The sequence below is a fragment of the Toxotes jaculatrix genome, chromosome 8 (assembly GCF_017976425.1).
Source record: "Toxotes jaculatrix isolate fToxJac2 chromosome 8, fToxJac2.pri, whole genome shotgun sequence".
Taxonomy (NCBI): domain Eukaryota; kingdom Metazoa; phylum Chordata; class Actinopteri; family Toxotidae; genus Toxotes; species Toxotes jaculatrix.
The window spans coordinates 7375962-7520140 of NC_054401.1; the positions used below are offsets into that span (position 1 = coordinate 7375962).

The following is a 144179-nucleotide window of genomic DNA, read 5'->3' on the forward strand; positions in this document are numbered from 1 at the left end:
ATGAGAAGATCAATATGATGTTCATGTCTGCGCGCTACGTATAAAGTTTGTTCCAGCACTCTGTTTGATTAGTTTAGCCTTAAGTTTGGAAACTGAGTGAAACAGCTAGCCCGGCTAGTGTGCATTAAGTGTAACACTGACAAGTTGTAGTTTTACAAAGGGGTTATGTGCTGGACTATCTTTTGGGTGCGGTGACTTCCTGGGATCTTTAACTAGCCAATAAATTGTCAGAAGAACCATCATTTGGGGTTTCCACACTTTAATCTCTGCTCGTATTAAAAAATAAATTATAGCATTTTAATTAATGAACTCCAAAATTGCTGGTAGGAATATTTTGTTACCTTTGAACTGAGCCAGGGTAGCTTTTACCCCATGTCTTTGTGCTGTGGCTCAAACACTAGTCACTGCATTTACAGGAGCAATGTGAGAGTGGTATCTCGTGTAACTCTCTGCAAGAAAGCGAATGAGTATTTCTTAAAATTCTGAACTATTCTTTTAGAATGGAAATTTTTATCTTGCATAAATTGGTTGAGGGCAGTCACTTAAGGTAAGGAAACACATTTATCCTCCAAGTAATATTATTCATGAGACTATACATCACTCTACACATTCAATATGCCGTCTCTATGTGTGCTCATGCAATATAAACTATTTTGTGCTGACGGAGGGTGTCATAGGAACTTTTCCCAGAATGTCTGAAGTTGCAAATTTATTATGTGTCATTAGGGGTCACATATTGATGCTTACAATACACAGAAGAATCCTCTGAGTTTTATGCTGCTTACTGGAATTTGCCATAGATTCAGAAATGTTATAAGCATTTGCAGTTTATTACTGAATCACGTTCCTCCCAAAAGTACAGTGTGCAGCTTTAATGGGAAGGCTATATGGTTTTGGTGAAAGCACTCTCACACAGAACATGGTAAACATGTAATCACACTAATATGTCAACTCCCATGCTAAAGAAGTTGACATACTAATTGCTAACAGCTGCGAGCTACATGCAAAAAACTTTTCTGATATCTTCACATGAAATTGCATCAGTGATCGACCACACAACTCAGGCAGCACTCACAATAATGTTGTTTTTCTACTGTCTGAATGTTGCAGTCTGTCGTACACTTGCAGCACACACTTTGCGCTCGTGCTTGTCATATTGTGCAACCAGTTTTACTAACATTTCCTCAAGTCTAAGAGCCGTATACCATCTCAGTGGGTTTAGCAGTAAATCTTCATGGCCACCAAGCTCTGTCTTGACCAGATTTTATTAAAGCCATACGCTTGGAAAGGCATGGTGACAGTTTTCATTAAAGTTGCAACTACTCTTCATGGGAAAATATGGAAATAAAAAGCTAAGAGCAGTGAAAGAGTTCATTTTATTCTTCCAGAGGGTCAATGTTAGAGCAGAGCTGTTATTGTGCTACACCCTGCTGGGGCTTGAAAGAACATCTTGGTCTTAATCCCACATATTTCACTCATTAACCCGCTCGCTAACCTGAGCAGCCTGCCCATGAGCAGCAGTAAAATCTTGTCATAGACTCACTTCAGTTGAGATTGCATTGCATATTGCACCCTCAGGGCTTTCAGGCTCATCACTCCAAATCACACATCCTCCCACTGCCTTTTACTCAAATTTCTGCATTACCCTATCCTCTCATAAAAAAAAAAATCCTGGATGCAAACAAAACAAAAAGGAAGGCAGAAGGCATCTCTCCAACATCCCTCCCTGTCAACTCCATCGATGAAGAGGAGGTGTAGGGGATGGAGCAAGGGTTTTGGGAAAAGCTGAGTCCCCTACTTCAGTGCCAGGATTTAAATGTTTCACCGAGCTGCATTAGTGATCACATTCCTGCCTGGATCTCCTCATGGCTGGCAGATGTCCACCTGTCCCTGGGGCTGATTTATACTCCAGTACCGGGCTGGTCTGAGGAGGGTGGATAAGTTAGGGGCAGGAGAATGGATAGAGACAGAGGAAGAAAGAAAAGAAGAAGAGAGAAAACGCAGGCAAGGAAAGAGGAGGTGAAAACGGGGCTCAAAGAGAAATGAGAGCGGTCTAATTACAGGGTACCTATGACTGCAAAGGAGGCAGACTTTTCCTGGATCATGTCAGACAAACACAAGCATGCCAATGTGGTGTTCAACATAAATACAGAATATATTATGATAAGCTGTTGAGGAGGCAGAAACAAGGAGGCATATATGGCTGATAACCATGTGGGGTCTGTCTGCAAGTGGGAAAGGATGAAACAAACAGTAAAGGTGTGTATGGTGGAGGGGTGGTGGTGGTGGGGAGATTTAAACAAGATAGCACTCGTTCACAAAGCTCACTACCAGGGTGAAGACAGGCGATATGCTCCAAACAGGTTTCACAGGAACAAAGGCTATCTACTGTCCTTAAACCTAGATTAATATTTGCAGTGCATTTCCTGAGAGAGTCACCTCACCCACTCATTTTCCAAAGGTTGCCACACAGAGCCTTTGTTGGTGATCTGCACCATAGGGAGGTTGTGTGAATGAACTGTCCATGGAAACCTCTGATGAAAGGCTTGGTTTGGCTGGATAAAGCACACCACAAAGCAGAGAAAAATAAAGGCAAGAAACACTTATGTTGTTTACACCGTAGACAACCTCAGTATTCTCTAAGGGAAAACACAACCCAGGCCATTTATAGAAAATTAGTGATTGTTTTTTTCTCAAGAAAAGCAATAATCTGACTATTGTCATGGAAGAATAATAATTTAAGCTTTTGCCTTCCTTGTATAACATCAGAGAGAAAAAGAAAACACCACCCACAGATGACTAATCTGTCCTCTGAACAATGAAATAAGTTTCCTAGGAGGGCGCCCTGAGAGAATTAGCATCGTTCTTTCCTAAATCAAAAACATACGGAGATATCAAAACTGCAAACACATGTGGCAGCTAAGAACTTTTAACTTACGTCAAATAACAATTAAATAATGAAAAAAAAAATCCTGTGAGGAAGATGGAAAATAGACAGAACAAGTGAAGACTAAAGGATGGAATAAAAACTGTTTCTGACATTTTTTAATGTAGGTTATCATCAAGCTTGTCAAGGTACAAACACTTTGGCATTCGCAGACTGCTCATTAAAACTTCCTTGGCAAACCTGTAGATGGATCTAAGTCTAGGCCTGCACCGCCAGGTAGTCTCCACACCCTCTTTCCAGTGCATGAAAACACATGTCTGTCTTCGGCCCCAGTGCCCCCCCATAAAAAAGTGCAGTGGAGGCATCTGCCAGCAGTAGCTTCTTTATGGGACAGATGGGATCCTAGTGCAGGGAGCTCCTGTTCACAGGGCTTGTTTTGTGATCATAAGTCTGATCTCGTACCTGCTGTGATTTTCCTCTCCCCCTGCATGCACAAATAATAAATGCCATGCACATATGCAGGTTCATCAAAACACACTAGCACATATGTATAGCAATATAAAAGCAAATACTGTACATGCTGACTGACACAGTGTGATTCTTGCTGTAATGATAGTGTTTGATACGCCTACATCCCCCAAATAACAAGCTCAGTGAGTTGTTTTACTCAAATTAGAAAAATCATAGTTTTTGGTGGATGGTTTAGATTGTGGTGTTCAAAGCATTGAAAATTCACCAGCAACATCTCTTTCCATCTACAATGTCCTCATAAAAATCTGGTCACACCAGGAGCAGCAGAGTGAAATTCATCCTTGCAAAATACTAGAAACTTGGTGACATAGGGACTACTCATAGGTGTAGCTGCTGATCCACTGTAGTTGGCAAGCTAACTGCTAAAATGCTAATGAGCCAGAGCATGCTTGTGCCAGTCACCTCCAATGTTTCTCAGAACATCTTTCTATTTTATCTGTGCTGTGCTGTTATATCCTCCAGATATTTTGTGCTTGGAACTGTAAAGGGAACCAAAAACATACATTTTGAATAAACCACCACATTAGATTTAAAACAAACAAACAAACAAACAAAAAAACAGCTGTACTTATCTAAACATATGAAGTGAGTCACATGACATACTGTTAAAAAAAAGTCTGTATTTCTAGTTATTAGTGTAGTTACAAATGTCAGAGGGATCTTGAATCTGTAAAAGAGCATATAAGTTACACTTCAGCTCTCTATAAGTTCACACTGGTTATTCAAAAGACACATTTGTACCACTGACTCCTGTCTCATCACTGTCGGGCAGTTTATACATCCCACAGACGAGGTTTAATTCATTGTGGTTGGGGCAGTTTGGATAAATAAGCTACAGCAGCTTTCTCTGTTTTGGGCTCTGTAGCTCTCAGTTGCCTTAAAAGTCAGCACTGTCAAAACAACTTGCTGTTGTTCAACACTGTGACATTTTCATGGGAATTAACTGATTTCACTGCAAAATTTCATCATTTTAAATGCTGTTGTGACAGACCTTTACTCTGCATAGTCCACACTTTTCATTGGAACCACTAAAAAACACTAGTCCCTAAACTGTTATCTACACTAGGGGGAACTTGACTCTGAGAAGATATGTTGCTGCTGAATTTTTAAAAACATTTTACAGTACATCATATTGTCCAATATTTAAGGTTTTGGAAATATGCCAAGATAAGGGTGTAATACCTCACTTCCGGCACACCCATGCAGTCCTGAATAGAAAGGAGATTGAGGGAGAGGTCTGTTTGGTATTAAGCGGGAAGCCTGGGACAGGAAACGGTCCAGGGTTGTACAGAGGCTGTCCATCCACAGAGTGGGCAGTGGTCCCACCACCACTAGTGCTACAAAAAGGCCCTAGTGTTCACCCTCGCCCATGGCCCTCTCTCTGTCACTTGACACAGTGGGGCCGACAGAGGAGGAATGGAGGGATTGCAAAAGTTGAAGAGAAGTTGAGGGGTGAGATTACATAAACATCTCAACACCGTGGCAACTCAACGTGGTCCTCCCTACCTCCTCAGTTACATAGTTTCCCTTCCTCCCCACCTCCTCTTCACTGTCTTTCTCCTCAGTTTGTGACAGTGAGTTGCCAAAAGCCACGAAGATCCAAGCACATTAGCTGAAGCTCTCACTTTCCTCCTACTCAGCTCATCATTCTGATGATCCTGGTGTCAACTTAGGTTTATCAAAAGAGTGAGGTTTCATTTATTTAAAGGGTGAAAGCATTCCTTGTGAAATAGAATACAATGTCAGGTTTTCATTGCCATAAAAGAATGTGGCAGTGCATACTAAGATGAATAATTTCTTGAAGTCTGCCGTCTTATGCTCTTTTCTGTTGTTTGCCTGTGAAGCCGAAAATGTAATAATGCAAGCTTTTTCTTCCGTTGCATATAACAATGTGTGTTTCTGTTCATCACTTTGGTCCAGATTAAGGACCAATGGATCAAAGCTTACTCACTTTGGTGAGCCTCTGACTTTTCCTCCATCATCACAATGAGGTTGACATGTGTGGTTTTCAATGAGATGTCTCAAACACTGCTGGATGGATTACAATCCATTTTGGTGAAGACAATCATGATCTTTGTGATCATGAGCTCTTCCTCTATCACTAACATCAGGTCAAATTAAATATGGAATGGGTATTGATAAAAAGCATTAGCAAATTATTATTCATTGTGTGTCCCTTTTTAATTTTGCCCACCACTGTTTAGACAGTGATTACATTTATTTCATCATGGATGGCTGAAGGTCAAAGACAGGTTTTGGATACGTTTTGGTCTTGGTCTAACAGTATGATTTTCTCTACATTCCACATTACTGCACAGTGGCTGTAGACTCCTCTCAGTCTTGTCAAATGTAAGGTAAATGCGACTTGGAAACATGCAAATGTCGATTGACCAGAGGTCTGGTGTTCCACTTAAACAATGTTTCTATTGCTGAAGCTGCATACATCTGTACAACTTTACAAAGGCCGCCTCTTTAATAAACCCACCATCCTTTGCATATTTAAGAATAGCTCTTTGTGTGCATGCAAGTAAGGACTATGTGGAAACTATGTGACTGACCAACCTCTTCCAATAGCCTTGAAGTGTTGGATATAGAGGTTATGGTGGTAAAGCCTGGCAGTGGATTCCTCTCTAAGCTCGGATTAGGACCCAAACAACAGGTTTATTAACAGTCCGTCACATTAATTCACTGTCAGCCTGCCTGGAGCTCAGAGAGTCACATCCAGCAAAGAGAAAAACAGTCAGCTGCAAGCTGAGATAATGAATAATTATTTCCACTTCTGTCCACTTTTCCCAGCAGCAACACTCCTGGCAACACCAAAAAAATGCCCATCTGTTTACACATGAGGCATAATGATGGGCTTTCTTTTACAGGGAACTGTAAAAGATTCTAAGTATATACCCCAAAATAAGCATGAACAATATGGCACTGTGTTTATGGTTTCCTTGATGAAATTGCTGAAACTTGATTGGTGATGCTCGCTGACTAGAACATTCGTTTCTGTTTTGATATAAAGAGTGAAAACGCTGGAGCTGTTCAAATGTCATCAGCTATATGGTTCCATTTGTAGATAAAAAACAACATTCTTTTTCACACACTTTATAGCAAGGAACCATTATGCCAAAAAAAGAGATGAACAACTAAGTTGTATCTCTGAGTGCCTCGTCCAGGCTGACGAATATCCTCCTTGTAGAGGCTTATGGAAATAACTAGTGGTGATGATATAAAATACTTGAGCTGAAAAGTATTCAGAAGTTTCTCTGCAAAACTATATATATATTTTCTGACATTTCACATGACACATGACACTTTTCAGTAGCACTGTTGCTAAAATGAAAAGTTGAGCTGCAAAGGCAGGAAAATTGCAGCCGGCACGTTTCAAAGATTACAGCTGTTGTTACAGAACAGCAGAGAATGTTATGTGGCATAACCAAGGCCACTAACACTTACACAGTATCGAATTTGAGGCTGACACTAAAAACAGCAAGAGTAGTGATTATGGTTTGATAAAGGCATCAGTCCCAGAGCAAGCTGGAGCCAGTTTACTTGTCTGTCCTACACACACATATACCGACAGACTGAGAGACAGGGGAAAAGAGAGAGCAGCTGTTGACTGTCAAAATGACAATGTCGTGTTTTGGCCGCCACAGTCAGAGTATTCAGCTTCTTTTGCCCCAGTCAGCCATCTGAAACCCTGCCACAACCCTTGATCTGGCCTCCAGTCCTGCATTGCCTCCCTGCTGGCTCCAGTATTCCAAAACAGACAGTTTCCAAACACTTTGACAGATGGTCTCTTAAGAAAAAGAAACACGATGACAAATCTAACAGTGTAACAACTGGCCAAGCAAGGAAAACAGGGACCAAAAGAAAAATGGTCAAGAGTTCAGATTCTTCATGACCTTTGACATTTTGTGTCTTAATTAACTTCTTGTGATATCAGATCACACCCGGAGTTTGTCATTAGTCTGGCATACATTCAAATTTATCTTTTAAGAATAACATTAATGATATGTTGACATTGCTGACTGAATTCTCAATGACAAATGAGAAAAGTGAGAAAAGTGTCAATGACCCCAATTCCCCCACATGTAAAGCAACCCAGGGAATCAGAATAGACTGTAGATTTTGGATGTAGCTTTCAACAACAAAATAATAAAATTACATAATAAAATGAGGTAATGCATCCTTACCCTTTACAAGCCCTCACCCACCTTATCCTTGCTGATGCCCAGAAACTAGAACACTGTTGAGCACCACACATGTTGTGAGGGGAAGCTCCAAACTGCAGTGTAGGTGCCTCAGGGCTTTTCAGAGGTACCAATTTGGTTTACACATAAACAATTTGAACTGACTTAGAAGACTGCAATTGCTGCCTGTTTCGAATAATTAACTGTTTCTGGTCTGCAGTGGACAAGGAGAAAAACTTTTGAAAAAATTTGAAAACAGTTTAAAACACTTCAGAGTTTTTATGGATAATATAAAAACTATTTGTTGATGTTAACAACTAACATTCAAATGTTTTTTTTTTTTTTTAAATGTTGAACCACTGGATTGGACAGTCCAGCACATTTCACCAATTTATTCTATATGAGGTGTTAACGCATTTCTTACACATCTGCTAAACATTAGCCCAAATAAAACAGTAAATACAAAAAGCTGAAAGTGCATGTTGCACCATTAAGAGGGTTTCCTGATCCATTTCTTTTTAAAGGACTGTATTTGTAGATTTTGCAACTTAAATCTGCAAATAACAGTAAATATCTGCAACATGAAGCCAGTCACTGCTACGCCACTGTATCATACTGTACCATAGGATGATACAATAGCTTTATACAGCATAAACTCTTCTGTTACCTTTTCATTTTGATTTTAAAGGCTGCTTCCATGATTTCACTCATTTTTATGGTAGGAATGTTGCCATCAGGCCCCAGTCATCCTGTTTTTTCCACTATTCCACACAGTCTTCAAAGGATTTTGTATTTTATGGGGCACATTAGAAGAACAGTACCTCCTAGTTATCAAGTTGTCTGAAAAAGAAAAAAAAAACTCTGGCTTTGTTCAAGAGTCACTTGCTTAAGTGCAATAACATCCTCAAGGCTCTGGCCTGAAAGCATGTAAGCGTGTCATGAATTCATTCTGGCAAAAATTCCATGAAGCTGTGAGGGTCTCATGATGATGCAGAACTAATGGCATAAACAGGCTTCTAATGACTGATTCTGTTTTTCTTGTTGAAAGAAAGGAGCATGGCTTTTTCTCTCTTTTTTCATATACACAAGGAGGTCAGTCAGTCCATCACAGAGGGAAATACAGTGAGATTGGCGGTGAGGTTTTAAATGTGTTGCTATGAAAATAGACAATATTTCTACCCTCATTCACTCTGCCAGTCTCTCCCTCTGGCCAATTATCACCCTCCTGGGACTCATCCTGTCAATCAGTGGCCAAATAAATCGACACAGCCCCTTCCCCTGCAAACCTGAGCCTCCATGATATACATCCTGGAACCAAAAGTTTCCCAAAGGATGCCCAACCTCACAGTCATCCCCTTTATAAAAACAGCCACTCCTATCCTTGTATGCACTATACACACACACACACACACACACACACACACACACACACACACACACACACACACACACACAGAATGATAGATGGATTTTCTAGAATTGAGCTTGAACTATCCCACAGACATGAGCTAAAAATACAAGCCCTCACTCGTGTTCATGACTACTGAGAACAAGTTGAAATGAAACATCAAGCACAAATATGGAGTAGACCAGCTTTTTGCTGTAAACCACAAGCACTTGTACAGCCTTGGGTGCACAACATTCTCAAAAGCCTGCACATAATGACATAGAAACTGGCATCAATAAGATGTCAACAAACAATCTGTTTCCATTCATGCCTTTCCCAGAGTTTAGGGTCTAACAGTGACGGGGCTACTATGAATATGAAGATACCACACACACACACAGCAGGCTGTACAGTGCACACATGCGTTGTAGAATAAAGACAGATAGAAAATATGACCATGAATTTGTGTCTGAATGATGCAGGCCAGAGCCATTAGATGCAGTCTTTTTTTTTTCTCCCTCTCATTAAGGTGGAGCCTGGAGGGGTGTGCAGGAGGAGTGTAATTGAGATAATAACATGGTTGCGCACACAGCTGCTGATGGGGACTGCAGAGCTGAGCCAGGTTGGAAGTCGACACTGCGGAAAGTCAGGGTGCAGGTTTACTTGACAACACATTCTGAGGACAGGACCCAACAGGCCAGGAGACAGAAGAGCGAGAGAGCAGATGAAGTGGTGCCTCTGCAAATGTCCAGTTTTGTTCTCGTATAAAGGCATACTCAACATACATACAAAAATGTTTTACTATATGTTTGTAGCCTACTCCTTTGCAGCTGCGGTACCATAGTTTCACACCAGTTGCAATATTTTCTAATTCTGAACCATAAAAAAATCACATTATAATCATGTTAAATCTAAATCTAAATCAAAACTGAATCCACTTCTCCACCTGTCATCCTTATGTTCAGTGTGTAAGCACTTCACACAATTATATTATAATTATAGTCATAGTATTGACTCTTTATAGTTCCAAAGCTTTGCTGGAATACCATGGAAATCATAGGTGACACAAAGGTTTATCCAGAACATTAGGGGACCTTTAAGGAGAAGTGAATTATGAATATTCCATTAAGAGTAAAGTGAAAGGAGCAGGCAAACATGCGCATGCACACTACCATCACAATCTTGCATATACACAAACACCCACCAACAACATTATAATTATAGCTGTCCACTCCCACATCAGTTGGTACACACCGCTCACTTTTTTGCCTCTGAATCACTCAGGCATCCGCTTCCTGTTTGCCCCCCACCCCAGAAGCTTAAGCCCCATGTAATCGTTCAACACCACTGCACTTCCTCCCCCCCCCCCCCCCCCCCCCCCCCCCCTACTCCACCCCCATAGCCCCCCAGTCTGCTGGGAACTGTTGACTCATGGTTGACTAAATCAACAGTTTCGGGTTAGAGGCATCCATCTGGACTGTGGTCGCTGCTGTGGCCTGCTGGTCATTTACCTCTTTACTGGAACAAACCCCTGCCGTTATGGTCGACACACACTGACACTTGTGATAACAAGCTAAGCTGCTTTTCTTTGGAAAACAAGCACTTTGACACCAATGCGCAGTCGATGGAGCAAAATGGTGTCTAAAAGTGAAAGAACAACTTGCAGCTGTGCCAGAACAAGTTTGTCACAAGTTCTGTTTTCAAGACCCCAGGGTTTTGGGGAAGCAGATGTCCTTCCATGCTCAGTTCTCAGAAACCTTCTTTGGCCTGCAGATAAGTGTGATCTTCCTTTCTTCGAACGGAAATAAAAAAAACTGCAGGAAATTTGTTTGGTTGCAAGCCACTGTCTGCATGCCAGAGCACAGGATTTCTCAAAGGTTTTCATCCGTCAGCACCTTGTCTTGATCTTCAGTGAATGCACTCATACTTTTCGAGTTAGCAGCTGAAGTGCTTAATGATTTTCTCCTCCAAATGAAGGGCTGTAGCAAGATCTGACATGTACAAGACAAATCGCATCTTTTCGCGCACAGTCAACCCATATCAAAGCAACCTCTTCCTGTAAGCTATCTCTTCCTTCAGCTACTGAGTTTATGAACCACTTCTTCTTAATGTGATAGCCACAGTCTGTAGCATAGAAAGGTCAGAGTAAGATATATTTACAAAGACCCACATCGACAATCTCTGCTGAATGCTTTTCACAGCCACTATTTTTTGACAGAGGCTTCCCTCAAGCACACAGACTATATCAACACCAGAGTCCGGGGAGCGCAGTGAGTGGATCCTGCTTGTATGAAGGTGTGTGCATGTGTGAGTATCATGTGTGCTTTTGAATGTATTGCATGTGCATGTATATGTGCATGTGTGCTGCATTGCATTTTTCAGCTTTCCCATGACAGGGGAATGCAAAAACATGACTCCCTTGGACTGGAAACCATCTGCCCCACTTGTAATCAGCTTGTGCAGTGTCAGGGTGTTTACATTCAAGCTGCATGCTTGGAGGGGAAAAAAAAAACGGGCAAAACTTCATAAATCAGTTTCCTGATCAAGCCCCCAGAGTTTATGCAGCCACAGCATAGTGTGATGCTTATCACTGATGAAATGAGTGACTTGCAATCTGCAAAAGCTGCACAATTAACAGATCCTCTAACTGATGTTGTGTTCTCTGGATGTTGTAGTAAAAAAAAAAAAAAAAAAAAAATCTGGCAAGCCTTGAAATATTATCTAGTCATTCAAATGTTCAGTTGCTGATCTTTTAATTGGACTGATGTGTAATAGATTTGTGAAGAATGCTGAAATGCCTTCATGAGGTTTTCATCTTTATGCGCTGAACCTCACACTATCCACACTCACTCCAAGGATATCTCATTTTTTCGCTCCATTGGGTGAAACATAATAAACATCTCCTCCGAGAGAGCGAAATTCCAGGGTTGCAGCTGTGGCGTCTGACTACAATGCAAGCAAGATTGCGTGAGTCCCCCCAAGACAGTTCACCTCTCTCACAGCACGTAGTCTCCCGCCATCGCTTTTAGAGCAGACGTCTGCTGGATCCAATCTGAGGAGCCTTAGCATTAACTGTAACACGAGGAGGTGGACAGCGTATTAACAGGAAATTAAATGGTTGAAGTGAAATGTGCCTCGAAGAATGATGACTACACATTGAACATTCCTCTATATGGATTCCAACCCAAACAGTTCCCTCTGATTAGGTTTCTACAATGAAAGTTAACTAGATATAAAGACCTGTCATTCAATACAGTATAAGGATGTTTTTCAGCTTTCCAATGTTCTCCATTTGAGCTCAAAAATGTTTCTTACAAAAACCTAAACTCAGTGTTGTGTTCTTGTCAACAGAAAATGTGTATTTGCAGCATTCATAGCTCAGGCTGACTCATCATTGTGCATTTTCAGCATCCAGAAATAGAATCAACGGCTCTGTTTGGCTTGACAGTACATTATAGGGGGTAATGTTTAGCCTGGAGGCTCGGCGAGGCCAGACGTTCAACCTGGAGAGCTTGACTGCTGAGTTCACCCCAGGACATAAGAGAGGAGGAAAATAAACTATTACAGGCTCACAAAGTATTCACTGGAAGCAATAGGGCAGTTTGTGTGTCTTCGTGTGTGTGAATGTGAGAGAGATGATGCATTCAAGTGTGTAGTGGGAACAATAAACACAGCTTGAAGCCTTGAACTCTAAACCAGAGGTTGTTATGCCAGTTTTAATACATATTGGAGCATAAACATAGCTGACACCTTGTCAAAGTTCAAAAAGTTTCCATTTGATCTGTGAATATAAACACGCTGCATGAGGGAATTAAGCAGACAAAATAGCATATTAGCACAGACTACCAGCACCTAAATGCACATAAACACAGGCAAAACCACACTCAGCAAGAAACTATTCATCTGAACTTCAAAAAGAGTGTTGAGATGTTGCTGGTTTTTCACACACTTGCCTTCTGAGTTATATACCTTTTCTCCTCACTCTGTAACTGAACCTTCAACACTATCCCTGGACATTAGTCGCGTCTGGTCCCGTCCACTGTCTGAATCCCTGCTGCTGCTCCTGATGGACCAGGTGTTTGGAATAAAAAGTCTCTTAACCTGCCGCTGAGGTGGTAAGTGTGTAGACGATGGAGGAGTGGGATTAGGCCGGAGCCTAATAAATAACAGTCAGGCCAACTTATATCCCATTTTACAGTATAGGGATTCATTTACAACAAGAACACTGAGGCAAAAGTCAAATCTGGGCTTTGGCGCAAAAGCATTTTCACAGATGAAAAAGAAGTTACTGTTGTGGTCAAAATGGGAGTCCAGGTTTCACTGTGACTTTGTGGAGAGACACTGACACTTCAGTGTTGGCTTCACTGCTGACTTCTAATTCTTTCTGAATGAGGACAAGGAAGGCAAATTTATTTGTGCAGCACCTTTCAATAGCAAGGCATCCAAAGTGCTTTACATAAGACATAAAAAGGCATCAAGGTAACAAAAGAAACAAGGTGTCGTAAAAAGCAACCTATATGTACGTTTTTCAAAGGGTAAAATAGAAGATTAAAATGAACTAAAATAGAATGAAACATTAAATGAAGAAAACAGAAATTACATTGAAAACAGAAATGTTTTATGTCTTGACATCTTGATTTAAGATCTGAGAGTTCTGAGCCTTCAAGCTTGTTCCAGATCTGCAGACCATAAGGTCTGAAATCTGCTTCTCCAGGTTTCGTTTTTACTCTGGGGATGGTATGCAGGCCTGTCCCAGATAAGGTGAGGGGTCTGGATGATTCATTAAGTAGCAGCAGATCAGAAATCAGAACCAATGTTACGATTTAAAACCTGTTCGGAGAATTGGAGTCACGTGTTTCTTGGTCTGTAAAAGCTGTTGCACTAACTTTTTAGAGACCTGCAAAGACAGCGTTACAGTAGTTGAGCCTAATTCCTCTAAATCATGATCTGTTCAAAAGGTAATAGTTGGCTGATTTTGTAACTATCTGTAATTGTAATTGTCTCTTGTGGATGTTAAAGCTGAGCTCTGAGTCCATGACTTCATCATGATTTCTGGCTTGGTTTATTGTCTTTAACATTAGTCATTGAAGCTGACATGGAGCGCTGCTCAATTATTCTTCTTTGGCTCAAAATAATTATATTTTTTTCTTAGCTTAACTTGGGAAATTTTTGGCTCATATAATCAGTGATTTGTTCAGTGCTCTTACTGACTGTATCAGATCATAGTCGCTTGGTGACATCAAGTTAATAATTACTGCATTAAAATGATTGCATCCATATCAAACAAACAAAAAAGGGCTCTGAAAAGTTTAAAATGTTCCCAGAGCTGTAATGGCTCTTTTGGTATCTGAATTCAATTATCACAGGAAGAGATGTTATCTGTGTAATATTCAGGCTTCTGAAACTGTTCCTTTATCCATGTTATTTCAGTGTGCTTCACGCAGAACACTGTGCGTCACTTCCAGAGAAAATAAAATGATATAGCTTTGCAGCCACATTTTTCAAATACATTCATTTTCCCAGGGGAAATGATAGCCTGTCAGGAATTTCAGCCACTGCTGCCTTTAAAAAGAGTGCGCAAAGGCCGAGCCCGTTTTTTAAAAAAGGCTTGAAAAGAGCAAGTCTTAATTTTCTAAATCTAAACAGAGCCAAAGCACACACCCTGTGTGTGCAGTAATTCATGCTGTCATCTATTTCTGTCAAAATGTTAAATTATTTTCAAACATCAGACAGCGTGTCATTTTTATGCACAGTACACAGCAACACAGCTTGAAGCATGTAGGGGGAGTATTAACACGACTGTGATAACAGTGTGATAATTATACCATGAAGATAAATGGCTGTTAGCAAAGCTTGACGGAAAACATTATATTTTATTACATCTTCAGATAAAGCAGCTGCTTTACACAGAACACGAACATGCTGCAAACTGCTGTTTGGAAAGTTGCTGTCCTGCCATGACAGAGTCCAGACGGTTCCCTAACTAACCAAACCTCCAAAATGACTGACGGCAACCACATGACCAAAAACCCAAACAGTCTGCTGAGTAAGAAGCGGCCTGTTCAGGTAGCAGTGCACCTCCAAACATGGGCATAATCAGACCTCTGGAGATTTCAGTCCTGTTTCCTATATTCTGCTGCTACAACTGTTCCAGCCTCACTCAAAAATATGGAACTGTAAAGCAAACCAGCAGTCAGGATGGGAAGGATCCCAAACCAAACCCCTAAGGAATTCACATCTGGGCCAGCATGTAGCCAGAGTTTGGTCCAGACTTGTTTCTCCTCCATGGGTGCCTGGTACCACTTGGGAAATCCTGGTTTGGTTTTAGTAAGTGGCACTCCACCCATGCCTCATTGGGGTCGAAGACAACCGCAAGAATTACATCCTATATGAATGTTTGTCACCCAGTGTCTACTATAAGAACCACTGTGCACCCACTTCACTCTGACTGAGCGAGAATAGACCTGAGCAGTCAGTCAAGCATTACCCTGGGAAGCTTATAATGACTACATTCAGCTCTATTTGGCTTTCTGTGGGAAGAGTGATGGCTCAGAAAGAAACAGAAACAGAATGTTTAAAAAAAATATGATCTCTGTTACTGTTGTTTGAGGGTTATTGTTTCCTGTGCTTCAATGTCCCCCGTTTGCTTTTTCTCATGCAACAAGGTCAAAGAATGTGTGGTACAGATGCCAATGCACATGTTCAAAATGCACTAATTTGTAATTTAAGAGCTGAAAATAAAACTATGCACACCATAAAAAAAAGGATAAAATGATTTACACACTTTCAAGGCTTCATTTGATCATACCAAGTTTTACAATCTTACCAACAATTCTCAAAAACTTTCAATTATACTTTCAATTACTGCTGGCAGCTTTCCATTGCTAAAAATTCCTATGTACATTGACACACACACATATAGATGTACATAGGCCTATACTACTTTTCTCTTAGTCATAACTCATTCAAGTTTGAACAAACAGATATGATACACATATTTTTAGATTCAGTGTTACTTACACTTTTTGAGGACATCATTATCTCCAATATCCATCGCGGATGCACATCTGTAATCCTGTGAGAAATCATATAAAAAAACTACTTACAGCTGCCAAATGTGCCTAAGAATCATCACGTTTTAAAGTTTTCTTCAGTATCACAGTAATCCAGTGGATACACTTCAGGCAGGAGCTGCTAATACTTTTGCTGGTGCCAGTATGCCAAAATGCAAACAAAGGTATGCTAAAAAGAAATAATAAAAAAAAAAAAAAAACAGGCCTTGGGCTGACTAAGTGGCTCTATGGCAGCATTATACTTCCTGTTTACGTCCCCCAAAGTGTTATGGGAACTGTAGTTCCAAACCTTAAAGCATGATGATCCTGCCAAATCCGGTTAATACAAAGAACAATCACAGGAGATGTGAAATCCATGAATAGTAACTCTTTTCATGTTCAACTGACCTGACATTTTAACATTAGAGCAGTTTGGGGGTGCCACTCTGGGCCCGTTCAAGTTGAAGGGACCCAGAGTGTCAGACTCAAAACCTCTGACATGTAGTCTGGCAACTTTGCTTTGACGATTTGCCATACGTAATGGTTTAATGGCTAAATCTTTTTGGAAGGATGTGTTTTACTTCTTATGAATTTAGTTTTTCATTTGTATGAGCAACAAACTGTGATATTTCATCTTTCAAAAGTCACAGTATGTCCTTCAGGCAATGTGTAAATGTGGAGAAATTTGTCGTAATCCACATTTGTTTATCTGCAAAATTTAATCATAGCCCTTCTTATATGTTGAGTGGAAGAGACATGCACTCTCTTTCTCTCGCTCTCTTTTAACTCATCTGCTTCATCCTGTGCTTTGAAGTGCGTCTTAGTGATGGACTTCCAGAGATTAGACCAAGCTCTGAAGTTTGACTCTTTGATTGGAGAAAATATTTACAGCACACAGAAAGAGAAAGAGAAGTGTCTGGACCACCCACACCAAAGCTTGCTTTTGAAGGGGCAATGAGAGGAAATCCAGGGGGTGTTTGCAACCAACAGATACAGGATGAAGGAGTGGGAGGAACTCGAGAAGAAGAGGAGGAGGATGTGAGAGTCAGATTTTATTCAACATTTTGGTAATTCTGGTGTAATTCTGGTAAAATGATGAGCACAAAGCCTTGTGGTTTCTTGGCTGTGCAGGTGGGCTTCATTTTCCTGCACAGTCTCATATGTGAAGTGAAATCACTTGATTTCTGTAAATGATTCAGCTATTGAACGCCCACACGACTGATGCCAAAACTCATTGTTTCATGTACCGTTACACTATAGTTGTGGGGTTTCAGTGTGAAATGCAGTAACATGATGAGGCTCCCGGTATTTTGAAGTGCTGCACACTTAAAATTGTGATACTGGAGTGAAAGCTTTTGCACAATTTATGAAGGTGCTGAAAGCAGTGGATAAAAGTCAAATTACAAAGCCTAAGGCAAAAGCAGACCTTTTTTTTCAAAGAATGAAAACTCCTCTGTGTTCTGGACAACAGCTGCGTGTGTGTGTATGTGACACAAATGTTAATAAACCTCCAAAAAAAAAAAAAAAAAAAAAAAAAAAAAAAACAGCAGTCAGCTGTTTTTTTGTACAGATTTTATTGTTTGCAGGAAAATAGGCCCCTCGAGATGCTCTTGTTTTTTTCAGGGTCCTGCCATATTTTATTACACAATCTAGTCTATAATGTGAACAAAACATGAACAAAAACATAAAGGCAGAGAGAGAAAAAAGAAAAATACAAAGTAATACAAAAAGAAACTTTTGACAGATGCGAAAATCAGAATCAGTTTTATCAGAATCAGTTTTATTGGCCAAGTTTGTGCATACAAACAAGGAATTTGCTCTCAGGCAGTACAGAACAACACCACAACCAACAGAACTACAACTTTTGAGGCTAGTTCTGAATCTCCCAAAGGATCTTATACATTCAGTGCATAGCTGTAAATGATTTCAGTCTAACTTGAAATTTAATTTTCCTAAAATAGTTCTCATGCGTGTCCAAACCAAATAGAAACATCACACTTAACTGTTCTGCAATTCCAGGAAAGTACAGTATCTGATTTACTGTAAGTACATGTCTCTAGTGTTTATATCTGTATGTCTGTGAGAGACTGTGGTGTGTGAGCCCAAACATCATTACGGACAGAGAGGTGCAGACAGACATCTGAGTTTTTCCACAGCATTAACTATTAGAACAGCTTCCGCAGCCTTCTCTCTGCTGACTGTGCTGAGTGGGGACAGCTGCGAGAGACATAATCACCAGCGATGCACAACGGCTCTTTTCCCAAGCCGACACTTCTTCCACCCACAGTTGCTCAGTGTGGGTTTGGTGTGTGGGTGTATTTGGGATTGTGTTTGTGCTTTGTTTCACATAAAATAATTCTTTATCTCCTCAGCCTAGGTCATACATAGAAGTATCCCATCTCACTAAATGCTGACCCAAATTTTCACTAATCATACAATCAAACTCTGCTCTCAAGCAGGAAAACTTGCTGCAGGGGGAAGGTTCAAGCAAACTTTTAACTACCATTTGGGAACGCCAGCCTCCAAAGTCTAATAGTTTATAAGTCAGATCACATAGTGTGCTGTTGCACACTATGTGTACTTCACCAGCCAAGTGGGAGCACAAGCAACAGAAGACCAAATGTTAAAAACCACTGACGTGGAAACACTAACTTACTAACTGAAAGAATCGTCCTTATGACACCTTTTGGTGCAGGACTTTCCTTCTTGCACAGACACCAGTTTACAGCAGCAATAAATGGGCACTGAATTAATTAGTCAACAAGATGCATCTGGTGCATCAAACAACAACAAGATCAGGAATGAATAATAAAGGAGTAAGGTTTGCATCCCAGCATACAATATCTGAGTATATCTTAATAAAACAAAGAAAGCATCAAAGGCATTGGAAACTGCCTTTATTATGAAATGCCTTTCCAATAAAGACATTTATTTACCAGTTGCTCAGCATTTTACACACACATAAAAATTATTTCAGTGATCTCAAATTCATGAATTCACATGTGTGGTTGGCAAAGATACAAAGTACTATTTCAGAGAGAGGTCGTTCGGCTGGATTTTTTAAATACTCTTATTCTCTTATTATATTATATTTTATTTATTTATCATGATTGATTATCAAATCAAAGATGGCCACTTGTTTTCCGGTTAGATTGAAGAAAAATGTCCATTCAAACTACAGTAGCTCGTCCACAAATACACAGTATTCATGAGTCTTAACGATGCCTGTTAAACATCACTTCAGCATGAACAGTGTTGGTCCATACACACACATTTAAAACACACACATGCCTCCTTGTTCACCTTGTGGCAGGCTGTTCGCATGGTGCTGACAGGGGAGACAAGGGCTCCCATTGACAGGGTCGCCCTCCTCCCCATAGGACCAGATGTTCAGAGTTAGCGGGCAGTTTGAAAATGACACACTCATTCTTGCGCCATTTTGGATTTCCCACTCAGCTCCTGACAGATGGGTTGAAGAGGTGAAGAAAGGTAGAAGGAGAAGAGGGAATTCAGTAAGATACTCAGCTCATTATGTGGTGGAAGAAGAACAGTTCCTAAAAAGACCTGAAAGGACCAAGAAGACAAAAACTGACAAAGTGGCCAAAAAGTCCATAAACAAAATTTAATTTCTCACTCCATAATGCTCCACCATCATCAGGCCTGGCTCTTCTCAGCATGTTCCTCTAGAGATTTATGCAACAGCATGCTATTTCTCTGCGTAGAATCAAGCCATGTGTAGGCAAAATATGCAAGCGCTGGATGGACCATAACAACCCTTCTGCATCATGTCAAGTGCAAGCACATGTATGAATGTCCCAAGATGATAAGTGTTTCATTCTCTCAGAAACTGAACAAGGTCATAGTAAGACACAGCAGCTGTAAACAATCTTTTGCTATGCACTGATGGGTTTCAGGTGATATTTAGTAAAAGGGGTTATGCTCTGGGTCTGCATGAAGCTTTTGCAATAATACCTTGTGGTAAGCTTCGTGCCCACACAATATATCAGACAGGTGGGTGTTGATGACAAAAAGGAGAATAATTCTCAGTTTACTAGACCTGAGAGTGGTGTTGATCTTCTTATCTAACACTTGACAAGAAAGCGAATAACCAAGTACTTCTCAGCGTGGAAACTATTTCTTTAAGTGTGAAACTGAAGTTAGGAGACAGTTTGCTTAGCAGAAAGACTAGAGGAAAGGAAAACAGCTAACACTTCCAAAGCTCACTAATTAACATCTTGCAACAGACATCTAAAAATTACAGTTTGTGTTTTAGGGTAAGCTATGTTAGCTATTAGGCACCATGTTTCCCCCCTGTGGTTTCAGCTCTGCCCCTGACACAGAGCTGAGAAAATTGTATCAATCAAATCATTTGCCTTTCAGAAAGAAAGGGAGTCAGTGTAATTTAATTAAGTCAAACTCCACTGTCTCATTTAAAACTTTATTGTTGGAGTCCATGAATTGGTTTTCATTTGAACATTTGACTCGTATTATCACATTATTGCAGTTTTTAATGATTTTAAGGGTACAGTGTTGAGATAAATAGCTGGTTCATCACAAAAAAAAAAAAAAAACAGCAAGTATTATTTGTACCAGATCTGGTCAGTGTCCTGTTCAGTTCCCTGAATGAATTGCTGTAGGGCACACCATGTGTATAGCGCCACAACAAAGTCTTTTGCCTCTGCTGGCACCAGATTTACAGCCACATCTAAAGTCACTGTCTGTTACTGAATTAAGTTGTTCTTTTTAATGTGGGTATAATATGAGGACTAGTGGTTTTGTTACTTCATTTGTTTAATTGTCTCGAATGTATATATAATGTTAAGATTATAGACCATGAGCACTGATTTCAAAGTCACACAGTATTAGTTTGAGAACACGGCAGCATGTGACAGCAATTAACTGAACTGCAAAATATACGAAAAGGATAAAACAAGGATATCAGAGGATATCTGGACAATTTACATGTGTTTGTGGTCAAAACTACTCACTGTACGGCTGATGATACAACGGCGTTTGCCATTTTCAGATCTTCTGTTTTATCATCTGTTTTAACGACACTCAAATATGAGGAGCGAGACTAAAACAAAGTAAGTTAAACTAAGTAAAGAAAAACCTTTAGCAGATGTTTTCCGCCCTTGCCGCTCATATGGGGACCGCATGCACGTTCTGTTTTGAGGCCAGCAAAAACGAACTGCACAAATCATAATGCTGCTAATCTCATCTTCTCCTCTCCTTTATGAATCTTAAAAGGTTTCAGCTGGAAACAAATAAAAATGCTTATTCATGGCTCTGCCTCTTCAAATAGGATGTAGTATTTTGATATTAGTTTTATCCCAGTAGTATTGGGAACTAAGGAAGATTATCTGATCAATCTGTCCATTACACCAGAGCATGATATGTCAACAAGTACTGACACAATTTGCATGCATTGCCCCCAGAGGATGGATCCTAAGTTTTTCATGACCCCCAAACCTTTCCTGTAGAATTTAACATGTACCCAAGAAATATTTATATCGATTGCATAAATAACTACTGTATATACCATGTACATTCATGCTACACAGAGGATGAACCTTTTCTACTTTTTTTTTCCTCTGGCACTATTCAGGCCAAAATGTCAATTTTGCACAAAAGATCTCATAATCTAACAGGAATACTGTCACAAAACTTGCTGAGTGCTTTAATGCAGCATAATGAAGAGTTCCCTGTAAAGGACAGCCTTTCGGCAAGGCTCTAAAAATAGCTGAAGTATCACCACATTGTCACATCCAACACTTTCATTTTGCGGAGTTCTGTGTTCATTGTGACCCCTAAGAGCCTTTGGAAATTAAATGTTTTTTCTATTGAGAAAAGGAAATTCTTTTGTTTATGCTTATTTTCTTTGATTGAGACAGAAATTAGAATATAAACAGCAAAGATTATAGACAAGGCTAGACAATGTTGGCCAGTAGAGCCACATGTTCAGAAGCGGGAACTTCCACCAACCACTAACCACTCGACTGCCTAACATCTGATGTTTGGCGTTTGAGGCAGAGATCATCTGATTACGTATGTTCTCTCTATAAGCAGCTGTGAGAACATTATATCTGTTGTTCAGTGTTGTAAATAGTCATATGTTTTGCTTTTTTCTCAAATGCAACACAAATCTGGTTTTGTGTGTTTTGCTGAAGTGTGTCAGGAGAGGCCATAAAGCCTCAGAATGCTAGACACAGCTGGAAGCACACATTCACACACTCCGACAGACATAAACACCTAAAGCTATAATGCGCCAGGGCACTTAGATCAATTATTGCAGATATATTTTTAACAACTAAATACACTGCTACCAGTAACGTACACACACACTCAGAGCTATGACAATTCTGCTACATACACACATCTGGAAATGAGGATTGTTGTTTATCCGTTGTCATACATGTCCAGCTGGATAAATCCTGCTCTATTCCAGTGAAACTGAATACGTAATGCTCTCCAAGGTAATTAAGTAAAAACATTGCATATGTCTGAACAATCGTTTGTTTGAAACACACATGGATCCAGGATGGACCTCCTCAAGGCCAGCTGGTTGTAGTTTATGGGGACAAAGCAACTGTGGAACTTTGACCCTTGAGATCTCTGGACTTTTCCACCTAGCTTGTTGGGAGAGGGGTGTAATGACCCAGAGGAGAGACCCAGTCAAGACACAGAAGGGTGGGAAAGGTTACTCAGTACTCTTTTGAGTAATTCTTTTGAGTGAGTCAGCATAGCATTTTTGCCTTTGGTAACTCTTTATTGAATGAAACTTGTCTATAAGTAGGTCAGAGATCTTAGCCCCCTAATTTGTGCACTAAAATCAATGCCACTGAAGTTTTCAAAAAAAAAAATGGATTCTGCAGTGTTTCATAGTAACTGTTCATGAAACATTTGCACATGCCATTATCACATTTTAAATCCAACATGTCCATCAGGCCTGCGCATGATGAGATTTCCATGTGTATCTGTGTGTATTTTTTGGCAGGCATGACATGATTTCTAATGGAATTAATACCCTGCTCAAAAGCATGTGTGTGTGTGTGTGTGTGTGTGTTCAAAGACCTGAGATGAGGTGAGGAAATCGGCAGAGCAGCCCATAGGGTCCCGTGGTACTGTCAGAGTTAGCAGGAGCCTTCCTGTTTGAGCATGTCTTCCTCGGTCTGGTCCAAAACCTGACTCACCGCAAGACTGAGGTGATTCAGACGTACAGAGAGTCGATTATTCTGTATTCTGCTCATTCTTAGTACAGGTTTCACCCTCTGAAGCCTGAGACCACATCATGTAAAAACACAAGCAGACGGCTGGCACAGGCATGCAACTGAACATTTTCTGTAGATTGCATTGTCTGCATCTGGTAGAGAAATATGTGTAAGCCAACAAAGAAGAACATTCAGTATTGTGTCCTCTCAGTGCCAACATCACTGCTCCTATTGCTCCCTTTAGTTTCATTTTTTAAGAAAGTGCTCCACCCGGTGGTAATGAAAGGAAGTATGAGAATACAAAGACGTGACAGACTTGAATGTTTCCATATCAAAGTTTATTGCTGACATGCATGTAGAGATCTGATGAAGTAGAAAAATATGTTTTTTATACAAACGTGTTCTCATCTGTACAATTACGCAGTTTTCTGTATCTAGATGCCCGTGTCTGACCAAGCATCTTACAACACATTATCCCACTGAGTTAAAACTACACCACATTTCATATCCTACACTAAGTTTCCAGTTGAAACAGTCAGTAATATATTGGTTATATACTGACAACTAAATAACTTTAGAACCAGGGTGAAAAAGAAATTTAGAAAAACTGAACTTTTTGAAAACTAATAAAATTGTACTCCAATTTAGGGGGTATATAATATATAACTTTTTGATCTGGATTTACCTTTGAGGACCAACATGAGTACATTATCTTCAAGTTCTCCATCCATTGCTCTGGCACACCTTGCAAGTTTAAAATCATGCAACATCACATGTTTTACACAGAGTTTAACCTCACACTATTTCCATGCTTTTCAGTCCACATTGCAGTCTACCAATACGACTCTGTAAAACAAACATTGAATGTGGTACAATCCACTAGCTAGAAAGTTAAACACTTTTTGATTGGGGGGACAGATAATAACACCTACATCAACGGTCTATTGAACCTCTAATTTATATTCTCGTCATGGAAGATGGCAAAAGACATTTCCACAAACGCTCACTTAATGTCAGCATTTAGCAATGGCTACGGTGTTCATGAAACACCCTTCTCTGATGAACAACCTAGACTACTACAATACTGCTGTATACCCATGGAATTCACATTGAGGTGGGAGAAAGCCGACCGCTCTCCTTACATATTATTTTAGCCTCTTGATGTGGTGGTTGATGGCCAACGTGGCCTATAATGCATGTCAATCGGCATGTGTTGAAACAGAGTTGGTGTCTCACTGGGTGGAACTACATACAATATGACTGGCGCAGTCATGATGGTACATTATTTACATACTGACCAGAGAGTGCAGCCTTGTATGGGGGGCTGGGGGCAATGATAGAAAAAAAAAAAAAAAAGACTACAAAAACTCTCCTGTGAATCAAGATAATGTGCGACTATCATTTTGTATTCTGTAAAAAATAGAACTATGCAAAAGTCAGTCTCGTTATTAGTGTAGCTTAAGTTGACCACAGAATTAGTGGCAAAATGGCAAGAAAATTATTCAGTTACCCAAAAAGGAAAACAAAAAGATGCTACTCGTTCATGAGTGTGGCTGGAAGGATCAAAATGAGATGGTTAAAGTAAGGTCAATGTTGGAGCTAACAACACTTATTAAAGCTGTGAGAGCAAAGAGATTTGGGGCCTGCTTCACTGCTGGCACAAGTCATGCCAGGTCCTAGTCTATGAAATTTAAGGTATTTTCATTTAAAAAGAAACTTTTTGTCTGACTATGATCAATGTCTGTGATACAAGCCCCAGTGGTTTGGTAGGGGTGGGTGGGGGCGGGGAATCTACACTATTGAATAAATAAATCAACATGAAATTACAAGAAAAAAGTAAATGCAAAGACATTGAAAATATTCCAGAGCCTATGTTCATGCAATCAGTGTGAATATAAATAGGAAGAAATCTAGAGAGCCTGAAGCAGGTACCAATATGCAAAGGCAAGTTGCAGTGTACAGATGCCTAACAGTCACTGGTTAGTAGCTTTGCCATGGTTTGAAGAAACACTTTGAGAAAAGAGAAGAATGCACCAACAGCCCAGAAGACCCAGCAACTAAACTTAAACCCTATGTATTTTCTCTATGAAATATTACAGTATCGATTACCAGCCACCAGCTAGTCTCTCGGAGAGCCTATATAGTAAGATAACACACGCATGTACAAGTTGAACAGGAGAGAGGGCTTGAGAATGGCAATAGATATGTGATATTTTCCAATCGTAAGAAAGCATTCATGACCATTGCTAAAACATTTAGCCAAGCCCCGTCTTCACAAAGCCCGCTCTGGTTTTCACAGTGTCTGCCACTGAGGCAGGCCAGATAACAGAAACACACAGATTGGAGGATAGCTTAAAGGGTCTGAGACTGTCAGAGGTTAACAGCTCGACAGCTCCGCAGACTCTTGTTATGCCTGGCCCGAAAAAACACACATACACACTCATGGATACTGCAGACATATAAAAGTGTAGAATGACAGTTCACATTCATACTGAAAAACACTTGTCTCATGATCTGTCTTGATAAAGAGAAACAGGGAAGTTGGAATACCTGGAAGCCATTTGATTCTGAACGAGGCTGTGGGTACCAGTTTCCTTGGCTAAGAGTAATTTTAAGACATGTTTTTTTTGGCAATAGAAACATGACAGTGCCTCATCTTCACTATAATGGCACTGAGGAAGCGTTACCGTTAATATGCCTTGGCAGAGAGGATCCAACAGTTTTTCCCCATTCAGTTCTTGGCATTGTGACTTCCAGGTACCTCACACTAGCTGCCTAGATGCTAAAAATAGAATTCACAGGGGTGAGCAAAAGCAGGAGGACAATGCATTCTGTAAATATCAAAGGATGCTTGTACTTTGATATTCAATATCTTCAAAGCAAAGGAAGGGATAAAATGCTACTCATTATGGTAAATATGATAAAAAGCTTATTCAGATTTTTCGAAACCACTGAAAAGGTTTCAAAGCATTATCACTCTGACAGAAAACATTAATGCTTTATGTCACTGGTGGCATCAAGACTCCATTGTTACAATCCCTTGTCTCAGAACAGTGAGCATGGTTTACCAACAGAGAAGAGAGACAGAGAGGTAGATTGATTTGAAGTCAGAGTTACAGACAGGAGCAGTCTGGATCACTTTTGATACAGGAAAACAGTAGAGAGGAAGAGGAAAGAGTGAGAGGAGGAGGGTGGAATGGAGGTATAGAGAGGTGACAGCTGTGATCAGGTGATCTTACTTGAGGCAATACCATTAACCACTGGGAAGAGAAAGGGTTGCTACATGATTCTGGTCCTGTATTGCTCAGGGGATCCAGAGTTGGTGGGTAAAGTGTTACAGTAGGGAGAGGGGCTTCAAATGAGGAGGAGGAGGAGGAATATAGGGTTATATAGTCTCTTCAACACTCCAGGCAGAGCCTCGTGTTAGCCCCATGTGTGACTGTGCCATCAGGTTTATTGCACAGTGAGATCTGACTGTGGGTGACCTGAGGGCAAAGAACCTTTGGTTCAGATCTTCCTCCAGGCCTTTCCATATTTCACTAGAGGATCCAGACATGAGGAGTGAAGTTCTGGGTTGGTAGTTTGTTCTTGTGCCCTCCTCATGACTGCCATCGCCTAGCATGCCCAAAGCCCACCTACAAATTGGGCTGTCTGTACCCTGGTGAGGGCTGGGCCCCATGTATGCGCGTTCAGCTTTGGGGCTTATCCTCCTCTGTCCTCTCTGGACTCAGCAGGTCTCTTTACTCCCTACGGAGACCAGAGAGGCTAGGATGGGTGGTTGGTGACTACTTCCGGAGGAAACGTTGTGCCAGGATGGCAGCATCTAGAGGGCTAACAGGCTGGGCGTCGTGGCCCAAACGCCTCACTGGTGGGTTGCTGCGAAACTGGCGACTGTGGGAAAAGCTCTTGGCCTCATGGATAGTGTTCTTCTCTTCAGCCAACAGCAGCTGCTGGCGCATGTAGTTCTCAAACTCATACTGTGAAGATTCTTCTATCACCTTGGCCTGAGGGAAAAAATGTTTTTATGTGTTTAATGCGCTGCAACATCCGAATGCAATTAACATGATGTCTAAGTGTATCTGTGAAGTATGTTAACATGAGGCAAGACCATGTGAAAAAGGTGAATTAAATCAACCCACAATCAAGTGCCATTTCTCTATCTTACGTATCTCTATTTCTGCAACTATGGAGTCATCCAACAGGTTCCATATTTGGACCTGTGATGTCTTGGTTGTCCAATAATTTACCTCTTGCAGATGTTCTGGGTGATTGATCTGATCATCAATATCCGGCACCACCTGCAAAGGGCCACTCAACGATGAAACAGATTGCCTGTTAGGGGAAAAAAACAACAAGGATGATGATTACCAACACTGAACTTGTCAGTTTGGCTGACAGCAGCATACTTGTATGCGCAAACAATTCAAGTGCCTACATCAAATCATAGATATGAAACCATTTTACACAAATTTATTTGTCACTCATTAAAATCATTTCTTTGGCTCTTCAACAATAAAGGCAACAATATTTCTTCTACAAGCCAGCAGGGGGGGCAAATTACCATGAGGCAATGATGGCACTGAGCGACTCCAGCACCTCTCCTGCAGTCAGCCTCTGCTGAGGGTCCAGCACCAGCAGCTTTCGGATCAGGCACACTGTGTTCTCTGACACACGACCATCCCTGTGAGGAGGTGGATGGAACAGGAAGGGACAGTTTTATTAGCAAAATGTGACTGCTGTAAGTCAAAGGTCTTCAAACTCATTGCTGAAAGATTCCACTGCGATTCCAAATTGAATATGGAAATATGGTAAATTCGCAGCAAATATTTGAAAGATATTTTAAAGATACATTGTTATTGAGCTATAGTGGATGTATATACATCCCTTTTTGTGTGACTCATTTCAATCTGGCAAACTCTAAATGTTAAACACTACAAACTGTGTTCTTTCACTGTGCTATGACTGTCGTCAAAGCAGTTAAATTCCATCGTTTTGAGTACATCTCCTCCAAGTGATACATGGGCTGGACAAGTACTCACTCTGGGATGGAGTACTCAGCAGCCTTGATCTTGCGGAAGAGCTCTTGAGGTACACTGTCATAAAAAGGGAACTGGCCATACAGCATGGTGAACAGAACCACGCCAAGAGCCCACATGTCACTGGGTTTACCACGGTACGGCCGACCTGGAGATCGGGGAAGAGAAAGGGTCAGAATGTGTGTTTTACTTCAAAAAATGCAGTGACTGTTTAGTTAATAAGCAGATAAGCAACAGAGGCTGAAATCAGGTTTTTGTTGAGTGCAACAACAGTTCTTGCCCTGTGTGACTCAGGGGTGATCAACCCTTTAACAAGTTCAATTCCTGTCAAGTCACCACGTCTAATGATTAACAAGATGAGCAAACACAAGCAATGACTCTACATCCATTATATTTCCTAGAAATTTCCAGCACACTGCTGACTTTTAAAATGGAAGAAATGTTTTTATAATTAACCCTGAGCCACTAAATCGGCTGTGGATCAGCAATGAATAAACTGGAGCTGGTGAGGGTGGAGCATCATGGCTGTGCATGACCATAGGCAGTGTTGTTACAGCCAGGCAGGCGGCAGCAACAGCAGCAGGCAATTATGTTAAAGCTTGTCTCCCTCACATGTGCACACGCACACACACACGCACACAAACACACACACACGGGCGGGGGATGGGGATGGGAGGGGAGGGGGGGGTGGTAGATGGGAGTAGTTTCCCTCCAGTGAGTCATCAGTGCATGAGTCACTGAAGCTCTGTTTAATTGTGTGCCTGTCACGTTATGCTGATATACACGCCCGGGTTTCATCTACAGTTTGAGTGGCTGGAGGATTTCTGTTCAGGATGTTCCTCTGGAAATCAGTGATTAAATGGGTAGAACTGGGGTCTACCAAGTGAAAGCTCAAGAATCAACTTCGTTGGTGTGTAGCACTCAGGTTTGCACATTTGCTTTCATATATGAGCAGTGAGAAGCTGAATAACAAAAAAAGGATGTCTGCATTTTTTTCCCCAGACAAAATGTTTCACACAAAGTAGTCTCCTCGGCAGACACATATCATAAAAAAAATGCAACATCACCGTGATAACAGAAACAAAGACAGAAAGAAAAAAAAGCTATTCCTAGCTTCTGTCAGTCCAAGATTGCAACACAACCTCTTTCGTGTTGCCTAATAACCGGAAAATCAAACACAAGACTGACTGCTAACTGTTACACAATGGTCTACAAAAGAATGACAGGATCTCATCTGGACCCTTAACAACAAGGTTAACTGTTCAGGGAAAATATATTACACAATTTTGTTTCACTTGTAGTTATTCACTTCACAATTCTATTTAATTTCCCACAGTGGACAGTGGCAAATCCAAGGCAGTGAGGCCAGTCTTCACACCTGTGCACAGATGGTCAATCACTGCAAAAACAAGGTGTGACTGTTGGATTGTCAGTTTCTGAAAGTGACAAAAACTGGGTGATGCACACCTCTTGTGACTTAAGTGTCACAAACAAGATGTTCAGTACTATTCAGACTGTCTGAAAAGCACCTTGTTTGGTTTACATATTGTAATTTAAAAAGAAAATGCATGCAACATACTGGTTTTTCACTTACTACTTAATACATCAGGGCTGATGTAGGCCGGACTTCCTCTCTGATCTTTCAGCAGGTCATCCTCGCTCACCAGGTGCTTTCCCAGGCAGAAGTTGGTAATAGTAATTCGGTGAGTCCTGCGAGCACACACATACATGCAAACACACCTGATAAATACCTGATTTTAAATCACAAATCAAATAATGACCACTTCTAATGAATAACCCCTCAGGATTCACTACTTTAACTTACAACCATGGAAAATACAAGCAAAACAGTCTTACTCATCATGACAAAATGCATGTTCAGTATGTGAAACACAGCCCAAAGCATGAAGTAAACACAGGGTGACAGACACAGGAAGAACTTGCAAGCATGCCTTATTGTTTTAATAATCTCACGGTTCACTTGGCCTTAACAACACATCAGTATCTCATGACTGCCAGATGCAAAACAGAGTATGCAGGCCCAGTCTTCTTGCAGTTTCCCTGCCTACATAATATTTCCACAAGTTTCTTTTATTCAGTAGATCACCTGCACATGCAGGCTAAACTCCTGGAAAATAAACACTGGTCATGACACTCAGTGGTTAACAGCTACAGACGATCATCTTAATTGTCTACATTTAACAATCGCAGCTGAAAAGATCAAGAGGAAAGACACGTGAGAGAAGTTTTAAAGTTTTAGACAACCATAAGGCAGATTGTGCAAACGTGGTTGCAACATATCAGGAAGATGTCTTGCATACTTGGTATATGTATATACTATGACATTAGAACAAGTATAGAACTGATTTTAAAATGGTGTTTGTTCTTTAAGCATGGACCTCTCATGCAACCCATCGTTTGAACTCTAAAGCACTTCATGTTCTTATCTCCCTCCGTTCTTGTTTTTGTACCTTCCTATAAAAGCACTATGCAAGCTGTAATATTCTCCATAAAGTGAGTTTATTATCACTAACATCATCATTTTAGCTGGTATCAGGCCCGAGACATTTCGAGAAGAAGACCACTCCAGACACACTGGCACTTCAAGGTCTGAGAAGACCCAGTGCTGTTAGCAGCAATGTTTGAGTAATTTAGTTTCTGTGGAAACAATGTGGCACTATAAGATTTTTTTCCCTGAGTCATCAAGGTAAAATTATTTTGCTTGTGGCAGAGCGAAACCCAACAGTATTAAAGCTGAAGGACTATGCACTGTTCAATATCTCTATGTTCTTTTAGGCAGGAAAGAAAAAAAAAAACAAACAGCCACACAAACATATGAGTCAACCTGTGGCTTGGGATAATTGTCTCGATGACTAAGCCTGCATGGTGATGGGCTGGCAAATGAATATATAAAGCTCAAGAAGATTTAAAATATGTACACAAACGCACAACTTCAAGAGCACCCACACAATCACTCCCATGCTGAACATGCACACACAAAAAAATGCATTTAAAAGAACATGAGCACACACAAAAAGCAGCCATGGTCTAGAGCCTGGGTCCTCTCTAGATCACGCTTCTCACCCACATCCGCTTTCTAAAAAGCCTGAGGTCAACAGCTTCCCCTATTCTCTCTCACTTTCACACCCTGCTCACACTCACACACACGCACACACACACACACAAACACACACACACACAGCTCTCATTACAGTGTCTGGAGCCAATTCCTGTCAAACACTCAATTTTCAACCAAATGCTCCAATCTCAATCTTCCTTTAGAACATTCAACAGCTTATGTGATTCAATTGCTTGAGCAACTTTTGTGACCATATAGTGGCCTTATGATCTGCAAAAGGGTGGGCCAGAGGAACAGTGTGTGATGCTTCAAGGACCCTCAACACAAAAGCTTCCTTTATGAAGGAGTCTGCCCTTTTGTCTGTGTGTATCACGACCCAGGTTTCTATTCTTGCACCGGAGATTGGGTAAATCAAATAGCACGTTTGCCCCGTGAGGCAAGGGTCTCTGGGGACAGAAGAGACCAGCTTCCTGGTCATGTGACTCCGGGGAAGTCAGGAAACCAGAAACCCAATGCCCCAATGACGTCTCCTTCCTCCCCACAACAGTTTGCTGAAAATACACCAGCTGATGAGAAAGGAGGTTAAACACAGGGCAACTTCTACAGAGAGCAGAAAATTTCATTTCTCAAAACTGTTAGGAACTGATGATTTGGAGGGTTTTGTAAGGCCCAAGCTTTACAGTAGCAAATGTTTTTATGTCAATTTCTAAGACCATCTGCTGATGCAAACTGACAGGAGTAAACTTATAAAAACACAAAAACTAGAAAATCACCTTGCTATGATGTACGTCTATGAATGGCTATGTCCCCTTAGAAATACAACAAAAATGTAGGTAGTCAATACAGCTCTGACATACATCGTCAACAGCCTTGCAGATTGATTTATGACATCCTGCTTTCATAACAGCTGGCACTGCAAGAGGAAATCGCATTATTCTGGCATAAACTGCTGAGCTTGTCGATGGCATCGGAGCATTTCCCAGAGCGATGACGAGCAGCAGGGGAGGGGATTTTGGGATCGGTTTGCCTCTAAATTGACCGCGTCTGTCCCATACTGACTGTATATTCATACACATACAGGGTGGAGAGACAGAGGAAACAAGTTAGCAAGCAAAGTATGATGCATAAAGGAGGAGGGAAAAGTGAAAAGAAAAAAAGGATATGACAAAGGGGACAAAACAAAGACAGGAGAGGCAGGAAAGGGATTGGGGTGTAAAAGAAGACAGAGAAAAAGCAGAGTAAAGGGTAAATAAATGATGACTGTGTGTGTGCGCGCAAGGGTATGTATGTGCGTGTGACGTGCATTGCAGTATGAGTCAGCTCTGAGCTATGGGGCCTTTGGCAGGCCTCTCCTTTGTCTCCAGCTGGGACGGAGTGTTCTGCCTGTCTGCTCCTCTCTCCGCCACCCTCCTCCCCTGGCCAAAACACTCTCCTGTTTCATCACCACCACCACTACTACTGCTGCTGCTGCTGCTGCTGCTGCTGCTGCAGGTGGTGGTGGGGGCAATGGGCGCTGGTGCCTGAGATGCAGCGTGTGTATGTTGTAAAAAGATAAGCCAGGAAGGACATCTCAAAGCACGTACTCAGGCAAGCAGATCATGTACAAGAACTCACTACATAGTCTGTGGGAAGACTCTAAGATTACACTTGCGTGTGATGCAAGCATACAAGATGTTTGGATGTGAAGCTGTGTGTAAGCAAGCGTAGGTGCTGAGAGTGTTAGTCATGTCCTTCTAAATGAAGAGACTGGTTTTGTGGGATTATTATTTAGAGACTCTAAGAATGTGTGCACAGACCTGTGCTGTTCAGGGGCTATGTTCCACAGGATCAATGCAATCTGGCAACATTTCTCTAAAAATTCATATTAAAAAGCAAACAGCAGCTAAAATAGCTGCTGTGAGAAATCGCAGCTTTCACCACCAAGCATGCTATCTCTCTCAAATACTTGGTACAAACAGTGTTTGGACAGGGCTTTACAGATGAGTAGTTTTCCAGTCTGCAAGGCCTATCTGAACTGCAGGACTCTGTGACCTGAGGTGCACTCAACAGGGTCCTGCGTGCTATGTAACACTGCTCAAACCCCCCCAACCCCAAAACACTCTCTCACTGAGAACAAAGCAGTGGCATGTTCTTTGCTCTCTTTTGCACCAGAGTCCAGTTTACTGTCTGCTTCCAAAAATCAAGCATGGGGATGAATCATCAGCCTTTACTCAACACACAGGCACCGACCCAGAGTGAGGCACAAGAGAGTTAGGCTTCAGGTTCCTGCGACTGATCTAACTAACTTGGTCTGAGAATGTGACCCCTGCTTGGGTTTAAAGCCAAATGCACACTGGATACAGGCTGCTGGGGCCTGCTGAGGCCCCTCACACACACGTGAGTGGAGACAGAATGACTTACTGGCAGGCTAAAATGACATGACCCGGTATAATGAGAGAGGGTTATAGCCAGCTAACTGGGCAACAGAGCTGGGTGGGTGAATGATTTTTATCTTACCGCTTGTTCAGCACCATATTTCCCAGCTTGAGGTCTCGATGCACAATGTTTTTCTGCAGGCGGGAAAAAGAGAAGAAAAAAATGTTTGGTCACATCGTTCCTAGTGAATCACTGGTATCAAAAACAATCAGTTTGTTTCTGGGAGTGGCACACGAAAATGGGAAATGAGTAATCAGAAAGGATGTGCAACTAGCAAACAATAACAAAGCAATTTCTCCTACAGTTGACAAAAACATTGTAGTATGCAAGCTTTGTTCGCTGATGAAAATGGAAAACTAGGCATTCATGGTTTGATCTGTAGTATAATCTTGAAGAGAAGTACATAAAACTAACCTATACTCACCTTATGAAGGGCTTCCACCACACGTACCACATCGTAGAAGATGACGATGGCCTCACGCTCACTCAGTCGCTTCTCCTTTATGACGTAATGCTGGAGGTTTATTAGATCTACTGTCTTGTCGCTGAAGTCATGAGCACACAGGCAGTCCAGCACGAGACAGATCCGCTTTTTCATATTGCGCACTTTGTTAGCCTCCATGTCCTCCACTATTTCGTAGGCCCGATCCTGTGGAACAACAAAAAAAAGAGGAATGTGAGAAACAATCATCAGTTCGCGCAGGCAATTTTTTTGCATGTGGGCAGAGCTGTTGATGTATTTCAGAAACACTTTCCATCAGTGTCCAATCAATAGAAGTTGAGGCATCCATGAACGCATCAAACTGAAAGGATTCCTGTACTATACCAGCTGATCAAGCCGATTCATTCAGCTTAGAAAGACATACATTCAAGCGAGGTGATTAATCAGCAGCTTGTATGTAGCTGATGTGAATAAGACACATCTACTCCACACTGGGTGGTGGAGGACAAATAACAAAGGTCATTCCTCTTCCTCCAACTCCAGTCTTAGCAGAGTCACCACTTCTTATTGATTTCTGAATCAGGTAGTTGTTTTTTTTTTTTAGATGCAGTCAGCACCTCTGAAAGCGTACATTATTAACCGGTTCTCTCACAGTGGAGATGCACTGTAATAATCCAATCAATATTGCAGGCCTAAATGAATCAGAGTGCATGGCTCGATGCTGCTATTCTGAACACCGGCAGAGTGGAACAGACAGGATGTGAAAGAGAGACAAAGAAGGAAAACAGAAAGAGGTAGAGAGAAGGCAGATGGAACAATAACAAAGTTATAGGAGGAGGCAGACGGGAAGACAGGTGAGGGAGGGGAGGCTCATTGTGAATGGATGGGGCTGTGAACAGAAAACAACTGCAGATAAATATGGCTATTAATGGTACTCCCACTTCCCTATTGAAACAGCTCTGATAAGGAAAATACAAGCAGCTGGCTGGACTAATGACAAGCTTACCTCTACTATTGCTGAGCTGATAAGAGCATGCTGTTACTTGTACTTACATGCTGACACCATATTCTAAACCGAATAGAAATTAACAGATACCTCTCCATGGTGATGTTGGTGTACTTATCAGTCTGAATTATAAAGAGTTCTCGCCCCCACAGTGCTGAGTAATACACCAGAAATTCTAAGAAACAATTTCTTGCCCATGATATTAATTATTAGACTGCTGATATGCAAAGCACCCATCAACAGAAATGTAACATGGATTTCTAAATGTGTGCCAGTCTCAGTCTACCTGGAAGAGGCCATGGTGGTGGACGACCCCTTCTTGGTGGTGCAGCAGAGAAAGCAGGGAGTACTCTGTGTGCAGCAGCATCTTCCCCTGCCTCTCCTCCTGAGTCTCACCTGCAGAGTCCACTCGCTCCTCCAGCGTCAGGATCTGCCGTAGCAACACACAGAACAGAGCAAACATTAGAGGTCATGGGAAAAAAGCTATCTTTCTGCTATCTGATCCTGTATGAGCTTAATCATTTTTAGTATGTACCTAATCTTCAGCCATAACACTAATGACTGAAGACACCAGATTAAGTTACATTTGCTTAGCGTTTAACAAGAAGGTACAATCTGTGTAACAGGAGATGGCAAAGCGGGACTGCAGCTTTAAAATAGTGGCTCTGACTTCTATTCGTATAGAATCTGAAGTAGCAGGAGACGCTGAGGCACTGCAGTCACGGGTATGAGGGGAGGGTCACGAACTGACTCACTACATGGTTGTGGGGGTTAAAAATTGACATTACAGGTGGGGCGCTACCTTCCTCCCTTCCTTACCCCCCCCCCCCCCCCTCCTTTCTACTAGCCTTTCCTTGTGTAACAGACACTGGATAGCCCCTATAAACAGATTGCCTGGCTGAGGTTTTGTTGTTTGTGCCAGACTGAAACAGGGCCATAAAGTGAACACCAGAGGAGGGTCAAAGGTTAAGGTGCCTACTGGAACATCATAGATTTGTTCTGAAAGAAGTTTTAATTTATGTGCGCTCAGCTAATTGCATTGGTGAGAAAGAGAAAAACACATAATAACTTGCCACCCTGGACAGACTTACTTTGAGTTGATAGAAGTCATCAGTGCCGTCCTTTCTGGCCAGACACTGCACTATGCTGGGCACTGGTGAGTTGCCCAGGCGAGGCCCTGCAAGGATAAGAAAAGGAACAGCTGCATGACCAAAAGGCAGGCTACATGCCAGAGTGTGTGCTCTCACTGCAACTCATTAAAGGCTGAATGTGCATGTACCCATTAACACCCCTAGTGTAATGTTTTCTTTGACACTCTGCATTGCAAATAGTGGAGGAGTTGTGTAGTAGAAAATATAAAAGACTGAGACTATGGGAGAGAAATACATTTTCCACAGGGAGGAAATAACCCTGCTCCAGCACAGACTCAGACCTTTCTGGCCGATGTCATGGGGATCAGCAAAATTCTTCACATTCTTGTCTCAGGCGTGCGTACACACAGAGACACCCCACGACTCTCACACTCATACACACACAAATACCTACTATTTAGTGATTTCCTGCACACGTGTAGCGTTACACATGTTCATAAAAAACTGCACACTTAATGCAATCTCAGGCACACAGAATACTATTTCCATACTTTTGTGGCTTGAGCAAACACTAGTAGCTTCCATACCAAGGATGAAGGGCCCGGCTCTCTTGGCGTTATTGCCGGATATCCCAGGACAGTGCCGCTTGCTGGCCCTGCCTGATGTCTCTCCAGCCCCCCTCTCCGACGAACGCCGCTTGGACATACTGGAGCTCTATGGGGGAATAAATCAGATTAGAACACAGGATAAAGATAGTCAAGTTAAAGGGTAAGTGCATGCATGTGACTGCAAGGACACAAACTCTCAGCTGAAAAAAATAACAATAATCTGTAGCTAAACAATGGTTTTATAAATAGTCTGTTTAAAAATAAAGACTTCACCCAGAGCTTTAGCAGTAGCTCTGCTGGCTTGCAGAGAGTGCACTGATTAGTGAACAGAAGTGAAAGGAGGTAAACTTCAGGACAGCTCCTCCCAGACTATTTTAAATATCCCTCCCACACATTTACCAACACCTCAGTGTGAATGTGAGGCCATTACGGCTCCATTCAGAATGATGGCTGCTGGGTTCAAGGATCACACCTCAGATTCAATCTCCCCAACAGAAATGCAAATATGCCACAATCTGCAATTTAAATGTAAAACGCCTTCATGTAAATGCATTGCACTAACACAAAATTCTTTAAACAGAGGCATTTTTAATTTACATCTCAGCTCAGAACCACATATCCATCTTTAGATTTTCCTTCTGCACTGGACATGGGTTTAGAAAATCCTTCTGCTCTTAATCTGCGCGTTTTATCTCAAAATCTGTACAGCCGGCCTATCTGCAGAGACCTTCCTCTGAAAGGACATGCATGTTCGAACAAGGCTGAAACAAAAAAAAATGCCAAGCCCTTACACTAAGATAAGGAACTAGATTCACATGCCAGAAGAACCAGTGACACTGTGTGACACATCATCATTACAAAAACTACTTTAACTGCCACAGCAGATCTACCTCCCAGAATTCACAGAACAAGAGGTATGTTTTGTTTACTGATACTGAGTTCCTATGTAATGAAACCTCATTTGTTTCTCGTAACAGGGAAGTAGTGCCTTGAACTGAGAGGAATGATTCACCCTGCTGTCATCCTGAGTTTCCATTGGACAGAAATGTTTAAATGTCCAGGTGATGACGCTGATAAGAGTGTGAAACAAGCCCCCAATCCTCTGACATGTGCACCATGTCAACTGAAGGGGAATAAAAAAAACAAAAAAATAAAACACCTCATAGAAGTTAGGAGTACAAGAAAGGCAACACAGCGACATATTTGTAGTAAAAATGCCACTGACTGATAGCAGTGGTGTGCATATTTTAGCCAACTACACACAAGAGGTGATTCAGACTATTGAAATCCGAAGCACCTCATAAACTGCAAACTAGACAGTGAATGGAGAGCTGATGAATGCCAATAAACTTCACAACATGTAACTAGTCTTGCAAGTGGAACAAACTGGAGAAAATTTGTTTTTGTAATGAATTAGACCATCTTCCTGTTTCAAAACTAATCGTGCGGCACTCGCCAGTTGGCGTTTTTGGGCAGAGAGGAGGCAGGACAGTTGGCAGTCAGTATGGGCTGGTATGAATTCTCACTTCCATGAGGCTTTTTGTGATCCCAGACAGCAGACAGTGTCATCATCATGTCTCTCGCCCATCTGTCTCCATCTCCACTAGTCATCACCCACTGAGTCTGATGAGCTGAGGTTTTCTGAGAGCATTTATGGCACAAGCCAGAGTGACACCAAGTCATGCTGCCAATAGTAAGAGAGCATCTTACTCTAGAGCATGCAAAGCAATGGATAATCAGCTAGTGCAATTCATGGGCAGGGAATTATTTAAACTTCTGTCATCCAGCAGCCAAAGCGGCTGGCAGAATCAGCAATGTACATACTGCTTCCAGTGCTGCCAGATAAATGTTGTAAATTGTTGTTTGAGTGCTAGAAAGGCTGCTGGATTGAGAAAAATAAGCATACAAGGCAAACACTGATAGGTATTTCATTTGTGGCCATTTTTCACATTTCTAACAAGGTTATCTGTGATTGTACATTATATGCATTTCATTTCTCTACAGCCACATAGAGTTAAAAACATACTAATCTCTGCACCATGCACTTAGAACACCAAACTGACTAATGGACAGAAAATGCAACACAATACATCGGACCCAGCGAACTGACCCAAGGCTATTCATCTAGCTACTAAACACCAGCTGTAGTGCTGTGGAGCCAACCCCAGACACATCTAAAAAGCAAAGGTCAATGCAACCAACTAATGCACACTGACCTAAATGACATCAGCGCAATGACAGCACACAGCTATCCTTTTCTGACACTGCCGTGCCTCTCTGCACAGCTAGTGATCTGGCAAGCAAGACTGCCTCTAACTGCCTCTGACTGTACCAGAGGGAGGACGAGAACAGATACAGCCTCTGAATCATATCACACAAAAGGAGGAGAGACACGCTGCCGGTGCCCACGGGAAATGTGGGCTCCTTAAATAGTATCAGAACAAAACAACCACGTAGGTGTCTCAAGATCCACCCACCCAGACTCCAAGCCACTTGTCTGGCTCTGCAAGATCAACTTAATTGCAAAATCAAGGTAGTATCAAGAAGAACAAAACAAAAAAGCGAAAGGACACTTGAGCATGTAGTTAACATATCGATTGTCGATTGCAAAATAAAGCCAGCGAGACGGTATGGTCCAAACGAACGAATCCCCAAAGAGATCTGACATAAAAGTCGAGACAAAGAGGCAAAGCAACTCGAAGGTCATACACGCTTCAATTCTGCTGCTTGACTGAAATGTCAATCAATCATGAGAGCTCATGCACACTCTCCTGTCCATAACTGCAGTTGTTGACAATATTATTGCAATAACAACGCCCTTGGCTGCACAACAAGGCTGTGGACACAAGGTCACATTGTGAATCACTTGACGAAAGTAATTACAAATGCACACAGGCTGTCACACATTGTTTGGTGCCATTTTGCGACCACAAGGTCTGGACACCGTTCAGTTCTGGCAGCGAGCAGTGTAAACGAGACGAGTAGTAGAGTAAAACGCTGACGTTATGACTTTCAACTTGTGCAAAACCACCCAACGAGCTGTTAATAACTTGATCAGCCAGGTGAAAATAAGTTTAGCCCACAACAATTACTATTTGATCGCCCCGAGATGTTTAAAAACGCACACTGAGCCTCTTTGCACAGCGTGCGTTAATGTAGACAACGTCTGACAGGGGTGGTTATTTAAATACAACACAAATGTACACGTCGGTGTTGTTTTACGAGGCAGGGTAACAAAACTAAGCTTGAGTGCATATAAAAACTTAGCACGGCGACAAAGATGACTGAATTCCTCGGCTAAATACGCTGCCACAGTTTCAGGCACACCGGCCACACAAAGGGACATACAACACAACAAGGAGTTGGGCTTTCGGTGCAAACTACATAGAGGAGCCGTTAGCTAGGTTACGACTACTTTAGCGTGTATCCTTATGTGGCATAGAGGTTTTAATATGACTGCTAGCGAGCGACGTTAGGTAACGCCAAGCTGGAGGCTACAGAGCAGCCGGGAGGCCATTTAAACAAAGTAGGTAACATTACAGCTGGCTAGCCGTGCCAGAAAGCTAGATAGCAACGTAGTCGCCACCGCGCTTACCTCGAGCCAAAACCGCCGGGTAAAGTCTCCGTTGTCCCCTTACAACATGGACATTTCTTGGGTAAACGCTGTGGTGGATATGCGGAGCTTCTTACTTAAACAAGAGAGACCACAGAGGGTTGGTTTCGGGTTGTTTAGCCTCTGTTACCGAAATGAGCAATTAAGGATAAGCCTCCGCTCTTCGCTGATCGCATCTTTCCACAGCGACAGCGCCACCTGACAACGGAAATGACGCACACACTTATTTGATTGACAGCTGCGATCGACCAATAGCAACACCGATCAGGTTTTTCCTAGTAAATGGTTGCGCACTGATGATGAAATTCTTTGGATAATAGAAGTGCTAAATGAAGCAGCATTACATCATAGCTGTCTGTATGGGAAAAGTTTTACACATACAAATTAACTTTATTGTGCTCGCAAATGTCAGCATGGACATATAAAATCAAAATATCACAGTTAATTTGTTATTTATTGTGTACATACAATTACCCAACCCACATGCATTTATGAGGACTGAGAACACAGCAGCACTGTGGAACGTACTCAGAAATGTACATAACCGCTTACAATTAACATTTCCATTGCAAACTAAGATCTATTTCTTCTGTCCTAAGCTCACCATTTGATAAGAAATATAACATTAAATGGAGGTACCTTCCATATCACCAAAGTGAAGCCCTTTCTCTTCACCACTAAATTTACCTGTTTCTATAGGCATAATCCTGACGATTACTGTGCACACAGTGTTGGTTAAAATTTTGCTTCACGCAGTGCTCGACACTAGTTATTTTTTAATGAGACACATATTGCACTTCAATTAGGTTAACCATATGACTCAGTGAAACTGTGTATCACTGAGTTCAATCAGCATTACCCTGATAAGTGCACACATTTTTCATTGACACTTGAAATAGTAATTTTGCAGGGTGTCAGGGTGTCATTACTAACACACAACCACCAGTTCACCTCACTAAAAAGTACACTTATTGACTCAGCAAGCATTGTTTTGAATGACATTAACATTTGGTGAAGCCCACCCGTGTTCTCAATTTAGACTCCCCTATTAGCCTTAAATTCCACCCACAGGTACCAGTTTCAAACCAGTGGGCAGGTGTGACTGTCACACAGGCTAACTTAAATGGCAGAGGGTTATTCGAGTTGCACTAGTCTTCCTGCCTTGACTCAGCAGAGCATATGCCCCCGGCCACATGAAACACTAGTCAGCCTGCGGCTTTACAGTGTCCTACCCACAGTCTTTAAAGAGGAAACTGAATCATAACTCAAAATGCAGGGTCTACAAGAGACACATGTTTTAGAAGCTTTTTTGGCATGTTTGGGGGAACTAAGGTTGACTGGACTTCAAATATTTTTTTGTAATACTATGGCCCTCATGGAGCAAGCTTTGTAGCACCTTTTAAACTTTTAAACTTGGAACTTAAAAATAAGTTACTATTACTCAGTAATTATGTTGTTTGTTGTGTAATTTATAGGACATTTTGCAGATCTTTATGGTAAAAGAAAGTTGTCATATGAGCTCTGTTGACTTCAGTACACAGTCTTGCAGGATGACTGGCATGAGCTCTGGTTTCTGTTTGTTTTGCAGGTAGGCTATATCCTAAGGGCACGTAGTGTTTCTTGTCTCTCTCCTTTGCCAAGATTATTGGGAAGACCTCACCAGAATCCTCCTCCCTCAGATCAATTCAGAGAAATGTCTCAGCATGTTTCACCTGCATGGTATGCATTATGTTTGTGTATGTGTCTGTCTGAGTGTGGTTGACTGGGGGAGTGCAGACTCAGTCTCACTTTGACTTGCAGACAGACTGCACACAATTATGGTGGGTACATATAGCTGTTGCTATAGCAATTCTTACTGTAGACCTGAGGGAGTATTGGGGAGTCTTATTGTGGAGTTTTAACCATATTGCTTGTAATGACCTGGTTTGGTGGTTAATTATGTGGGTATAAATAAATATAATCAACAAATAAATAAACCTAGGCCTAAGGAGTACACCTCTGACCTTTTAGCACATTAAAAAAAAAACAATGTGGCTGCTGTGGCACTGTAATAGTTTGGACAGATTTCATGTGGTATATAGTCTTTAGAAAGGTTTTACAGCCCCCTCTACTGTTGCAAATTATCAACTACAATAAGCTGTTACAATGTTCATGTCATTATTAACTCTCAATTGCATCAGTACCCAAGCAGATGAGACACTTACATACAATAATATGAGTGAAAACATGAGGGTTTTTTTTAAATTTAATTTTATTCAACAATTTATTAAAAATCCTGCACATTCAACAATTTGACAATTGCAGCAATATGCACTTCCCTATGCACAGAAAATAATACAATGAAATAAATAAAATATGCAATAAACGTATTTACATGTTAGACAATTCCTTATATTGCATTGCTCTCTATTATAATTATATACTCATCAATGGGCACATTTCTGGGCCACATCTCAACGAGACATCATAGGGTAGAGGAAAATGTCTAAGCCGCTCCTCATACTGTTTTAAAGTAGTACAGCGTGATGTCACGTAAACACATTTCTTACCAAAGTAAAGTTTTGAGAGAACTTTGAATCACGATAGAAAGAGCACTTGGGTTTTCTCTGATTCCCCCACAGTATCATTTAATCACTTGTTCATTAGAATACAGAAGAAGTTATCTATCCCCCTCTTCACACTGTGTATTCCACAAACATAGAATTATGGACTATAAACCTGAAAATCATCTAAAACGGTTATGTATTCATGAAATTTAAGAGACCTTGTGTGAAATTAAAGGAATGTGTATTATACGTACAGCAGCGTAGTCTGCGTCAGATTTTAAAAATGCAACATCTGGACATTATACAAACAGGTGTTTTGCTATTACCAAATAAACATGTTCAACACACTGATATAGGCCTACTGTATATCTCGATGCACTGAAACTCTTCTCAGTTTACAGCAAACATACTATTACAGTGTATTACAGCTTAAAGCCTGGCTCATGACACATTCTTTGTTATTAACTACGCAAATTTGCAGTAGGTCATTTGACAACCAGTGGCAATACCTGCTTGCATCTGCATTTTAAAAGCACCCAAACAAGGATTTCTGGCTGCATGTGAAGTTGCTGCAGTGTTTTTGCAGGTACAGACAGCAGACTAGTCTACAGTGGAACAGACTGCTGGCGATGCATTGTGCCCCACCACTTGGGCACTAGTGACATGTCACAGACCGTCCATCATGGCCAGAAGGTCGTCTCCTTTGCTGCTGGCGCTGGGAGATTGATCTCCAGACTCTGTGAACTCTCCCATGATCTTAGCCAGCTCAGCATTGGCCTGTTGGTCCTGAAAGACAATGTTATCCACCAATCACAGTGTTGGAGTTGTCATCACAGGCACTTATCATTGAGATAATTGACATGGTAGTTCATCGAGGATAAAACACATTGTAGTAGAGACTGACATGTTAGTGCTAAGACTATTTTTGTCATTAAATGCGCAGTACTGCTGAACATCCGATTCTTTTCTGCTGAAATAAATAAATAAATTGTGAGATAAACAGATTTACCTTTGTTGCTTGGATCTTTATGACTCCATATGAAAGCTCATCTGGTCTTGATATTAATGCCTCTCTGTGATAAAAAGAGAGTCACAATGTTAGTTTGAGTTTGCCATACAACACTTTGACAGTAGACACACAAATAAGGGGACTCACTCTTCTTCCTCATCAGTGGCAAAGAGGTTGACTCGGAAACCACTGTCTGCGTTTCCAGGTTTATGAACTTCTAACCCTCCCATTAACTTGGCCAATAGATTCAGCTCCTCTTTGGCCAGAGGGTTGGGAGCAGCATTGACCTGTTGACACACAGTGGATTGTTTACTTCTATATATTTGTGCTTAACCTGCTATTCTGCTCCTGTTAATGGGGTACCAGGAAGTAGAGCATGGTTCTGGAACAGGGTCAGTTCACCAAACTCCTGTGCATGTTATGTACTGTGGATATTGCAATGTGTTGGAATCAACCTTCTAAATTTAACTTGTTTTTAGAGTTCAAAAAATGTTGTGTGTTAACAATGCAAAATGATGCATGTTTACAGTGCTCACAGTAAACCAGTTTCACCTTAGTGTGCTGAGCAGAATTTTTAGATGTTCCTGACATGTGGGTTTCCACTGGACGGCTTACACTGTACCTGAATGAAAATATGAGAAAGAGAGAGAGACAGCATTTATGTGCATGCAAAATCATGTCAAAGGAATCCTGCAAAAGCAGCACAAATGCTTAATTTATAGGGTTCTTTTGCATTGTGTCAGTACATACTGTGTTGATGCTGTATGTAAGCTATAATTGTATAAATCAGAAGCTAAGTGGCTGGTGTCATCTTACACACCACTGCTACTCATCCAAGTGACTTCATTAGTTCTACAGAATGGGAGGCATTAAATTTTCCCTATCCTGTTCCTAGGCCATATGAAAATATTTAATGTAAAAACCAGAGTTTAAATGCCTAGAACTGCCCAACAGTCAGTAGAAGCGATCAAACCAAGGGTGCACTGGTGACTTAAAGGTTAAGGCAATTACGATGAACCAGCAACATCCCTGGCTCACATCTGTCCAGGGACCTTTGATTGCATGTCATTCCACATCTCTCTCTCCCTTCATTTCCTGTCATCTCTCAACTGTTGAATGTCAATACAGGCACAAAATTAAACCCTTAACCCTAACCCAAAAATAAACTTTAAAAGAAGAACATCTTGGATGACTGATGACACCTCGTCCAGATGCCTTTGATTTAGCACTTTTCAATATCTCGTGACCAGGATGACAAAGAGTCATTAACCAAATGTCATTGCATAAGGACCATAAAGTCTTACATGTTTGTGCCTAGTTTGGTGACCCTGTCTCCAAAAATCTCAAAAGATCCTTCCCGGATGGCAGCGGTGTAGTTTCCTCCATTATTATACTGCAGTCTGTTCACTTCTTCACCGGTACAGCTAAACATCCTGGAAATACCAGACACAAAAGGACAACATTTCTGTGATGAAAGTAGTTCCCTCAGGTGGAACCCTTAAGTTGTCTGTTGCTTTTAATACTTGCTTGCTTTAACACTGCTGAAGCTCAGATGTTCTACTGTACAAGTGAGCACTTATTTCCTCTATGTATTAAATGTTTCACTGAGGACATACAATCCTTAAGTAATTTGATCCAAGCTAAACCTACAACACATCTAAAATTAGAGTGCAAATGCTTGTTCAACAAAACCTCTGTAATGCAATTAGCAGCAAATAGGCCTACTTAACAGATTACAGTGTCTGGGTACAATCAGAAAACAGAGCAAACCGGCAAACATTAAAGATCACTGGAAAGACCAAAGGTGTTTTTTTTTTTTCTACACAAAGCCACTTGTTTAATCTTACATCATTCTTTCAAGTGAATATTGTTTCCTTGTGAAGGATAAGAGCTGTACAAAGTGGTACCTTATCAAGCCAGGGATTTGTGTTCCATGAGGCACAGGACCACTGGTGGGAAGCACAAAGCGGCCATTGGAGTTTTGCACTTTGTCCTTAAGGAAAATAGACACCTGGCACAGACAAAGACACACAGCAAAAGGCTTGTGAGCAAAAACACAAAACAAAAAAGAATATTCTCTAATTAAATGTTAGAAATTATGGACTTACCCTTATATGCATGTCTTGGAAGAAGATTAGAAGAGTTTGTCTAATCAGCTGGAATTCACCACTAGATAAGGGTGTGTACATCTAAAAAGTAAAAATAAAAGTAAAAATTAAAAATATCTGAAGTGGTGTTAAAGAGGGGAATGTGCGTGCACCTTAAAGCTGGAGATGAGCTTGTAGTCAGGAAAGATATATTTCTAAATATTTATTTCTACTTTCATCTATAATTTTATTAACTTAAGTTAATAATTAAGTGTGCAGCTGTTTCTACAAATCACTTACATTTTATTTTTTATAAGTAAAACGGCAGTGAAAAAACATCACTTTGTAGTGAATAATGAAATGAGGACTGGATTTTAAAAAATATATTAAAAAAACAGATTATTATAATGATGACTTCATTACAAGCAATGCAAAAGCCACAGCAGTCATATGTCAATATGTCATGATTATAGTGGTGTGAAATTATGACAGTGTTCTGTATGACTGGCATTTCAAACCATAACACAGGATCAGCAAAAAAGATGAAACCCACCCAAAAGTGCTAGCAGCTGCATAATCACTCAAAACACCATTTCTGTTAGTGGTATAAAAAAGTTGCTGCCACTGAAAATGTTGATATTAAATTCTTCCACTGTTCCTGTTTGTAGTTGGACTGGGTGGTAATTTTGCCTTCCTTATTCTGACTGGTCTTATATGTGGACCTGAATACTATCTTTGGTCATGGGACTGTGACCTCTCTAACACTGACATGTGTTTCCTCTTCTTGGCCACGTGTGTTTTACTACATGGCAGTTTCTTCAATCCTGCCTGAGGGAAAGCAATGGCTCACAATGTGTCACCATATATGTTCATATTCTACTGCTAAGTATGCATGACTAAACTCAGAGAAAAATGTTCCAGTTTTTACATTTGACGCTGTTACCCCCTCTTCTTTCCTCTTTGCATAATACAAGTTTTGACACCTCTTTGCATTCTACTTTTTTCCACACTTGACCTAATTTTCTTACAGCCAAAACCTCAAACATCTTGCAGCACAGTACAGGAAGTACCAGTAAGCCATGTGTAATGTAATGCTACCCATTCCTGTCCAGAAGAGAAAAAAAAAAAATCAAGTCAAGACAGTGAAGTCACATGTGTTGTACCTCTATGAGCTGTCGGTAAGTCTCATCAACCTGGCTGAGAATGGTGGGAGTGTCTTTCACAAAGTCTTTGATTGCATCCATGTGGTTGAAGGACACTAGGAGGATGTCCTTCGGTCGGGGACACAGAAGCACCTGGTACTTAAAAGCCATGGTCATCAAGTCATAGAGCTGTGAAGAGGAACGCATGCACGACTTGATTGCCTCATGCATCAAAAATTCATAAATTGACTGTTGTCGTATAATAAACAGCAGAGGGAGACACATACAGTGTATTAGATATATATACACCATATGCACAACTACTGCTACACTTATTATATAAATATTAAGTATCGACTGATGTGTAGATTTATGCCATGTAGATCCAAAGTGTGTTTGATTTTAAAATACAACTCAAGTGCGTAAACTGAAGAAGCTTGGAGAAACTGGGATCACTGTAAAGTTGATGACAGACTGTGATTAATGTGTGGATAAGGTCTGCTTGCTGAAATGGAAATTCAAAGGAAAAGGAGAAAAGGAATAGAAAAAATCAAAATGTGCAGGTTACAACATAGTTTACAACTGTAGGCCAACATCTGTACACATGATCATTTTACCTTGTCCATGCTAGCTTGATTGAGTCTCATTATGGATGCATGGGCCAGCCTGTCGAACACAGTCCGCAGGGCCTTCTTGGAGTAAAGCTCCTGTGGCTTGAAAAGCTCCTCCAGGAACTTTTTGTTGAACATGGTGGTGATAATGTCATTCATAACTAGTGAAGCAAACCGTACAACAGAAAAGTCCACAAAAAGTTAACTGAGGTTAGAAAAATGTACTTTCCAAATTACAGGCTTAGAAGCAGGCAGGTGAGCATTCTATACTATATGTTGGTCAAAACCATGTCATCCAAAGCCTAATCCCAAAGGCCCTAACAAAGCAGCAGCATGGAAAGCCATCAGCATGTATCCTAACTGGTAGCAGGCCCGCAGCGAGGTAGGAAAAACTCAATTGCAGTTGCAACTGACAGAAATGATCTCAATCACTGTTGTGATGTCAGCAGCAAAACTCAGTGAATGTTTTTCTACACATTATGCATGCATTTTATCTGCTCAAGGTGAAGGCAAATAAACTAGGTTCATGTGGTGAGGCTGGGTAGTCTTGTCTGTAGTCAAGGCAAATAAACTAGGTTAATGTGGTGAGGCTAGGTAGTCTTGTCTGTAGTGCTACCTACCCATAAAGTAAAATTAAACTAAAAAAAGGAACTGCGACAAGTGAAAAACTGATCTCAGAGCAGAGACAAACAGTGTGGTTACCCCAGATGAGCTTCTTGATACATGCAGAAAAACACATGAAATGTACTTGTTTTTGAAGTAAGAGATTTTTTTATGTGGTCAATATCTTACGACGTAGTTGTCTCACATGTTGCATATGGGCCTGTTTAGTAACTTAAAAACTCTTAATTTGATTTATAGGATTTGCAGATATTGATCCCTGTTTTTAGAACAAGTCCCTTCATTGTTAATATACTAGCTATACAATCAAGCAATCAAGGCTCTAAAGCCAATAAATTCTGTGGCCAGGACCTGAGCACCTGAGTGCCCCAATCATTTAGAGGAGGCACTTAGCACATTATTTGAGAGCTGACCAATGCATATGAGATCTCATCTGTTGCTGTTGTTGTTGTTTTTTATCAAGTCCTATTGTTTATGGAGCACATTGGTCTAGGCCAAAGCAGAGTAAAGAGCTACTACTGCATGATACTGAAGCTCTGTAATAATACCTCTCCGTCTGTCCTCCTCTATCCAGCCAGCTATTGTGGAAACTTTATGAATTAAAAGGAGATAGATAAAGGCAATGATGTTCTGAAAAGATCTCAAGACTTCATTTAATGTGCCTGTATGCTAACATTCTATATAGCCTATAAATACTGTGTATATACAGTACTGTGCAAAAGGTTTAGGCACTTTAGAGGTTTAAATTCTTGACCAGCAAGCAATACCATCAGGGAGCCATCTGATCAATCCCAAATTAATCTGCAGTAAGACACCAACTCCAAACAATACATCCAGAGTCACAGAACTATCTTGGTATGGCCCCCACAAAACTGTAGCAAGTTATCCAAGATGGTTGGAACAACCCACCTGCCAAAAACCATGTGCAAGTGTGCCTTGCACATGGTGCTGTTTTAAAGGCAAAGGGTGGTCACAAGAAATACTGATTTAATTTAGAGCACTATTCACTGAGTTATTCCTGAAAGCATCTTCATTTTACTTTTAGTGCCCTAAAACTTTTGCATCATACTGTTTACATATGAGTATGCGACTATGATTCATCTGATATCATTTTGGGTTTAGAGAAGTTTCCCATTCACTGAAAATGGACCGCTGGGAATTAAAAACTGAAATTTGTCTATGTGAGTCTACTGTCTGTTGTCTATTTTATCAAAATATGTGGATATACAAAAGACAACCCATTGACTCATTAAGGGTAATTCTTGACTTGTCTTTATATTGATGTTCTCTGAATCACCGAAAGTTGTCAATACAACATCCTGTAAACGGACAAACTAGCTGAGCTGAATGTCCAGTTATCGCATTACAACGTTGACGTTTCACTGCAGGGTGACATTTGTGTTGTTAGCTGGATAGCTGCTAAGCTAACTACCTTTCTTAGCTTTGTCAGCAGGGATATTCTGAGCTCGGAGCCGCTGGTCCAGGATGTACAGCATCTCCCCACCGAGATTTATGAAGAGCAGCGGCAGAGTCCTTGAAGACATGATGATATTTGGACGATTAAATGACTCCACAAAACAGAAGTAGCTAGCGATTGTAGCTAGCTTGGATGCTTGCTGGTGAGGGATATATCTGTTTGGTAAAGCCTCTTCTGGTTGCCAGGCCACGAAGAAAGCAACCAATCAGAGCGCAGTGCGTCATGACGTACAGGAAAGTGGAAGAGTCCGACGGGTGTGAAAGTTGCAGTTAAACCAGTGTTGTATTGTGCATTCATAGGTAAAAATGACTCCGTTCGTTTTGTCTTGTGTCAGAACAAACCTCTGCACCACTTAGTTTAGAGCAGTGGCTCCCAAACTAGAGTACTATACTTCTGTTAAACACACATACACACAAAATGGAAGTTGTTGTTCTTGTGAAGTAGTGGGTACTTTTACCCCTTTAAGCCTCTAAATATCCTTAAATGATAAATCACACCTTGGTGTAAGTGCTCAAAAAACAAAAACAAAAAGAAAACAACCAAAAAACCAAAAACAAAAACTTACGTCCACACTAAGGCCATAACAAGGATCTTAAGTACACTTATTTCTGGGAGACTCAACCGAAAAAGGTTGAGGATCACCAGTTTTAAAAAAAATAAATTAAATTAATCTACTCAGGACAGTTTTTTTTTTTTTGGTGTGTGTGTGTGTCTGAGCACAACTTATATAATTCCTACATTGAAACGTACATGAAATAAACAATCACATTTTTATTGACAATGTTGTCAATATGGTTCAAGTGCAGTTTAATTATGTTGTGAATGAGTGAACAATGCAAGTTATTTACACAAATACTACTAATACGAGCCTAAGCGTAAGGTAAAATTGCATTTAATACACTGAATTGCAAATTTCATTAGCTGCTCTGTATTTGTTGCCTGCATGAAAGCTATAAAAATAAACAAATTACTTCCACGATAGCGGGGCATCATGGAGTGGGCCAGGATCATCTTGTTACAGAGAAATCTCTCCATTCCTGATGCGTATTTCTCTCGCCATCCTGCACACCTCACAAAGTCCACAGAAAAAAGTCATCAAGGCGTCGTTGCATATTGTTCCCTGTGGTTGAAAGATTGCAAAAAAAAAATGCATGTGCTGCAATTCACTTGTCTCAATTTAAGGGAACACCCAGAATTTCCTAAATTCATGAAATTTGCATCTTTCACAAGAGCCAAGTTGCTGAAAACAGTCAGTCAGTTCTTCTGTATGCAACTTAGAGCACCACCCAAAACGTGACACAAAGTCTACTGAAACGTTTGGAATATATAACAACTAAATTCTTTTCAAATGACTGGCATACCTGAATACCATAGGTCAGCCTCATATGAGTCCTCATGGCTGTTAAACCTCCTGGCACACACCCCAAGCAGACATTTTCTCCATACTTATTTGCTGTGTAGCAGTTCAATGCCATTGGACAGATACAACCAAGAGCACCTGCACAACAGAAATGGATTTAATTATCAATGTGTGAAAGGAAATGTTTTTTGTGTCTCAGAAACAAGTTAAGTGATGCCCACAAGTGTCTTTGGTGTATGGACAACAATTAAATAATGTCAAAATGAAGCATCTTAAATTGTACTCACAGACCAACAGGTCACTGCAGCAGGAGCACAAGCCTGTGCTCCACTCTCCTGTTTGGACATTTGTCCCATAGCCGCCTGCACCTGGTTGATGGGTAACCACTGGGTTCGACATTTTTGTTTACTGGATCTGCTGGTTGTTTTTGATTTAGCTGCCTAGTTAAGAACATATTCAGCTGTTAGGACTGGAACAGAGCAAAAGTGCAGTGTCTTGCAGGTGGAACAGCTGTAGGAGGAATGACTAAATCTTTCTGTGCTCCACAGTTGTTTCTACATTTGGTCATATGTATTTTTATGTGTTGCTATTAATTTCCCAGTTTGAATTTTCACAGAAGAAATCTTTTATTCAGTTTATTCTACTGTTTTCCCATAGCAGAATAACCACAATACAGATTTCATGTGTTACTGAGACTTCACAGCTCAGTCAGCATTAATGAAGCATATCCCGTATCAACAAACATTTCATGGACTTCTTTCTTAACAACAAAGGACACAGCACACTGGTTTGTGATCTTTAAGAGCTTCTGTGATTTACAGGCTAATTATTTAAGTTTAGTTTGCATAGTTCAAAATCAGAAATATATCTGAATTTTTAGTCTTTTCAATACTGTCATTGTGCAACAGTTCAGTTTCTCATCCACTAATGTTGCTCAAAAAATATATGAAGAAGACTTGAAAAACTGAAAATATTTAAAGAATTTCATAGATGACAGAATTTTGGAATTTCCTCATTAGGAGTTGTTTTTCTGTTTATAGTCTAAAGTTTATCATGTTAGTACTAGATCATGATGTTGGTATAGTAATTGATATAGCAAGTTTTGTTAACAACGGTGAATGGTAGATGTCACCATAGTAAATACATACTCTGAACCATGTATGTAAACTACTACATACAAAGGCATATAAGATGAATACAAAGATTAATTAGCCAGAGGTACAAGAGAACATGCGAGAGCCCATGGTATCTTGTATCAGTCCTATCAAAAGGAGTTTAATGTGAATGCACATCTTTTAAAATAAAAGTGAACAGTTTGCAAATATGGTTCTTGAGCGTGAACTAATATAATTTAAACTAAATTAATCGTAAAATGAATCGCAAAGTTGATCTACTGCGAGAGGAAAAAGAGGTGTCACTTACCAGAAGAGTCTGTCAGTTTGCACTCCTCCTGATCAAACTGACAAACTGCACACCACACAGGAAACTGTGACGAGCTTGGGCTGTGAATTGCTGCATTGAGAGCACTGCTGTGTCTGAAGATGGCGAAGATCTGTGTTGATTCACTGGCAAATTTACACCATTGAAGGGAACTACTGCTTTGCTTGGAGGCTGATCGTGGGTATTATATCCAACAGCTACAGATCACTCGCACATGTCTGTTGGGGGTTGCATTTCAATGGTTTTTCGATCTCATATGTGATCAACATAGTTGAGAGAACTCATGCAGTTGTCAGAATCTTCTAACCACACTTTCACAGAACACCCACAAATGCATCACATCCCCTTTGTCACCAGTCTTGAGGTTTTAATCAACCTGTTCCACCTCTGCAGTTTGTGAGAGAAGGGATGGATTTGAACCAGCATAAAAGTGCACGCAACTCCAAAAACTCCTTTTCTGATTAATTAAAATCTCTGAGGGAATCAAGATGTACATATGTCTGTGTCAGTTACATTCACATAGAGTTGCATTTGTAAGTATTCCAAGACTTAGATGTGGAAAAACTTAAAAGATTAATGGAAAATTGCAATATTATAGAGCCCATACATAGGAAATTCAGATCTAGCATACTGGATATGAAATGATGACCACAAAGTTCATTTCTGGGGCCAAAGTTTGTGGTGATGTTTTTCTGGATCACACAAAGCTAGATCCTTTTGGTATTTGGATACGAGAAACATTGCAATATAATGCAGCAACTCCAATCGTGCAGCTTTAATCGACATCCCTGTGGCACGCTCTGCCAGTCAACAAAAATGTAACACCACATAAATGTCTTATTTCTTGCAGGAATTTTGTAGTGGCTTTGTCATATTGTACAGGTGTTTCTTGCTCCCATGGCTATTTAACAGCCTTTTCTCCTCAGACACTTGACCTAAAGGCAATCAGACAATGCTCAAAAAAGTGAGTCATGCTCTTAAAGATAGAGTAATGCCAGGTGGACCTAAAAGTTCTGCACAAAGACTGCAGTAAAATGGCCTGACAGTTCTGACACAGTGAGATGTAACTAATATTGCTTAATAACATTATGCAATTTCCTTCTGGAGACAAATCTAACTAAATACTTTATTAGCTTTTGATAAAAGATGAAAACCCAGGAAGTTCGTCTTTGACAGCAGATGGAAAAATACCAGTTCTCACATCATGGCCACAGGAGAAACATAGCAACACATTTCTCCCACGTGAGTCAGTGTTAAGTAAACCTTTAAGTTTCAGCTTATAGTGGAAAACTCAAGATTTTGACTATTTTGTGTCACCAAACGTCCAAATCTTTCCTACCTATCTGGTTGAGTTTGCTACTTCAGAAAATACCTTGCACAAGTGAGATCAATGCAGATACCTCTTGAATCATGCACTTAATTGATAGCAATATATATTTCAGCACAAATAAATTTCCCAAGTTCATTTAAATACTACTTTTTAGGTCACTTTATTTCCATTTAATTCTGACACATTTTCAGATAATTCCCACATCAACCTGAAAGCAAAAGCAAATAATATATTATGATGGTAACACATGAAAATGAACTGGTTATTCACATGCCTTATTACCACATCTAAAGGTGTAAAAGCAAAAATGACGTACAACAAGTCTTTTATTGGGTCTTGGCTGCATCTGTCGTTGCAGAAGCTAAACGTTCCTTCATCAGTAGTCTCTGCTCTGCTTTCTGCTTTTGCACTTCTTTGTAGACCTGTGAAGAGACACACATGACCAAGAGTGAGGGGGGGGGGGGGGGGGGGTAACACCTTTCACAGCACCTAACACTTCAACATGTTAAACAGTTGAGTGTGCACACTAAACTTGAGTAATGTTATAAGGCACTCTAGGTCCTACTCTTTCACTAAAGTGGAAAAACAGTCTTATAACAGTTTGAAGGTCTTATTATACACAGCCAATGAAAAATCAGTATACATTATCATACATAAAAGATATAGATGTAAATAGAACAATGGGGTCTTTTGTTTGCTACCTTAATGCAGAAGGCCTTCTTGGCCAGCCAGCGACGAGTAACCCGTCTATAGTATTCTGGGGGGAAGGTGTAAGTGATGCCCAGCTGCTTGCACACTTTCACAAAGGCATCATAGCGAACCAACCGAAGGTGTTTCAAAAGCTTTTTCCTTCGGTCAATGGCCATGAGCATCCGCCTCTTATTAGCTTTGTCCTGGAATGAAAAATCAAAGAATGGGGTCAAACTTACAATGTGACTCAAACAGGGCCAAATAGAAAAGAACAGGAAATGCTGACATCAAGTGAAGCAAAATTCACACACTAATATGCTTATGAGGACACACGTAATTACAAATCCAAACAGTCCAAAAGTGATACAACCTCTATTCCCTATCTATGTCAGTTTCAACAAAAATGTTGAAGATATGATGTAACATGGAAATTTCCTATAATGACTGTGCTGTGCATGTTTTTATTTAATGAGGGGGAGTACACAGGATATCCTGTAGTTCACACATGCTTCACACCAGAGGAAGGCAGAGAGGAAATTGGGGGACGTGTTCACACATGAAAAGTACTGGTGGTGCACGTCAACTGCCCTGAGACGTATTATGTCATCTAAGATTTTTATTTTTATATGCAGAGTAAGTTTTCCTGTTTAGCGTGCAAGGGAGAAAAATGAAGCTAAACTGATGATTCCGCTCCCTCACTCACCTTGGGATGTGTTTGTAAGTGCTCCTGGTAGTTTCGGATTCTTGCTGTCAAAATAGCCACTGAAGGAAAAGACAGTAAAAGGTAGATTGAAACAACATCTAATTAAAGTAGCCTATATCCTATCTTTTTATTTCAGTGAAAATATTATGTGCAGCATGGAAGTCACGTAACTCACCCCGGACTTCCTCTGAGTTGCGGTCATTCTCATCCCTCTGGACTTTAGCAATTAGCTGTTCCTTTTTCAGTCGTAGCTTGTCACTCTGAGGACATGAAACCAGAGTGCTGAACTAACTGTTTGTAACTGTTGCATACTCAGGCATGTCAGTGTACATTTCAAGAAAATGAGTAATTAGCATCCAAAAGAAAACAGGGTAAACATCGTCGGGCAATCTGTTGAGAGACGTGACAACTTACATGACGTGCTAATTCCAAAGAAAGAAGTCTTTTGACAACATCATCAGTTCTGTCAACAGAACAGAGAGTGGTGTTAGAAAAGGAGCAGCTTAATCTAATAAATATATGAATACAGATTTATAATAAATGGCAAATATACATTTTATTTGTTTATCAATTTATGTAAGGTACTATATATATGTACGTTTGAACGAGGGGTATGTCTGAATACTCATTCTTCAGCATCGTTGGAGGGAGATCACTGAGCTGGCTCTGAAAGCCTGGAAGATGCAAAATATTTGGATGAAAGATGTATATTTTAAAAAAGGTTGATACAAGGTTTGGTGACAGTGCAGCCTCATAACATACCTGTGTTCCTTTTCTTTGCAGCCCGAGCATAATGTCTCACTGGTGGCGGAACAGCAAAGCTTCCTGCAGCTGAAAAGAGAGAGAGCAAAGACAAAAATGATAAATGTGTAGTGAGTGGACAAAATGAACGAAACATCAAAAGAAAAACAACGTAGACAAATGGACCATAGCCTATATGAGCTCAGAAGAGGCCCAACAGTTGCCTGAAGAACAGGTGACTCAGTAGGAAAAATGATGTGATCTAATGCCACAGAACAAAAGAAAACATGACATTCGCCAGACACACAAAAAAAAATGACTCAGTGAACGATCAGAGATTGACATGGAAGCTTCATATCATGCAAAGGAACTACTACTAACTATCCTACAAATCCAAGGTTTATCTAATCTTAATGTTGATGTCATTACTAGTAGGAACAGAGCTGGTCTAAAAGGAAAAAGATAGACAGAGTCCAAAATTAATTCTGTTTAAATTCTGTTTCTGAATGACCCTTTATCTTAAGTCTGTCGTGGTTGTGGAGAAAGGTTTCTTCTAGTTTCCTAACCCAACACCAGAAATCATATTCTGCTGCATGCCACTTAACATAAAGGGAATATTGTCTCCACTGCAAGCTTAGTTGCGAGAGAAGCATTTCTGATCTGCTGTGCGAGAAGAATTTTACAAGATGATGATGCTGATCTACAAGTTTAAGGTGCATGACTCAAAGAGCACAAGCAAGATAATGTGTAAAGCACAGCTGTCCCACACACCAGATAACACAACTACGCACATATCAGTTGGTACGAAGACAGTGGTTTCCAATATCATATCACCACTAAATGATGTCATTTCCTGTAAAATACTGGTAGTTAAGCATCCTATAAGTAATCCAGACCCATGTAAAACTAATATGAGTGAAAATTGTGAAATTGAAATTGAAAACTAACATGAGTGAAATTTTGTGAGTATGAATTCTTGAGTTATGTCCAAAAATGTGTTTTGTGAAGTCACAGTGACTTTGACCTTTGACCACCAAATCCTAATCAGTTCCGTCCTTGAGCCCAAGTGAACGTTTATGCTAAATCTGTAGAAATTCCCTAAGGGCATTCCTGAGATATCACATTCACCAGGATGGCATGGACGATGGGACGGATAATCCAAAAACATGTTTCCTCCGGCCACGACTGTTGCTGGTGTGGAGGCATAGTGACAAGAAAATTATTTTTTGTCTTTAAAAATTATTTATTTTTAAAGCAAGCTACACTGTCAGTGATTTAATTTCTGTTAGAGAGCATTGTTAAAGAATTTTATTTTACACACTGCAACCTGTACAGCCAACCAAATGAATTTCAATGACTTATTTATTGAGCCTGTGACTCATGATTTCTCTTATTTCTCTGAATTTCTCTTCTGATGTGGAGGGAAGTGATATGCAATGAGAAGCCAACTTGTTCCCAGATGGACCTGTTAATGTAGTCAAGAAGATAATGACTGTCAAAAAGAGGAAAATAGGATGGAACAGTGAGGAAACAAGTTATCACATTCTAGTAGAATTGCGGGGGAAATGTAAGTATAGCTGCTCTAGATGCTTTTGATATGATTGCAGTGAAGCTAGATGGTGCATCAGATAAAGCAGACTTTGCACAGAAGGGCAGGCAAGCACCCGAGTGAAAAAGGACTTTGAAGAAACCCAAACATCAGTGCAAGTTCTGCAGCAGAGATTGGTCATATTAGGACAAGAATATTAGTCAACTCATTACATACAGCATGTCCTTCATAAGCCTGTTCAGTGCAGTTTGTCTGAGTTTTTACAGCTTTGACTTTAATGTTTCTTTGTAAATGCTGTTTGCCAGACCACTTCATTAGTTTACAACAGCTACTAAAAGCGGCCAATCTATAGGAAGATCGTGATGTTGTTATTGTGTTTATTTGGAGAACATTATGATGCACTAAATAACAGCGTCAAGTTTAGAGTGAGCGGACATAAAACATAAAAACTTTTTTTTATTCTGTTAGTCATTTAAGTGAAACTTTGTCATAATTAGCGACACTGTTACGCGTTTGAAATTAGAAGTGCTACCTTGTATGTCGCTTTTTCGCCACTGCAGCTCTCAGCAGCGCCTACCACTGTTGATGTTAGGGGTCTGATGGTGCCCTGGTTAAGCGTTAACAGAGAGGCAGTAAACAGACCGATATACTGAGATGCGTTCGCCAAGTGTTTTCCCCGCAAATCGGATAAACTTCGAGTTTTTTTTCTTTTTATTTTCTCTCTCTCGTGGCTTGGACTTACCGCAGCTGACTCTCGGTCCTGATAATAAAACCGAGCTGCATGTCCACGGTTTCACTGGCGCAGCAGAGCACAGCTCTCGCAAAACTCCAGCGGAGGATTTCAGGACGGTGCGCAGACCTATGTTTGTGAACATGGCTCACAGGCGAGCTAACAAGCTAGAAAATAAACCCTGTGAAAATTATGAAAACGTGACAAGTAATCGTACTCGACCCCTACATGAGGTTCGCCATTTTGACTAGACTAAACTAGACGATTGAGGACGAGGGAAGGAAGGGCTCTAGGCTAAGCTATCGATCCCAGAACACATCGATAGGTCAAATAAGAGATCTTAATTTAAGAAGTCCCATTTTACCAGTATGTGTCCCAGTAACCTCAGAGTTAACCTTAAGCGAAACAGTGTGTCAGGGTCCTGTTTAAGTTGATAAAGTTGTTGGATCTATTAAAAAAAAAAAAAAAATAGAGAGTGGGAAAAAAAATCACGGAGGACTGATTTGGTCGAAAAACCTTTTGCCAAAAAGTGTCTCACCCCAGGCTGCTTTGTTGAGTGATGATTGAAAACTGCAGCCTACTCTGCTTCTATTTTAAATCACTTCCATTAGTCACAGGAGACAACTTTTTACGTAAACATCTAATGTAGAGGTATAGCGGTGAATGAGCAGTCAGCTGGAAAACCACCATTCTGACTTTATAAGGTTTCATATTTTTATTCAAAGAAAGTGTTTAAACTATGTCCATTTCGCACAAAATGTAAGTATTTCTGAGAACATTCACATACACTCACCAAGCACTTTCTTGTACACCATACAATATGTAGAGCCTTCCTTTGCTCTCATTACAGCCTCAGTTCTTCATCTACAAGATGTTAAGAAACATTCCTTCCAGATTCTGGTCCATATTGACATGATTGCATCTCATAATTTCTGCAGATTTATCAGCTGCACCTTCATGCTGTGAATCTCCCATTCTACCACATACCAAAGGTGTTTTATTGGATTCAGATCTGGTGACTGGGGAGGCCACTGAAGTACACATGCACGTGGTCAGCAGCAATACTCTGTAAACACTCCCTGCATTATTACATCATCACCACCATCCTCGATTGTTTACCCAAAGTAGTTTGGGTCCTGGATTTCTGCAGCCTCAACAGAAATCCAGATTCATCAGACCAGGCTACGTTTCCAGTCTTCCTCTGTCACATTTTGATGAACCTGCAGATTTCTGTTCTTGGCTGACACGAGTTGAACCTGATGTGGTCTTCTGCTGTTTTAGTCCATCCTCCTCAAGGTTCGACATGTTGTGCACTGTGAGATGCTTTTCTGCTCATCACAGTCGTAAAGAGTTAATTGTATGAGTTACAGTAGCCTATCTATATTTTATGTTTTTTTTACGTGTGTATGTTTGGCCAATTGGAAAATCGCATAAGTAAGTAGGTGTACAGGGCTTCCTAACAAAGTGCTCTGCGAATGTATAACCTACAACAATGTCATCTTAACAATATTCTTTTTTTCTTCAAATTTTTTTTATGAAGAGGTGATGTATCTATAAAGCATGCTACAGGCAAAACATGAACAACATGATCATTAAACTTCTAAGTGATTTTTAGCATTAAATCTAGCACGTATTTTACAGCTGTGTGCTACACCCAACTTATCACATCGCTCAACTACGATCAACTTATCACAATCAACTCATTACACAAACTCTGATCTACATGAATATCTTGCAAAGCAGTTATTATAATCAAAAGAACTTTTAGTCATCCTGGGTAGCATTCATGGCTAATGCTCGTAGGAAAGGAAAGTCGTCCCAGAGAACCTCAGGGTCTGCTCGCTCTTCGGCTACATCATGGCACGGTCCAAAAAAACACTGCCCTCTTGGCATCCCATCACATGTGATATTCTGGTAGCACTTTGGACTGAAGGTCTCTTCAGTCTCCAAGAGTGGCTGTGTGGACTCAGAGCGCAGGTAGACGTGAGGCTCTTTGGGTGGAGGGCTGCTGCATGGGCCAGAGAAGATTACAGTGGCATAGGGAACGGATTCGCTGTTTGAACCCGAGTAGCCAGGGATGAACGGTGAGCCACAAATGGACTCTCCCAGGTCACTGGTTTCCTCTGCACTGTTTAACCAAAGATCATCCTCCTGTTTGCTCAGTTTCATTGGCAGGTCCAGGAAGCTGAGGTGGGACAGGTATATTGGATTTGGCTCATCTCTGTCCCAGGCCGGATGTGTATCCTACCAAAAGAAAACAAATTAGTCATCAGTGCCTCAATCTCATGTATTACATGACATTTTCACGAATATACAGTATGTTAGTTAAAGCTGCCTTAATTGTTTCTGCTTTGGTCTTCACCAACTCCTGTGGGAAGGGTACGTGTCTATTTGCTGGTTGTAAAAGCAAACTCCACAGAACTGAAAGTAACTGCAGAGTCAGATGATAATTGTTTGTGGGTTTGTCACCGCTAGCAACACGTTTCATGTGACACACAAAAACATGATCCATTGTTTATATAAAGTTATTGAGAAGTGCAGCTTTAACCTTAATGGGGCCTTATCGCATAAAACTATTTTATCTTGCACAGGTTAATCTTTCCGCACCTCTGATGATTCTGACGTCCATCTCTTGATGCTGCTGTTAGCAGGATCAGGAATAGCTGGCCAAAAACGCCCCTTCAGCCTGGGAATAGAAGAACAGAAAAGAAATGTGTTGAGAATGAAGGGTATTACAGCTTCACAGCTTAATCCAGTGTAGCAGTGATCTCACCTTTTGTGGTTGGAGTAACAAGTCAAAACTATGAAAATGGTCAGCAGCGACAGTCCAATACCAGATGCAGTTACAATCATCACAATAGTAACCGCATCTGAGAAGAGAGAAATACATATTCTCAATTAAATATCTGATGTGAGGTTACACACTCTCTTGTTCTTTTATTCATGTTTCCAAATAGCTACTAGCAAATAATGATACCAACCAAATGGCTCAATTTGAAAATGAACCTGTGACCCATTTAGGCTCCCACCAAAGGTGCTAACCATCATAAAGGCTTCATACTGAGACTCAGTGTTGAGGTTTTTCAGGACCACCTTTCTCTCTTTCAGGTCAGCATTCACAACTGAAAGAAAAGTCAGACACTGAATAGTATCATAAAAGTTAATTAAAAAAAAGTTCTAGAAAAGCAACATTTAGGTATTTCACCTACCATTAATGGGTCCCTTCTCACCCCAGTAGAAGACTTTGTAGCTCTGGATAATTCCATTGCTTTGGTCTAATGGAATTTCATCCCAGGTAAGCTCAACGTGTGACTGCCAAGTCTTTTTGATTCGTATTTTTGGAACCATTGAGGGAGCTTTAAAAAAGAAATGATTACTTTAATAATGATTAATTATCACAGTTACAGTGACTTTATGAGCTTAAGATTTAACACTGTAATTTTAACACAATAAAGATTATGACCTGAAACCTTAAGACCATCAAAAATCAGTATTCATTTAGATCCACAAGAGGGCATTATTCCGTCACATATCAGATGCTTCAGACAGATTGCACAATACATATATTTTTTACTCATGTGGCAAACTCTTTTCTCACTTCTTCAAAATTGAGGCAGTCTGACTCTCACACCTCTGCCTGCTCTTTGTGTGATTCCCCTGGTGTCTTTGGTGACTTACCCTTTTGTCTTGAGTAGGCATTAACAGTCTGAGGAAGGCCTATCCCATCCTTAAACCTAGGATACACAGAGATCTCATAGGGCTTGTAGGGCTCAAAGCTTCCTATTGATGAGAGCGAAGAGGTTAGAGTGAATCAGTGCTCATAAGCTCCTAACAGTGTGTACAGGCAGGGTGTGCACAGGAAAAAGAAGATCTTGCATAAGCGTGATTGCTTGAATTCTCGTGATAAAGGATAAGCACCAGATTAGGAAAACCACAAAATGGTGAGTTAAATAAGAAGCACATAGACCTTAAAATTCTGCAGTACATAAATAATACAAAACATACCTGTTATAATGAGGCTGGACTGGTTTCTGCCTGCAATTTCAAACTGGGTGAGGGAGAGGTCTGTTTTTAACAAGGGACTCCATTCAACCACATAACCAGTGACACTTGAAATATCCATGTTTTTCCACTGGACCAGAAGGGCGTCGTCATCACATGGAACGGCTGCGAGGTCTGATATCACCGTAAGAGCTGCAATCACAAACACGTTATGCGCATTATGGGAAAAATATATTATTCTGTATCATAAAGGAGCCATTTTCTAAACTAGTTTAAGCAGGTTAAAAAATGTCAGTTTTACCTTTAGTTTGGTAAATCCGAACTTCAGTGGGTAAGGATTTCCCTGCTGCATTTACAGCGGTCAGATACACTTTCTTTGCTTTTTTGTGAAGCTGGAATCTACAGTAATTCCCCATCGTAGAGCACACCTTTCCCTTTTCACCTGGCAGTTTTTGCACTGAGACAATATATGACACATTTTGGCTGTTGGCACGGAATTGTTTTGATGGCTAAAACAGAAAAAAAAAAAGTAGACAAGACATTTTAAAGGCAGACCTCACACACTCAGCCAGAGCTATAACAGAAAATACCATCAGTTTGTGACAGGTGTCAAGCAACGTGTGTGATGTGTGCACCTTCCAAAACAAGTGTATGTTGTGTTTGTGCATGTGGTCCCCTGATAGCTTCATCCACGAGTCTAGGCGTCCAGTGGGAGCTGAAAAAGAAGAGATGGCTGTCAGCTTCGAAGCGTGTCAGAACCCTGCATTTCCCCTCTCACTCCTTACAAAGTAGAACTTTTCTATAAAAGACAGGTCCATGGATTCACTGCTACTGTGTGTGGCTAAACTCAATACATCAATTCAGGCTGGACTATAGAGTAACGCAATGGGAGATGTAGAACATGACATTAGCATATATTGAAAAGAGCAGAAAATGGAAAAGGCAACAGATTGGAAAATGTCAGAGCGACTGATTATGTCACTCTGAATTGATCTGAGTCCTACCACTCTCTAAGGTGACTCCAGACTGGCTGCTGCTCCATTCACTCCATGGGCTCTGCTGGTATTGGACTCTAATCTGGGCAAAATACTGAGTCCCGTGGAGCAGGCGACACTGGTCCACAGGTCTGGTTGGTCTAGCCCGACTCACCAGGATCTACCATTATGTCCAGGGCACACAAAATATACAGATATGACTCCAGGCACATACATACATGATTAACTTCAGACAGTTCATAAAGCCATATGGGTGCTCACAGCCATATGGGCAATTACAACAACTGCATCCAAAGTTAATGAACTAAGCTTTCAGTTAATATCCACACTGGATTGCTTTGCACTCACTGGTTGTTCACTCCATTGACTACTGTCAGCAGTCTTAAGTCGGACTTCCAGGTTCATTGGGTAGTTACGCATCCAGGCCTGTTGCTGCGACAAGCTCCAGCTCAGCTTTAGGCAGCCATACCTTTTAGACACTGCTTCAACCTTCACAATCTTGGGTGGGTCAAACTTAGCTGAAATAAAACATTCCATAAAGCATGTACCCCATGTAATTTGGATTTTCTCTAGTTGTTTTTAGTTTAGCTCTAATCTCTGCAGATTGTTCAACAACACTTTTAGCTTTTCTGAAGGTGATTTCCAGAATCCTCAGAAACAGCTCTTTCTACAAGGAAAAATGTTCTGTCTACTGAATGATAAAAACATTTTTAAGCCAAACAAAGACAGTTCCTGGAAATGCCCTCTTGTTTGATTTGTATGACATGAAAACAAAGATACACAAAATCAGCATGCTTTGTTTTCAGTTATATCCTCTACTGAAAATGTTATATTGCATTATTTTCTATTTTCATACAAAATGTCAGGTTCATATTTTACTTGTGTCACACAAAACTAGCAAGGTGATCTGTAATTTCCAAATACCTGGGTAGAAAATATACACGTATATATGTGGCAAGTTGGGAAATAGGTTAAAAATCTTGTTTTATTTGCAACAGATGGAATATTTTTTTCATCCAGGTGGTTAGAAGTGTCTGAGGATTCTGAAAATACCTTCAATACAGCATAAGTGTTGTTAAACGACCTTCTGGGTTTTTCAGTGATCATTTCTTATTTATTTTTAAAAAAAAAAAACAGATGCTTAGCTCTGTGACTTGAATGTAATGGCAATACATTAGATGAGCAGACTGGAAAAGAAAAACGGAGCAGTAGAATTAAGGATTATTCGGGGCAATATAGTTCTCCTATTGAGTAGCTGGTAATGGCCAGTTACTAAATGACATTTGCTGGAGGTTCCTGCTTGAGCACAACAGAAACAATCTGTGAAAAGAATTCTCACCTGCACTGACGGGTTCCAGAGTAATAGGAACGGAATCTGCCTCTCCAAGTTCGTTCACCGCCTTCACATATATCTCCATTTCAGAGAAGAGGACAAAGCCAGAACGAGGGATGGTATACTGGTGGACTCCTGTTGGTGGCTCGTAAGCATAGTTGTCATCTGTATCCCTGAAATGAGGAATTTGTGAAGTGGTGAACACAGTTGTGAAAACTTGCAGACATATTTTGACACTTTGAACATGCATGACAAATGATGATGAAATGATGCTTGCTTTCTGGGAACTGTCTCAGCCTATTCCTGAATATTACCATATCTTGGTGTGGAGGGTGTACTTTGTGAGGAGGTGGGTCTCTTGCTGCCCAGGGTCCCAGCTACAGGTCAGGGTGTTAGGGGTGGTGAGGTTTGTCTGACAGCTGAGGTTTTGTGGTGGTTCTGGTGGATCTATAGATGGAAAAGGTGAATGTGTTTTTATTTTTATTCTTTTTTTTTATGGCATTGTCTGTGGATCTGATCCACTAGTATTGAAGGTTCTGAGGGACTAATGATACATCTACAGGCAGATAAAAGTTACACTGGACCAGGGGTATGCATCATATGGCAATCAAGTGGGAATGAAAAATTATATGAAGCTGGTTGTATGGAATTTCTATGTGTTTTTGAACGTCTGATTGCATTTAGTATTTTTTGTATTCACAACTTAATTAATTGAATTAGTAGTATCAGTGTTTTTGTCCAATCCAGATCTATTAAAATGTACCAGATCTTCATTGATTAAAAAGTTTCAGTATCAACTCAGTAGTTAAATGTTCCTCAAAAACAACACTTAAACTTTCTTTCTGCTTTGTTCGTTCATTTGTAACACATGAACTAGCGATACAGGCATGTTAATTTGATCAGCAATGAACAAATGTGAAAGAATTTTTCTCACATCCAGCTGTGATCTTCACTCCTTTCAGTACTTGAGGAGGAGAGGCCTGGAAACAGCAGGTGAGGAATGCGCTGGTGTGATTGAAGCTTGGTATAACAACCTCAGAAGCCCTGCCACTTTCACTGGCCACGGGGCGGCTGGGAATAACACGGTTGCCAAGGCGCCACTCAATATGAGCATCTTGTCCAGTGACCAGAAGGCAGTCATTTCTGATGACACAGGTGGCTGTGACAGGTGACCCCAAAGGCACCACTGAGCTGGACGTCTGGATGCTCGCACATGGTTGTGTGACATCCTCTAGCAATGAGAAAATTCATTTGAATGTGCCATGTTGAAGATAATCTGTATGCCCAGCCTGTCACAAATTATTACTGTTATTAAAAATTAAAAAGCTTTGTATTTACTTTTGACAGAATTCATGTCAGAGGAAAAGCAGGTGTAAAAGCAATTGTCTTTTTAACTGCTGGTTAAATATGTACATTTAGATTTGTTATTTCGCTCTGCGAGCAACTCACCATTCCGTGCTCCATTCACAAATGCCACCAGCATGACTATCACTGACACCCATATGGATATCATGATGATAAAACCTGTTAGGGATGCAAAATGAAATGCATTATTCTTAAATTGCAAACTTTCATGCCCTATCAAAACAATACTGGAATTGCCATTGCTTTCAAGCAACATGCTGCACTGTGCAAGGGAGGAATCAAGAGCGATAACGCCTGATGTTTCAAAAGACATCATCAACGTGGTGTTTCAAGTGTTTGCTATGGCAGGCTGATGTGAGCAAGCATGCAATCTCCATAATGCATAATATTTCAGTATAAACAGACAGCTAGGGAACGTATTTGCTGTTTCTCGAAACAGTAAAAAAAATCTGCAGTGCTGTTTGTGTAAGCTGCTTGCAGAGCATGTTCACAGCAAACCCGTTCACTGATACATGACGCACTCATGAATAATGAAAAAAAAAAAAACATTCATGACAGCTTGGGTCCACATTTATGTAGCATGATTACACAAAGGATGTGACATTTAAAGATTTCCTAGTTGTTACAAAATGAAATTTAAATTCTCTGCAGACAGACTAAATAAGTTGCCTACGCTGCTCATACACAGTGAATATTTCCTCTTACATTATTCTATCAGAATGAAAAAAACGCCTCCAACCAGATAGGGAAATTGTAATTGCCAGTTGTTAGACAGTAGCCAGCCTTGTTGGGCATGTGCTCCATAGCTCTTGGTCATGTATAATGAGTAGAAGATGGGAGCTTGTATGTTAAGTAGATGGAAGCAATTCTCTGGAATATTGTACTTCTGATATCAAGTTAACAACTTGTTTTGACAACAATTTGAGAATGAGTTAGATTAATCACATCATAAGAACAGGTATGAGGGAAGTTGAAATGAGCTCACCAAGAAACTTCAAAATTCTCCGAACTCTACTTGGCGGCTCACAAAGCACCACCAACAAGACACAGACATGCCTTCACAGCCCGACTGTGTCTCTCTGTGCCATGGAGGAGGAAAGACAAAGCAGGTATTAGTCTGAAATAGTGCAGGAACAATTAAGTAGAAACAGAAAATTAATGGACAACAATGCTGCCGAACAACAACAAAGCTCATGTGAATTAATGACAACACCATTGTATGTGTGAAAATTTCCCAACTGGTTTTAAGACATTTTCACATACAAGTGAGGTTTTTTCAAGACATGAAGCAATACCATATGTTGTAATCGATCACACATACCCACATGTGACTTTTAGACATTTTGCAACCTGTTACGTATACATACATATGAAAACATGTTTGTCAAAAAAAGCCAAACTTTTGCTAGCTTGTGCTTCTCAGATGTGAGTATTCACTGCTTAAGGAGTAACTTTGCATGCCCTGAAAACCTTGTGTTTGTTGACCTCCAATGGTTCAACTTCTCACGTTGCTACGGTGATGTACAGGTGTACCCAGGGACCCTGCAACATCACCCTTAGGTGTGCTTACAAGTGCAACAGAACACCTCTCTGGTCACAGGTGAAACAAGCTAACCCTAACCCTAAGAAGTCAGCAAAACACTGCTTTTCAACCTGGCGTTAAGTTAGTCCTTCAAGTACACATATGAACATAGAGACAGTATGTGATACCACAGCACTGAGAAACATCCTGTGGTCGAGAACATCTTGTCTGACTCTGGTGAGAAACTGAAGAATCTAAAGGCCATTATTTATTCCTTAGGCTAAAACATGTTGGCAACATCTACATTTTTATTGTCAACAGACAATTGAGAATTCACTTCAACTTATTTCTGGTCTAGAATAACATTCTACTTTTAGAAGTTTCATGTCTGGACTGTCAAATTGTAAGAAACCCAATGAGACGAGGTGGTATTACTTTAATAATTTGTAACTATCACTAAAACTCACAGTCAGATCGCTGCCCTCATTCCACAATAACCAACTATTTGGTGAAGTCTGCATTTAGCAATGTGAGGAAAATGGAATTTCTCCCTGTTTCTTATCAGGAGTGTGCATAAAGGCCTCCATTTTCCCCTGCTTTCCTTTTTACGGTTTCTGCTTACTACTAATAGGTAATTGCCTCGCGGCTCTGACAAAAGGCAACTGGGGGAAGGGGAGGGAGAGAGAGGGGGGTTGGGAGAAATAAAGAAGAGATATGCTATTAAATTTGAGTGTATTTTGACAACAAACACAATTTGGCATGCTTAACATAAAGACTGTATAAATTGAGAGTGGCCATTTTCAGCGTACTGGTCTATCACTTTACAAGTACATGGATACAAACATGTCTAGATTCATCTTTGTGTCGGTGAATCATGCCATTCTGTGAAAAGAACTATTTTGCTATAGCCTCTGTTTCCTTTCCCGTTGAGGGTTACAAAACACCCACTATCAGAATTTGGCAATATCCTTGACACAGAGTGCAATGACAAACTCATACTATTTCCTCTTTTTTTTTTTTTTGTCATTTCTCACACTAACAATTGTGCTTCAAATAAGGATTTTAAAAAGTGTGAAAAAAAAGTAAATTTTTTTGTATTTAGATATTTATGAATCATAGAACAGTTCCTTCAAGCTGAGATGCAGTGACCTTCTGTGTCAGCAGTTGTAAAACTCCCAAAATCTAAAAAGGAGGACAGCAATCTGTTTCACATCCTCATTTTTATTGGCTCATAAACATGCTTTCCATACCTTAACACGAAAATGTTACTCGCACGGTGACACTGTTGGTATTTGGAAGAATATCACAATGACAGAACAGCTGAAAAAACCTACAAAATAACTTGCATAAATATACAGGTAACGAATTAGTGTTTTAAAAAGTCTAATTTTGTAGAAGGTCTTAGTAAGTTTTAATGTGACACTTTTTGGCTATTAAACTTCAAGTATCCTTGTTTTAAAAAGATTATCTAATCTAAGAATTCCTCTTTAAATGCCAATTATTTGAAAATCCTCTGTAGCTTTAATATTTCATGTTTGTTAAAAAAAATAAATAAACAAAAAACACTGGCAAAATTGTACAGGAAACTGCAAAGGATGACAAATGGTACAATAGAGAATGGCCCAAAAAAAAAAATCAGATTAGACCAGTAATTTGAATTAAACTGATTTGATCACTCCTTGAGCTGGATCAGGATACAACTCTCCAGCCTGAACCTGTGTCATCCAAGTTTTTCAAAGTTTCCCTTTTCAATCGAGCACAAGAATAAAAATGAAAGGAACAGCAAATCGCTTGATGTGAAGATAAAGGAGAGCCATCAGAGAGGGTGGCCACTCACCACACAGCAGCTGCAGCAGGCCCAGAAAGACGAGTGGCTCTCATCAGCCCTGATAGCACCAGATGAAACAGTGTGGCTGAAAGCAGCTCAGATTGGAAGACATTTGTGTGTGTTAGCCAAGCAGCAGCAGAAGCAGCAACATCCTTGTTTTGAATTTGAGAAACTTCACTATTTTCCAGGAAGGAACACATGACTGATGGGGCCCACTTATGGGAAGGAAACATGGGTTGTTTAAATTCGGGGCTTTCTTGAAAGAAGACAGTTGAATAGTTTAATAAAACAATAAAAATCTGGAACAAATTCCATGAGTCTTCACACTGAATATTTAGGATATTTATTTACTGTTACCATATACAGGTATTCTGCCTCACAAAGATAAACAGTGGTTAAAAAACAGGTTTGACGTTTAAGGGTTTCTTAGCCAAAGTGAGTAATAGCTCTGTAAGCTGCAGAACTTTAACTTAATGCCTTTTAGAATGATTAGGATGATTTAGGCAGTGTGAAGGGAATCTAAGGCTAGTTTAGCAAGACTAGAAACTGGTGTTTCCTTTGCTCTCCATTCTGTTTACACCGTATTAAAGTGATACAACAAACTCGGTTACTCAGATGCTGGAGCATCAGAAAAGATTTTTCAGTTACAGAAGAAGAGTTGAAAAAGTTGGTGAATTAGCCTTGGCTAAGATTAGCAGAGCAACCTTAGCTGTGTGGTTTTTACTCGATTCTGTGGTTCCTGCAAAATGTTCCATGCTGATGTTTTATTTCGTTTTCCCAACATTTTGATGCTATAATAATTATTATATATGGTAAAATAGATGTCAATCTGTCAGTTTTGATCGAATATGAAATTACTGAATTTTGCCTTTGTAGGACAGTATTGCCTTTGTAATTGCTGATGAAGTAATGAGAACAGTCATTAAACCTCAATTTGAGGCAATTAAATGTCAGTCTCTCCACAGGTGGGGTGTCTGCCCTTTGCTTGTTTGAGGGTACCGAGGAATTTCAACTTTATTTGATGATCTTTTCCCACAAGGTGTTAATATGGCAGCTGTCAAATGCCCTACAATATCACTCTGGGGAGCCGTCTAGAGGAATGTAATAAGTCTGGTTCAGCCTGACCCCTCTGTGTTGAGAGTGACCTTTGAAGTAGCAGATCTGCTGTATCACGGAGGCTGCCTCAAAACGCAGTCATCTTCCTCTCTGCGCCTGTCCAAGCCTTTGTCAGCATGGTAATAGAACAAGCTTTTAAATGGGATTGTAAACTGTGCTTTGACCCCCCAAGGGCACTTGAAACTACTTGCCATATCACATTTATTAGCTTATTAAATTGTAAAATGATTCTCTGGCTGAGGCTTCATTTCCAATGGCGCGCGAGGCGAGCCAGTGAGCTCACCCACTCAACTTTTAATCTAACAGCTGTATCGCTGCTCGGTCACTCTGCCGCCCTCAAAAACATAATGGAAGCTAACTGTTAATCAAGAGGCTGCTGGAGGAGGAATTAAATGCACACAGTGGTAGGTTTCTGAATAGGTAACGTGAGAAAGAGAAAAGCAAGCACTAATTAAAAATACATTAACTGGTTATCATGCGTTGACATATTTTGCTTGATCTTTTTTTCCTAATCAGCAGTAATGAATGAAGCATTCTCCATCCACTGGGTATTACATGCTACGTTTCAGTGAGCAGTAAAATTAGCTGAGGGCCCTAAAGCTATATTGAACTGATGAAGCTTTGCTGGGTTTGATTACGGTTCTTGTACTGTACTTAATAGAACGCTGTCGTCTCATGATATTCTTATTCACATTAGAGATGTGACTAACCTCAAATTAGCCACCGCTGGAAATATCGTGTCCTATCAATCTGCTGTTATACAGAGAATTACAGTAGTTGACTGAAATCACGACTGCTGTAATGATGGCCTCTGCTAATCAGGGCATTCACTACATTCAAATCAAAAAAATATTTAGGGTCCACTCTTTAACTGCACCCTTTTGTTGAACAATTGCCATTCCTGCTACTCCACTCAGCCCTATTAAGTCAAAATGAACACACTGCGCCCAGGGTTTCACAATGACTTAAATTACAGACTGCAGCTGTAAAAAATTCCAACAGCGCCAGTGTTGTCAAATCAGCCCTATAACCACAAAACTATGAGTCACAGATGTTTACGTGCTGTTACTAATGTCAGGCCAGCGACAACAGGACAAGTGTTTGCCTTTAGATGGATACTTCTGAGAAAAAAAAAAAAAAAGAATTTATTCAACAGCCTGTTAAAGGTGGGTCATATAATAAAAACTGGTGAACCATCTGACTGACAGACAAACACCGCCATCCCTAGAGCCACACTGCTAGCATGGCTAAAAATGTGTACCTACTTCTGACACTGGCGTGTAGCCTGCAGTGTGTGTGTGTGTGTGTGTGTGCAGTACTAGCTGCCCACACTATCAGAACTACCAGATGGAGAAACCATATGTCCTGAGAAGTGGCAATGTGGTAGGTACATGTGCTTTTCTTTCTGTTCCTATCATCACAGTTATACTCCTAACATGTGTGTGGATGCAGATTGCATATGTACTGAACAAAGTGTCCGGTCATATGGATTTAATTCACACAAATGCATGAGAATGTTGCTGTGTCTCTATTATAATGTGCCTGAATCAGTTTAACAAATTAGATTCCCTGTGCACTCACGGTACTTGGCATTTAAGATTGATTCTGATTCAGTTATAATCACTACCATTAGTCATATTCAGCTTTCCCACTGGATGATGCGTAATGTGTCTACATACCCCTGAGCTGTTGTACACCAAGGAGTGTGGCCTCTTGCAGGGCTGGTCGAGCGAGACAGTGAGGAACTGTGAGAGAGAGAGAGAGAGAGAGAGAGAGAGAGAGAGAGAGAGAGAGAGAGAAAGAGAGAGAGAGAGAGAGAGAAGGGGGTCAGACAATCTCCGACTCACGGTCCTGCTCCTTACACACACCCAATCCACTCCTATCTAGTACCTGTCACACGCTGGCTGCAAAATGGAATTGACTATTGATTTCCCCCTTACCACAGGTCAATTGTACTGGCAGGCTATAGTGGGCTCACTGAGAGCCTTGTGTGGGACAACAAGAGAGAGAGGAGAGGAACACAAGGAGGAAACACACATTACAAAACCCATACAGACACTCAAGTACATGTACACATTCTTATTAACCACCATAGTCTCTGAGCTTGTGTAAAGGAAGACAATGAAAGCTGCTTTACAAGGTGTGTGCATTACAATAAGTGCGTTGTTTGTTTCTGTGACTTGTCTGGCAAAGCGACTATGTGTGCTCCTTGCAGGCATTGGATCGTCAATTAACATCCTGGTTATTATGTTTGGTAAGAAAATAAGTAACCAATTTCGGCATAAAAAGTGATTTGAGGAAGAAGTGATGCTTTTAATTGAACATAATTACATAATAAAATTTGACACTTGATTATAGTTTTGCCTTCAAAAGAACATACTTTTAAATATTATGTTAAATGAATGAGATCTGAGTTCTATCTGTCCCTATACTGAGCTTTATGACTGTAAACCTCCAGCAGGTTTAAATTAAATCTCAGAAACAGTGACCTCTGCAGGAGTTTAGGTGGTTTCTGCAGGACAGTCGGTATCCTAGACTTGCAAAACTTGATTTTTCTACACGGAACAAGAGCAGTGGTTCCCAGGCTTGTGACTCCTTAAAATAATGTCTACGTCTACTTGTGACCCCAATCAGAGGTTAGTACGGACAGTTTGGCAGAAGTGTGCCTTCTTGGACGATTTCATTCGAAGTATTTGAAGTGGCCTGAAGAAGTGAAAGTGTAAAGTATTTCACAAGAAGAAGACAAACATTTGAGAAGAGAAAAAAAAAGAAACCTTAAATGTGTGTAACAGAAACATTTCCTTCTTTCTCATCCCTTTAATCAACTACACAGGGCATAAGATGCTGCTGCCGAGCTCCTTCTACGCAAGTGTATCAAGTTACATCAAGTACCACATGTGTATGGTGACTGTGGCACGTTTACTTCTGAAACACCCTGACACATTCTGACATCAACAGATAGTGAAAATTAGTGCTGATATTTCCCAAAGCCTATGGGCTAATATAGATTTTGAAAGCGACAAACCACTTTTCTGCCTCTCAGAACAAGTTAGTCAGAGCTGTGCTAGGCTTGAACCAAAGGGTACATGTTGGGAAACAACAATTCTGAGATGGTTCATCAATAGAGCTGTACAGTACAACTTAGTGAGTTACATAATATTTGTAGTACAAAGTGTCTTAGTCTCTCAGAGATAAGCTTTGTGGTGCTGGGTGAGCCCATGCCCACTCATGCTATTGCTGACTTGGGTGAGATTCCTTTCCTACATAAACACCTGTTCTTTTAGATTTTGTGCTGCCAGGAATTTGCTTTTATTATGTGCACACTGAAATACTTTTTTTTAATGGAAAACAAGGGTAAGCTTGCCATTATAGTTGCAATGCAATTTGTATGTAAATTGGTGAAATAGATTTATTATTGTTTATTGGTAGTATGTCCCCTAGTCACCTGGACTCCACCTTCTTATGATGTCAAAGTAAACATTTCAACAAATATTTGAATGTACCTCTACAAAGAGGTATGCAGCTCTCAACTGTTTGACCATGTGCTGATGAAGTATGCATGGGTTGTCTGTGTCTGCATGGATTACCTTAAAGCTTCTTACATCCAATGTTTAGACTTTTTAAAGATATTTAGCTAATTTTTGAGAAAATACTTCTAAAACTTTGTAGCCTAAAGACGACAACACGAGTTATACAAGCTTCACAGAAGGGTGGCACAGCTTTCTCCATAAATTGTTCTCTATAAGCTTTTACTGTGTTGGTCTGTGAACAATAATCTGACAGAAATAAAAACTCAACTGCTCTGTGGACTATTTTGTTGGATTCTGTCGGTAATGCCAGCACACAGTCAGTGCCAACATATGAAACTGGAGGACTTAAAACTTTATTCAGTGATAAACTGAAAACAACAAACAGAAACAGGTTTGTAGGGTCTGCAGTGTTATTTATTATTTGCTGCTGCTCATTGCTAAACGTGCCCAGTGTGGCTGCTAAGAAAGCTACAGAGCTATTCTGGTGGTGTTTATTGTTTCATCTCCCACTCTCAAAAGCACAGAAGTAACCATTGTTTAGGTCTTGGGAAGAAAAATGCAGTGCCAGTCTGCACATTTTTCAGGCAAGGAGAGACGTGTTTTCTGGGCAGATATAACAAAAAGCACAGACTCTACTCAGTGTGCCTACTGCCAGGTAGACACACTGACTTTTCAAGCTAGGCAACAGAAAACCTCATGCACAGTGGATAGTGGTACGGGCAGTGAGGAGCAGACTCTGAGCATGTGAATGTTTCAATAGTGCAATATAATTACAGGGGGAGTGCAAATGAAAATGTGTGAAATAAAATTCAATACCATAGCCCTGTAACAGATGATACCTGTTCAATTCTTGTTGAGACTGTCAAGGAGGTGTTGATTTAACTCTGTCTCGGGGCCTTAACACCTCGCAATAGCAATAGAATAGTCCAGCAGGCTGGAAAATTTGTAGGTTGTGGTGGTGATTTACTGGAAAATGAGTAACAAACCAATAAATAGTGCATAAATAGTACACCACCAAAAAATATGGCCTCTAAAATCACTGTAAAGTTAAACTAAATCCCCTTTGACAATCGCTCAGCAAAGGGTCCACCATATAAACTTTATAGCAACACTATTTGTTGTGTGGCTTCTGAATTAGATTGCATTTTATCTAACATCTGAATATTGTTCTTATCACCCTGTGTAGGTAGTTAGTTTTTAATGTTTTTCGTCCAAGTAAAACAAAAGCTACCACAGACAAACAGTCAGCTCATGAAATTTAAATGAAATGTGTCCATTTACCAGGTTTACTAGGTTATGCTGCTCTCCATGTGTGGTTTCATTTCCTCTGACAATGTTGAGTTAAACTGTATTTCAAGGGAGAGATTCAAATGTAGAGAGACGTCAGATTTATTTGTCACTCACTTAATGATAACAAACCCTCTGTCTTGAGCGTTGTGACATCAACCCTTCGAGCTGCCAGCAATATGCGCTTGGTATATTGGAAGCAGTCCAGGTTCATCTTAGGTTGCTACAGCCCAGATCTTTATGCACAGGTGATTCTCCTACCTGCCCTCACTTTTGTCTTTCTTTTTCAAACTGCACCAGGGACCATTAAGTCATTGATCGCGGGTAAAGAGGTGAACAACTGCGTGTCATAGAAAGTGTGTGCATGGCAATCACGACAGTTAGAGCGGCTGAAAACCTTTTTAGAGCTGTTTTGCCATTCACTTTGTGGTTCGTGTGGCACTCTGAGAGAAAAGTAATTTATGCAATATATACTCTATTTCTAGGTTTTGAATTTAGCCTGACACAACCATGTGTGGTCTCCAGGTAGGCTTTATACTCACAGTCTGCTGCTGCTTCTCCCTTTTTCTGCCCAGCCTGACATCCTTTATGATGTATGGCCACTCTTGACCGCCTTTCTTCCCACTCCCCATAAACAGCTGATTGCTTTACTTTGTTCTGTCACTCATTTCCTTGTTCGCGTTCTGGATGAGTGCTCATAACCGACTCACTTTCTGGCCACTGACTGATTGATTTATGGGTCGATCAGTGGATAACCTTACCTGCCTACCATTTCACACCCTCAAACTCTCTTTCAGTGAGAAATCAAAGCTAGGTGTAGACATGAAGCTTTTCTTCAATTAATCTTGTGTAGAGAATCTACTTGTGCTTTTGGATTCTGCTCTTCTTTGGAAAAAGGATTCAAGCACAATTTTTTTTTTTTTATATATTTGCTTACAGTTACCCAACTTCAAAATGTAAAGCTGCCTTTTAACACCTCATTTTCTCTAATAAAAATGTGAGAACCCCAGTGAAACATGGCATCACTGAGCACTGGAGAAATTAACATAACCAGTAGTAGTACCTGCAGATAACAGATTGTAAACAGATTAAGGGATTTGTCAAAGGCTGACCTTTTATTAAGCAGCACCTGTGTATAACAATGTGAGCCAAAAGGATATGTACCCATTAGAACCAACAGATGGCACTCTGGTAACATCCAGACCTCAGTGAGACATTTGTGATGAGGTGCAGAGAAAAAAAAAAAAAGCACTGAAGCAGCACTGAGAATTATAATCATTTGTAAATTTTATATTCAAAGAGGAATGTATGTTTGTCTTGTTTAAAAGATCCAAGTGAGGAAGAAACAGCGCAGGAGCTTGTACACAGAGAAGTTGGACACTCTTTTGTTCAGTAGAAGTTGGAGAAAATCAAACGGATTCTGAAATCACATTGCTTTGCTTTACAAAATGCTTTAAGAACTCCTCACAGGGACACTATTTGACAAGACAGCTGAGCTCCATGTCAGACCCTTTTGTTTAAGAACTCATTCTGTCTGATTTTGGTTTTTATCAGACGTCTAAGAACAGGGGTACCTTAAACAAACTGTTTGACATTGAGGTTTCTGTGCAGGGACTCAGCAAGATGGTCAGGGAGCCTAATCCTTTCCTGTCTACCAAACACAGGACTTTGGCTAGTCATCGTTCTGACATGACCTTTTTTGGGGAAACGAGATGAAGCGAGGACAGGAACTGCTCCTTCCAGGCCAAATCCAGCTAGACCCTTTTGGTAAGTGCCACGACCCCTGCTTTGGGGCAGGGGGAGTCCACTCAGAGACATGCCATGTCTATTTGGGACAGATTCATCAACAACAAGGTCATGCTTATTGTAGACAAATGAGAGCGGCTTTCTGCGACCTTGAGGATCCCATTTCACAAGGTCAGACTGGCCTGGGGCTTCAGCCTGTGTTGGTGGGGCAACATGCTTGACCTCCTCAAAATTGGACTTGGGGTTACTGACTGGCTGTCCTCTGGGAAAGCTGAGCTCTTGGTTGATGGTGAATTGACTTTGAACTGGGATGTAAATGCTATGGTTCAGTAGAAATGTGGATTCAGAACTCCTGGGGTAAGCTTGTTTATATGCTCTGTCATGTAAGGATCTCACTCCTGGTTGATTTTGTCTGTAGGAGGGCATGTTAGCTTGAGTCTCATACCATTCAGGATCATAGTTTTCATAAGGTTGAAGTCTTGGCATCGTATCGGGGTGCATCGCATGGTGAGCTGGTCTGTAAAAATCAGGGGCTCCATGGACTCCAGGATAATCCAAACCCAAGGCAGCAGCGCGGGCTACAGCAGAACAAAATGCACAAGTAAAAACAAACTGTATTTATTCTGTTTGTGTTGTTGTTGGATTTTTTTTTTGCGAAATGTCAAATACACCTGCTAATTGTTAATTATAAGAAAGCAGTAACATCAATCAAAACGTAGTACACACCTCTTGCTGTTTTAGCACAATACACACCTCCAGCTGACACAGAGTGAAGCACAATGGCGCTGGAAAAGAAAACAAACAGTGTAACCCAAACAGCACAGTGCCGGTGCAGCTACGATGTGTTGTTTAGCCACAGGAGACATTCAGGTTTAAAATACCTGAGAAAAACCACCAGAGCTACACACATCCCTGCAGTTATGTCAGCATAAACTTCATGGCAATGCAATCACTGAAACACTTACCACTCTTGACTTCTTCTGCAGCCACTCTGGCCACCCAAAACCTCACCCTGGCTTGATTTACTAATTACAGACAGCTGGTTGTCACAGAGACCAAAACTTAACCATTGAAACCAGTCAGCCACTGGCAAATTGCTTCATTACAAGCAATTAGTTAAAATGCTTGCTAGAAGCAGAATACAGCAAAACTAAAACATTTTTTTTACTTTTCATTTTAGTGAAGTGAAACACACATTTAGAAGATAACAGTGTGGGCAGCAGGGATAAGGGCCATGCAAATATTTATGGTTCAGTGCAAAAGAAAAGTTTGCATAGGCTCCCAGCTCCTCACCTTAGAACTTTAAATTAGGTAACAGGTAGCAATTAGCGAAACAGGTAGCTAATTAAAACTTGTAATTCACTAGACCTAAAACCGTGAAAGTGATATATAATTTCCGCATGATTACCACAACCACCACAAATTCATAATGATCCCATTAAGCTTGACCTCTTTTGTTAAACGGCTCAAAGAACACAGAAAATATTTGGAAACTTTCAGCAGTAACTGTGGGTAAATTTTCTTTTGTTTATCGTAAATGTACAGTTCAAGACTAATTTTTAAAAATGAATAGTTTTATTTGAGAGAGAAAGGAGCAAAGCTTGGAATCTTACAGCTGGGTATGTCTGAGCCGACAATGAAGCAGCTGAGAGCAGTGGAAGCATTTAATAATTCACCCAAATTATTTCTGTCAGGACTGACAAGCTAAACGGGGGCTTGATTTAATTCTGTAATTGCACATTCACCTTTACCCTGAACCCATACTTTGGTAATTAATAGGCCCGAGCTTTATTTGAAGTGTGGCACAGCAAGTAATGGAATTCAAATTGCAGGTGATGTGAAGCCAAAGATGTGAATGCCCACTTGGCCAAGGAGCTCATGTTCTTTCCACACCACAGTGTCACCCAGGGGAGAGTTATGCCAAAAAGTGGCACCAACCCTCAATCATCTTACTCCTACAACCTAATCCTCTGCACCTGCACTTTGAAGAGCATATGTACATTGTTAAAGATGGACTAGACTTGTCTTGAACTTTGCTATTTGACTTGTGGATTTCTCTACATCCCTCAAACCGTCTAATATGCACTGTGGTGGTGGTTTGTCCATCGGTAAAGCAACTGTATTTGCTTTGGCTGGCTGACATTTCTAGGGACTCTAGACCATCTATCTACCATGTGGACGAGGTTGAATCACTTGACACACACCCTCTGGAGGCAGGTGACAGTATCCGAGGTCAGCAACAGAGGATCAGTGCTCCACCTCTCAACCTCAGGGTGATGGTGAGCCCCCTTGCTCACCTCCCACAACCCCCTCTGGGCCTCATTTGTGACGAGCGGGAGGTCTGCGGTGTCATTTCCACAAGATGTTGACACAGACCGAGCAGCCTCACCGGACTGCCAAATGACCAGTGAACTCTGACACCGCAACGGCGCAATGTTCCAATAATGGTTGTTCCATCCCAAAGGTGGCATGTAATGCAGCGCTATTAGAATTATGATGAAACCACTCGCATTTGTTTTGGACTAATTTTCTAAACTCGTGTAAATATGTATCAGAATCAATTAGGCCTAATAATATACAGTCCTTAGAGGATTCACATCAAAGCACATAAGCACACAATCCAATTAAGAGTGTTTACTGTTTAGATTGAAATGCTCAGCGTTCCGCTCTTAAACCCAATCCGCATATCAGTAAACAGTATTTGCCAGAGTGTCTTTTCCAGTGGTTGTGTGTGGGCGTTTCTGTGTGTGTGTGTGTGTGTGCACGCGTGCATGTTTTTATGTATGAGTCGAGAGAGATAAACTGTGAGAGTATATGCACCCTTGCAATCTTTAATATGTTTTTGTGCATTTGTTTTGCATGTTAGTGTATCTCCAGGACACCCATCTCTGATACTGAGGTTGCAGACTGCAACAGAATTGGTAGTTGGGAATTACAGACATTTTATTTGCTATTTTATTGTGTTTAGTAGTGCTACGAATTCTCTAGGAGTCACCAGCAGCTAAAGGCAAAGGAGATATAGTATATTGGTACCAAAGCATTTTTGTCATCTCTAGAACAAGAGCACATAATGAAGGTTCTGTAAATCTACAACCATATGTTTAATTCTTATGTTCATTATAAGATAAGGCAATATGACTATAGGTGGAAAACCAGTAGTACTAGTACTAGTATCATACTGTAAACAATAAAGAGGATCGATCACTGAGACCAAGTACACCACTGAGGCTTTAGACTGTAAAGTGACACACAAATGACACAGAAACCCTGGCACATAACACAGTTTAAGGAAAATTATTTGTTAAGTATGTGTGTAATAATAATGATTTACAGTGACAATGGAAGCTTAAAAACAGGGTAATCAAGGTAGTTTTTTTTTTTTTTTTTTTAAATCTTGTTATCTCTAGCAACCTCATGTTTTAGACAGATAAGAGCACAGGATTCTGGCAACATTCATTTTAATGAAAATGACCCATCATGAATAAACTGGTATGTGGTAACTTTTTAATGAATTTCCGGCGTCTTTTCCTTCACATTTCGACTCTTTCATTGCTGTTACCCCATTCTTCGTCTCACCACTGTGGACAGTGGATACTGAACTCTTTGAGCTCATGCTACCTCTAAAGCACAAATACCAATCAGCAGAGGGAGCAAGGGAAACGAGAGGAGGAACAGAGAGAGACACAAACACACACACACATACACACATAAAGAGCAACAGTTTTGGTGAGAAAGAAATGATCAAAATACACACTGAGGGAGATATCTACAAAAAAATGACAGAGAATGATTGTGTACAGGAGGAAGCAACCCATTTGTTTCCACGTTACCAAATTAGCAAGCCCTCCAATTCATCTCCTGTTCATACAACATTCATTATAGAGGCTTGCCTGCACGAGGCATGCTGAGCCTGCGATTTGAGACAACAATTAATTTGGCTTTTTTTTTTTGGAGCCTGCCTTTCTCATCTTCTAACTAACCGAACATAGACTGTTGCTTGCAATCTGTCCCTCTCTCCAGGCTTTCCAAAACAAGAAGAAAAAAAAGTGACTACAGAACACTGGAAGGCCTAAAGTATAATTAACAACGACACCACCAGGATAGCTCCTTTAAATTCCATACTCATTAGGAAAAGGAGCAGTCAGCAAATATTGCTTGTGATATCCTAAACAAATGTGGCTGGTTCCAGCATGCATACAGTGGCTTGCATTTGGGGACACAGTCACCTGTCAGGCCTCATTTCGATGTTGTGGATTCCATTTTACGTGGCGCTGTCCCAGACCATCTCCCCACGCTCGGCTCAGCGTCAGGGATTAATTAGCTGCGTCTGGTTCTACAGAGGCCGGGAAACCCAAGCAAGCTAGTCAAGAGAAAGAGGGGGGACAAGCAATGATGAATAAACGCTGGTGTCTTCCTCACAGTGTTTTTGCTATCCAAGCAAAAGGCATCACCCTAATTCCCATGATGCTCAGCAGCAAATTCTGACAAGCTAGCAGCAAATTAACGTGTGCCAAATCCACATGCAGCTCTACTGTATGGTTTAAGTCTGATGAACTAATTATAAGAGTCAGTTTATAGTTTCAGAGTCTCCACTGTATACTTTCTTCACTTCAAATCATTTGTGTATTTTACTGCAGCTTATTACCTTCACACTGCATGTTTTCCTGACTTTTTCCTCCAACACATTGAATTTATGTGTCCGAGGCGTACCGTCTCCATCAGGAGTCCCTAATTACTTTTCCTTGAAGGTGGAACCCAACTCAGTCACCACTGTCTGAGCCTCATATTGTTTCAGAAGCATAGCGGCTCTCTCATTATTTTCACAACAACAACAATAATATTATCATTATTATTATTATTATTATTAATAATAACAATAATGATAATAACAAATAAGGCAGTGGTCATAGAATCAGCAAGGTGATTTTCTGCTCCTCTTCCTCAGCGTAGTTTAAGGTTTTCTGCTTTTACAGGATTTCATTTTTTTACTATGTACTACTGTACATTGCAGTACCTAGGCTAGGCCTTTTTCCAGGTGAGACTTTAAGATTTCAGTTCAGTGCTGGTGCTCTACTGGAGATTAAAGGTGTTCTCAGACAGCAAGCGGCTGCTGTGTCTGCCATCTGGCAACGTCAGTGTTCTGTAGCAGCAGCGGGGCGCAACGCCACGGCGGTGGCATCCTTCTAACAACTTGTACCATACGCCACAGACTGCTCATATCCACCAAGTGTAATCTCATCATGCAGCTGAATAGAGCAGGTTGTAGCTTAACCAAGAAAATGGTTTGCAACATAGTTCTATTGATATGGCAAATTTTGCTTACTAATGTTGTTTATTGGCCCACATCAGATAATCAGACTTCCTTAATCTGCTGATAAAAATACAGTAAAATCTGCTCTTAAATATTATTATTATTATATGTTTATATTTCCCTTGCTGTGGTTTCTGTGGTTGCTATGGTCACAGCGAGCTGAGACAGCAGGTTGAAAAAGTTGAAGCACCATTCACTCAGACATCAGCTGGAAATAGCCGTGAGAGAACAGCAGTTCTCTCTCCTCAGATGACTGAGGGAACTGCTAAGGCCGGCTTGTATATACACTGAATGAGCCCACAGGCCTCATATAGAGGAATCCATGTACCCATCCTATGCCATTTGATCCATGTGTTTGTGGGGGTGACAGGTGTTTTTCCTGTACAAAGGACATCGGTGATGAATAATGTAATTGGTCATAGTGTTGTCTTGCACTGAATGCATCAACTGCCGAGGGCATTATCATGGTTATGTAACTTATCATGTGTAAAACTCTAAAGTTCAGGGTTCAGGAAAGATTTAGGGATGAATCCAGTTTTTGATTCTGCAGAGGAGGTGGTGAACTCCTGTGAGCGAGTCAGCAGGGAGGAAGTTACTTAGACCTGGATCAGGTCCGAATGCTCCATTGATGGAAAGTCAGGAGCACGCGTTTGCCAGCTGTGACACCCAGAGAATCAGCAAAACATCCGTGGGTGTAGAGCCTGGTGGTAACGCCAGTCTGATCATCTGAGCATCTGGACATGCCCTGCAGTCATAGCCATGCTGCTGGTGTGGTGGGTGGCAAAGTTCTGGAGGCTTTTACAATGGAGCTGCACCATGTGGCAGAGTGAGGGAAACAGGCACAGAGGGGGGGAAGAAAATAAAGCCTGGACAGGAAAAATAAGCCTTGAAAGGAAGAGAGAAATAGACAGAGAGCTCATAGGCTGTGATGGCTGATCCGGGAGATTGCTGCCATGCCTTGATTCCATCATCATCTCACTGAAAACCAGACAAATATTTCTTTTGCTAGTAAAGAAAAGCAGAAAAGTTTTTTTTTCTTCTCACTGAAACCTGCCTTGACACAAGTGGAGTGATGGAAAGTCAAGGTCAAGTACTCCTTGCATTGTCTTCTTTTTGGCCTGCAGACAAGGGGCATGCCTTTAATGAAGGGGTGGAAGGTGGTCTGGGTGGTAATTAGCCTGTGTCTCATTAATGAGAGCTGGAGAGCAGTTGTAGAGGGCAACACATCGACTATATTGATCGTATCAAGAGAAACACACATCACAAATAAACCTTACAGCAGTCAGATGCTGCTGTTCTGAATTCTCATACACGTTCCGTCTTCACAAGAAGGCAGTGTTCAGGTATCACCTCACCATCTTTGATACTGCAGGGAAAAATGTTACTGCCTAACAAGCGTCACTGATTCACTTATTATACAGAATTAGATGTTTTCAACAGGGGGACTCGCAGTATGAATCGGGATACGATTTAGCAAGTCTTCTGAGGATGCCTAACATGGTTGCCGTTGCAACAAAAATAGATATTCAAATTCTCCACTTGCTATCACAGCTACAGTGCCTGTTTTTCACAAAGCTGCTGTGTGGCAGGAAAACAGGATGAGATGATAGCGGGTGGAGAAGGGTGGAGGGATTTTTTCAGCTGTACTCCATATGTTGTGTCATTTGGGGGCTTGCTGGTGTCTGTGTATGCTTGGCAGGTCTTGGCTCTTTTCCTCTGTTCATGGTGTCTGTGCACCCGTCTCTGTCAGCACCCACCTGCCCTTCTGCCTCTAGACCTGGCAACCCACACCGTTTTACCGCTTAGACACCATGAAAGTGAAATGGACTTGAAAACAGAATTTCCCAAAGAAATTACGGCTGTGATACACTTTTATGGTTCCTCGTCATGTGGAAATGTTGACTGATTACAACTTAACTCTGAATTTTATTCTTCTGAAAAGAGTAATGCACCGATTTAGAACTAAGATTTCTTTCATTTCTTTAGCCACCACCGATGTTTCCTCAAGTGATATCACTGCAGGCAGTTTATTAGATTTTGCACAGCTTCCTTGGAGCTACATAAAGTTTTATACAACCTTTTTTCACAACAGCAGAAGTATTCCCCAGGACTTGTAAAGAGACATGGATGTGTAAAATTGGAGTTCCCAGCAATTATTCAACAAGGATAATTTAATGTCATCAAATGTTTCTGAAACACTGAATGTACCTTGTAAAGCATAATAATCTAGTCAATCAAGGTTTCCTTAAAAATAGCTGCATGGTATTGTCTAGTAAGAGACTAGTCATTTGTGACTAGTGTAATTTTATTGCAGCAGTAGTCACATCCTCCCCCAGGGTGCACTGAACAGATCTGTCGACCATCTGGAAGCCAAGGCCTAAACTTTTCAGAGGAAGTTCAGCCACACTGTAGGCTTCTGCACAGCAGTCAACAGTCATTTGGTTTTGCTGAATAACACAGATTTGGAGTTTTTAATTGGCCAGCATCCTTGCGGTGAAAGGAGACAGTACTGCAAATACAGCGGAAATCTACTCCAGGAACAACCACTGCTTCATGGGGGCAATGCCTTATCTGTGCTGACAGGAAATGTCAGTGCTGTTGAAAGACCTGCGCTAAAAGTCGCAGTGATGGACTGATGTTCTTAAAATAACAACAATACCACAACAAACATTGCTCGGCATAAACATAAAAAAAAAAGTATCTGCTGCTCACAGTGATTATTTATGAATAATTCAAATGGAGTATGTCTCTAACTCACTCGCCCCCATGGGCCAAGCTCCTCCCCCATCTTGGTCGAACTGGCTGCGGATGACTAGCTCCCCTCCAGGTGAGGTGCAAGGTCAACTGCAATGTGTGAGACACGGGTTGCTCAGGAAAGCTGGCCATAACTATGAGGTAATCTAAATGGAGGAGGACCTCATTCCCTGCATCCCTGCATTTTCTTTGTGTAGTATTTTTTTTTTCTTGTCTACACCATGAGGCTACTGCTGCATCCTGCTTCAAATCACTTTTGACTTTTTCAGTATTTCCCTAATGTAAATCAAAGGTACCAAAACATGACCAGAAAAAAAACTTTAGTTGCTATAAGCACCAAAATTATGAATTGCAAACATGGATATTGTAAGAAAAATAAATTAAATATGTTGACAGCCATGAAAGACAAACCAAGTGTTTCAGATGTTGCCAAAATCATGGCACAATCCACACAGTTCTGCAAACATCGCGTTGAGTTACAACTGCCAACATGATTATGGTACCATGAGTAGGGACAAGGAAATTAATGCAAATTTAAGGATGCTGCTGTGAAAACATTGGTTAGAGTGTGCTTATAGAACCACGGTTACAATGCATAACCTCTGGTCTCCTTTGATACGTTAAAACTTAAAGCCAACATCATGCGTGCTTACTGGAGCGTTTAATTGACTCAGTCTGAATTACCATACGCAAAGACGAAGGGAAAAAGAAATGTGATCTGAGAGTGAGAACCTGTACATGGAGTCACACCTTTAGATACCAACAGTACTGCATCTAGAACGTGCATTGCCACCGTTCCCCAATCAAACAACTGCAGAAAGCATAGTGACGTTAATTAAAATCTAAATGGCTATAACAAGTTACTCTACTACAATACTCCCACATGCCACTCTCATTTGTAATCAGGTGTTTGTTGTGGTAAATTGCTTCAGCCTTAAATGAAAAACACACAACTCTCTGAAAAGGAAAAGCATTTCAAATCAGCACTTCAATGTGGCTACTTGTTCACAACAAGCTTGTATTTGTAGAAACAAACAAAAGAGAGGCATGGTTAAAAAAAAAAAAAGAAAAGAAAAGAAAACAGACAAAAAACAGAGAGTAGATCTTGATTGCTGGGCAAATATATGGTTATATATGGTGCTTTAAAGTGATGCCTCATCACAGCTGCCACTTTGGCAGTCACTGTATGATAAAGCATTTCAAATTACCCCCAAATAAAAAGAAAAAAAAAGTCAATTGCTTTTCATCATTCAACAGTGTTTCAAAATGCACAACTCTTGATTCAGCAAAGCAAAACATTACAGTGGATAGTTTAAATGGACTTATATGCTGACTGAAAAGTTATTCCTCATGACAAGAGTGACTTGTTTGAGTTCAGATCCAGATTTTGATAAGTGATCATGCAATTAACCACCTATGTAGAAGAAAAGAAAGTAAACATTATTTATACTTCTAGAGGAAAATGGTGTTTAGAATTATATAATGTTTACCACATTAACCATTTTAGTTTAGCATGTTAGAAGGCTAACATTAGCTAATCAGCAATAGACAAAATACAGCTGAGGGTAATATTAATGTCATTATTTCTACAGGTATTTGGTCATTAAAAGCATTGAACAAATGTAAATTCTGGCTGATGATAAACATTAAAGTGATTACGGTTCATTCTGATGGGGACGTGAATGTCAGTGCTATATTCAGTGGCAATCCATCCAAAACATGTTGAGATATTTCACTCCGAATCCTTAAAAATCAGCACTGAAAATAATTCCACCTGCTTCTTCGTCGGGCAGAATTTCAATTCCTATTCGTCTTTCAAAGTGATAAGTTGTCATTGGAGATTTTAGAGTTTTGATGTTCCTATTCTGGGTTACAGCCTGAGTACAACATGCCACTCTTCACTTCAAGATGCAGTGTGCATTTGTGTTTCATTAACAAGTGCATAACAAACTCCAAACAAACAATTCAAACAACTGTGGATCTGTGCGCCTAGAGATTTCATCAGAGGAATGATGGAAAGCTGTTTAGCACACAGACATTAGTATGCAAATACAGAAGTGTGTGTTTGTGTGTGTGCATGTTTGTATGTGTGTGTTACACTCCAGCCTGAAAAGGGAGAACTAGTGACACTAGCTTCAAGTGGAGTTAATGCTTAATATTTCAGCTAGTCTTTTTACACTGAAGAGCAGGGTTCCCTGGAGAGTGCCAGTGATGTGCTCTGACTCTGAATGGCGATACCTGCACTTTCACATCAAGGTAAGTATGAGAAGTATTGATCTGAGAAGGAATCAATCTCACTCATAAAGTCTGTTAGTGTATTATTCATAAATTCATCTGTCAGTCTGTTTATCCAGCCACATATCCGGTTATCAAAGGGTTTTCCCTGTCACCAATTGAAATTATCTTGAATTTTTCATTCGTTGTTGCCTTTCTTGCCTGGTGACCCCACTGATCAAGTATGTGTAAGGCAGGGACATGATAACCTTTGCTCAGGTCTCGTTCTCTCATTGTTAGTCAAAGCTGTAACCTTTCTGAGCTCAGCGTGTAGAATAATGAAATTATAGAGGCACTACGACAAAGACAAAGGAAAAAAAAACAAAATAAAAACTACTTTTTGGCAGCAACGACCATCAGTATTATTACTCTACACATAAACTGACTGTAACTAAACTGACTCAAACTTCAAATTTATTTTCTTTCATTCCCAAGTTACAGCCTTCTTCTTACTTACCCGCAGCTTATTGAACACTAAAATAAACTGCTCGGATTCAGTAAACCCCTGTCATCTGGTACTGCTAGCAGGTTTAAACCTCTAAAACACTAATAATATGCAAATGCTATTTGACCCAGGTATAATTAACATGCCATGCTACATACATATTCATAAAGTCCTCCCTGCTTAAAGGCGCAATAACTAAGATATTTATTGGCTGATATAATAAAATGACCACAATATATCTGCAGGGCTGATTCTTTGCCAGCTGGTGAAGTCAGGCTTTTAAACCTTATTTGTTTTGGAACAAAAACACTTCTTTAGCCACTCACATTGTCATTCTCTCAGCGATGCCAGAGTGTGCTGCAAGTGAATGACCTGCACAGCAACACACACACACAGTTTTCGGACGAGTATAAACGAGAGTGCATTTCATTGTGCAATATTATCTCTTTACTGGACATTACTCTCAGATTTCTGTAGTAATTAGCTGTATTTCACTTGTTTCTCATGAAAATGAAATCAATGAAAGGGCACGGATGAGATAAAGTTGATTAAAGATATAGACTCTTTATTCAATATCATAACAGAATAGGGTGTTGGCCTGTTGGCCTGCAGTGGTGATGTTAGGTTTTGCTCTGTGTTTTATTGTTGCCTCCACCTGCCCAGGGATAACATTTGGAACTTAGCTGGTGGCTAAATCTGATACAATGCATCTTTCCTTTTTTCTTTTGAGATTAATGTATTTTGTACATGGTCCCTGATATAAATATATGTAATAAAAGTAAAAAAAATAAAAAGAAAGAAAAAAGAAAGAAAGGAAAAACAAGAGCCAGTCGTACACAGATTAATAATAAACTTTAAGATTTCTGTGACACAGAACTCTTCAAGTTTGGGGTTTGAGATGCATCCACTGTCTGTCAAACACACCTTTCAAGTGGACTCAAAGAGAAATAAACAAGCTCCAATTCAGAAGAGGACTGGGATTTATTCATGTAGCATACTGTCACCCTCTGCACTCTGCCTTACGCTCCCAATAGCAGCAACTCTTTCATGTGAGTGAATGCAAAGTAAAACGTTGATTAGAATCCAAGGCAGTTAGCAATCAAAAAAGGAAATTACTTTCCTGTGAATGAATAGTATATCAGGATCAATTAATGCTGTGGTGTCTTAATTAACTCGCTACAGATGAGAAATGAATAAACGTGGTGGAGGGGAAATCTGATGCATCAAGTCACACGCTGTACTAGACATGAGTAGAGAACTGATGTAGAATACAATGAAAACACTTATTTAATCTCAGGAATATGACTATTTCTTCTTAATTGTAGCCGAGTTTTTAGTAATTTCAAGGATTCAGCTTGATTAAGCATGATGAAGCAATTTTCACTAAATATATCTTTTGATATGTAGAATAAAAACTGGATTTCTTCCTGGATTTTAAGTCTTTTTCACCAAAAATGTATGTTTCTTGTTGCAAGATCACTGTGGCTGATGAGCAAATGGGTTCAGAAAATGTAAAAAAATTGGAATCAGCTGAAGATGTGTGCTGGTGATTATGTTCCAGAGTTCCTTTAAGCAAGAAGAAAAAGCAATAGATGGTTAAACGACAGTGTTTTAAAATGTATTATTTATAGTGCTGAATATTTAAAAAACAATTTTTTTTCACTTGTTTTTTTAATAATGCCTTTAATGAGCTGTATTTTTATAGGGCTGTGCACAAAAGCTGAAAATGGAATGTGAGTAAAATGCATCGCATCCAGTTTGTTTTTACTCTGGCTTGTCTCTCTTTGTTAAATACAAAATCCTGCATCGGTTCTGATCTACAACTGGGTTCACTCAGGTACAACACAAATACAAACAAGTTCCTACGCAATCTATAGGAACCTTAAAATGTCGATACACAAGCTGACTGGAAGTGATCTGTGCGACACAGTGGAAGCAGTTCGCCATGCTTTCCCTCCCAGCTCTGCCTCTGTGACACCAGGCACTTACCTCGTCGGAGTGGTAATGCATCCAGGGCTCATGTTGCCGTGCTGATGCTCCCTCTGCCCACCTGCTCACAGCGTGCTCTCCAGAGGAAGGCCTCCCATCGACACTGTGCACGCACCTCCATGATTTATGAGCCATCTGTCGCGTCTGATGTTCCTGTCGCCTAAGACAGGATGTTCCCGGCTGGCATTCTGCACCGCTCTGCGTGGGCACTGCCTGGGCATGCCAAGGTCCACTGTAATTAAATTACTCCAAGTGGGAACAGAGTGGTCCCCATAATGCGAAAAACCTTCAACACAAGAAACAGACAAAGTGTATCAAAGAATATCTCTGTTTTAGCATGGGTCTGCAGCCACATGATACAGTTGAGGGATTAAATCAAGATCATCAAAACTTATTTTTCTCTCCTGAACAAGGAAAACATAGTTAATTTATTATGAAATGGCCACACAAAAGGAAAAATGCTCATTAAACTAAACTCACTTATGTTACAAAAGTTCAGACACAGAATTCGCTTGAGGTTTTCTGGAGTTTTGCAACCCAAGAAACCAGATGTGTCTTTCTACGTGAGGCAGAGATACACATCAGAATGCACGACATGGCAGCGAAAGAAAAAACAGACTGGAGAACCCAAACCCCGGAGAAAAACAAACAGTGATACACACTGCACTGAGACAGCAGCATTGCTCGTCCCTTTCTCAAACAATTATTGTTTTACCTGCCATGACGCAACATAACCAGGCAACAACCACAAAACACAACAATTTGGGAGTTAAATGTTCATCTTGAGCAGCGTACTAATGACTAACTCCACAGCATTAAAATGTGCAATGGTCTGTTATGTCCCAGTCCTGTCTTGTGACATCCCAACTTGTCCTATCCTGTCTTGCTCAGTGATGTGGTTTGTGTTGACCTGCTGTTTACCTGTCTTGTCCTGTGCTGCCCTGTCTTGTCGTGTCATGTCTTGTGCCTTCCTTCCCTGTGTGGAATTGACCTGGCCTGATCGCTAACGCAAGTGTGACTTCACCTGCAGTGTATGATGTATTCTCTGTATTACAATTTCTAGTTTAAATAAAAGTGATTTTAAAAAAAGGCTTGGTTGTGGTATAACAGGTGAATTCTCACACATTTTTGGGAACTGTCCTGATTTATGTGACTGTTAGGAGAGAAAGAGGGTTGAAATAAAAACTGATTTATCCTTTGACCCCTGTAGCTTAAATCTGGATCAATTTCAGACAGACAGATAAAAAATCTACCTGCTCAGTCCTGGTACTAATCGCCCATTAAATGATCACAGTTAATTCGCTTAATCTTAATTCAACATCTTAATTGAGCAGATTCTTCGGGGGAGGGAATCAAATCATGTACATAAAGTGTTTCAGTCTAAAAAGTTTATGATGATTAATTTTTATTTATATATTTTATAATTGATTTAGTTGTGCCTTTGTTCATACCCTGATAATATAAACCATAAAAATAAAAATGGCCAGAGAATATTAGAAAGCCATCTAATGACAGCAGAATGTTACATAATGGTCTTGAGTCAAAAACTACATCTGTTCTTTCAATAAAAGTTTAAAAAAGAAAAGTTGCGGATTGCTCTTGGTCACGGTGGCTAACATCTGGCAGCCATGTAAACAGGCACGAGATTGATAGGTCCACCTGTGCACAGTCAGTAATAATTCTCTTAGGAAAACCTTAGTTAGACTTCAACAGCTTTTCCTCTGAAACTATCTGGCATGATACTGGTTGACTGTTTTTTTTTTTTCATCAAAATACCATGTGGCCATTATTAATCCAAAACATTTTGAAGTTAACATGTCTGCTGCCTTCGCTGTTAACCTGCATTGGAAGATTAACGTTGTCTGTTTTGAAGCAGTCAAACGCAACTGCTGGTTGAAGAATTTCTTAGGAGGTAAAGAAGTCATTTTTTAATTTGGCACCCTGGATCATCCTGGATTCAGAAAACAAACAAAAAGAATCTCTTAGCAAAGCATTTAGTTATTCTGTTTTGGTTGGGTTTGACCAGGCTACTCTATGAGAAGAAATGTAGCTATAATAGAATACTTTTTACTCCAAGGTGAAATAAAGTGTCAATAGTTTTTAAAAAAAATTAAGTTTGAAGTTATTTTTATTTATCATTCTTTAAGATTTCACTGAAGCAAACTTTCATTCCACAACACTGTGAGATTTATTTTTTTTTTATAACTAAATAACTGAAAACTGATACAAGATATTTGCAGCGGTACATTAAGTCCTCTTTGCAAGAGAGGTTAAACACTTTTCTACAAGAGCGGAGGAACTCAATGAAAAACTCCTCTGCAGAGATGTGCACAGGAACGCAAAGATAGGTTAAGCTTTAGAAAGTGATTGAGGCTGAGAGGAACGGCCTTCAGCAGCAGCTGCAGCACCTGGCATCAGATCCACCCTCTCTGCCCTGCTTATTCCCTGAATGACATCCCATTCATCTAAGATCACTGCGTCTTCAGGTGGAGTTGCTTCATTCTCCTCACCCAAAACACCAGACAGGCTCTCTATTGATGCTATATTTATAAGAAGGTAGTTGCAGAGTGAAAAGGGATGATGTGCCTCAGGTCTCCTTACCTTTACAGTGTCAACCCACAAGTTCCCCTAAGCACAAAAACATCGGTGATCTGATGTGAACTGCTGCTTTGACACACACTAGCATGCATCAGGTTAGAGAGTGTGTGTGACAATAAGTGTGATGATGTACCAGTATGGATATCATACATTAGTAATGATTTAGACAGTGATGAGAGAAATATGTGGTTAGGGAGGGAAGAGGAACATGCTGCTCTGACCTTGTCAGCCTGACTTGTTTGACTCAACTTTGTGTCAACTGTTTTAGGGGGTTTATAAAAGCAAAGCTTCACAAGCTGAGGTGGGCTACAACCCTCAGCAGACCGTCCACAGACTGAGCATTGAAGCTACTGTTGCATGAGGATCACAGATTGGAATATATAGCAGCCATATGGTGTACTTCTCTCTCTGCAAAAAATTTGCCATCTTTCTTGTTGACTGTATTAAAAAAAAAAAAAAAAAAAGACGCTTCTTCCAGTGGTTCTGGTTTTGGAAAGGTATAGCGAGGTGGTCATAAAATATAAGTTTTCCATTTACAATATTTCAATTTCAGTTGTTCAGGGAACCGTTTTCTACCAAATAACTTACATTTCGAAGCTCAGGCAGTTCAGCGATAAATACAACAACACTAAAAGTTAGCATGCTGAGGAAGAGGAGACAGCATTATGATTCAATAAACTTCCTCTCTCCCTCTTTGTTGTTTAGCCTGAGGCAATATGAGAAGCTCCTGAGGAAACATCTGGCATATCAAGGAGACAGTTTCCTCTGACTCCTTTTGCACATATAACAAATCTACGAACACCGAGAGCTGATGCCTGCCCAGTTTTTCGCCGCAGTTTTTCACCAAAAATAGATGAAGTCAAATGATAGTGATTAGCCTTCATATGTAGGGGATTCTTTAGTGTCAGTGTTGCCTAAAAAGACTTATTTTTACAACCTCTTCTCTCATCAAAAGGATGGAAACATGCTTTGGTCAATTGGTGTGTGGTGCATTCTTCCAGCACTTTTTTTCCCAGACCAAACATTTTGAGAGACCTACTGGCCAGGCTGAACGAATAATCATGTCAGGGGATGATGAACAATATTTTTGGTGATTCAGAGATTCATCTGGGGGCCACCACCCACTAAAATTTTCTACTTATGCTCAAGATGTTGAATAATGTAACAGCTTAATGCTCTGATGTTTGATGACCGCATTAATGCTTCATAGGGGAATCATCAAACTCAACATTTTACAAGCAAACTTTTTGGCCCCTCTTGAACTCCATCTATGAATAACTGTTGTCAATCACTCACGGCCATTAGGTGCAGCAAGCTGGGTGTTAAAACTTTAAGTGTTGTTAAAATTATACTCAAGTAAGTGACAGTTAAAAAATCTATGAAACTCTGAATTAAACTATCCTTCTTAATGTAAGAATGAAAATACCAAAATTTCTCTTTTTTTTTTTTTTTGTTAATCTGGAAACATTAACATGCTGTTTGGCACTAACATCTGTGAGCCTGCACTCTGTTTGAGGGGAAGTTTTAGCATGAGGGATTTGCAAGATGGATCAATATGCTGCCTGCATGCTGAGATAGTGACATGGGAGACAAAGAACAAGGCTATTCCCATAAGGAATTGCCTGGAGCATGCTGTGAATGAACTTCAATAATGTTTCAGATGAAACACTAACATACAGCCACCACATACATAATTGACTCATGGTATCAATGAGAACACCTTATGCATGGAGGTGCATACACAGCAGATGCAGGGACATGCAGGGTATGCCCCTGAGAAGGTTTGACAATGAACCCCATCCCCTCCACATTTCCTCAAAGTTTGAACTATATCCAACAGCTCCCGAAAATGGAGGTCTAAAGGTTAATTATTTGGATGCCTAAAGCAATGTGTCAAAGTTGTCTGTTCCAAACTGCAAATCAGTCCTCATGATGCTTCACGCCAAATACAGTCTTTCTTTTGGGGGAAAATGGAATTAAATAGACTCTTTAACTTCAAGTAAAACCACATTCTTACATTTCCTAGAAAGAAAGAACATTAACAGCTCGGTTGAAAATGACACATTTGTCCCTTCTAACTGGCACTTTTGATTTTATAAAAACTTCACCTTGTACAAGTCCTTCTTTATGATCTGTAAATCGGTTTGTCCAGTTTTACAGGACTAAGAGTTAAATACACCACATAACAAAATAATGGGCCTACAAACCTACAGTCTTTATTATTCCTTTGATGTGAAACAGTTGGGCCATGTTGCTCAAAGAAGATGAGATGACAAGGTACATATTATCCAGGTCACCTGCCCAGGTTTGTCTGTGGATCTTTCACATCCTGTTTACTGTGTCTCATCAGCTGTCAACCTGCAACAGCAGCAGAACTATCACCATCAAAACTAAATGTGTGCCTTAACTTCACATCTAATTACTCCAATCAGTCTGAAGTAATTTTACCTGCAACTACAACACAGAATACCAGTTATATCGCTGTATCTCTAATGTCTGCCATCAGAGTTTAGTGTGTTAAATTGTGTGTACAAATCGGAATTTTGTGATTACAGTTCATCCTGAAAGGGGACATGAGTGTGTAGCAAATTTCATGGCAGCATGTCCAATAGTTGCTGAGACATTTCACTTAAAACCAGAAATGTCAGCCTCCCTGTGGTGTTTGAGGACATCAGAAGGATTCATCCTTGGGTACCATGGATATCTGTTCCGAATTTTATCACAACACAGGTAATTGTTCTTAGAATTATTCTTAAAACTATTAGTTACTTTCCCTGCTATGAGAAATCAAAATGTCCACTGTTTTAACTATCATTTGGTTTGTGAAATTACATGCCATTTTGTGCTTTTGTTTTGGCTAAATCTGTGTTTATTATTGTGACGTTACCAATGATCCTCTGTATCTTCTGGATACAGTTCGGCACTTGATAATAGTTCTGTTTCACAGATGAGATAAGACTTAACAGAAACAGGTTTAAGCCCTGGAAATATCTTCATATGCATATATAATAATTTTAGAACAGATGTAAACGTCCTGGAAAGATCCCAAATTTGGAATATTTTACCGTGACATTGGTAAAAAGTCACTTTTTTTTATGAAAATGAGGACAAGAACTCCTAGAGCTACACTGACCTCTGTAATCATCAGGTGGTGAAATTGAGGCTACATTTGCTTTAGGTGTTGGCAATTAATTCATACTGGGGCCCACTCCAGACTTTTGTCCCCATTTTTCCTCTAGAATATGATGCTCCTCACCTCACCTCACCCACTCACAGCCCACCCGCTCACCTTCCACACAAATACAGTACATACTCACAAACAACTGCATGAAAACAAAATCAATTACTTGCACTCAACACTTGCATTTGTACTCATTTATCTGTGTCTGCCTCTCATTTACAAAATCTACAAGCACAGCATCTGATGACAGCAAATGACTGGGTATCTGCTGTGTGCATGGTCTCACAAAGGAGTATTATTCATTAGTTATTTAGCTAATTTTGCTAAGTAAAACCCCCAAGCATGGTTTTGCATCAGTAAAAACATCAGTCCATGTTGCAGATAGGACAGTGTTCTTGGCTTTATTCAGCATAGTTACCCTGATAATTGAGTAGACCTGCTCAAGGTCTAAAGGGAGAGCTTTCTCGACTGATATAATTAGATTGCATTTCTTTGTAAGTGCTGCCCATGTGCAACTAAACTCATTTCATGCCATAGGAAAAAAAAAAATCTTTCCCTAAAATGCCACCGTCACAGCAGCAATAAAATTTTAGTCAAGAATTCAGGTTCTTAATCACAAATAAATATCACATTTATGTTACCTTTAAGTATTTATGTACCACATTTATTTTAAATACCACATCTTACCAGGTTATTTTTTATGCAGTTGTAATGCAATTTACAGGAAGAGAATTGTGTTTTGTTTTTGAATATTTCCTTAAATCCCTCAGAGGAAACAGCCACTGCAGTGTACGTATGTATGTATAACTGGTCAAGTGAATTGGTAAATTTTAACCGCGGGAGAACATAAGAACTGCGCGGTTTGACTTTTGTGACAAGGGTATACTGAACATGAACAATGTGTGCTCAGTGGGCAGGAAAATTGATGACAGCATATATCTGGAGGCTGTATACCTGCAGTGTTAAAGATGTCACGCTGCTACTGGGGACAGCTGAGCACTGGTGATTAAAACAGAAAAGGACAAAGCATTGCTACTCAAAAGCAGCCACTTTCAAATATGATATTTTTGACAGCTCCACAACCCTGACACATTTCACGGTACTCGGTGCCTTTCGGTTTTTGCTCTCTTTTCCTCCTAACAGGCTGGGATCTGCCCTGGTAAAGACATTCTTGCTCCAGTTGTGGTTGCATCACATTTCTTCCAAATAGGATCAGTAAGGGATTAGATATGTGGGGAGAACAGAATCAGCAATCACAGTGACATGTTTCTTTCTTTTCACCTGGAGAGGATCTAAGCATGTGCATGTGCTGGAGACAGATATCACCTCTCACCATCTGATACACAGGATGCACACCTGCAGAAATGTGGGCGACACCTGCATGAGATTCAACTTTGGGCTGTTTCTATATAATTTCGTTCTCTAGCCACTGTTGCCTGAGGCACCTCTAGATGGCACTGTGCAGCTGTTTGTGAAATGTCACCCAACAACAGTGATGCTGCGCTTCTGTCTTTGTGTCTTGTCTGACTGGATCCATTGCCATGTTCTGAGGGGCATTTGAATGCCTCATTTCACTCTTATGCTATCCCTCTTTTTTGGTTATTTTTGTTTTTCACAGCCAATTGTGCTTAGAGAAAATGGCACTTTGGTCAGTCAGTAGGTCAATAACAAATAAGTCATTGCTTAGTGGGAATTTTTAACCTGATCCACTGTGTATTTCAATAGTTTAAATTCATATATTTTAGTAATAATGACTGAATCTTGTCTGATTTTCAACATCACAGCACTAAACTTTACAATAACTGACAGAGACACTGAAAAGCTTAAGCTAAATAACCTTGGTGCAGCCTCTGGCAAAATACCCAAAGCTGAGCTCCAAGTCTGGTCAAGGTCATTACATTACTTTCACAGGGGGTGGGATACTGGTCCTGATCTGTTTCCACTTTCAAAATTTGATCCCATTCTGCTTATTATACAGCCAGCTAGATATGACCCACCTGGATACATTAGTCACCCCACTCCTCTGCAGCTCCTCTGTCCTGCTCTATATGTCACATAAAGGACAAAAAAGGAGCCATGCAAGCAGAGCAAGGGGAAGCCTGAGTCACTATATTATCTCTCCTGGTGAAATTAATCATTTAATATCTCTGGTGCTCGTTAAGATTTTAGGGCATGTGTGTGAATGGTACATCTTCATAGCCCATTGTAAAAGAAAATGGATGCAGTGTTTCATAAACAACGTTTGGAGATGTGCAAGATATACAGTCTATTTTTCAAATGCTGTCTGGACAGATTTGTTGTGTTACATGCCCTCAGAGGCAGAATCTAAGAGCTCTAAATCTAACTACTCACTCATTGACAGTCATGTCATTGTCATGTTATTAAAGGTAATTTTGAAGTAGAATTAAACATTTTAAGACCAGCAGTGGTGAAAGGTAACTAAGTACATTTATTCAAGCTCTGCATTCAAGTACAGTTACTGCTTTACTTGGAAAGGGCACCATGTGGGGAGCAATGGAGAAATCTGGAGGGGGGGGGGGGGGGGGGGTGACTGGGAGGACTGGTCTTCACCCTGGGGAAGACTGGGGACATGGAGTCTGAGTAGTTGGTGATTGAAAGGCTGTCTGTGCCTGTTGTGGTGGCAACCCAAGAACCTGCTGGTGGCCACTAGTAGTGAGGGAAGCTGTCAAGTGGAAGAAGGAGGTCAGGCCTGGCGGGCCCAGGGGGACACTACAGCTGCAGAGTACGTGGATGCAAAAACCTGGATGTGGGAGGAGCTGGGTGGTGGTTCCCAGTGTTAAAAAGGGGGTCTGGAGTGAGAGTTGTGTATTCTTGGCAAAAAGTCAAACATGTTTCGGGTGGATGTTAGCCAGCATCATCCTTTGTCACCCATCCTGTTTGGGATTTTTGTGGCCAGGATTTCAAGGTGCAGCTGGAGGGAGGCAGCTATCTTATTTGGAAGCCTCAGAGTTGTGTCTCTGCTCTTTGCAGATGATGTGGTACTGTTGGCTTCATCAGAGTGTGACCTTCAGCATGCACTGGTGGTTTGCAGCCAAGTGTGAAGCAGGTGGGATGAAAGTCAGCACCTTAAAGTCTGAGGTCATGGTTCTCAGCCAGAAAACAGTGGATTGCTCCCTTTGGGTTTGGACAGAGTTTCTGCCCCAGGTGAAGGAGTTTAAGTATCTCAGGGTCTTGTTCTCAAGTGAGAGTAGGATGGAGTGGGAGACTGACAGGCAGATCGGCATTGTACTGGACAGTTATGGTGAAGAGGGAGCTGAGCCAGAGGGCAAACCTTTCGATTTATCAGTCGGTCTACATTCCGACCCTCATCTAAGGTCATGAGCTCAGGGTAGTGACTGAAAGAATGAGAGCTCTGCCATCTGGAGGAAGCTCCTAGTAGGGCTGCTTCTTTGCTTTGAATGGAACGGGGTGCTTTTCATTGGAGATCTTCCAGGTACTTCCAACTGGTAGGAGACCCAGGCTGCATGATGATCACAATTGTTTAGTAACAAGTAGACAGTTACAGAGTTTCTGAATTGTGGTATTGCCACTGCTGATTTATACAATATTCTAGATGTTCCATGTCACTGTGCTGTGGTATTCTTTTGTTTTTAGCTGTGTGCATCAGTGTGAAGGGGAACAAATAATGTGTGTAATAATGTTCACTGCTAAAATAAAGAACAGTCCCATGCTGAATCAGCATTGCATTACATATTAACATTATCATCTGAATGCATAGTTCAGTTTTCACATTTTCATTGCTGTGTGCCAGATATGCGAACATAAACAGAGTAATGGTTAAGAATGTCATGCATAAACCATAGTCACTATTATAAGAGTCAAATGCAGGAAAACGCGTAGCTATACTGATATTTATCAATACTGGGGTACTTTGCCCCAACTATGCCTACATTCCTCAATGTCAGCTGCTGGGAATTGTACAAAAACCAGTACATAGAGTGATGGAAATGTAGAATGCCCTTCTAGTGTGTCCATGTCAATAACACCTGTAAAGTTGAGTAAATGTATTTGAGTTTCCTGGAGTTCTCTCTGACTAAATGAGGAAAGATAGCGTTTAATACTGGGATTTGGCAGGGGCTTTCATACTTTAAGATCCCACAAATCCATCTGCAGGAAAAGCAAGGTTAAAAAAAAAAAAAAAAAAAAACACATTTTGGTTGTTATTGTCAATTCCCACTGGAGCTGTGGCAGTACTAAGACTGCAGAGGATACTGATAAGACGGCAAAAGAGACTCTACACCTTATCTCACTGGCACATTCCTTGTTCACTCAGATTCCTTCCTTGCTGTCCTGAAAAAAACCCCAAACAAAACAAAACACATTTTTTTCTTTCTTTCTTTTTCTTTTTTTCTAATTAATACAACAATTTCTTATTGTAAGAGTCCATCCAGACAATCCAGGCAATACAGCTAATGCTGAAAAAGAGGGCACTTTGTTTGACAGTGATGATTACTAAAATGTGGGAAAAGATTTCCTCGTTTACATTTTTAATATTTTTTAATGATGTCTCACAGTGTTTTCCCCCCGCGTCTTTTGTAGGAGTACACTCATTGCGAAATCAATTATAAGAGATCATAACCAAGTGTTTCTGCTGCTGATGATAAGAGCATCTGCATCAGGCTGACAAATGGCAGAATAGACGCCATATTTAGAAACACATTCTGACATCTTAATAAAACAATCTGACTTTATTAAGGAGGACTAACAATGTGTCCTTTGAATTTTACAGGCTTGTGTTGTGGATCATTAAGCCCACCAGGGTAGGAAGCAGGACTTGTGAAACAGCACAGCTGGGGTGGTGACAATGACGAAGTTAGCGGTTGTAAACAAAAGTAAGGATCTCTTTCTACCCTCTGATCTGGGTGCTTTGTCTCAGACATGGGATGTAATGGGGTTATACACAACCCAAGCACACACAATGAGTCACCTTGCCAGAGACCAGAATCTGTCTGGCTCAGTGACCCAGCTGCACTCATGACATTGTAAGGACCTGTGGTCATATACATATACATCCTGCAGCTCAGCTGAAGACAAATGCAGTTTAAACAGGGTGCCATAATCTTATCTGCTGCCACCCTTCAATATGAGTGACTTTGTCTATACAAATTCTGCATAGCTCACTGAGTACATTAAAGCCCATACATTCTCTGGGTTCACTCATGCTAATAATGCATGCACTTGCAGTACAAGTAAGTCAGTCTGGATAAAAGCATCCACAAAATGGCATATATCATGTCTCACTTACAATCTACTAAATACCCCGTCGCATAGAGAAAAGGGTTCAGAATCAATTTCTACCGGCAACAGAATATCATTTCACTCCCCCTCAACATGCTGGAGATAAGAGCAAACAAGTGGGTCAAGCTGAGAAGAAATGATATTTTTGGGAGGCAGCCATCTTTCTGTCAGGATCAAAGTGAAGTGGCTGTGTCTTCTGCCCCCTGGGCTTTCCATCAGCAACTCTTTAAGTCTCAAAGGGGATAATCTGAAAGGTACGTATCATGTACGCAAAGCCATTTCACTCTTGTGGCGTAATTTTCTGTGAAAACCTTTGAAAAGCCACACGTGGATCTCAATAATAAAAAAAAAAATCCATTGCATGTTCAACAACAATGCGCCACAGGAACCTGTAGATTCTTCATGGTGCCATTTATTTCAGTCTAAACTGACACTACAGGTAAGCATGACATGTTTTGTCACAGTATCAAGGAAGCAAACATTATTCCCGGGGAATCATGTTTAATAAAAGTCTATTCCTGTTGTGCATTAATAACAACAAAGAGTAACCTCCCCTTGTAACAAATTCACAGCTGTCGCACATTTAATGGCACTGTGTTGGATGGTGTCAGTTGTGTGAAAGGGCTTCGCCATGCTTCAGGCTTAATGAACTAAACATAGAGATTACTTCATGGCAAACTTACAGCTTACACTGCAGGCATTGCTGAGACTCTTATCTTCTCATTAATAGATAAACAGATCTGAAACGTGATTGGCTGTGGCTTCCTGGAGGGATGTGTCTGAGACATTCATTAGCATCCCCCTATCTTTATCATTAAAGAAGGGAATTGGAAATTTATGAAAAACAGTTTTCAGGTGTATGCTTGTTGAACTCTATGAATAATCCTAATTGGATGGCAAATAGCTACCTGCTGCTCCATTTCCCTTCATGGATAAGGACAATCTTCAAAAGGCGGTGAGCACAAATGTGTTTCCGCTGTGCATGTCATTCACCACCCCTCTCCTTGTGCATCCTGAGTTCTAAACAATTATGCTGAGACAACAGCTATTACTGTCTGTTATCTTTTATGATTGGTTTTCACATATAATATGACTTGTTAATAACTGTGCTGAGGACATCAAAAGGACACCTGCCCTGTCCCATCAGCATCACTGTCAATGAGCATCAGTCCCTACAGCAAAAAAAGGGGAAAAAAAAATCATTGCATCATAGATGGCTTAAGGTGGCTCAGAACTGGAAGCAAATTTGTTTCTGTGTTTGACTGGCTATGGCAACAACTGACATACTGACCATTGAACACAGCTTAAGTCTTTTGCTTTACATTAAGAGTTATGTCATTTAAAATAACCTGTCATCAACACCAGCCGTCTTGATCCAAGTGTGTTCTACTGAGTGGATTTGAAACTGGATGCTATTTACCAATGTTAATTATATAAAAGTGGATACTGTAACAAATCTTTTTGTTTTCATACACGACATAGTGACCCTGAAACTGCTGATGTTTAGGCTTGGTTGTTTCTTTTGTTTTTGTTTTCTTTTTTTTTTCCCAGCAGGTTTGGTCAAGTCTGTGTTTGTTGCATAGAAGTATTGCCATTTTCTGCCACTTTATACCTCTACCCCATGTTTCAGAGGTAAAAAAAATTGTTCTTTTTACTCCACTACATTTGTCTGACAACTAGAGTTACACATTACTTTGCAGATTAAGATCTGGAATGCAAAATATTATCATTTTATACGATACATAGCTACTGATTAAACTGCACAACCTTACATAAGGTAGTGGAATTTCAACTCCACCAGGTATAATATCAAAACACCCCTTGCACAGTAATGCATCAGTAATAATATTAACATATGTAACAAAGTTGTACATGTGTAATAATATAACTATGACAGGATATGCATATTACACATTTGACCGCTATCACAGATTTACACAGGTAAAAGCAGGAGATATTTATTGCTTCTTTTTCATTCCAAGATAATCTCTTGATGAAAATGTGTATTGCATGGGCCTTGCACCTGCAAATATAATTGATCTACAGGATATAGATCAATTATATTTGCATCTGCAAATATAATTGATCTATATCCTGTAGGAGAAATCTCTTATTGCATTAACAGGGGTGCACCACAACTGTGGCAGCCTACATGTCATGCTCAGATAATCAATCAAGTCATGATGATGATAAAATACCATGTTCAAGATGGCAGTAAGTAGTAGCCACGTCATTACCCATGGCTAACTGGTTACTCAAGATTAAAGTCCCAAGTCTCAATTCAGATGGGGGTGTTAACCCTCAAGACTTGGAGGCTCGATGTAAACTCCACCCAGTGACAGGGTGGAGAAAGTCTCTCTCTTGATTTCCCTGTACCGCTTTTGAGCCACGAGCTCGACAGTTTATTGATCTCCCGCTCGTCTAATCAGTAGCCTTGTCACATTATAACAAAGGGGAGCCTAGCCAAAATGAAAGCAATTTACTTCAGCCCAGTGAAGATTGCAGGGCAGAGTGTAGTAGTTTTCTTCCCCCTTCATAGACAATCTGATGCAGGCAGTAGTGGAGCTCGAGCTGAAATCAAAACAATGTCTCAGCGTATTCAGTCTGGCAGGGTGAGCCCGGGGCAAACAAACACTCCAACCGATTGTCCATCTTAAAGTCACCCCTGAATGCTGTTATTCAGTTGAACCAGGTTGTGAGGAAAAATGTTAAATGAGTCTAAAAAGAGCAATGAATAAGGAAACATGAGAGTTTTTTGCATTGGATAAGTGACAGATAGGTAATATAACAAAACAATGACTTAATTTGAAACAAAACAACAATTAGAAAAAATCATAAATACTGGTTACTATGTCTCCATTTATCTCCCAATGACTCTTTATTTATGCCACTTACGAAGCAGTGACTGCTTTACTGGGAATTAAACGTAATCACTGTGTCAAGTGTCCCATGAGGTAATGAAAGTATGTTGGTGAGGAGCATCCTCACACGGTTCCAATGTAACACTACTGCAAAAATAAATAGGCTCTCGATTGCTATTTTGATTGTGAAGCCTGGCCTGCAGGCTAGATACATGCATAAGTAAGTAATTGAATTTGCACTTCCCCCCGTACAGGAGAGGTAAACCTGTCTGGAAACAGCTACACTTCCCAGTTCCAATTTCCGCATCAGCATGTTGTCATGTTTCTGAGGGAATCACTTAAGTTTTACAAGCAGCATAAATAATAATAAAAAAGTCAGTGTTCAGACTAAAGGGGCATTCATGTCTTATCTTCACGCTTGTTCAAAAAGATTTTTCACTTTCAAATGAAATGGGATTTCAGACTAAATAGGCCACGGAGGGAATATAGTTACCCTAGTTACCCACAGTAGCTCTAATGTGTTCTAATTGGCACCATCCATGTACAGTAGAATGTGCTGTTCTAATGTGCAACAAAATGCTTGCCTTCCCGTGTGACTGTGTTGAACCAACTAACCCCTCAGATCAAGTGTGCAGTACTCTGTGTACAGACTGGCTCCGAGGCTGAGACATCACAATGCTTCAATTTAGTCCCTCTTGTAACATTAAATGATTTACTTTTTTATCCCTCAGGTCATCATTGGAGAGTCTTGTTTACATGGATATACAAGGTTTTCCAAAAGCGCCGGAATGACATTGAAAGCAGTCGCTATGCAACCGAGGTAATCTGTGCCTTGGTGTTACCTACCAGGTGACCCAGGCTTTCTGACTCTGTAAGCAAAAATCACAGGATGTGAGCTGACACTGCACCTTCAAAAGCAGAAAAACCTTCAACACAAAAATCTCTCCCTCCACAACACCTCCTGCATTTGTCTGTGCTTCCCCGTGTCATATGCTCCACCATTAATAGCGTTCCCCTGTGAAAATGTTTACAGTGCATCCCATTCATCACAGCCTCCTCACAGTCTAATAAAAATGCCCTTTAAGGCCTTATTTTCAGTCTGTGGATTTAAAAGTGCTTTTGATTTTGGCAGCCTGCCCTCCAGTTTCTCTGGGGTCCCTCACTATTCCTTTGGGACTGAAATCTTTTTGGACTTTTGGTTCAGAGAGCAAATGCTTGGGGACTGCTAAGATTATAATAAAGTTAGTGAGGTAAAATCTCTGAGTTGAATAAAAAAAAACTACAAGATCTATTGGTCACAAGCTTTTCTGCATGTGCCGTTGGGCTAAATGCAAACTGACAGAAAAGCTACAAGGACTGAACTTGAAGATATAGAGATCTTCACTTCAGCCACTGTAAAAGTAAAGTCATGTGAATACACAACACATATATACAGAAAGGTGGCAAATTAAAGCAAGAATGCTGAAACCTGAAACGTCTTCGCTATATCTCCAACCAGTTGAGATTTCCTATGGGAGATTTCGGACCAATGTGTTGGATGGCACTCTCCACCACCATCATCAAAACAACAAATAAGGGAATATCTTTTAGAAGAATGGTGTTCCACCCTCTAGTAGAGTCCAGAGACTTCTAGAAGCAGTGCCAAGGTGCACTGAAGCTTTTTTGGAGGCACTTGGAAGCCCAACACCTTAATAAGACTTAAGAAGATTTCATGTTGGTTTTGTCACCAATCTATGCTACATTTTCACAAAGTCAGGATTAGTAGCACAGTTGGCAAGAAACATTGTGATTGAAGTGGTGCACAAATCTACCAGTTGTTTGTTAGTCTATGGTAGACTCGATCCTTTAAAAGACTAATTCTTTCAGTAGATTTCATCAGTATTGCATCTATCATGTTGGCAGTACATGAACGCACATGTCCTGGCTTTGTTAGCATGAATGACACCTGTAAAAATAGTATTGTGTTCTGTAAAGTCCAGTTCTGTAGATGGTTCGCTGATGTAACGTGTAGTAAATTCAGCATTTCAATGATTAAGAGATCAGTAACGTTTTTGCTGATTGCAATGACAGGCCTTCAAAAACATAAAATGACTCTATTTTAGAACCAGAGACTTATTGTCATAGTGCTGGCTTGGCAGATAGAAAGTGTAAGCAAAATACTCAGCACCACAACTGTACAAAGTGTGGACATGTAGCACTCTGATGGAAACAACAACAATAAAATCTTCTTATACTTCATTTAGACCGCAGGTGGCCAACAATCTGTAAGTTCTCATTTCAACCAAAGACTCCACCTACTGAGTATCACCTCTTCCAGTAAGAAGACGAAGTCATCAGTAAAATAATCTGCTTAGGTGATCAGCTGGAATGAAAATCTGCAAACGTTTGGCTTTCAGTGGTACATGGTTGGCCATTGTTCTTTTGTACTCTTTGACTTCTCACTTTGTTTGACCTTTAGTTGCAGCAGCTAATAGGGGTGTCACTTCAAAAAAAAATAAACACGGAACAAATTCAAACACACAACACATAAAACTCACTTAAACATTAACTACAACTCCCGCACTGAACTGGCATCCCATCCATTCACGGTGGCAGCTTCAAGTGACAAAAGTGAATTTTGAATTTTAACAGATCACTATAAAATATTAATTGTTTTCCCATGTTCAAACAGCAGTGCTACAATCCAGGTCAACTTGCAGATTAAACCCAGACGTTCCAGAAGAAGGAATGAAAGATGAAAGATGAATGCAAAATGAAAGAGTGCAGAAGAAAAGAATGCATTAATACTTGGACTTGCACTATGAAACTGAATTTTCTTTTAAGCTGCCAAACAACGCACTGAAAGGAGATTCTATAGTTCTGGCAACATATCACTTGAGTATCCCCTGGAATTCCCGACATACTAGACGATTCTTCTCTTCACCATTTCTGCCTAATGCAAACATTCAGTGCCAGTGAAGGAAGTAGTGCGTAGCAAAACAGGAAGGAAGGCTGCAATGGCCAATCATATGTGTTGTTTCAATCCTGATAATGCAGGATAATTAGGTTCTAACAAGTGTTCGATAATCCTTTAAAAGATAAAATGATAAAAATGTGGTTAAGGTAAAAACATTTGACTTGGACAAGGGGAAAAGGGAAAAAAGGAGCAACCTCAAGTACACTTTTTCTTTTAGAAATTGCTTGAACTTCAGAAATATAAGTACACTGTCACTGAGCATAGTCAGGGGTTTTGAAAAATATTCCAGTCCAGACTATTATTTCTGAGTGTAGACTACATCAACAGTGTCTATTCATCCACCCGTCTATCTATACATGCAAATTTTTTCTCTGAATACTGACATAACATGCAAACATCCATGTTCACCATGTATCTCTCCTCCCCTGTGGCATCCGTGAGCCTTTATTTCCATACCCATGTGTTGTTATAATCCTGGTAATGCAGAGAGGGTAATGAAGCATCTGCTCATCTGCCTTGGGGTCACATATAAGTACATCACTGCCATGTCATAAACATGAGCTGCCTTCACCTCTCTTCTTATCACAAAACAGAGGCTCCTCCAGAGCTGTGGGTGTTGCACATCTGGCGAGGAAGACATGGAGTAACTCCAAGGCTCCAACACAAATTTCATGACACTGAAAAGACAGGAATATTGCACTACAGATGCCTCTGTCTTCGTATCAGTGGAGAGGTCCCTCTTTAGAGTAAAAACAGTCTAAATGGCTGGTATTAGAATATACTCTACTGGGCTGTAGTTTTTTCAGGGGTGGTATATTCAGGTTCTTACTATTTTGCATACAAATCCTTCAGCCAGATCTGACTGGAAGATAGAAATATAATTATGGGATCGACATTGGCTTTTGAATGACAAAGAGATGGATTAGAACAAATGGAGGCTCCCTGTCGATAATCCCATGAGAAAATGGGAGTCAGTGGACTGTGAATGGGTTTCCAAATCAAATGTAATGGAACAAGGGGCATGGGTTCAGCAGGGAGGTGAAGAATACATGAGCAGGATGGGATTTTCTGATCATTCCAAGCCACATATCAAAGTCTGTGAGGTCAAGGCATTTAATTAGATATAACACATCTCTGTACAATGTTTACAACCCTGTGTTTCAAAGCTTTATTGAATATGGATCATTATTCCAGAGCAGTAGTAACATCATTTTGAGGGTCAAGACACTGACCTCAAGATTGTTGGAGGAAATACAAGGGACTGAACTCCATTTCATTCAAACATCCAAAATGTTCAAATTCACTCTATTAATCTGTGACCGATAAGACTTTATGTTACTCTTGATGGCCTTCATCAGTTTGATCTCATTAGAGCCAGTGTAATTGACTGCTTGCATTAAACAATGACCCAGGCCCCTTCATTCTGTTCTCTGTTTCACAAATTAACCTAAATTAACTGCATTTCCAGCCCCTGAAAGCAGATCTCGAATAACAGCTACCCAGAGACTCAGCTGTGAAAGGGAAAAAAGCGCTGAAAAAGAAAAAAAAAAAACATCCGTCATCATTGAAATATGGGTAATGGTGATTGAGGAATTGGCCATTCATAGGGAAAACATTGTTTCAGATTGGATGTCACTGGAGAAAGGCAGTGCATCCAGCAGCTGCTGTGAAGAAATTTTGCAACATCCAGTGTATGAGCTGCATGTAAATTATACCAGCATGCAGTAAGTAGGTGAAATAAAACCATGATGTCTTTCCGCTCTGCACCAGATAGATTTTCTTTGTTTCTGGCCTGGAGGCACACAAATAATCATGGAAATGTGCAGTAAGGAGCATTCAGCTCAGTACTCCAAATTACTTCTTAAATGAAGTATTACATAAACTGACCTTTTATTTTTATTTATTTTAATTAGACCCTTTAGTCTTTATTTATGTTACATCTTTCAAAAAAAATGTATTTATTTTCCAGGTGGCATATGATGTGAAGCCCAGCTCTACATAACAATAATCTAATCAGGTTTTTTTTTTAACTCATGAGCTTAAATGGAAAGATACTAAAAAAGTGCTGCATTGATGAGGGTGGGAGCATAAAATTCAGCTCTGCAACGATTTCACATCATTTGACATTTCATATCATTTGGTTTGATATTATGGAGCCTGTGGCATTATCTTCAGTTCAATGCCTTTTCCAATTTGAGATCCACTGCCTTCCTGATTTTACCCTCATTTGTAAATGTCACTTAAGTAGAAGTGATGGAAATAATTTGCAGTGGTGTAAAAAGAAAGATAAAAAACAGAAAAGGAAAAAAAGTGAAGGGGGGGGGGGGGTGGAACATGGCGACATTAACTGTACTGTGAAAACCATGCATCTCCATGTTTTGTGATTTTGGTATGTAAAGATAAAGGACCACAAGTGTGGGTGATATATGTGTAACCCACATATGGGTTACGCATATATCACCAAGCTTGAAGCAATTCGTTTTTCTTATTTCCTGAAAAAGTTGACAGACTTTTCATTTGACATCAGCGATGAAAGGGTTTGTCATACTGTCAACATTTAGCATTTGTCTCATCTGCAGGAAATAAATCAAGTTAGATGCTTTCATCTGACAATTGTTCAGTCCTAGGAGAAATTTCCAAGCATGTAGCATTGAGAACCCCCCAGTTCCAAAAAACAACCAAAATCATAGGACAACACAAGGACCAAAACTTAATGAAAACCCTAAATCATGTTTGCTTTTCAAACATATCTGTAGCCAACGCTTCACTCTTCCCCTCCCAGTTCTAATATGATACAGATCTCAGAAAACACAGAAATGTTCTGCCAGCATGTCTGTTTTATCTGCCTGAAGCTGGTGACACAGTACTCACGCTGAAGTGTAACTGGGAGGCAGTCGTAGCGCATCTTAATGCCTGTGTGCATCTCATCACAAGCAGAGCCAGAAAACCTGAATGAGCTGCCTCTTCTCGGTGATGTCAGGCAGAGGCGTGACCTTCCATTATTAGTCTGTTGTCGCCGGCTTTTTCAGTCAATGTGTCACACATACTCTCCTTCCCAATTCTCCACAGTCACAGCGTGTCCCGCAGGGTTTTACTTTGCCCTTCGTGTCTTAAACAGGGTTAGGGTTAGAACTGGCTATTATGCGGCACATAATTGCACTTCGTCATGCTGCAGATTGTCCCAGTAGGGAGAGCTGCAGTGAGGGACGTTCTTATTTGAAGGGGATATACCAGACGAATAATACCCAGTCATAACAAATCCATCTTTCTGTCCCCAGAGCAATGTTATGCATTCAAGCAAGAATGTGCTCCACAGCTATTTATTGTATGTACATGCTGGCAGGTGCAAATAAGAGTCTGGTAGTCTCCAGAGGATCGTAATTGGTTGGAGATCTCATTAGGGGTGCGTTGGATTGCCTGATGGCGATAGTGGAGGGATGTCGTGCTTCAGGCATAAGGAAGTGATTTACAGAAGGATGTGACCTCGCTCTGTCACCACCGGGGATCTCTCAGCAGCTAACACAGTTCACAGCAGCAGTCAAACTTCAGAGGTACTGCAGGGTAGCTGACAGCCAGGGAGGTGGGGTTTCCTGTGTTTATCTTTGCCTTGGGTCTTATTTTATATCTCTGATGTCTCAGTTAAGTTATCTACACTTACAGTATGTTTCAAGTAAAGAGTATTAAAGCACATATTGTATTCTAAATGTTTTATAAATCATACTGATAAAAACAGTATAAATCAATAACATGCCTCAAAATCGAGATAGAAACACAGGTAATTGACAGGATCTCTCCCATAGCTGTATCTTTATAGTTACTTCTTTATTGCAATTTCTTTCCATAATTAAAAACTTGCAGTACTAATTGCCATTAGGTTTGATTAGAAGAACTATCTATCTTTGTTAGCCTTGTTATGAACTTGCAACTGTCCATGCCATTTAAATGCATGTTCATTTTGGATACTTTAGCATGAAAGTGCTTCAGCAGGCAAGAATTTGAATATATATATCAGTGTCTTGGGATTGTTGAATCATTATTTGTGATCAACTCAATTCTATAGCAATAACAGAGGTGTGATACTCATGGTGACGGTGCTTCTGATTTACAACCTGTAGCAACAAACCTGCCAACGGCTGCACCTCTGACACTGTGGGGTTCATTGTTTTTGTACAAATTTTTAGAAAGTTAAAGTGAGGTAGAGAGTTACTAACCAGGAGAAAAGAAAAATCCAAAAAGATTACACTTAGTTAACATCAAAATCACCTTATCACACATCAGTTTTCTACCTTTTAAATCCATCCTCTCTGGTTTTGAGAATTGGTGATGTGGCATGTTCACCAACAGGGCACAATACTGCTATTGTTCAGTTGTATCCCTCTCTACGATGACAGATCGTGGGCAACACAGTTGTGTGTCCTGTTAATCAATTTCAGACAAAAGCCATCAATATTATTTCGCAACATTAAATTTTCTTCACTGTGAAGCCAAAACACAGCTTGGCTTGGGACATGACGGCCAACAGTTGCTTGTTGATGCCCATGCTTTTTGGCAGCGCATGGTCTGAGTTAGCTACAAGAGAGAGATTTGATTGATGGATTGCTAATGGTGTCCTTGGTAAGCAGCAGATGCTCCGTCACAGATGCTGGGAACAAATTAGACTTGCTCATGAAGGAGGAGTACAATTGGTAACATTACTATATAAACAACATTGTATAAACAATTATTAAAATGCTTTGTATCATTATCTATCATAATGTAGTTGCAAGCTGTTATAAAACCTTGACTTCCTGTGTATAAAGATATATGTTATAACCTAGTAGTAGTTGTATATTTTTAATATTTCTTAACACATTAAGCACATCCTTTATGTCATTTATCAAATTTGTATATATGTGTAAACAGTTAAATGATTTTTAACATGCTGTATAATTTCTATAAGCCATCCCTTTTCCTACACTTGTCTGGGTCAAATCACAGTGGCGATATGCAGCCAAGATGCCCTTCTGCCCAGTCATAACCTCCAGCTCTCCCTGGGGGATCCCAGTGCTTGTCCAGGCCAGGTGGGATATGTAATTCCGCCAGCATGTGTTTTGTCCTGTGTTCTGCCCTGGGACCTCCTCCTAGTTGGACTAGCCCCACCACCATACTGTGACCAGGAGGCATCCCAATGAAATGGCCAAAACACCCAAACTGGCTCTTTTTAATAAAGAAAAAGAATGACAGCGGTACTTTTCCAAGCTGCTTCTGAGTGTACCAGCTTGGTTCCCAATCCTTAAGAGCGAGCTTGGACACACTGCTTTTACAAGAACAGGATCCTCTTCACTAGTCTGGTACAAATCCTGCCTGAACAATTTGCATGCTTCATGTTTCAGACATCAAGATACTCCTTTACTATTACTAGCCACTATTTGCTTTCTACCTGAAGGGGGCAATCTACCTATTTCCAGTAAGTTTTATGTAATGCACTGTTTTATGGCCTCAGACATAAAGGTGCAAACTCTCATCCCAACCCCTTCATACTCAGCTGCAAACTGGTGGATTCTGAGGTTGTTATCACAACAGACAGTAATCACCTTCTGGCCACAACTCGGAGCTCTTGCCTTTGGCTTTGAGCATGGCCCACTCCAATTCTATGTAGTCTACCTCAGGTGAAATGAAAAATTCTTTTCTTGATGGGTGTTTTAGATCCTGCAGGCAGGGAGCTCATGCCAGACGCTCACTGTTCACCCTCCCTTTTGAGATCTTTATGGCAGTTTCCCCTGCCACAAGATCCAATTCACCACTAGGTCATGATCAGTTGAAAGCTCTCCTAGACTCTGCGTTTGTGTCCAACATATGCTTCCCCATCATCCAAACATTAAGTCAGGCTGTGCCCTCTCCATGACCCCACCCAAGAGAGTTCAAGGAGACCGGATACCCCAAACTGCTGTGAAGCCCACAGGCACAAACAAGAGCCAGAGCCTTCCTCCTTGAAACTCACTGTAGTACAGAGCCAACCCTCTTGTTCTCTGGGGAAAACTCCAACACAGTTTGGGGCTCATAAGTATTATCTCCTCACCTACCCAGCACTTTACTGTAACTCTTCTCTTAAAAATTACTCAGACACATAGGCACTGATTAAAAGAGGATAAATTCTTTAAAGAGTGTAATAACAACACCACAGAAACTATTGTACATCTAAATGATTCAGATTGCTACTGGTGTATTTAATTATTAAAACAAATTACAGCATTTATCCCCCGACGATCTTCCAAATGTTTCTTTAAAATGCATTGAAAACACCTCAGTTACTCAGTGCTGTCCTCATATTGGAGCTTCTTTAATCCCCAAAGGCTGACAACATTGACATACATTTTGTTTACCATTTTTTTCCCATCACCACTGCCCTCCATTTCTTTATTCTGTTATCGTCATTACAATTAAATAATTCCAATCAATGTTTCAGCGCCATGACTTGCTGCTGGGTCAGTCTCTACATATTTGTCATGTGGGGACAAATTTTGCTCAAATCTGCAGAACTTTATTTAGAATTTGAAGAAATACTCCCCAAGTCTTCTTCGGAAAACACCAGATATACAAAGCTTTTCAACCACAGCTCACAGTCGTCATGAGGGGATGGAGTTTGCCAACCTGTCACATAAAGTGTCTTCAGAAATGTCTTCAGACAAGCAGATGCAGAAAATAACTTTATGTAGGTGGAATAATTTCATTTCATTACATTTCTAACGTAATGGTAATTTAAAGGGAACTTCTACAGAAAGCAATCTGGGTTCAAGGGTTAAGTGAATATGACACAAACTAGAAAAACTTTCACTGAATTTCATGCTGTATTAATCATTTGTAAGAAAAGAACAGCACGCTGTGCACATACTGTAAAGTGTTATGTATTCCCTTGTGTAATCCAAGGCAAGAACTAAAGTGTTAGGGTAATTCTGTCATCTTCCTTTTTTCAAGTGCGCTCTCGAATTCAAAATTAGGCTAGTTTGAATGTAAAAAAAAAAAAGAAAAAGAAAAAACACAGTTGAGGTGAAAATAATACCAAGACTCATATGTACTGTGAGCTGACAACAACTGAGCAACTGTGGCATGGAGTCATTCCTTCCCTGAGGTTGAAATTAACATCACCATTACTCTCCTTTCTCACAGTCAACAAGAGAATTAAAGCTCCATTTACAAATTACAGTAATAGCATTACCAGGCTAAAAACAGAAAGTAGTTTATTATTTTATTACTGTCAGTAATCATCTGAATAAATGTAGACCGTAGCAGAGTTTTTCACATTCTGTTGAATTTCTGACATAAAATGTATCTGAGGCAAATTATTAAAACTCCAAGATGTATTATTTAATAAAGAATGTGTGAGTGTATTTAATTAAAGCTTTCCTCAAAATCCACATCACATGCCCCAGTTAAAATATTTGACCATTTTAATTAAATAAAGTGTCATACTTATGTGATGATGCCCCTCATTGCTCCCCAGTTAGTTTTGTGTGAAGTTAAACAGAAGGCGCAAGATAAGGAAGTGATGGCGGTGGCTGTGCTTTCATGGCTCTCTCCCTTCATTTTTTCTCAGAAGAAATTCTTTCTACCATCATACAAAGGACTATTTCATGTCTCTTTCTTGTGACTGAAAGTTGCACTAGCTTTGATGCTGCATTCTTTGAGGATGATATTTATATATTATTTATATATTTTTCAGAGTCCAGGATTGGTAAAAATTAGTAGGATGCCTGCTATCCTGATGATTTGTGCTTCATGATTTTTGCATTTATTTTCCTGGGTGTGGTGGATGGCATTTGTTTCTTCTATCTTCTTTGGGTGGTAGACATGCTTTCAGGGCAGTGTACAAAATCTACTTGTAACCACATTTAAATCAACAAAAAAATAATTGGGAACTACACTGTGGAGCCAAAACATTATCCCAGCTCTGCTTCATTTGCTGTTGGTCCCCAAGTGGGCTGCCAAAAAAAGCTCCGACCCGCAGAGGCATGGACTCTATGAGACCTCTGAAGGTGCCCTTTGGTATCTGGCACCAAGACATTAGCAGCAGATCCTGTAGGTCCTGTAAGTTGGGAGGTAGAGCCACTGCAGGTTAAACTTGTTTCTGCGCCAGCACTCTATCGTGGTTCGTTGTTTGTCCCGTGCTTAATTTTCTAGCTCAAGCTTCTCAAATTTTTTAGACTTCTCAATTAACTTATTAATAAAATAAAAATAATGAATAGATACATTCATAATTAAAACACTTGCTTAGATACAGCTCTACTTTCACTTTTATATTTCCCACTTCAACACAACAGTAAATTCACAATTTGTCTTCTCTAACACATAACCAATGCCAATACTAATACTATCATAAGTCACAATAAGTTCAATACTGCAGAGCTGCTGCATATCAATCACAGGATAGAATGCTTTTCTCTCCTGCTGCCCCACTTAGTGACTCAGATGGATGCATTTTACATATAAATCTAGCTTTACAAAAAAAGCTTTTTCTTGCTATCAAAATCTTGGAAATATGTCTTTTTGTTGGGAATAAAGAGCAGGAAATGAGATGTAAATAGTGAATGCATGCAATCAGTCTGCACCATTGCCACCAGTTCTTGAAAATCACTGATGACTCAATAACAGCTTTTATCATAGGCCATTCAGCTGCTGCCTTCTTTCTGATGAAATGTGCTGATTTCCTCTGTACTGTGCCGAGCATTTGTGTCCTTAGCCTTTGGCCGCTCCGAGCTTCCAGACAGCTGGAGGTGTATGCAGCTGCTCTGCCCTCTGCCCTTTGACAGGCTGATAGCTAAGCCTCAAGTCACTCATGTCACTCACTTTTCCCTCCACGAGTTAAATAGGGCATGTCTGTGCTTTGGACTAATCTTTGGGCTAATAACAACTGACTGACTCTGGAAATGGGCACAAGCTCACAATGTAAGTCACAATAGATTGGAGTGTCAGTGGAGTAATAGTGCTTAAATATCAACTCAGTGTTCCTTTCCTTTTAGTTTAGAAAGGAATGTAAGTCATTCTGTAATAAGTGCTGCTTGGTTAAATCAGATCCAACAGCATTATGATACAGTTGGATTTTGGACATTAGATTTCAAGGCTGTGCATTCATTTCTGAATTATACATTTTACATCTCAGCAACTCAGAAAATAGAATATAAACTTTCTTCTTCCGATAAGCAATGCAAGGGGATCTCTAAACCAGGAGGGAAAATTAAAATGTGAGTGCAGGGTTTCATTTCATGGAACTGAACTTCTACATTGCCCAAAATTAAGCAAAGGTGAACAAATGTCATCATTATATCGCAAAAGAAAAAAAAAAAATCAATATTCTTTTTCCTCAGGCAAAGAAACACTTGCTTCCTAAACTTTCTGTAAAAAAAAATATTCATTAGGAGAGACTGCCCATGCCATAAGTGAAGTGTGGGCCATGTGTTTGTGTGTGAGTGTGGGCTCATGCGCTTGCCTGTGAAATTTCAGAAGTTAAAATGTGTGGCGCTGAGCCAAGGTGCCCTTGGAGCTGCTCTACCTCCTCGTTCTGAACACTCCACGGACGAGAGCCCAGAGACCGCATGATGGCAAGTTATAGGAGTCCAAATAAATAGAAGCTGCCAATCAGCACAGATTCTCACCAAACTGTACCATCCACTGCCTACAGAACTGGACAGCATGATCTGTGTGTGTATGTATGTCTCTGTGAATGTGATTCCAATGGTACTTTTTCACATTGCATTAATATAGAACTATTTGTGCCAGTTTGACTCTTTGAAATTGATGCATTTGAGTAAACTCCTACCTCCTGTGATCCCAGTTTCTACACCCTTGATATAAATCAAATATTATGCTAAAAATAGTTATGGTTTAAATTAAAGAAAGGATGTTCAGTGGCATACTTGTTACCTCTCACACATACGCATGATTTCAGTTTTTCCAGCCTTGAGTCTGACCAGCATTTACAGTGAATATTATTAAATATTATTACCAGTATTAAGGTTAAGGTTTCACTTCAGAATGTGAACATTTAGAGATGCTTTCTTTGTTGAACTCATATAATCAAAATTTTCAGAAGCAGGTTGAAATGGTTCTAGTCTAGTATGGTGTTATTCAAGAAATGTAATGCCACATACACATTTATACACACATACACTATTCTCAAAGGGTCATCCCAAGCCATTTGTTACAGGACATTCAGCATGCAGCGTTCTGCAGTCCAGTGTGCCAACCTGAATAAGTCATCGCTGCCAAAGAGTGGAACAGATGAAAACTGTGTGTCGACGTACTGAACTGAAGCTGAGTGACTCTGCAGACACACACAATCAAACATGCTAAACCATTAGCGACAGCAACGCCGTAAAATGTCTATTAACAGGGGTTGAGCTCCACTACAACATTCAGCCAATCAGTCTGTTGTCTGTGCCCTATTTAAACAAACACAAACTGCTGTTATCTATCTGAATTATCTAGAGCTTGTGCAGTAACTTTCACTACCAGTAAACGGACATCCAGGGCTACAAACTTAACTGCTGGAACTAATGGTCAATTTAAATTAATTATAAAGATGTTGCTCATGTATTCATGGGCATTTTTGTAATAATGGTGGAATTCTTGACATTTTGATTTGTTTATGACCACATCCCAACATTAAAGAGCTGTAATTTTATATTATGATGCTATAATTTTACATTATATTGAAATACAATAATGTCATCTTATGGAATTTCTTTTGTTTTTCCTGATATACCAAAATGTTCCAAAACTATGAATCCAAAACCAAGGTGCGTGCCATACTGTGGATTTACACTATTCAAACGGTTACCCATTCAATGTTTGTATCACATCAAATAAAAAAAAAAAAACAAATTTATTTCAGCACAGTAGAACATAGCAGGAGGGTTTTGAGAAGTTTCCATGGGTGTTTTGATACCTTATGCCATTAACAGCAGTGCTCTGTGGGAGGAAACTACCAACCTTCACTACCTCCATCAGGCTTTCAAGTTAACAGGAGGAGAATACTTGACACTAAAAGCATAGATCTTGGGTGGAGTGTTACTTTGAATCAAAGTATAGCCTTCTATGTATCTGAACTTTGGACTTACTGATTTCAAGGCTGTGGGTTTGTTGCATCAGCTTCCATCTGAAGCCATTAATTCCACGTTCCAACTAAAGTGAAGATAAAATACTACATATAAAAAAAATAAAAAAAAACTTGATAGACCCTGCTGAAACTAAATGCGCTGTAGATTACCTTCTGTTTCATCGTTATGGTATTTAAAGGGGTTGGAGGATTTAGGGGGGGGAGCGGGGGTTTTTGGGGGGGGTTATCAGAACAGGGAGACTCGAATACACTGCGTTCACCACTGTCAGCTACCCTTCCACACAGCTGATTCATTGTTAATATAAACATTATTACATAAAGCAAGTGAGTTTTGACTAAGATGCAAGACACTGTGTCATGTTTTATTATGTTATCATCTGCCCACTGAGTTATTTGCCAAAACTTCTTGACCTATCCTGTTTGTCTCAACTTGCTCAACCAACCCTCTCTTCCATTTCTGTCATCTATAACTCTTTCTTCCTCCCCTTACTCAACCTTCTGCACATCCACCCATCCCCTCATCCCCTACCCTTCCCTCGGCATACCTCTTCCATCTCTCCTCCCTTCATCAGTTACTGTCTGGGGCACAAAGTAGGTTTGGTGACACATGGATGTGACTGTGTCATATGGCAGTGAATATTAATGTAAATGTGGTCTGAATATGAAAATTCTTGGGGAGTTCTGTAGCTTGTGACATTCATGAATTAATGGTTCTCAGTAAAGGTACAAGGTTACAAGGTTCGAGATCTAGTTATAGGTCCAGTTTGTTTAACAATTAACATAATTAATATTATTTCTTCTTTAACTAACTGCTGTCACATTTGTATGCTGATGATACAATGTTTTACTGTATTGCCAACCAGCTGTGGAAAAATCAACATTACTTTAACGTTCTCCAAACTGTACTTAACGATCTTTTAATCATACTGAACGTACATAAAATGACGTTTATGTGGTTCTCTAGAGCTAGAGGTATTCATGGCAAACACTGATGTTTCCAAAAAGGATCCAAATTGAAAGGCTTGCCAGACATAAATACCTTAGCATTTGGATAGAAGACAAACTCACATTCAAATATCATATAGACAATCTCACCTGGAAATTTCAACAAAAACTTTTTTTCTCTAGAAATAAAACTAACTTTCTTATGCTCTGTAGGAAAAGAATAGTTGAAGCTGTTTTTCTGTCCGTTTTAGACGTGATTTACAGGGATGCCACTGCTTCCACTCTTAAACCCTTGAATGCTGTTTACCATTCTGCCCTCAGGTGATGGTGATGTAGTACTCATCATTGCATCCTGTATGAAAAAATTGGGTGGTCTTCTCTGTCTGATAGACGCGATAGGCATTTGTATTTGTTTATCTACAAGGCTCTTACTTAGAAACTGCCATCTTGCCATTACTTCTGTGTTAGACTGGTGCTCAGGACCATATCAAACTGTGTCTAATGACTGTCTTTCTCTGCAATTCACTCACATCTGTACTGAGCTTAGAAGATCTGCTTTTATTTTTTATGCTCCGACCACCTGGAACTCTTTACAAAGCACACTCAAAATGAGCTACTTGGTTACCCTTGGTCAATTCAAATCCATGATTAAAAACCATTCGGTTTCTGTTTGGACCTGTTTTAACTGATGTGTCTTTTGTATCTGTATCTTGTTTTTTCATTAATTGAAATTGCATATTACATAATTGTTATCATTCAAAAATGTCCTTCTCAGTAAATATCTGTTCACAGCGGCTTATTAACATATCTAGCAGTCTCTTTTCAATTTTGTTAATATTTTCTATGTATATTTTACATGTTAAAGCTGAATAGTTTATTAAGTAATCAGTCAATCATCAGAAAATTAATCTGAGACTATTTTGATCATTCATTTATAATGCTAAAATGCCAAATTTTAATTAAGTTCCTTGGTAACTACTCAGGATTTTGCAGCCTCATAGTATCATAGCATTACCAATAAAGAGTTATCAAGTGATATTTGCGGTTTTGCTAATAAATAGTTTTTAATTTTATACAACCAAATACTGACTAAAATTCACAGTAATGATGGAACAGTAATTAATCAGACTTCACATCATCCAGCAGTGGCCTTATAAAACATACTGTAATTCACATGTTACAAGACAGAAATATCTACCAAAGGTCAAGGCATCCACAAGTGGTACTAACAGGCTTTGTGTGGGAGGATAAGGTGTTTGAAACTCATATCACGCTGCTCTATGGCAGACTGCATTCAGAAAAGTCAGCAGACAATACTGTTGTTTCAGAAGATGATTTCCAATTTCCATCAGGCAAGTATGAAATCATTGTGCTGCCAATATTGCCTGCCAAGTTAGAGCGACAGAGAAACACTACCGCTATATCTTCTGTTTGTAGTACATGGAATGAAACCATCACCTTTCTGTATAGCTTAATCACAGAGATTAATTTAGAAGTCGATACTGAAACGTTGATGGGTAGAGGAGAGCACTGCGTGGGGGAAACAGGCATCACAGTCAAAAGTCTTTTAAGTCATTTCGTATGTATGAGTTAGGATGAGTAAGTCAGAGCAAAGTAGAACAGCCAGTGTTTTGCTATTTAAACTCAGTGGTACAAAGGAGATAAACAGGAGATGCCAGTCCCTTTTAAATACAACAAAGGTGCATGTGTGGCATGAGTGAAAGTTAATACTGTGCCTCAAAACTCAACACTAAATATTTAGTAGATGATGTGCATTTTACATATTGATACTGAAGCACAGCAAAGATTAAGAGAACGGGAAGTGTTGACATCACACTGAATTGATGCAAGTCATAAATAAAGTGGAGTGTGAGTTTCTGCGCGTTTGTGTATGTGTGTTTTTGTGTGCAAGAAAAGAAAGAATGAGAGGGGGGAAGGGCATCGGGACCCCACCACTGAAGGCCACAACAGCCCTGAAAATATAACACTGTGCTAATTTAAAATAAATATAAGTGAATAACACAAATTTTACTTTACTTTTACATGCCAAAAGCAAGAAATAAACCTTTTCATGAGTATTGTGTTTCCAATATTCTATTGATGAAAAATGTTACTTAAAGTTTTAATAAATTTTTAGGACCCTGCCAGTCACAGGCCCTTACAATCGTCCTAACTTTTGCCTCTGGGGAAGAGAAAGAGTCTCTGTGTGCAACCTTCTGTTAAGATTTGGCAATGGACGATTCGCCTCATCCACTCCTATCTCGTTACTGTGACACTCCAGCCCATTAAATAGAATAGATTATTGATTTTGCTCTCTTCGGCTGCTCTGAGATTTTCCATCAGACTCTGTGTGCAGTAAGAGAAGTGCTGAAGAAAAGCACAAGTCATTATGTGTACTGCCACACAATGATACATCACTTATACAAATGGTGAGGGTTATATGAAAAACCTTGTCATTGTAGCAATATACTTCTCAGGAGGCTGCGGGTTGTCATGGTGCTAATGCAAAAATTAAGTCCAAACCCCTCATGTGGCATAATGATTTGAATGAGAGCAGGGTTATTGCAAAATGCACATGCTGTTTTTGTATCGATCTTGCGTCACAGAAAAGACAAGGTGAGCGCGTTTGATAATTGACAGAGGAGGCACTGAGAAAAACTCCCTGTTCATCATCAGACATGGATATTGAGTGATGACATCACATCCCCAGGTGCCCATCGCAAGCCGGTTCACTTGGCTCCGCTCTCCACCAGAAGCAGAATTGATTTATTTCTCCCATTTGACTGTACTCCTGTTCTTGTCACTGAATATTTTGTCAGCTTCTACCTCTGACCCATGGAAGCTAAGCTGCCATTGTGTTTGGTATAGACCATCATTATTTGAAGAGAATGTACAGCATGTGCATTTCTTTGCTGCTAAGTGAAACTAAACTGCTGATCTAACCATCGTATTTTAGTTTGAAATGATTACTCGCTCAATCAATCATCAAAAATTTACTGGCATTTTGATCACTAATTTATCGTTTCTGACGCTTTTCCAGCAAAAATACCAAAATTTACTGGTTCACAGCATAAAATGGATTGCACGCTTGTATTTGTTTAGAGACATCTAACTGAATCCCATAACAAAATCTGTTTTATATACTATGGGGTGTAGACCTGTCTAATTCCAGATCCACTGTTGTCTGTCTGGCTTTGAGCAGTGATGAAAAATATGTTTAATTGAAAAGGAGGGTGAATTATTAAAAAACCGATCAATGGGTGTCCTGACTACTGAGATCTCTTGGGATTCAAATATGCATCAGGATCATGGAAACTCACTTATGAAAGAAAAAAATGCAAACTGATGTTATAGTAAGAGGGTTTATGGTATAATTGTTAAATTAAATGTGTGGGAGTTTTTAATGTGGGTGTCAGATGTTTGGTGAATTTCTGAGATGCAGAAATAGGTGGCAGCCACAGTCTGCAGTCTTCACAGAAGTACTGCTGAACAAATACATTGCAGCAAAAAAAAAAGTCTGACTATATGATGCAAAAAATAATAATAATAATAATAAATTAAAAATTTTTACAGAGTTGAGGTGGAGGCTCTGGTGTCAGTGTGGAATTAGCATGCTGAGAATGAGATCCAGAAAGCAGTGGGTGCAGTGCAGCAATAGCAAACAAGGACACATTGTGTCATTGATGCGAAGCACCTGAAATCAGGCCCAGCCAATATCATGCAAGTGCAGAGCTGCACTGCCAGCAGCTTCACACATGCACCCAGCCAAAAGGAAAGGTGGGTTAAGCAAATTCTGTCCCTGGTGGTGCATGTTTCGACTACAAACATTCCATTCTTAAATCATTTTTAAATATCAGTTGTTTATTCATGGGAGAGGATGTGATTATAATTAACACCTGATTTTCTCTTAAGGGCCAGAAAAATCTTAATGTTACATTCAATTAATAAATGTCCGGATGAAAAGTACATCACTGACAGATGAATAAATTAAATTAATAAGACAGTGAAATCCTCGCAAAAGAATATTTGGTGTTTTTACTGCAAGAATCTACTCTATTCAATCAATTCTATTTCAAATATTTGTTTTCAATTATGGTACATTTGTTAGTGATTAGTGATTTAAACATAGATTTTAATTCAGAAGATGTAAACTGTTTGCCTCTAGGTGGCGACATCAACATGCCATCATCAGGTTTAATGAGACAGACAGAAACATAAACATGTTCAGATAGTTGCAGATTTGGTGAAACGCTTTTCTTCCTGTCAGTCGCGAGCGAATACTTTGAAACCTTTTGGAGCTGAGGTAATGTTTAAAACTCAAGATCTAATCATTTTAACCGACCATGAAAAGATAATGGTGTTGTATGGTAAAGTTGTAACTGTTTGAGCGGAGAAGGGATATGGAATTAAGAATAGCATTGTAAATATGCTATGTCCCATAAGCTTTAAGGACTTGATACAATGTGTGTATCAGTAATCGTGCAGGTTCACTGCTTGTCACACTGCAAGATGGGTCCCAACAAACCTTGGTCACATTCTGTGTCAGACTGTATGATATAAATTTTGAGGCATGTCAGATTGTGGTGCAATGAATCTCTGGTGAATCATAGAGCTAAAGAGAAAACAAAACACCATCATCAACTTGCGTCATCCATCTTCAGCAAATATTTCACCACGTTTGTCTCACAATTGTCACTGTTCGCCTGTGACAGTCACAGTGTATACTGGGCTTTACCAAATGAAGGAAAACAACCTAAACTACAATGTAACATTACAGTGAAGGATTTTAAAATAAAATGAAATTAAGTAAAAGGCTGGTGCACAGATACATTTCTCCTCATGACGACATAGTTCGTTTCCTGGCCTAGACTAGTATTCAAGTGCATTAGAGATTTCATTGAAGGAGAGAAGTGCATATTTGATCAATGCCATTCATTAACCTGGCAAGTTTTAATCGGCACGCTCAAAGCACCCACTGAGCAGGTTGGCACTGACAGCTGCAGTTAGTGGGTGGTTCTGCTCCTGTCTCATTGACAGAGACGATTGCTATGTTGATTACCCATAATTAAAAAAACAGGATTCAAATTAATGACAGTCATCAATGACAGACTGATTTCTGCTCTCCCAAATTGAAATGCACTTTATTGACATTTGGTGGAGAAAGGCTAGCGTGACCTGTCTCTGTGTAACAGGGTAGGCCAGCAAGCACTATATGCTGAATCCTGCACCGGCTACAAGACTTACACAATATGGTTTGACATTATTGGATTACAGTGACATAGTGTAGCGCTGTGAATGACGTTTTTAACTGATAAAGGTACACAGTTTGTTTTTTTTCTTTTTTTGCAACATCCATGAACTATTTAGTAATCTCTCTGTACCTCCTCACTCTTTCCTCCCATCTATCACCCTTTCGTCTGACTTTTCAGAACCAGAATCAGAAAAACTTTATCGATCATCGCTGGGAAATTGCTTTGTTACAATTGCACAACACACAGTTGCTGCACAGTTGGCACATGCTTACAAAAGAAAAAAAAAAGAAAAGGGAAAAAAGGCACATCTATTGTAAATAGTTTCTGCGCCATTGTGACTTGATTTCTGTTCATTAGCTTTTACTTTCCCTTCCTTCAGCACAGTGAGGACAGACTCCTCTCTCTTCACTGACTTGTCTGATAGGATTTAGTCTGCTCAATGCTGATGCAATCTGGGCAGCTCAGCAGCTGCGATTCTGGCCTGTCTCTTGGTGATATAGCACACCCCTCCACACTCTGTGGATATACACAAACCAGTCAGCATTCTGGTGCTGATATTGCCACTGTCATTACACAGACATACAGTATTAAAGCAAGGGCTGTGCTGCTCACTAAATGTCAACAACAGCAGCTCCGACAGTCGTTATCAGCTTTGCAGGAAGTTAGAGCTCGAGAGAATTTAAGAAATAATATTAATAAAAAACACTGCTTTTCACTGACATTGAAAATAAATATGGCTTTGGAGCAGCTTTGGAGAGTGTGTATTTGTGTGTGTGTATGTGTGTGTAAAGAGAAGAGGGAGCGAGAAAGGAGGCAAGACTGAATGGCAGAGAACAAGACAGAGAGAGAGAAAAAGAGGGGGAATCATTATGCAAGCCACAATTTCCTGACCACAAGCAATTTCTGCACAACTGTATGACATGCATTGCAAAGTATAAGGTGATAGATTTTTCATGGCAGCATTACACTTTTTCTTCTCTGTTCTACTGCCACTTCCAGGGGCTGCAAACCAGTCTGACTCATTTTTTCCGGTGCAAATCCCCTGAGGAAAGCCTGTGGTCTGCCTCTGGCTTATAGTGAAATGCCACCAGTAGTGAGTGCTATAGCCTCACTTTCAGCTTCCAGGTCTTACAGCCACAAAGCCCAGCAAAGCAGCCCAGAGGCTTGGGATTGAGGAAATTATGTTAGCCACTCTCACACTCCCCTACTACTGTACCAATGAATTCAGCAGGTCACGTGTCGGTTAGTAATGTGGAAACAGTGTTTGTACATCTGTTTTATGAGCGCCAAGAATGCAAAGAGTGGGATATAATGTGTTTAAATACGAACATCCTGACATTCTTGCCTCTCAAAACACATTTCAACCATCTTACTGATATATCTTGACAATTCCCTGCCCAGCCTTTATTGAACTGGTTCATGTAAATACAAATTGTCAAGACTGTTTCTATGATGTGCAGGCAGTTGCCTTTTTTGGGAAATAGGAAATGCAAGTGTTTATCCAATTCATAACACTGTGTGAGTGTCCCTTGTTGATTAAATGTCACAGCATTAATGTGACATTATTATATTCATCCAGATTGGGGTAAATGGAGGAAAAATGTAATAGCCAATTCTGTATTCAGTTCAACAGTAATTGTGTTGGAATATAAATCAGCACGGCATTTAATGCAATCAGTTCAACATTCATATGGCCTAAGGCTTCTTTTGTGGTACATACGGTGCAATCATTTTTAATGGCAAATCAATGATTTTTTCTAATTATGTTGCTGCATGTATTCCACTGCAATTTTTTTTTTTCAACAAGTTTCATGCAAACTTTTGCTAATTTTCCCATAGAAAACTGAAAAAAACCTATTGCTCCAGAATGGGTGTTTTTTTTTTTTCTTAAATCAATCAAAATATTATCATGAAATATTATTATGAACAAAACTCCAAGTATGATTCGTTTTCATCTGACTGATTGCAAGACTGGCTCATGCAGGTTTGTGGCTTCCACATTATGCATATTGCGACAGCACTCGCTGTGTCCTGACAGGTTGACAAATGTCGGGGAAACATGCTGATTTAATGATGTGTTTTCTATCTAATTATTGCTGAGTGTCAAGAATTAGTTTAAAGGCTCTTCCTGATCATCTGTCAAGCATGTGAAGCCCTTTACAAGCACCCAGATAACAAGGATTTATTAATACATGCCATAAAGGCTTTGAGAAATTACTTTTCAATTATTAATTATTCATATTGAATAAATACAAGTCTTGATCTCGTGACTGAGGAGTCAGCGAAGCATTTGTCAGTCATAATGTTATTATATTTTTGACAAAAAGGCCTTTGAATAAAAGACCTCTGAATGACAGTATGGGAGCATACAATGATGTGTAAGAAAGAAAGCAAAAAGAGAAGGCAAAATATGCTGTCTTTTCCATTTGCCTACAGAGTGCCACTCCTGGGAGGCGGAGTGGAAATGAGGAAGTGTCTTACTCTGGCCAGGTCAGACAGTTTGAGGTGATGAATGACTGCAACAGTTCAACTAATGAAAAGATACAGGGAAGCTAGAAGAGCCCAGACAAAGAATTGAGACCATTAAAGGGGAAATATGTATATGTATGTTAGATTAAAATATAAAAAAATTAACTAAAAGTGTCAACAGAATGTGAATAAAAAGTAGAAATAATGATCGTTATGACGTTCTGTCAAAAACGTGCATTCTGTTGCAGAGATATTAGAAATACTGGGGTTAGCATGCTAACCAGCTATCCCCGGCCCATTTGTTCTCATAATGCCGGTTTGTATGTCAAGAGGCGATGGTGAATAACTGTAGCATTCAGTCTGCCCTCAGCTCAACATGAGAGGACGAGGAAGTAGTAACTGTGATTTATCAAAGCCAACATAAACTCAGTGAGAGGGCTGAGACTTGGTTGTGAGTGGCCGGTGAACCCAGTCCCAGAACATGCATGAAGCACATCTTCCTCACCCGAAATGATAGGTACACAGAGAAGTCTGGTAAAAACTACAGGGATTTCTGTATTTGTCTTGATATGCCTGATGGCGAGTCCGACTATGGTACAGGGAAAGGGAAAGGGGAAGGGGGAGGGGGAGGGGGAAGAGGGACAAAAGAGTGAATTTTCTTGTTTCTTACAATAGGAGTGGACATTCGACAGCTGACCAATTCTTACACTATGTTCCCTTAAATGTCTCACTGTAAAGACTCCCACTCTCACAGAAAAGGATTTTTTAAGCAGCCCACCATCTCGCTGTTTAACAAAGGATACTACTGTGAAAAGGTTCCTTGTTTAAATCCAAAACAATTACATAATACAGACACCTATTAAACTTCACTCTGGCATGCATACCTATCCCCTTATACCCTTAGATTGGTCAAACCCCTTCCAATTAAATGACTTGTGCCAGTGATTAAACCTGAGGAATTTACATTCACATTTATTCTCCTGAGAATGAAGGGACTTAGTGCATATTTATGTTTTCAGCGTTTTTGACTCCAGTGGTCTTTTGGAAACTGACAGTTTCAAATATGGAGTCTGTTGACATAGAGAGAGACACATGGTGTTTAGAATAATAACAAAGCTCCACCAAGGTGAGCGTATCATGACCATTTTCACCCTGTACTATAGCATGAGACAGTGGCCGACCACGCTGCTGCACTAGATGCACAATGCTGAAGCTAATATATGCAAATACAACCCAGAACCACCTTCAAGCTGTATCTCTGGGGAAAGCCTTTCTCTAATGACCTTGATGAGGTCACCAATGCCTGCTTGTAACTTAAAATCCCTTTCCCAGCACAAGGGATAATATACAGTCGACAGAAAATTACAGTGATGCCAAGGGAAAACAATTGTTTACCACTCTCATTTAATAATGTTTCTAAAACAAGGTCCTGGTCATTCAAGCTTGAAAAGAAAAGGTAATTATTGGCTCTTTGGGCCAATAACACGGCTGTTTAGAGAAGTAACACTACTAAGTGTATTTTTAATCATTTGAATGCCATTTTCTACTATTATTTGCTAGTGTGTCTTTCAGTATTAGTACCCACTGATAAAACGAAAACAGTTTCAGCATTTACTTCATAAAATACAAATAAAAACTCAAGATAACTTTTAAAATGGTTGAATTATGCCCTTTGGATTCTTTGTGTCATTTTACTGCAGGGGCAAATACAATGAAATAAAAATAAATGAATAAAACCAATATCTTCAGATAATGCCTTGGTCCTACAAATAGAGTAACACTCCCTGTAAATATCCCCAACCAGCTGTGCTTAACATTCAAGCATTTCTGTTCTGCTTGCCAATTAAACAATTATGCAAATGCGTTGAGCACATGACAAAGCATTTTCAAGAACAAAGCTAGATCTTAGTGAGGTGTCCTTTTCTTTCATTTTCTATAAAGTGTATACATTCATGCTAATGTTCAAAGGTGCGTTCTGATACTCAGCTCTTACAAATCATATGTATGAAGGAGACACCACATGATGGTGTGGTGGAATCACATAGTCACCATTGTTTTAAGCAGGGTGAGTAAGCTGTCAAGCTGAAAAAGCATAGTTTCTGAATCCCATCAAGAGTGATGGTCTCTTGACGCAAGTGATTTTTGTAACTGTTCAAGCCTGCAACATTAACGCAGAAGAATTAAAGTGCTCAGTGTGCTCTCTGCTCAAAACTACAAGTTGCAACATGCCTAACATATTCCCGTCTGCATCATGAATTAGGCTGTTTTAAACTGTAATTTTTTTTAAAAACCACATGGAAATATTCACCTGCTTTCTGTCTGTCTACACATGCAGCTTTAGTTGCCACCAATTCTATGCACCAAAGATATACTCTAAATGATGACTTATATTGTAAACCAGAACCACAGAGCAACTGTTAGCAGTGAACAGTACAATGAAGCACAATAGGAACATTTATATTTCTATACAACGTCCATATGTAGCAGTCATTTCTACAGCAGATGTTCCATAGAGCTAAAACAGAATGCACTCTGGTGGTTGGTCTAAATTCCCTCTCATCACATCTCTCCTCCCTCCCACCTGCCTCCTCATTGACAGTCAAGTCACATTCGAAACAATCCTCAGGCAATAATTGCCATAAACAAAAAAACCTGTTTATCTGGTCGGAACAGCAGTCCCAATGAATACACGCTACCATGGGGAGTGAGGGGAAAAACGAGAAAGAATGAAACCTTGATATTCATACAAAAGGATGAAATCAATTTGAACCAAATACATATCTCCCTTTTCTCTCCCTCTGTTTAGTTTCTTTGATGCTTTGGGTAAAAATAATGGTTTCTGCACTTTTGAGTGTACAAGCAGCACACCCTGTCTGGTTGATAATTATAGATTAGCTTGGCACTGGCATTATCAGTACCTGGATAAGCTGTTTCCTAATTATGTGAGGAGAGATAGAAACCTTGTACTGCACCTGCTATGTAAAGAGGACAGAAATGTTCTTTGCATGGTAAGTGAGGCCTCTGAAGGTCCAATATGTGGCAATCTTTTATCTCATGACGCTAATTTGTGAATAAAGGGCTAGTATTTAGCTGTAGTTAGTGTTTACCAAAATCACAGTTGCCTACAAGGATTAGTGTGTGCCAGTGGCTAGGGTATATGTCAGTGGATCAGTGTCATGCTATGGTGTTATATTAGTAGTAGGGTAACACTCAAATATGCCATGAAATAAGTCATGTTTTTATAGGTTATATTTTTAGGATGCACCAGTCTGGTCCAGATCTGTGTTAATGCTAATATTAACCTTAAGAAGTGATATATCATGTCCAACTGGTCCACACTAACTGCAGTTTCTTTGTAAATGTCATTGTCACTCATTTAGTAATGGTAGACCACCAATTCAGTTTGTGCCACGTGATCCCTGTCCTCATGTCACCTATCTCATAAAAATTCCTGAATGAGTTTCACAGTGTAGAGAAAAAAAAGAGAGAAATGGCTGGCAGAGACAGTACCTTATCTATCTGTCCTCCTCTACCCAACTACCCTGAACCTGAGCCCACCCCAAATGTTCATAAAAGGATTTTTTTTTTTTTTTTTAAGTAGACCTGGGCTTCTTACTTTCTCTCATATTTACTAGCATTCTTTTAAAGGTTATTTACTTTTACACAAACAAAATTATTTTATCCAATTACTGCATCAGTTGTCACAATAATCAGTGGAATTCTCAGTTATTAAAATAAACGATAACTGCAATCCTCTTACAGAGAAGATGTTCATTTTATCTTTGATTGTTTTCAAAGAAATATGGTATTAAGTCAATTATTAAGTCAACCAATTTAAGGAGAGTACTGAAGCAGAACAGAACTAGCATTTTATGTGGAACCTTTATGGAACTGCACCGCTACAAATGACATGCCAGTAGGTATCCAGAGTGGGAGCCAGGAGAGCCCTTTACATGAGAGGCGAAATTACATTTTTGTGACATTTATTTCCCTCTCCAGTGTTGCACAAGGCTCATTTGGTGGTGCCGTGGGGCTTGTTGGTTTCCACAGTAGTGATGTTGAGTCCATTAGAAAAGACTTTCACTTTACTTGTTGAGAAAAAAGCTGGCTTGTCAAAGCCACAGTTGTGAATTGCTGGGTGTTTTAGGGACAAGCATCTGTGGGTGGCTTCAAAGTGCACTTTATCACCCCAGGGAGTCAGAGAAAATTACTTAGTGGGACGATTGCTTTTTCCCTTTTAGAGGAGCACTCTTGGACAGGGGTGGTGGTGGAAGAACATGAGAATCCATGACACTGAACACACTAGCCAGGTCATAAGGATGCTGTTATATTTTGTTATATTTTACACCTATGAGTGGGTGACACAACTGAGGTTAAGAGGAAGCTGAGAGCACAAAGTATATAATTGCTTAATAGAGTTTGTATTCTCAGTAGGAAGTTCAGCTCGTTTCCAGTTGGCGTTTGGCTCTACCAGAGTTGTCCCTTGTCATAGATCCCGTTTGTGATTTTCATGGACAGGATCTCAAGGCATAGCCAGAGAGAGGAATGTGTCCTGTTTGGGGACTTCAGAACGGCCATGCTGCTTTTTGTAGATTACATGATTTTGTTAGCCTCATCAGTCCATGATCTCCAGCATGCACTAGGATGGTTTGCAGCTGAGTGTGAAGTGGCTGGGGTGAGAGTCATCACCTCCAAATCAAAGGCCATGGTGTTCTGATGGAAAAGGATGGATTGCTCCCTTAGGGTTGGGAGTGAGTTGCAGCTTCAAGTGAAGGAAGTTATACATCTCAGGGTCTTGTTTATAAACAAGGATAAAATGGAGCATGAGTTTGACAGGCAGATTGGTGCAGCATCAGCAATAACTCGGGCATTGTACCAGACCATTGTGGTAAAGAAGGAACTGAGCCGGAAGGCAAAGCTTCTGATTTACCAGTTGACGTGTGTTACAACCCTCACCTCCAGTCATAAGCCTGAGGTAGTGTACAAAAGAATGAGATCACAAACACAAGCGCACGAAACGGGTTTCCCGCATAAAGTGGCTGGGTTCATCCTTATACATAGAGTAAGCAGCTCAGAGATCCAGAGGGAGCTGGGAGCAGAGCCCCTGCTCACCCATGTCAAAAGGAGCCACTTGAGGTGGTTTGGGCATCTGACCAAGTTGCTCCCTGTGCACCTTCCACTGGATGTTTTCCAGGCACGTCCAACTTATAGGAGGCCCTGGGGCAGAACCAGAACACGCGGGCAAGACCACATATCTCATCTGGCTGGGGATCGCCTAGGGGTGCCCTAGAAGGAACTCAAAAGTGTTGCTGGGGAGAGCGACATCTAGACTACCTTATTTAACCTGCTGCCACCACAACCTGACACAAGATAAATGGTAAAAAAAAAATGGATGGATGAATGAATGGTTTGTGTACTCCTTGAAAATACTTGGACACAGGGTTTGCATATCTGCATTCAGCAACACATTTTTTTTCCTGTCCATGAAATGCATTCACCACACCAACTAGGGGGACAGAGTTGCACAGCTGTATGGAAAAGCCGTGCCACATTGGCTAAATTTCTAACTGCTCCCAGGTGATGGCACCTCATTTTGTGGCATCATTAGACGAAGCCCTCAAAGCCCCCATGGAAGAGCAGGAGAGACTTGTCTGCTGGACCAGTACCAGGGTCAGAGCACTGCTGTGGGAGCATCTGACTGCAAGACACTGATGAATGTCAGGAGACTTAAGCCCACCAGCCATCTGGCAGACTGGAGACACCGGTGGGAGTGTACCATCGATCTGTGTCATTTCTTCAGGCTCGCAGCCTGAGATGTGGCAAATGACAATGGTTAATTTGTAAGATTTCAGTGAAGGGGCTGGTGGTCTGTGCCAGCAAATGAGAATGTTCTGAGAAACCCTGAATAAGGCTGAGGACACTGCAAACTATAAAGTACAGATAAAACTGATAGTACTATACACAAGTTAGCTTCTGTGACCTTTTTATAATGCACATTAAGTGACACATCGCTGCATGTTCCTGCTATTGTCAACCAGACTTGATGGCTTCAAGCAAATAATTGCGCATATGCTGCATTTGAAACAACAATATTCACATGTATAGCCTAAAATCTCAAATTTTTCAGGCTGACAATTTGAGATGTTTTTCCTCAGCTTTTCTGGAGGTAAAAGTACTCTATTTCAGCTTGAAAACTCTACAGAGACTTGTCAGCTTTAAAAGAACAAGAAATATCCAACCTTTCTCTAACTTGCTTCTGTTGATTTTTATCCTTCTCTGTTTTATATGTTCAGCTCATGGACTTTCAAATAAGGCAGTACATAGACGCTGCCAAGAGGCTTATTATACCACTTCCATTCCACAGATTATCATCAAGGTCAAGGACCCAGTCAACATTTTTGCAATGAAATTAATGGATAATGATAGTGTGGCAATATCTTACATGTAGATTTGTTTTTCTTCAAATTGAAGCTATACTGTCAAAACCTTCTCTTCTGAATGTAAAATGTTTTTGTGTGTGTGTTTTTGGTGTTTAGTACAGTTTTAAATACTCACTTATCTTCGGACAGAAACTGAATACCTGAGTATCATGACTCAGCTTTTCAGAGAGATTGATCGGGAAACCCCTGCTGAACAAAGCTTAGCCTTAAGTGTGCCAGGATTTTTAAATCTGCTAGATATCATGCTGGCTGGCTAAGTCTCCTGATTCTATCTGTAGAAAGCACATTAGGATCCCCATATCACTACAACAGCTGTTGACACGGAATTGGTTCAGACTTGTGGCTATGGCTTCAAAGTGTTTTCCACACAAAGGGTACTACTAGAGGCCTTACATTCCCTTTTTTGCTTTTGAAAAGTTTTGCAAATTTCTCTTCTATGATAGAAAATAAAATATATCTTGATTTTGAACTGATGGACAGTTCAAACAAATGTCTCAACTTGGGCGCATACACACATAGTTGATAGATGGAGAAAATAAAAAAAATGGTTCACTGTAAAAAGCCAGGCTTCCTTCATGAGTACTAGATATTAGATAAAACAGAGATGAGAAATATGGTTGTCCAGGGTTCAATAATTGGTGTTGGCCCTACAGCACATCAAAAGTGATTTCCACTGGCAATGCACATAAAGCAAATGAATTAACAACAAAGACTTGCCGGACAGCTGCGTAATCAAGGGCAATAAGACTAAACTTTAAGTGAATACACAACAAAACAGCAGCATTCATATTACATTTTATGCCATGGTCAGCAAAAATATTGACAAAACGAGTGTTAGTGGACAAATGCATGATGTACAAATAATCCTACAGCACAATGAAGCACATCAAAACTACCTAAACAACAAAGCAAGGCTTTACTCACCATTAAATAGCTGAAGCAGGTGAATGCTGGTGTAGAGCTGTTTCACAGTAATCGTCCTCTGGTTGCTGACGATTTTGCTAGAAAGGGTTCTCTCCGAGGCCTGCTCTACAAACTGGACCTGTGTGAAACATGGTTCGGGAAAATGTTCTTGAGTGTGGGATACAATTTCCACACTTTTCCTCAGTTAAGGCACCAGAAGTCAGACCAACACTAATGCTAAAGTTGATAAACTTGGCTGATTTTCCTCACTTATTGCACTTTGCTTTGAGCAAACAAAACTTCAGCTAGCTCGACTGAATTGAAGCCTCGGCTTGGCATCCTATGCTTCATCTCCCATTAAACATCATCTGAGTGGAGAAAATTGTGCCTACCAGCTCTACCTTGCCTACCCCTGCTATTTTGTATATTATTATACACATCTATTATGTTTTACTAATGTCAGTCTTGTTGAATTAACAAATATTGTTTTTAATAGTTTTACTAATAAATCTTACTAAGCAATCTCACTGTTTTAATTAGTGTTGCTTTCTCTGATAGTACAGTCATTGACATAAGTCTTCTCCTATAAGGACATAGTAACTTAAATTGGCATATAACTATTTCTTATAATATAAACGTTATATATTCAAAGTGCACTTTATCATGGTCGCCGCTGCATTTGCGTGACTCGTGGCTGCAAACTTAACGAGCCGTCACAAACGCCGGTAGAGAAATACCGTCATACAAAAACAATTGATCTATTTCTTTGGCATTAACGCAACACATGGGACCGCCGTGGCGTGGCTGCGGCTACATCCTGGAACTTACCCACTCACCGTCGTGTCTCTTTCAGAGCAGAACCTCTAACCTGAATACAGCCCAGGTACGCGTTCTACACGAAGGTGGTCTCTTAAAGCCTCCACTAAAATGGGTATTACACTTATTGGCACCACCAGTTGCAGACAGAGCAGTTTTTGTTTGTTTGTTTTTTGCACCGCGGTTCAGTCGTGGGAGCTTTTACGTCCGCAAAAAAGCTACGATGACAGATGTACGCGTAGTCAGTGGCGGTCCCACATTGAATTACTCCCTGGGCGGGACACCCTCCGAGCGCCCCCCGCCCCCCAACCCTAACCCCTAACCCACGAACAGCCATGTTTTATTATAACAATATTTATATTAACAATCTCCAATTCTAACATTGCCAAAACAATTTAGAAATTAAAGTTATCAGAAATTAAATAAATATAATCTAAATATAATATACATAAAAGTAGCAAAAATATACACAATCACACATAAAAACTGCCCCAGCACCACCTTGTCCGTTCCATTTGGGAGAGACCCAGAGGGGAACTGTCCACTGAGAAACATGAGTAACAAATGTTTAGAGAAAATTAGCCAACTCAGAAATGTCTCACAAGTATCTAATTGCTGCTACTTATCACTCACACACAATGACCTACATAGATTAACATAGGCAGAAATTAACTACTTACCCTTAATATCAAGGAATGCGAAACGATTAGGTGAAAGTTGACCGTTAGTATGACGTCGCAAAACGTACACTCCCCCTTCTTCAAACTTTAAACTAATGAGTCCTACAAAGGTAGGGTTTGATACAGAGACACAGAGAACAGGTGGTCTTTTAACTGCTGTGGAATAAGACTGAAATGCGCCGCAGGTTTGTTTGGATTTTAAAAACAGTAGGAGCCTTTGACTTCCAACTGGTAAGGAAAACCTGCAACAAAACCTAAGGTAGGAACATCTGTCTGTGGCTAACGTGTTATTTGGTTTAGACTTTTAATGGGCATTCATGGCAACAGAAAACAGAGGAAAATGCAGGCTGATTTCAAAACAAGCAGAAGCAGGGACCAGACAAAGCTATACTCTACAACACTGGTCATTTGCGTCAAGTGCAAAGGAACATAAACATGCCCGGTGGATAAACACAAACACACTGTGTGCAATTTACACACTCAAATTATTCAAATTACAAGGATTCTGGGCAAGAAAGCTAAATTTTGTCAAGTAGAGGTATGTTTTTGGGTTTGTGCATTTTTGAGAAAAGGGGAAAGATTAGTAATAACAGTTTCTAGCCAATTTGACTAAGACGGCATGTTTTGATTTGTTTGGAAGAATTTTCAGTCAAAGAAAATGTGATGTAGTCTTCCATCTGTATAGACTGAATCTTAATTTTGTATTTCTAGATGACAGTTTATGTGAATGCAACCTCAGCTTAATCAGTTTACCTCTGATAATCAGACAAGTAATATGCAAATATTAATATGTGCCTTCCATCTCGCAGTGAGGAACATCAGAGACAGCTTGAACCACAGTGCCCTTGCAGCCCGGGAAGCAGCTAAAAGTAGCAGCAAAGCACTTTTCTTTCTTTTAAGAGTCATTACATACAAGGATTAGAGGACAAATTCCAGGAAAAGCATTAGCAATTAGAAGTCCGGCAGCCGTCAAGGTATGTAATTATAGGCAATGTGTGTGATTAGGGTAAGAGGTTCAATAAATTACATTAACATACTTTTAAAATCACAAGGGAGAGTCTACAAGGACCCTAAAACAGGCAGAATGCACATATTGATTTCCCTTCCCCCACTGGAAATTTATTTGGTGGCTGCTGAGCAATGAGGGCCATTGCAGTGCTCAATTTCCTGATACAAACAGTTGAAACTCTACAGAACAAATGAGTGCTTTGCAGAAAATGTGACATGATTTTTTTTTAAAATAGAACTAACTCCTAAGCTCTAGCAGTTTTGTTTTTTTGTTTTGTTTTGTTTTTTTATAATATTTCTACTCTTTCATGCAAAAGTCTAAAGCATATTTTATCATTCTACCTCATTCTGCAAAGAGACAGTATAGGAAGACGCAGTTTTTCTCTTGTTTTGCTGCCCCCTTTGGTCCACTTTATTTAATTTGAACATGAGAAAGGCGTGTAAGTCTATGCTGCAGAGGAAAAACAATATAAAATAGGCTGACCACCATTTTGGGCTATTCCATATTTGAAGTGCACAGTGTTTTATTGGCTGCCAGTTGTGTCTCACTAATGAATCTGATGAAGTTTGTTAATAAAGTGAATACAACTTGCAGATAGGAGAACACTAATTGATGGGACAAAGTGATAAAGTTTAAAGGCTCATTAAGTAAAGTTGCCTTCATGTTTATGGTAGGCTGATGCACACAGCTGAACAGCTCCAAGCACTTCTTGGTGTCAAAGTGTGTGCATGTGTGCGTGCCTATTGCAGGGTTGCCTGGCAGAGCCTGAAACGCAGCTGTTGGCTTTAATCGACTTTTCGGATGGGGAAGATTTTCCAGTCCAGGGACACACACCTTCAAATCGGCTCAGAAGCTTGCTGGCAGGGAAGGGAGCCCCATCTCCATGGTCAAATGGCACCTTTCAACCCGTCTGCTGACGGGCTGGCTGCGAGAAGGGGCTCAGGGTCCAGGGGAAGGGGCTGGCAGCACCAGCACGGCAGTCTTTTATGGTGGAAGAACCTAATTGCACAAGGCATCTCCAAACCCCACGGAACTGGCAGCTGTCCACACCTTTCCCTTGAGCTGGGTTAGAAGAATGCATCACTTGTATGAAAATCATCCTGGAAGCAAAAACCTAGGGTTTTTAAAAACTTCACCTGAAGTTTGATTCTGTAAATGGTCTTTTTTTTGTCCATTCCAGCTTCACTTTTGTTTGCAAACTGCCTGAACATTCACAGGAATGTGTTTTACATATCAGCTAAAATGTGCATAATACTGAGAAGCAAAGAATTAAAGGTCACTCTCTGTCTCTGTATGCTAAACCTTTGTGTGGAAATGTTTAAATAAATGTAAAGAAGACATTTAACATGCATTCTTGTGAAACTATTAAATACTAACTACATATATATATATATATATATATATATATATGTAGTTCGCTGTGACATTACTGCTACCAAAGCTTACCTTTTTCGGGAAAATAAAGTAATTTCATTTGCCCGTTGGCTTTCTTGATTGTGTGTGAAAGCTGAGCACTTTCACTCTTCAACCATATCACCCCCTGTTGTCCATCTTCCAGCTGTCTGGTATGTGGGCCCTGGTGCTGCTGTTAACTGCTTGGAATAGCAGTTTAAGTGGAGTGTCAAAGCCCACAGCAAAATGGTTGCTATTCTTCAGGAGGAAAGCATGCTGCACATGGCATCATTAAGCGGATGAGACCCTCAAGGTGATGTAGGCAGTCCGCATGATGCTCCTTAGTATCATCAATTCTGCTCATGGAACCACTTACCTCCCAATGGCCCCGTAATCTATTTTTAATATTTGCCAGATAAGTGCACTCACAGACATTCTTCAAGGAAAGGCCAGCTTTTTATCATTTGTCACTATAGAAAAAAAGAAAAAGAGATAGAAAAAGGATAAAGATTGTACAGTGGTACATACAATGTCCATATTAAGTAATGAAACAGCTATGAAGCCTAAAAAAGTATATAAACATCGATCAGTGTTTGATAGACAACATTTTGTTTGCTTTTCCTTGAATCAGGTTTATTTATTTATCTTTGTTTTGGTTTGTTGCTTTGGCTGCTTTGGCTGCAAGTTTTGTTGTATACTATATATTTTCTATTCTTACGTCAGTTAAACCCCAGACACTTTATATGTAACTCCTTGGTAAAGCTCTTGCAAACAAACTGTTCTTAAATACAATTGAAATGTATCTATAGCTGTGATTGGTTTTGACAATACTTACCCTCCACACACACTAGCCCTCCAAATAAATCCATCTGGATTTTTGTACTTTATAATGTCTTACAGCTGGGCTCTCGGAAATCCTGCACAGAATTAATGCATCATTGTCTGTGGGAGACAAACTGTAACATGTCATCAGTTCAAAATCAGTAAAGTCATGAAGTATTATTTTACACCAGATCTCCATGACCCCACACAGAACATTGGGCACCCTTGCAAAAACAAATATGTCTCTGTGTGAACTGTATAATGAGGAATTTTAGCTGCTATATTTATCATATTTTGTTTATTCTCAAATACCGATGTCAGTGTCTGTCTCAGAAATGTGATCAGTCAGGCTCTAATCTGCAGCATATTTAATAACATCTGTGTGCAAAACTCATTGTCTCACAGTCAGTCTACTTCCATACATCTGTCTCATACAATTTCCTGTGTGTTACAATGCATTATTGTATACAGTCTAATAGAAATGTCAGCAAGCAAAGTTGTGAGCAGCACAGTGATCACCAAATGAACCAGGCGATATGATGAAGTTTCCTGAACACCTCGCTGCTCACTATTATCAGATGCCTTTGCCTCTCTCCTCCCTCTAATCAGCTCTCTTGACTGAGTGCAGATGTCATAATTATTAATCTGCTCAGACGAGCCTGTGATGATTGATGAGAGCCACATCCTAATCAATGGCGAATGCATGATAAGTGTTTACTGTGAAGATTATGGCAGCAGCACCTCAGGTGGAGTGGCTTTTCTCCTCATTATACCACCAACACAGAGCCAGCAAATAACTCGCTGACACTTAGGCTTGATCTTTAATCAGGGATTATCTGGCACTTGACATTATTTTCAAGAATATGTTATTTTGCCAGATTCTACTTTTGAACCTCAGACAGGAAAACAGATGAGTTATTTCTCCCTCACTGCCTGATGGAAATTTTTCATCATGTACAAGTATTTTGGATGCCTGCTAGGTGACGCTTTTCCAAGCTTATGTATTTATGGATGCAGTTGCACCATTTTTGGTCCAGACTTTAATTGAGACTTTATGCAATTTTGTTTTGGATCATTCTATAACAGAACCTTCTGTTACATTTCCCTGTCATGGTTAATATCCAATTTCAGCCTCAGCATTAGTTTAGTTAGTTTCATGTTCATTGTATTTCAGAATCATAAGACATCGATGCTGTGAAAAAGCAAATAGCAAACACTGTTTCCGCAAATCTCAGCAAGAGCTTTCAGAGTCTGACATTCCTAGCTAAGGGCTCAGCACAGAGACCCACAAAGCACAAGCAAATGTGAGCCCAGAATGCAAATACCTTTCGTAAAAACCAGCACTCAAGCTTGTTTGGAACTGCTCAAGACCCTTTGAGGATGAGAGAGAAAGAGGTGGATTTTTGGGCAAGATTGTCTTGGTAAAGCCTCCGTCAATCACTCCCCTGGGAGAATGGCTGGATGGAGAGAGGGAGACTAGATGTCTGTGGCTTTCTGTGCATATCCTGGCATACAGACCTGTTCTTTGTTTCAGCCATAACAGCAGTGCCAGCAGGACAGAGTCTTGTCATATCCACCAAAACAAACTCATAATTAAGCTGCACATGGGCTAAAGGCAAGATCCCTTTTGCTTCAGCTAGTGTGAATCACTACAAGGGTACCCATATGTTATGTGGCTTAAATCTGAGTGAATTCAAATAAATACAACAGTGAAGACTAAAACAAATTTGTATGCTTGACTGAATAAAGAACAGCTCAATTTATGATGCATGACGTTCTATAGGATCACATGGAAATACTGAATGTGGACGAGAACTGTCGGGAAAATAAAAAACTGCTGGTTCAGTTGTTGTTGAAAACCAAGACTCTCTGGAAAAGATTTTTCTTTTTAAGTTCTAGCGAATTAATTTCTTTCAAGTTAGTGAAAATAAATCCCTCCGCTCTCTCAAATCTCTATACCTCACCTAATCTCAAACAAATCTTTCTGTTGTTGATTGATTACATTTCATATATTGTTTTCAGGCTCAACAACAGAAGCAAAGAAAAGCAGGATCAAGTCTTCCAGCCTGTAGCACAATGGAATCCGATTACAGACAATCCTTAGATGGCAGTATTCAACCATAGCAGGACAACAGGAAACTAGTGTAGAGTGGGAGAAGCTGTAAGCTTCTCGAAGGTCAAACTCCCCTCCTTTAAAACAACAAACCACTTTGCAAAAATGAACAATGTATAAACAGGGAAGTGCAAGCCTTAATATGTAGAAATCCAGACATATGTACAGGATTTACTGGAGATGACTTTGTAAGGGGAAGAGGTGAAAGTGCTCAAATTAATACTAAAAACATACACTATGACAAACTGGTCTATCTACAGCATGCAGCTTTACAACATTGTGGTACACAAAAAAATATTAATGGATTTTGGCTTGGCTTTCTATAACAGGGAAATACTTGGTTACCCCTGTTGCTGACGAGACGCGCGGAAGTACTTAAGAAAGGTCCCAGGATTTACTGCAGGAGGTTGTGGATCACATTACATCACTGCTTTGTGCCATTAGCTATAATAAATATGACACAAAAACATTTAGTATAAACTCTGAAATGTATTACCTGGTTGTTAACACAATAAGAACAAACAGATCTCACCTTTTTCATTCTGATTCAGCCAGTGGCGGTTCTACATTGAATTACTGATCCAACCTATTGAATCAAGAGACATGGCTTTCCTCTCTGACCAACTAATTAAACAATGAATATGCCTCCTGTGTGACTTTGATTTTTATTATCATGTTTGTACTTACACGGATGATGTTGTCACTTGTCTTGGTTCTGTCTGCGTTCTCGACCTCTTCCCGCATCATATTGATGGTGACGCCCTTTCGATGGCCAGTTATGGCGATGATGTAGCCTCCCAGCAGTCCAAAGAACAAGTTTAACTTTTGTCTGAGCAAGAACAAATATTGAACCATCATTGAGCAGCCTGCGGCAGACTTTTGAAACTGAATGTGAATGGGTTAAAGAATGTGAAATTTCTGATGTAATCCTTAAACATTCACAGCATGTGCCATGCTGACTACATGAGGACCATAATTACATCTGCTCATAATGGAAGAACTGCCTGGAGCTAAGACTTACAATGAACTAGTAGCATGGTATAAGGTAACTGGCCGTTGAGCAGTGTTAAAGCTGCGTCTCCACCCGTTGTGCCTTTCACAGTGAACTACTTTTGCTGTATTCTGTGGCCCTCACAAGCGCAATAATGCTAGTGTGTTTGACAGAAAGTTTGAAACTGCTGACTTCTGAAAGGGTGTCTCTGTGGTTCTTGTGGCAGGTCTACTGTTAACACATGCATACAAAATAAAGGAAAAACCTGAATAAAAGAGTGGAGAAACATAATGAAGGCAGAAGCACAGTGGGATCTCAACATAACTGAACACCTACGGGTGATTTTGGACCAACATGCTTGACAGCGCTTGGTGACTTTTTTTCTAAGAGGACATCATGTGCCTTAAATATGGACAGCATAGTCTTGCAATTTGATGTTGAAGCAGCAGTGGGAGTGGGGCCTGCTGACCCAGTGAGCCAAATTGCTATTACATTAAGCTGGACAGCGTCACAACAGAACACAACAAACACAATCTGAGCAGTAAGCATAAATAACTCATTTGACTTGATGCACCATCCGGGTAATTGCACAATCCTTGCTCTGATGGTGATTGTTTCAGAGACTTGGCTAAGGTAGAGAAGTCAAAATAATTAGATCAGAGCACCACATATGCCATGGCCCATACAGTTGTCTGTTATTCATGAGATGCGTTTTTTTTTTCTTGTGGGTTGTTTGGCCCCTGTCTGGTTCAGCTGGCAGACAGAGGATTTGGATCAAGACCACTGAATTATAAATATTTTATTTAAAGGAATCAGTATCATTCTAATGTAATATTTTTTATGTATTGGAGCAGTTTTAAATATTATATGTTGCATAATCTGAGCAGAATGTAGTGGTCTGACTGTGTCTTTGGTAGGCTCATCATGGCTAGAAGCTTATTCTGTCCGTTCTGCCAAGGCGAGGACAAACTGAAATTTATTACAAAACTGGCAAAATACAACTCATTTCAATTGGAGAGAGTTTCAAAATTGTTCAGGCTGCATCAGTTTTAAACAAAGTTCCATTTTTAACCTTGTATTGCATGTTTGATTACTGTGGGTCCCAATAAATGTAGATAGATTACATCAGTCTAAATGCTAAAGTGTTATCCAGCATGTTTTCTTTTATTTTGTAAATGGTCATTTACTGAATGCAACTGGTACATGAAAAAGGATTTTGTGAATTGTGTATAATTTTGTTTGCATGCTTTTACAGTTTTCAAACATAGATCCCAGCTGACTTAACTCCACAGTCTCATATTTACAAAGAAAAATCAATTTAAAAAAAAACACAAAATATGAGTATAACCTGGGGAGGTTAAGAGCACTTATTAGTTTTAGCTGGACGTGTTATACAAAGTGATCAAAATCCCACTGCATGTTATGCTGTTTTTTTACACACAGGTGTAAATCTAATGCTCAGTTATTGACTCCAGCTAACCCGAAGCACAAAAACGCACATCAATGGAATCTCTACAACTAACACTATTTTATGTGACATACAAAAGGGATGTTGGCATTCGCATATGCTTGCTTCCCAACAGAGAATAAAGACAAATGTAATCCCGTTGATGTCCCTATCTTGATGAAGGTGTCCTATAAATCATGCAACATCACCCCTGGCTTGTTCTGACTGCTCTTTAATGGAGGACTTCTCACAAGGCCCAATTAAAGGAACCCACACAGCTCAAATTGAGAGTTTGATATGTGAATTATTTAACAAGGTGCATAAATATTACTCGCTGCTATTTAACAAGGTGTAAGAACATGAATTATGAGCATAATCTCTTTTTCTATCTCTGCAGGGGGTTTCCAAAGTGAAGAATTAGAAAAGCACAAATATATGAAGTTGCTATTGATTGTTGTTATTGTTATTGTTGTTGGAATGGCAGTTTAGAAATAGAATTTCTGACAAATGAATATGATGAATATTTGTGCGCTCCAATATATGTTTCTAAATTTGCATTGAGCTCCTTTGGGTGAAGCATCAATGTTAAAATTAGCTTTGGCGCTGCTATAATCAGTGTTTTTTTAATCAATGATGGATCACAAGACTTGAAGGTTTGTGAAAGATTTATCTCGTAGTGATGACCCCACATAGAGTTCAGTTCAACGGAGCTTTGCAGTGACGTTCAGCTCATTGTTTTTTGTTTTACAGTCTACAACTTTATGGTTTGGGTTCACTCACATCCTTCTCATCAACCCCAGACTGATGCCGCTGTTTTCAGTGAAAAAGCTCTACTAACCCACTAAATATTACCTACGCAACACTAAACAGCAGAC

At 40.1% G+C, this 144179-nt stretch overlaps 5 protein-coding genes across 7 annotated transcripts; all 5 read right to left on the reverse strand.

Moving 5' to 3' along the window:
* Nucleotides 1-24772: 24772 nt before the first annotated feature.
* On the reverse strand, nt 24773-40738 carry stk40 (serine/threonine kinase 40). The gene is made up of 11 exons (XM_041044370.1): nt 40528-40738; nt 36912-37038; nt 36325-36410; nt 35520-35663; nt 34210-34434; nt 33867-33919; nt 29886-30001; nt 28295-28439; nt 27817-27936; nt 27503-27587; nt 24773-27259 (listed from the first exon to the last, which is right to left on the reverse strand). Exons 2-11 carry the CDS (start codon nt 37027-37029, stop codon nt 27041-27043), a joined length of 1311 nt encoding a protein of 436 aa, XP_040900304.1. The 5' UTR covers nt 37030-37038; nt 40528-40738; the 3' UTR covers nt 24773-27040.
* A 2056-nt stretch (nt 40739-42794) lies between these two features.
* Nucleotides 42795-50638, reverse strand: oscp1b (organic solute carrier partner 1b). 2 transcript variants are annotated; one of them, XM_041044591.1, is made up of 11 exons: nt 49994-50638; nt 49110-49151; nt 47947-48101; nt 47351-47518; nt 46209-46289; nt 46008-46111; nt 45405-45533; nt 44653-44722; nt 44248-44387; nt 44101-44164; nt 42795-43877 (listed from the first exon to the last, which is right to left on the reverse strand). In XM_041044591.1, exons 1-11 carry the CDS (start codon nt 50103-50105, stop codon nt 43758-43760), a joined length of 1185 nt encoding a protein of 394 aa, XP_040900525.1. In that variant the 5' UTR covers nt 50106-50638; the 3' UTR covers nt 42795-43757. The 2 variants fall into 2 exon arrangements, with proteins under 2 accessions (XP_040900525.1, XP_040900526.1); XM_041044592.1 differs by lacking the exon at nt 49110-49151 and having other exon boundaries at nt 49994-50635.
* Nucleotides 50639-54309: 3671 nt separating this feature from the next.
* Nucleotides 54310-58845, reverse strand: mrps15 (mitochondrial ribosomal protein S15). Of its 2 annotated transcripts, XM_041044795.1 has the most exons (9): nt 58594-58845; nt 56324-56392; nt 56160-56235; nt 55976-56024; nt 55737-55821; nt 55562-55620; nt 54870-55061; nt 54485-54590; nt 54310-54376 (listed from the first exon to the last, which is right to left on the reverse strand). In XM_041044795.1, exons 1-8 carry the CDS (start codon nt 58724-58726, stop codon nt 54495-54497), a joined length of 759 nt encoding a protein of 252 aa, XP_040900729.1. In that variant the 5' UTR covers nt 58727-58845; the 3' UTR covers nt 54310-54376; nt 54485-54494. The 2 variants fall into 2 exon arrangements, with proteins under 2 accessions (XP_040900729.1, XP_040900728.1); XM_041044794.1 differs by having other exon boundaries at nt 54310-54590.
* Nucleotides 58846-59281: 436 nt separating this feature from the next.
* Nucleotides 59282-69771, reverse strand: csf3r (colony stimulating factor 3 receptor (granulocyte)). The gene is made up of 17 exons (XM_041045001.1): nt 69636-69771; nt 67262-67355; nt 66361-66435; nt 65846-66142; nt 65226-65358; nt 64918-65084; nt 63927-64096; nt 63588-63738; nt 63219-63298; nt 62885-63092; nt 62587-62775; nt 62260-62361; nt 61791-61937; nt 61563-61703; nt 61355-61451; nt 61189-61267; nt 59282-60825 (listed from the first exon to the last, which is right to left on the reverse strand). The coding sequence occupies exons 3-17, from the start codon at nt 66422-66424 to the stop codon at nt 60346-60348; spliced, it is 2505 nt and encodes an 834-aa protein (XP_040900935.1). The 5' UTR covers nt 66425-66435; nt 67262-67355; nt 69636-69771; the 3' UTR covers nt 59282-60345.
* A 6931-nt stretch (nt 69772-76702) lies between these two features.
* On the reverse strand, nt 76703-78280 carry LOC121186292. Its single transcript, XM_041044981.1, has 3 exons — nt 78271-78280; nt 78032-78090; nt 76703-77883 (listed from the first exon to the last, which is right to left on the reverse strand). The coding sequence occupies exon 3, from the start codon at nt 77804-77806 to the stop codon at nt 77135-77137; it is 672 nt and encodes a 223-aa protein (XP_040900915.1). The 5' UTR covers nt 77807-77883; nt 78032-78090; nt 78271-78280; the 3' UTR covers nt 76703-77134.
* Between the last annotated feature and the right edge of the window lie 65899 nt (nt 78281-144179).

Coding starts and splice junctions, on each gene's coding strand:
- stk40 (XM_041044370.1), bottom strand. CDS start 37,029: ATGTCCAAGCGGCGTTCGTCGGAGAGGGGGGCTGGAGAGACATCAGGC. Junction 36,411..36,911: donor AGCCGGGCCCTTCATCCTTG/GTATGGAAGCTA, acceptor TTATCCTTGCAG/GGCCTCGCCTGGGCAACTCA. Junction 35,664..36,324: donor ATGACTTCTATCAACTCAAA/GTAAGTCTGTCC, acceptor TTGCTACGGCAG/ATCCTGACGCTGGAGGAGCG.
- oscp1b (XM_041044591.1), bottom strand. CDS start 50,105: ATGTCTTCAAGGACTCTGCCGCTGCTCTTCATAAATCTCGGTGGGGAG. Junction 46,112..46,208: donor TCCAAGACATGCATATAAGG/GTAAGTCCATAA, acceptor TGTCTGTGCCAG/GTGTCTATTTTCCTTAAGGA. Junction 44,388..44,652: donor ATTCTGCTCAGCACACTAAG/GTGAAACTGGTT, acceptor GTGTGTCAACAG/GTCAATGCTGCTCCCAACCC.
- mrps15 (XM_041044795.1), bottom strand. CDS start 58,726: ATGTTCACAAACATAGGTCTGCGCACCGTCCTGAAATCCTCCGCTGGA. Junction 56,393..58,593: donor AGGACCGAGAGTCAGCTGCG/GTAAGTCCAAGC, acceptor CTCTCTTTTCAG/CTGCAGGAAGCTTTGCTGTT. Junction 55,822..55,975: donor CTTTGGAATTAGCACGTCAT/GTAAGTTGTCAC, acceptor TCATGTCCTCAG/AGTGACAAGCTACGACTGAA.
- csf3r (XM_041045001.1), bottom strand. CDS start 66,424: ATGATATCCATATGGGTGTCAGTGATAGTCATGCTGGTGGCATTTGTG. Junction 66,143..66,360: donor TGTGAATGGAGCACGGAATG/GTGAGTTGCTCG, acceptor TCTCATTGCTAG/AGGATGTCACACAACCATGT. Junction 65,085..65,225: donor ACCCTCCACACCAAGATATG/GTAATATTCAGG, acceptor TCCTCATTTCAG/GGATACAGATGACAACTATG.
- LOC121186292 (XM_041044981.1), bottom strand. CDS start 77,806: ATGCACCCCGATACGATGCCAAGACTTCAACCTTATGAAAACTATGAT.